Here is a 144179-nt window from a genome sequence, read left to right on the forward strand (position 1 = left end):
AATAGTTTCTGAGAAAAATGAAATTATTGACATTGTTCATGGCATCAAAACAAAGCAGATTTCAATTTCTTCACATTTTACAGAAAATTCACTCTGAAAAAATACAAAATTTCATCCAAGGGTTTCAATTCCACTTGGAGTCATTTCCTGACATCATAACGAGAAATTCTAACCCAAACTTGGCTGAGAAAATATTGAGTTTTGATGAGAAAATCAGGAAAATTGTGTCAGTCATGGTGATGATGTGTTTGTAGGTTGTTCAGTTGTACAATTGTATTTGCTGCAATATTTGCATTGACTGTCTTCTCAGATTTCTTACTTGTAAATGACCTTGACAGTGGAATCACTGCGATCTGAATAAACTATTCTACCGTCTGTAAACACTGCAATGTAGTAAGGGTCTCCATCTACAGTTACAGTTTCCTGGTATTCACCCTGTCTATCAAATTTCACTATCTTCCCAATATTATCTGCCACATAAATATTGTCTGCATTGTCAACTGTAACTCCACATGGATCCACTAAGTGATCACTTCCAAATTGATTCAATATTTCAAGATTACTGTCCAAAACATAGATACACTTTACATCACCATCACATGACACTATGAGTTGATATTTTTTGTTCAAGGTCAGAGAGAAGGGCTTTCTGAGTTGTTGACTTGAAATAATGTCACCATCTCCATTACATTTGATTACACAGTCTGCACCGTAGTCTGCTATGAAAACATTTCTGTCTTTATCAACAAATACACCAGTGGGGCCTTTCAGTTTACCCATTGCTATTATTTGTTTCACTTCACTCTTTGCATCACTCACTACAATGCATTTGTTGCCGTCATCTGCTGTGTAATAGTCACCATTGTCTGCCATTTTTGTGTCTCGTGGAGTGAAAACACTTGGTAAGCCATGAACTGTGACAGATGTTAGAATCTGTGCAGTGTCTGCTGTTACTGTCTTCACACTGCCAGGCTGGACACCAGGCCCATAGTCACAGACAAGTATATGTCCATTCTGGTTTATTGTCAATCCCAATGGGTTAAAGACTTCTCCTGATGATTTCCTGCCATCACTGGACAATAAAATCCTGACAGTGTTGGACAGTGGTGTACCTTTGGGTGTAAGGTAACAATTTGCAAATGTAGGTCAAGGTCAACATCTGATAAAACAGTAGTACTGCCATTGAAACATGAGTTTGTGACAGGAAGGTGACAATTTCTTGAAAAAATCTCATTAATTAAAATATTTAAACGGTAAAAATGTTACTAATTTGCATAATGAATTAAATGTTACCGACAAACAAATCGTTCAGGCTGGTAATTGTACTTTTCACCTCTTTTTAAATGCTAGTAGTTGTTCAATTGAGTAATGACTGTGGTTTTTTGACATTCTTAAGATTTTAGGTAATAATTAAAAATTGCTCTGATCAAGTAATTTGCATAATTAATGAATTTAGGTAATTATGCTTTATCTCCATAATTGATTTGAGTAAAATGCTACAATTTTGTGGAATTGCTTCTTAGGCCATGGCCATGTCATTGCATTTGGTCCAGTGAATTTTATCTGTGTAGTAATTATGTATTTGCATAATTAATGAATTTAGGTAATTAGGCTGTATCTCAATAATGGTTCAGTGCAATATGCTAGAATTTTATGGAATTTTCACTGAAGACATGGCAAAGCCATTGCCTTTGGTCCAGTGAATTTTATATTTATGGTAATGACTTATTTGCATAATTACTGAATTTAGGTAATTGGAATGTCGCTCAATAATGGTTCAGTGCAATATGCTAGAATTTAGTAGAATTTTCACTGAAGTCATGGCAACGCCATTGCCTTTGTTCCAGTGAATTTTATATTTATGGTAATGACTAATTTGGATAATTAATGAATTTAGGTAATTAGGATGTAGCTCAGTAGTGGTTCAGTGTAATATGCTACAATTTGGTGAAATTGTTTCTGAATTCATGGCAATGTCACTGCATAATTAATGGATTTAGGTAATTAGGCTTTATCTCTATAATGGTTTGGTGTACATTGTTGTTGACCTGTCACTGAAGTCATGGCTGCGTCATTGTGTTTGTCCAGTGAATTTTATCTGTTTAGTATAGTCTGGTTCCCTGCCACCTTTCTACCGTTGGCTGCGCTACACTCACGAAAAGGGTCAGGTATGCGGCAGCCATTTTGCCAGATTTTGGGCAAAATGGCGGACGCGCGTGGCGCACATCGCGCGTGATATCAGGCTGGAATGTTCAAAATGACTGCGCCCTTGACAGTAACTCAGCAACAATGTAGGAGGGGCAGCTACATGAACATTACACAAGTCAGTTAGTCTTCAAAAATCAATCTGTTTCTTATGCAAAACGTCGTACGAGGTGATATATTTATGAAAGAGCGTACTACATCCGAATGACAGAATCGAGTTAGTATTTTGTTTGTTTTTGGAATTTGAAATAGCATATAACACTGCAGCGACGCAGCAGACGCAGGTGCTCCCCTTAGCAAATCGACATGTTCCATAGTGTCGTCCAATCAGTGCCGTGAAGAGAATGGCGCATACCTGACCCTTTTCGTAGAAAGGGGCAGGGAACCAGACTATGTGTAGTAATGACTTATTTGCATAATTAATGACTTTAGGTAATTAGCTATAGGCTGTAATCAACAACAGTTCAGTGTAGTATGGTAGAATTTTGTGGAATTGTCACTGAAGCTTTTGCCGGGTCATCACATTTACTCCTGTGAATTGTATCAATTGTATCGGGGCATCATGGGCCAGTGGCTAGAGCATTTGACTCACGATCATGGGATGGTGAGTTCGAGCCCCGGCATGGCCATGGTGGTGTGTCCTTGAGCAAGGCACTTTATTCCTCATTGCTTCTCCCCACCCAGGAGTGATGGGTAACTGTAGGACAGTGGCTGTAACGTGTGCGTTTAGCTCTGCTTTGCTTATTGGCTGCACATGTGTGCTGTTTTTATTACCCCAGTGACCAGGGGTAATAATAATTAAAGCTCCTTGAGCGCATGTACTTGTGGATATGTGCGCTATGTAAGAACCTATTATTATTATTATTATTATTAATATGCATAATTAATGACTATATACCAGTTAGGCAATATTTTGACATTTTTTTGGTAATATTCTGCAAATTTGTTTAATTTTTGATGTTGATTGCAGTAGTATTGTCTTTATTTATTTTCTGTCCATAGTGTTTACTGATTTACATGTAGCCAGTTAGACAATAACTCAAGAGCAGTAGTTGATGTACGATACCACAAATCTATTAAATCATTGTACAGTCCATTTTCTAAATTTTGTATGTATCTGTAATATGATGTATGGATGTATGTTTGCATAAATGAATGAATGTATGTAAGTATATGACCCTTAAAGGGAGGTGGTCGTAGGAACTCTGCTCAAAGGTTGCCAGCGACCCCTGCGACCTATGTAAATACCGTTTCTAGGGTACATTGGCGGTTGATGAAAGTGAAACATGTTTGTTAACAATGAATATCATAAATTTTATATGTTGCAGCTACGTTGAAGTGATGCATTTAGATATCATGCATAAAATACATTGTTTGTCAACAAGAAAGTCACACATGTGCAGTTCCGATGACCAATCCCGTTAATTGATTCATTCTTGCAAACACTTGGAATTGCACGATGGTCCATACACCTATATGTAACCTTGATTCCAAACTTAGCTACAGTGATGTAAAAGGAGTTCTTCTGACCAGAGCAAAGATGTTGATGTAAATTTTAGTTAACATTAATACAGACAAATGATGTTTAGTTTATTGTAAGTACTAAATAGCTACTTCATGGCATCTTTTTGGATTTTTTTGTTCTGTGTTCAGTTTTATGATCTGTTTGCTCAACCCATACAATACCATTGTTTGCATTTAACTCCAGTTTCCTACGGTTGAGTTGGGAAATACAGGGAAATTAGGGTCAAAGTTTTAACATTAATAAATGGCCAGTTTTCAGCTTATTAATACTCCCAATACATATAGTCACATTTTATTCAATTTTCAAAAATAATAAAGCAATTTGCATATCACAAAAAGCAGCTAAGTATGCTTTTTGGTGTGGTACAAGAGGATTCGAAATTCAGCTGAATGTCAGAGCCCTTACAAAGTGTACCTGTGGCTGTTTTTCACTTTCACTTCCTGATGTTTTACTTTGATTGCAGTGTCTCCACATATTTTACACAACAGTCTGAGAGAGTGCTTTTCACTCTAAAACAGATACAGCATTCTGAAAAATGATATGAGTCAAGCTAAGCAAAGAACCATCAAAATTATCAAAATGATCAATTTTGATCAATTTGATTTTGATATGTTATTAAATTGTAGTTTTTCATCTATCATTTGGTGTGCTTCTTTGTAAAATCAGGGCTCCTTACTTAGCAAAAATGTACTTCAAATTTGAATCCATACGTTAAACCTTGAGAATGACCAGTAAGCATCAAACATATTGATGCAATAACCATACATACAATAGTAAGCTGTGTGGATATATCAGATTACCAAGAAAATCTTTTATCATCGATTTCCTTTAACCCTTTGAGTGCTGTAATATTTCCCACCAAAAATTATAGTCAACATTTAACAATTTGTTTAAAATATTTCTGTAATAGTTTAGTAATTTTGGACAAAATGGATGTCACATTTCATTGGTTAGAGTTTTTCATCAAAATTTTGGCAAAAATTTAAAAAAAATTGACTGGAGTATATTTCCTTAAGGTGAAAAACGCTGACTTAGCACTCAAAAGGGTTAAGTGTTAATTCTCATGCTTCATAGTAATCAGAAACTTGTGTATTTTTGTTCAGTATTAATCCATTATCATCCATTAATCCATTATCATCCATTAATCCATTATCATCCATTAATCCATTACCACTACAAAGGTACAGGGCTACTTTTGTGTAGGGAGGGGGCTTACAATTACAACTCTTCACTTTTACAGATCTTACTCATTCAATTTTGAATTTATACCAGTTATAAGGGGGAATTAAATGAAGAATTTGTAAATACAATGCTGAGTCATGTTAACATGGTATTAATACTGTTTACAGAATGCCTTGTAATTCCTTGCTGTGTGTCAAGTGATAGTAGGAATGAAATCTGAAGTGAAAAAGTGAATAAAATCTAAAGTCAAGTCTGTTGTTCACTCTTGATTTTCACAGGTGCTTCACTATTGATTTGGAATATTTTATGTACAAGACAGGTGTTTGAAATGTATTAAATGAACTCTCAGTCGCTGGTGTACATGATTGTATTGTTGGCTGATATGCAGCTTTCAGCAAACAACTTTTCTTCTGTAGAGGGCGCTGTGCAAATGACACCCTGCCAATAAGTCATATATATATATATATATATATATATTATATAATTATATATATATATATATATATATATATATATATATATATATATATATATATATATATATATAATCGGAAGTGAGGATGGTCTCAACAAGACAAAAAGGCTCTCACGATGACTACTTTCGCCCTGCTTACAGGGCATCATCAGGTCCACTGGAGAACTCAAGTACATGTGTCACTGTTAGGGTTTGAAAGTGACAAGTATGCAAAATCAATTATGCAAATTGATTATCAGAACAGTCGACGCAAAAACAGGTGTAAAGGCAACAATGGAAAGGAACTTGTGAATGAAGGATGACAGTTAAAAAGACAGAGGGGTTTCGGTGTTCAAGCCATCTGGATACATTGTTTTCAACTTCTTTATCCAAAATGTCTCTTTAGAAACCAACATGACGGGGTCTTTATTTGTGATTTGTTCGATGACGACAACCGCGAGATCACTGTCCGAATGTCCCGATTCATTGAAGTGTGGTGCTACAAGTGGCTAGTGTTATACTGTCGTCTACGGATACAGATTCGGTGGCCGGAAAGTCTTTGTTTGACCATCTTCCGTGTTTGTCCAATGTACATTAGTTGACATTTTCTGCAGACGATCGAGTAAATTACCCATGCTGACGTACACGATAGGTTCCTCTTACTTTGAATCGTTCTCCCGTTACTTTGCTAGTAAAGGTATCAGTGGTTATCATATATTTACAATTAACGCAACGGGTAGCATTGCAAGGGTGAGATAAAGTTTGGTGTACGAAGTTCTGTGATTTATTGTGGACAAGGATGTCTCCCAAATTCCTGCAGCGACGATATGCTAATAGCGGAGGTGAAGGCATAACTCTTTTCATTGTAGCAGATTGCTTTAGTATCTTGTGATGTTGTGTCACCATTTTTTCACATCGGGCCCAATGGGTTGTAGTCAGTGACGTATGTCAATCGGGATTCCGCTATTTTTGTTTTGTATTGCAGTAAACGCTGGCGATCTAGTTTATTGACTTTGTTTATAATCGGTTGAATGTCCTCTTGTTTGTATCCGGATAACATTAATTTGATCTTGAGAGAATGTAGTTGATGTTCAGACCACTCATCTACCGAGCAAATACGGCGAATGCGTATTGCCTGACTATAAGGTACTGATCGGAAAATATGTCTCGGGTGGCAGGAATGTGGAGATAGGTATGTTCCAGAGTCCGTTGGTTTAATGTATAGATTGGTTTCTAATCTGTCACCATGGCGTATGACGCGTACGTCCAAGAACGCTCGTTCCTCCTTGCTGAACTCTACGTCGAATTTAATTGATGGATGGACAGTGTTAACAATCTGTATGAACTGTGTAATCGTCTCTCTGCTCTGATACCATAATTCAATTAAATCATCCACGAATCTCTTGTGTCATAGGGGATCATATAAAGGGAGTTTGAGGAAAAATGTCTTCCTGAACCATGCAATGAAATATTTGCATATTTCACTGCGAATGGAATGCCCATGGCTGTACCCTGAACTTGGCGAAAATGTCTGTCCAGAAATGAGAAATGATTGTTACTGAAAATATACGAGACGAGTTGAAGGATAATCTCGATTTCGATTTTATTTTACACGGAATGCTGTAGTAGAGCATCGTTCAAGGCGGTGAGTCCATCGCTGTGAGGTATATTTGTGTACAAACTGCGAACATCCATGGTGATGATCAACAAATTGTCTGGTAGAGGGGCATGAATACTGTTGAACTCTTCAAGATTGGCAAGAAATTCAGTTGTGTCTTTCACCAGATCAACTCCACAATATTTCGCCTCCACGGGTGTTAAAATATGATCCAACCATAAGGCAGCAGCCCTACAGGGCTGTTTATGTGACTGAAAATTGGTCTTCCAGGTGGCATTACATGGTTGTTGAGTTCATCTTGTGTTAATTTATGTATTTTTGGAAGGATATAGTAGTAAGCCTCCTTAGTATCATCAATATTACAGAGAGCATCGTGAATATCCTGGCCAATTATGTCATAACGTACGAGTATGTTCGAGTATTCCTTCAATTTACTAATGACGGATGGAGTGCAATCAGAATGTTCCCTCCTCATGTATGTTGGTATATGTATTTATTTGTATGTATTTATGTATGTTTGTATGTGGGTATTTATTTTTATGTGTGTATATAGATAGGTATGGATGTAGATATGTATGTATGTATGTATGTATGTATGTATGTATGTATGTATGTATGTATGTATGTATGTATGTATGTATGTATGTATGTAGGTAGGTAGGTAGGTAGGTAGGTAGGTAGGTAGGTAGGTAGGTAGGTAGGTAGGTAGGTAGGTAGGTAGGTAGGTAGGTAGGTAGGTAGGGTAGGTAGGTTGATTTAGAGTGATCGGCACGGCCTACTCAGATTTATACTGCGTGGGTGCAGGTATATATGAAAAGCTGTAGTATATTTATTGGTTGTGTTTATATCCCAACATGGGCCAATATTAACACATGGGAGCAGTTTGAATTATCCCTTGAATCAGTGTACACTTGCATCAACAACGACAAAGACTGCGTATTTCTATGTGTGATTTCAATCGCCGCGACATTGAATGGTCTATTGTTCAAAATGCAGTGCGGCCATCGTCGTGGAATGAACACCTGTCGGACAGATGCATCGAAATAATTAACGAGTTTGGTTTGACACAAGTCAACGCACACAGAACTTGCAATGATCACGTCTTAGACTTGGTGTTTTCTTTCGGTGGTTCATGTACAGCATCCGTCACCGAAAAGTCTGTTAAATCTAATCATGACGCTCTTCACTGTGAACTTAAAATTGTCGGTAAGCGTCACATACTTCTGTGTGAAAGATCTGTGTATAATTTTCGAAAAGCTGACTTTGTACACCTGAAGTCACTTTTGTCATGTATTCCGTGGTCAACAATGCTTGACATTGAAGATCTCGATCAGTGTGTTAGATGTTTTTATGATATTTTAAATAGTGCAATTGATGAATGTGTCCCTAAAATAAACTTAGAGGGCGCAAATTTCCTCCCTGGTTCGATGCGGATCTAATTTCTCTATTGAAGGAGAAGGCAGATGCCCATCGTAGATTTAAAAAGTTTGGTAATCCTGCAGACTATGAACTTTTTTCCCGCTAAGGTCAGAATTTAAAAAGTTGAAAAACATCAAATATTGTGAGTATGTAGAGGAAATCGAACTATCCTCACAACATAATCCCAAACGTTTCTGGGGTTTTGTTGCTAATAAATCGAAATCTAGTTCTATTCCAAAGGTTATGAAACATACTGATTCCGTGTTTGATTCACCGATTTTAATTGCTGAAGGTTTTAACGATTTCTTCGAATCTGTTTTTAGTAAACCTGATGAGTCGAATTTACCTGATGTAACTACTATTAAAGATGACGTCTTGTGCAATATTCATGCACGTTACGATGACGTAATGACATTACTACTTTCCACTGATGTAAACAAAGCATGTGGAGTTGATAATGTATCTGGTGTAATTTTAAAAAAGTGCGCTGAGGAACTTGCTTTTCCTCTCACTTATATTTATAATAAATCCCTTTCATCCGGAATCTTTCCGACGTTTTTTAAGCGTAGCAATGTGGTGCCAATCTTAAAAAAGGTATAAGCAGGATATTAGAAACTACAGACCAGTTTCACTGTTACCTTTATTTAGTAAAGTCTTCGAGAAGATCGTTTTTAAGAGTTTATATGGCCATGTTGCTAACGTTATCTCTGATGATCAACACGGTTTTGTTCTTGGGAGAAGCGTCGAGACGAATCTAGCCACTTACACAGACTTTATTTCAACAGCGTTCAACAATAAATTACAAACTGATTCAATTTATCTTGATTTCAGTAAAGCTTTCGATTCCATTTCTCATAAACTACTTATTCACAAACTTTCTTCTTTCGGTTATACCGGAAATTGCATTAAGTGGCTTGAGTCGTATCTGTCTGATCGCTCCCAGAGAACTGTCATTGAGGGAAGTTTTTCCAAATGGTGCCCAGTTGTATCTGGTGTACCCCAGGGTTCTATTATTGGTCCCCTGCTTTTTATTTTATACGTAAATGATTTGTCAACATGTGCTCGGTCATCAAATGTTATTTTATATGCAGATGATTCGAAGCTTTATAAAACTATCCAGTCAATTTCTGATTGCGCATTGTTGCAAGATGATCTTGACAGGGTTGTCCGTTGGTGTTCAACATGGAAGCTTAAGTTAAATATTGACAAATGTGGCTTCATTAGTTTTACTAATAAGACTAAGATGATTCTTTTAATTACTCAATTAATACAACTCCAATCACACGTTTTACGTCAATCAAGGACCTTGGTGTCATACTTTGTGGCTCCATGGATTTTTCCGAGCACATTGATACTGTCGTCAAGAAAGCAATGCGCAATCTAGGTTTCTTAAAACGCAATTGTCAAGATTTCCATAATGTAAAGTCGGTGAAGGCCTTGTACATTTCTTTGGTACGGAGCTGCCTCGATTTCTGTTCTGTTATATGGAATCCATGGCAAAAGAACCTAGTTGATAAAGTTGAACGTGTTCAAAAGAAATTTATCAGATACTTATGCTTTAAACAAAACATACCTTACTGTTCTTCAGAGTATAGAAAATTATGCACATTTTTCAAACTACCTCCCCTTTTTAATCGTAGAAAAGTTTCTGATCTCTGTTTTTTATACAAATGTATTCATTCTGTGGTTAACAGTTCTTATTTAACACAAATCCCACTGAATGTTCAACGAACTTTAAGGTTTAACTGTCCGTTTCGGGTACCAGCAACCAGAATTAATGTTCGCAAGTACTCTTTCATTCCACGTGCTCTGTCCACTTTTAACGAAATTGCAAAATATAATCCAAATATTGATATTTTTGACAGATTTAGTCTTTTTAAAAATAGTGTAAAGAATTATTTTTATACATGATCTCGTTTGTGAATCGCAATTGTCTGTTTTTATTGTATATATTGTTTTTATTGTTTATTTTGTGTGATTGTGCTTGTATTTCTTTTTATGTCGAGCGGAGCCTGTAATTGGGATTTTATTCCTGTTGGTCTTCCGAATAAATAAATAAAATAAATAAATAAAATGCGCACGGTGCGATAGTTTGCCTAAAATTAATTTTATCTGATGTATAATTGGTTGCGGAGTGTAACTCTATAGTATGAATTGCGTAGCAATTATTGAAACACTTGGAAGTTCCCGCTATCAGACTGTTATCAATGTTTTGTGACTAAAGGTCATGGGACTTCCTTCTACGTCATAATTTATTCACGTCCATCGGGTTTAAAGGTCACTGTGTAAAGTGTTAGGAGTACTCATTGCGTAAATGTAACAAATCTATTTTGTCGTTCCAATTAAGGAATTAACCCTTAATTATTTATCTATGTAATAAGGAAAGCAACTACACACATTATTCATATCTTGAATCTTTGCGTTTTAGTGCGTTTGTATATTTGAAAGTGTATTTTACGTTTCGCTGTTTTGTGTATAGAACTGATTGGCCACGGCGAGACACAATTGCAATCTGAATGTCAGTGCTGTCTCTATTCCAGAGTGAAATAACTGCATAAACAACGATCCTTCAACGCCGTTTTTTCGAAAAATTGCAGTAATTTCTTGATCAGTCGCCTAGATTCGTCTTCGGGGGATAAATTGTGTGGAATAATCGATAGATTTTCTGTATTCCTATGTTGTCCCACTTTAAGTTTGTTCTTCACTGGAGATGTTAGGATGTCTAATTTTGTTCTACTGTGTTCAGGGTATTGATCATATTGTTTTTACTAGATTGAAATGTAGATATATGTTCTCGTCAACATGTTTTGTGTCGTAAGTTTCTGTTATAAGGTTGTATATTTCTCTCTTATTTGTTCTGAGTCGTCTGTCATAAACTTTGTGTGGTGTCACTGTTGACGAATTATTTTGACGCTTCCTTATTATGTAATTATCAGTGTCTTGAATTGCGTTCGACTTCCTTTATCTAACGGTTTGATCGATACCTCGCCGTTTGTGATAGTGTTCTCAAAGTATTGTATTCTGTGTTTCGGAAAGGAAACATAGTTTCAGGAAAGTATGCAATAACATTACACTGGTCCTATTAAAGTTATTATTTACTCAGGCATTTATAAACAATGGTCACATATAGAAGTTCAAGTTTATTGTATTTATGGTTAATTTGTTTATTACATTTGTGGTTGCGAGTTGTTACACTAATGGTTGGCTGTTTTATTACATTTGTGGTTGATTTTATTACAATTGTGGTGGATATTACATTTGTGGAGATTATTACATTTATGGGGGTTACAAGAATCACCTCATGTATAAAGTCTTGGTAATGAAGATTCACCATTCGCTGAGTGTGGAGTTTGGTGCTAGTGAACATGTCAATCCAACGTTTGAAGTTTCATGATGTGAAAATTTTTTTGAACACTAGTAAATCTTAATTTTGATGTTAGGTTGATAAGTATCTTACAGGGTAACTTTCTTTCTTTTTTTTATTACGATATCTTTTTTTTTATTTCAGTGAATTTTCTTATCCGAAACTGACCAATAAATACTGTAAAAATATAAATTTGAATTCTCTCACAGCTATTGCGACTTACAGAGAGTCCTGTTTTGTCATGAAATTTGAGAAAATACAGCATTTTTTATGGCGTGTAATACATTTCCAACTTTTACATAATATACGAGCTACGCTTATCAGAGCACCAAGTGTAGTGATCCCTAGATACAAATGTTTCTATGATAAATGAACATTTAAAACCAAGGACACAATTTTATATACTTGCAATTTAGCTTCTTTGAAAAGAAATCTCGACAAATGATGTTTCGTAATTACTAAATAAACATTTTACTCGGTTTTGTTGAATTTAGTACATTTGAACACATGAATATGATATCAGCATTTATTGTATTGCTTAATTCAAACTGATTTGTTCCATGGGACAATTAATTTCTGACTCAATTAACCAGCTACCAGCAAAATATCAATGTGTTTTTGATAAACTAAAGACTCGCGAGCCACAGGCTTCATGACCCCATTAACCGACAATTTTTCTCCCACCTTCGCTCCTCTACATGTCCGTATTAAGTTTTCTTTTTGTTTTTCCATATTGAAGGAATAGAGGGAGTTATAATGGTTCACCTTTCCAAACACGTCATTGCTACATGGATCTACCTACCTCTTTCGACCTGCCTCAACTGATGATAGACTTCCTTCTGTTCATCAGGAATGTCAGCGTCATCAACGATTGCCTGGATACGCTCCTGTAGATCCTCTTGTTTTGCAGTCAAACTGGCCTTGGCGGTCTCCTTCCCTGACTTTGCCCGTACCAACTTCCTGAATTGCTCTATTATGTCTTGTTTCCCTTTGGTAGGAATGTCAAAGTCATGAATGGTGTTCTCAACATACTCAATGAGTACATCGCCCTCTATCACCAGCTTTTGATCAGGCTTGCCGGTCTTGTCAGGACCCAAAGGCAGGAACTTGTGGAAAGCCATCATCAATTCTTGCTTTATTTCAAGGGGAACATCTACTTCATTGATAATGGCTCCTGTCTTTCGAACGAACTCTTGTCGATCAAAAACCAATTCTGAATGAATGGTGTTCAGTCGGCGTAATTCATTCTTTATCTGGATCCATTCATTTATGAGTTCATTGAGTTCAGATGTTCTACCTTTCTCTCTTTCCTCTGACATTCCCCTTAGAATATCTCTGTCTCTAGCTTTCTCTCTTGTCTTTGCCTGCCCTATTGCGACATCAGCCCTTTTTCTCAGAACATCGGATTCGATTTTATCATTCATCTCTTCGATGGCTTCAATAGACTGTTGGTGTATGTCTTCACCTGAATACAAATATAAATGATAATGATATATGATAAGGAATTTAATGACACAATTACAACCATTTTGTTTCGTGGTGAACTCCTTAAACTGCCAAGTTCAACAACGGGATTACAATGTGTTAATCATGTATTTAGACATCAAATACATTGACATAAGAGACGAGTTAACAACTTGGGCAAGACTAAGGTTCTTGATATGGCAAACAATAAGAATGGACGCAAGGTTATTAGAGATGAATTGCAATTTTATCATCGTTTAGAATAAGAAATCAGTAACATATATCGTAGACCATTGTGAATGTCAAAACGTTTACGCATGGCATCTGGAGTCTTATATAAAAAGGAAATTATTTATTTGGTCATATTTGACAGAAATTTGATATAATGAGAATTTATTTTATAATATGTATATCGATATATCAGTTTAACAACAAAACAGTCTATGAAATACGAACTAGAACATTTTAGCATTAATGCTCATCTACACATGCAATTATTAGACAACATTTAAAAATTCCCCATTCACAAAGGTGGAGAAAAGCAGTGGCGTATACTCTATTTCGATGGAATCGTTCCTTTACATCGCAAACGTTTTACTCGCCTATCTACCCAGCCATACTATGATGAGTAAGCGTCACAATAACGTACCTTGGGTGTCTGCCAATTCCTCCTTACATAGCAGATACTCTTCATAGTCTATTGATGTTCCTAAGGACAAATAGAGGGCTCCAATTTCATCAAGCAGACTCTCAGACAGGAATGTACTCTTCACCATCCTGTGAAGACTTCCACTTGAATAGTCACCCATCAAAGACTCCAGGGCTTCCGATGACTGGCAATCCATGATATAGGAAATGCTTCCTTCACCGATATGATCTAAACTCATACCATTCCGGCGTTGATCTAGTTGTTTCCCTACCAGTTCTGCATTTTCTTTTGTTTGTTCGTTGTCATAGAATGCAGCAGTAACATCCCTCACTTTTTGCCCTTCCTGCGGAATAACACCGTCTGGTCTCACTTTTATCTCAATCTGGCCTGAAACGGCAAACCAGAGCTTTCTCATACTTAGCTTGGACACACTCATATATTCAATATGTACTTACAGCGATTGTCTCTATCAAAATGAAAGACATTGATTTAAAACAATGTAGGCAGCTCAGCAATTAAGATCAAAGAGCTTCCGAACTGACAGTTATGATAACGCAATCGATATTGACCTGTCATACACATGATTTACACTTATAATTGATTTGATTCGTCCAGAGATCATCCCACTTTGTTTTGATTGCATGAAATTCCTCCCGTATGTCTAAAAATCGAAGTTTACGATTATTAAATATGATATATATAATATATATATATATTATATATATATATATATATATATATATATATATATATATAAGGTGCCAAATGTAATTAATTGTAAGTTTACGATTATTAAAATTTATATATATATATATATATATATATATATATATATATATATATATATATATATATATAATATTTTATCTTCGTAAACTTACAATTAATTACATTTTACACCTTCTATTCGTAGAGAATCATATGGGTAGCATATTATTTTCATTATGCTATTTCCAGTGTATTCCATTTGCCACAATGGGTATTGTTTGGTGTTTTGTATTGTTATACTTCAAACGATACTATCATAATGTCATTTGCTTACATGGTAGGCGCCTCCTCTTGTTTTTCTTTAACCAAAGCCGGTAGAAAGGCGAATTTCTTGACCTTCTCTTTGATTTCTTGACATCCACTTTGCCTGTTGAAAATATTCCATTTTAATGAGAGAAACATAGATCAACTACTTAAATATTTCAGTCCGAAATTGCTATATACGATTTGGAGTTAACGTATGCAAGTTAAGAAACGGCCGATATGATAATAGTATTCACCATACTGGAACGTAGAATGAGACTTTTGCTCTTGCGAAAAGAAAAAAATAAGAAATTCTATTTATCGACGTAATATATGCATCTCCTTATTTTTTAGCATTTAGTGTAATCTGGATGTTCGTGTTAGTCTACACGTATTATGTTGCAAGTAATTGTTGTTCTTTAGTATGTGTGATTGTTAATGTGCGACTCAGTGGTTGATATAATCATAACTCAAACTCCCCCTTTCTAGCACAATTATGTGCTTGTCTTTCATAGTGATGAAATACCAATTTACCACTAGGACACCATTGGATTACACTTAAGCATTTCATTGCTATCGCAGGGGAGTACTAGTATATTGCGTTCTACAAGGTCACTTTCGAATATAATATGGTTTAACTCGTGTCCGTTCATGCACAGAACATGCCAATATTGACTGTGTCAAGTTACTGTCGTGTGCCCTTTAATGGCAATATTAGGTCGGACAAACAGATCATTCTTTAGAAGTTAACATTGACCAAAGAAATAATTTAAAGAATGCTGATTCGCCCCCCCCCAAAAAAAAAACCCAAAAACCAACTCAAACAAACAACAAACAAACAACAAACAATGGCACTATTGAGATTCTCAACAAATATGAATGTCAATAGAATAAATATTGATGATTTACAGACAATATTCAACATAGAACTATTACCTGAACTATATTCTATGCCTGTCCTTGCTTGCTTTACGTCATTATCATCATGTCTTGATTCCTTTTCACTTTTAGGTTTACACACATTGTATTCTTCATTGTTTGCACCGCCATCTGAAGAAGCAAATATTTTATCAGTAAATAATAGTTCATCTTTTAGCTTTGCTTTTAAATTTGGCGAACAGAAACGGACTTCTTTCTCTCTCTCTCTCTCTCTCTCTCTCTCTCTCTCTCTCTCTCTCTCTCTCTCTCTCTCTCTCTCTCTCTCTCTCTCTCTCTCCTCTCTCTCTCTCTCTCTCTCTCTCTCTCTCTCTCTCCTCTCTCACCTTGCCGTCGTTTACGTCCAGTACTTGCTTTCCTATGACTTGAAGTGACATCGCCTTGTACGTCGCTTAATGCTTGAGTTGTCAGTGATCGATATTCTGTATGTCTTTGCTCTTTTGCTGTCAAATCAAAGAAATTTAGATTTTTCAGGGCTCGAAATTAAATTTCAAATGTGGGTGGTCCATGTGGACCACCTAAAAAATATTTTGGTGGTCTAAATTAAAAATTAGTGGTCCGTAATATAACAATTGTTTAAGATGGCGTGATAGGTTTGTGACGACATACATTCAAACGACAACTTCTCGCCCAAACTATGTTATTTACGTAAAACGTGCATATCACCAGAAACCTCTTTCTATGAATTTTAATGCTGTACCATTACATTTTGGTTTTTTGGGGATCTGAAAAGGCCGAATTGTGGATATTTCACCATGAAAATTATAACCCTCACATAGCCGATTGTCTTTGAACAAAGCAATCTAAAAGTTTAATATACTGTCAGCATAACTGTGTCTTAAAATTTTTGAAGACGACTTAGGTTTTTAACAATCACCAGTCATGGTTTTGAATCATGTTTTGTTCATTACTTAGTTTATTTAAACTACGAATATTAAAATCCTTAAATGTGTTTGGAAAAATCTGAGACACGGTTTGGAGACCATCTGTACGACTTTCACCTGTGAAAATTTGGTAGACTACCTGTCATCCCTTGTCGACTTACACTATTTAGACCAAGAGAATCGTGCTAAAATGGCAAGAAAAGAAAATGGAAAAACACAAGAAGTTTGTTTGCATTCCTTTGTTGGCATAATTTTCAAGAGCGAATAATTTTTTCGGCATATCTGATGATACTAATATTACTATACTGAAAACTGACCTCCTTCAAAGGCCATGTCCTTAGGAAGAAATGGCATGGAAAGGATAGTTTTTCGGAGTTTTGAAGGAAAATACTCATACTAACCTATCACGCTACCTTAAGATGATTTTGAGTTGTCAGTTCACATACTCTTATGTTCAAAATTATTCCGCCAGGTATCGGCTGTTAACAATTATGAGACAAAAATCCCACTATTTGCTCCATTGAACTTGAAATTCACAATATTATTTTTTCTGAACTTTATTATCTACTATAGAGAGTCAAATTATACTTCCACTCATAAAAACCAATAGCAACCAGTAACAGAACCCGATTTGAACACTGCCTGAACACGAATGGGCCTGGGCAGCGTTTCCGTTACAATTTCAAAACTTGCGTATGATTTTACGCAACTGAGTTTTTATTTGCGTAAAATGTATTCAAAATGCGCACGGTAGGAATCAGTATCTGAAGTGAGCTGGGCAGTCTTTTCTGTAGAACTTGGGGGGTTTCCTGTAATGCGCATGCTCTATTAACAAAAACAACAACCTGGGGCTTCAAGGTGTAGCTGAACGTTTGCCATGCCGTGATGCATGTCCCGTATATGATCGTGGAGCCGCCCAATGAGATCATGTTCAAAGAAAATACCTTCTGACTACGAAATTAGTGTTTTCAAAGGGCCAACAAAAGCAGATACCATACTGTTCAAAGTCCAGCGGGACCTCTAAAGAATGCAACCCGACAGAGTCTAAATGGTCACACCGTAAACCACTTTCCAAATAACATGCGACGTAATGACCATTAACTGTATTGTGTTACCAACAACGTAGACTCGATCGATTCTCGAATTTTTTGCATCTGTAGTGCCATTGTCTGTACAGAACTGATTGACATGACGTTTTGTGATGGTGAAATACAATGTTGCATAAAGTGCTGCGGTCTGCTAAAATCTAAATGTTGCAATATCATGATAAATGTCACTTGCAAGCAGATGCATATGTTCTATTTTTGTCCTGCATTGAACCACGTTCAGCAATGTAGTGCGGGCCAAGTACGTCGTCTTCAAAAATTTTTGACGTAAGTGGTGGTCCATTTGGCCCACCAACATTTGAATTTTGGTGGTCCAAAATGAAAAAGTGGTGGTCTTTGGACGCAAGACCACCGTTAATTTCGAGCCCTGTTTTTCAAACCCGTACTTTTGTTCAAAGAATAACAGCAATGGCTCTCGTGAAGGCACACGAACAAGTAATGGAAGTTACTAAAGCAATGCATGCAAAATGTAAGTTATTCTTTATAACATTGTTTTTTCACAAACTGAACATTTTTAACAAAAAAATATTCACAGTGATGAGTACATCAATTATGATGCTTAAAATAAACAGCAGACGAAAAAGATAAACAGAATAGTAGAAGTTATAATGTCCCAATCATGACTATTTTGTAAAGAGCGTTATAACTATAAGGGATACCTTTATTTTGTTTGGACATACATGACACTTAATTTAAAACGATACACTAGGCATAACAGCAAGTAAAACGAATATGCATGTCTGTTCGATTTTGTGATAAACGACTTTCCAGGGCAAAAGAGGACCGGACTACAGGATGGCCTCTTAACCCCAAACCATTGTATGAACGTTTGCAGGAGATAAAATTCCTTACTTGTGTAACTTCTTATAATCAATATTTACGGTGAAAGTTCGATTTCTTTTGTTACCGTACCTTTACTTTCTTGATTTCTGGAAGTACTAGGAATACTTTCTATATCGTCTGGTGTTCTTACTACGTCTTCTATCATTGACGACTCGCGATCTGCTCGGAGAGGAATATGAAAATCAACGTGATGATGACAGTCGTAAATTACGGTCAGTTTGTGTAATTTTCTTTTCTGTCGTCACTTTTATTTGCGTTTCCCCCCACATCTCGAGCTGTCTTATTGTTTGATATATCTTTTTCCTTATCTGTCTTTTTGCCTCCGACCCTCTCTGTTGCCTCGAAAAACACCAAATTTAAAAATCTAGACATATTTATGCACGCTCATATCACATACGCTCACTAACTAATGCACTCAAAAGTCGCTGTCGTATATGTATACCTTTTTGCTCAACAGTAGTTATTGCTTCTCTGACGGTTTCATTTTTTCTGATGAGGTGTCTTGCATATCGGCGGATAAAGTTGTAATGAAAGCTTTATTGACGTCTTGTTGATCCCCGGCAACCTTTTCTTTGATGTGCTGTCTTATCATTCTCGCACGTTTCAATGCTGTCGGATTATTCTGTATGGCGGACGTTATTCGTTTCGCCAATCCTGCTGGATCTCTATCCGTGTCTATGGCACATTCTCGAGCTTCGATGATAGAGATGTGTTTATTTACTATCTCCTGACTGTGGGACCTTCGAGGATAGAAAATTGGTATCGCTGCGCACATAGCTGCCATGGTGAGATTTGCATAACTTGTTGAAGAAGGCGGAATCAGTACAAGATGAGAAGAGAACAGTTCACGATTAAATTCTTCAGTAGTTGTCACGTAAGTAGGCGTGATCTTCAATGCAGGGCTTCTCTGCAGCTTTTCCACGATTTCTTCCTCCTTACTTGGTGGTATTCCTATAATTTTCCACACTGGTGGCGTTTCATCAAACTGGTCGAGATTTTCAGCGACTGTGTTTATGGCACTAATGGTGACATCAAGTTTCTTAGGATCTTCAAATTCGTATTCTTGGACGATGGATAGAATTTGGAATTCTTCGTGTTCAAGATAGGGGAGCTCTTCTGATAAAGAGGGCGCTAAGTATTCTTCGAATACAATTGGAGAAAGCAGCTGTTGATTAGTGTCACGATAAAGTCGTCTATACCTTCCGTAAACTCTTTCCCCAATCGAAAATGAACACTTTGCACTCTTAAATTCATCCGACATAACCTGCTTCCAAAATTCCACTTCCTCCTTACTACAGCCGACAATCAAAGGCGTTATGTCATCTTTATCAAAGAGATTGATCAGATAACAAGACGCCTTTGGAAACACCTTGCACGTGATATGAAAGGCAGCTTCTGAGGTGAACGCACTGAAGCCAAACACGAATTTGACATTTGCTAGTTCTTCTAGTTTTGGATAGTGTACGTTATGGTACAGCAACCAATCACGGTTTGGCTCTTTAAATTTAAATGAGCCTGTTTTTGTCGGAAGATGAAGTGTTACACCCATTTCTTCGGCTTCACGTTCCTCTTCTTCTGTTGCTTGTAGAGCTGTACAATGGACAGATATTCCCATGTCCTGTAGTAGTCTTATCGCCAGATGAAGACCATCGGTAACTCCTCCATGAATTGACGGTCCCCATCGATCACATACGATTACAGCCTTCTTTACCATACTCCTGTGAACAAAAAAGAGTTTTATGACAGTTGGTTCGCATTGACAAACGGTGTTTTGTGTAAAATTTAAATGTATTTTATATACCTTCGCGTGTTTCTCCATTAAAACACCTTTGCCTTGAGGTTTAAAAAGTATCAGAGCTAAATCGTTACACATTATTTATCATAGAGTTATTATCTACCGGCCTCAAATTTGATAGTTTAGAGCGAAATAAAAACAAAATCTCACTGTTAAAACGTTACACATAAATGTCTAAAGGTTTCTAAGGTCAGAAGGTCATGAAGTATCACAACGGAAATACGGTAATAAGCATTTTAGGGATCGATCAATGAATCAATGTTATGAGTCTGTTTAACAACGGTATTATCTAAAGGCTCCAACAATCAGTGAATAGATCACATCTATATAAACTCGCCAACACTACAATAAGTACGTGCCTAGCGATTTGAAGCCCTATGTCAGGTGACACGACTGCTCTCTATAGATCGATATGAAGAGAATCAAAATCTAGGATCATTGTAGTGCTGGGGGGAGTTATAAATTTGGAAAGGGCGTCATTTCCATTTGGCATGGACGATCACATAGATAGATAGGTTATTTGTCACGCTATGACACGGTGCATTGGCTTGGTATTCTACAAATGTGCGTCTGGATATTTACCTTTTGGTGTCCGTTGCCATTGTACTGCCACGTCGGCCGCCATTACCGTCTGGGCGTTTAGCAGGTACACCATCTCTGCGGCCAGAAGTACCTGGTCTTACGTCAGAGCTTGCCATACCGACTCTGGTTCTGAGTAAATCAAAGTCAAAGATGACTGACGTCTAATGGGATGACGTAACTGTGATCCGGGATAAACGGGAAATGCCAGAGAGAAAGACACGGATAGAACTGAACTGTCCCAGAGTTGCATAACTCGTGACAGAAGCCTTAGTTAATTATTAACTTTTTTTTTTCATTTCAGAATAAACTGGCGACGTGCGTCGTGCTTTTCTCTGTATATATGTTTTATGATTATGTTAGCTGCGTGCCGGATCATGTGAAACATCTTATCCAGTCTTTTTTATAATTTCGGGAATGTCTCTTTAAAATTAGATCTTAACTCATACTCAAATATAAGTAGGGCCTATGCTTGCAAAATACGCATCGTGTTCGTCCACTTAGATATGACCAATCCCATGGGCTTGCCTTAACAATATACCCACGGTAGCCAAGGATTACGTTCTTGATATTGGCCTCAAACTTAAGTTGTTGCCGCGATTTCAATTTATTTGTTTAGGATTTTCTTCAACTATTTACTCATGTTGTACTATTTCACAGAAATACAATTACAACCGTAGCAGTAATGACATCTGGACTTTTCCCTTGTAATCAGCCTTGTTATCAATCTTTCAATCTCCCCGTTCACGTTTTTGTCATTCTCTCCTCTTCCAAATCACTACAACCGTAGCATCATCATTATCATCATAACTAGCATCATTGTCGTCAGTGTAATTTCATGAGGTAGAAAAGACAATTCGTTCCAATAATGGAACAGTGGATGGAAGTCTCGGTATTACAGCAGCGTCTATAATGCTTCATCCGAATGAGTGTATTAATATCAACCGATAGAACCTGAGGCTACTTATCTCTGACAAGGCAACGTTTTAACGAGACTATGTACGTTGACCAACTTAAAACAGACAGACTCTGAGACAAAAACGCAATATCTTTAATGGAATTAGACACTTAAAACATAAGTGCAATGAAATCGAATTGAAAATAGAGGATGTATGTCAGTCTCGCAATGTTTATAGCGAAGCGACATTGAATATTGTCCAAGATACGGTGCCTTCTCGTTTCCAGGTGATGTTGTTACAGAGTTCCGGGAACCAAATGTGTAATTTATACACGTTATCTTCGCCAATCGCAATGCATTAATATTGTTTTCTTTCATAAAAGTAACTATTTACAGCAAAGATATTAATAAGTGTCTGTCAATAAGAACACTTCACCAAGTCTTGGTATTGAATGTTGAGTACTAAAGGGGTCAGTTTTGGGCCCTACATCGTTTTTACTATTTATCAATGACATAACCAGCTCATCAAACCTCTTCAATTTTCGTTTGTTCGCTGATGACACAAATATTTTCCACACATTCCCTGAAACTACTTTAATATAAATCTACATGATGTCGACTTGCAATTCAAAAACGTTACAGATTGGTGTAATGTTTATAAACTTACCGTAAATCTAGACTAAGTATATTTCTTTAAAAATAATAAGAGAAATATAACTCAGCTAGGTTCACTCCATATCAATGGTGAGATTATTGCAGAAGTGGAAGCCACATCATTTGTAGGTGTTGTTATTGACAGGCATCTGACATGGTAAAACATATTGAACAGGTTAAATCTAAAGTCAGGAAAAAAGCTGGCATTCTTTTCAAACTATAAAAGTACCTTCCCCAAACACATTCTTGTATTAATCTACAAAGCTTTCATTCAACCTCATATAACCTATGGACTAGAGGTTTGGGAACCACATATCAGTCTCATTTGACGTGTATTCACTTAGCACAGAAAATGGCAGTTAGAGCAATGACCTTTAGTCACTTCACAGCAAATTCATCCGATTTATTTCGACAGTTACACATTCTTGATATTTTCAAACTTCACAAATTACAAGTTTGTTCTTTTATGTACGAGTTAATTAACGATACCTTGCCTCATCATTTTTCAAATTACTGTTCCATTCCATCACACTGCTATAGTACTCGACATAAAGAGATGGGAAACCTTTTTGTTCCAACTATCAACACAACTACGGGCAAACATGCAATATCCAACACAGGAAGTATTTTATGGAACACCCTACCACATGATATTAGATCAAAGCGTCTCTTAGCTCCTTCCGACAATCCCTCGAAATAATGTTGACATACACATAAAAAAGATGCGTCCATAGACATGACGGAGTATTATTTCATGTTGCACAAGAGTTGATGTACTATCGCTCTCAAATATATGTTTATTAGATTAATCATAATTGTATTCATAAAGAAAATGGACTTTGACTAGCAGTTTTGCTATTTTTCCATTTCCTATTTACCCTGTGACTTATATATGAATATGTGAAGTTCTGTATATTAACATTTTTTGTAAAAAAGGGTAATAGATTATTACTATTTAAATATCAGCTTCCACAAATTATCATACTCACTCTTCATCAGTCTCTATTATTGACTTCAGGTTGCGACGTACGAATTCTGTCGTCCTCCTTCTGTCTTCAACTACTACCTGTCTGTTACATAGCTTGTTGTTTCCAAAATACTGAAGTTTTTCATACAAAGTTTTTTTTTAATAAGCATAGCAAATTAGTATCATGAATTTCTGGAAATGCGTATAGCCAGGCTAAAATACACGGTCATCGAGTTTTAGTTATTTCCAACAATCTATAGAGCCATGTAAAACTTACAATCAAAGCAGACACGTGCACAACGTCCGGGCCGAGATAGCAATCGCCACTGGCGGCATCGTTTATATATGCTGAAGATTCAGTTCACTTCGGTAAATACAAAAATATATCTTGATCTTATGACATAGGCTGTCATCTATATCAGTGAATTTCACACAAAGATAGAATCAACTATTTGTTGTGTTTCGTAAATACATATATTATCGGTACATAGTTCCCAGCAAACTGATCAGAGTTGAGTTTGCGCAGTGGGACCTAGAATAATGCAAATAATTAGTCTTTGATTCATGTATTGCGTCCGCCTCTGCAATGAATTTTCACGCAATGCGCTGCGCTGTTTATCACAAACTCACAAGAAATGACCTTAGTCATACACTTAAACCAAGTCATTGCAAACTACCAAATGACCTAATTGTTTCTATAATCCCTTTCCGAAATGTTCAGACTTGTATAAATACGTTTGCCAGGCGGATTTATGGCTTTACAGTGACATGTCTCCAGTCCGACGGAACTTATTTACATCATAGAGACTATAGGTTCTGAGTGCAGGCGTCCAAATTCCTCTGTATAGCAGCCTCAGTACTGATAAAGGCTGAACTAAAAGATGACCTGGATAAGGTCAATAAAGACAAACACTTCGCCGCCATTCTTACAATCGTCACAACAGTTATTCACTAAATTGAATAAATCTAGGTTCCCCAGAATCTTCAATCAAATTAAAGAATGAAGTAAACTACTAAGTCGTCATTTTCAATACCCAAATTGAGTAATGTCAACACACGAATTATATTGTTATTGTATATAGAAGAGTTGTGCAGTGACGTCATAAATGAATTCATATATAGACTCTGTTAGGGGAAAACCCCATCAGCCCTATATGGGAATTACATTATTCGGGACAGGGAGTAGTTTTCTTTTATAATCCGTGATTCTTACGGCTGTGAACTTTGCTCGCTTGTATGTCCAGTGAAATAGACATACGTTGAAGTTTGTTGTCTTTGACGTTTTATACAACTTTAAGAAAATAACTCTGTAACTAAGCGCATCGACTTTTCATACACCCACAGGTTACGTAGCGATGAGGAAGTAAACATGAAATAATTTCAAAACTATAGTATGATTTGAGATTGTTAACAGGGCTGTACGTATCACACTCATTACGGCAACTCCCGATATGAAAGCCCACGCAATTTTAAAATATGCATGCCCGCTTCAGTAATGCTGTAGTAAACTACAAAGCAAAATAACATTTGCCCGTGTGACAGGCCCTGTACAGACCCTGACACAACCCTGTGGTAAGGTCTGTGTCAGCAAAGACATCCCGTTGCTATGACATGGGCTTATGTACTGCAGGTCTGTGGCCAGTCCTGTGACGACATGGCTATATACAATGTTGTAGACACATTGATGTTATAGGGCCTGAAATTTCTGCCTGTCACATCACTATATGTACTCAGCAATGTGAATACAGACCCGAAACAGGGTCAATATTTTTATGAGCATACAATTATGACTGTATTTATTTGTTATCAAAATTTGCGCATTTTCCGAAAATATATACCTCTGAAATCTGACAAATTGTCAGACCTTCTAACAGGCCCGGCAAATTCAACACTGTCATACCACTGTTCTTAGACGAAATTTCATTTGACAAACGTAATTCAATTTCCATGTCTCGCTCCATTCAGATTATAGGGCATATTCATTTAGACTTGTATCTTATGGGTTCGTGTATATATGCGCGAAACTTGGTCACCATTTAAATTCCGCTTGAAATTTTTGACATCTTGGTCATTCTGTGTTGCTTTGATTTTTCTGATCGAATGCCATTAGGAATCCCTCTACGTTGAAACAAAACGAACAAAATGTAAGCACATTACTTCAATGAATACAAAATTCAAAAGTCAACGATAAATTGTGAAATGGGTCGCTTTTATATTTGGAACTTTAGATACTCGTTTACTTGTATGGCGAGAGGCATGGTGATCACAGTGGTGAAGATAGTCATCTCTGAGATATTCGGAGATACACCGTCCATTATCGCACAGGTAGTCGTTTTCATTCCTGCACTTTCCATCTTCATCTGATCACAAAATAAAGCATATAAAGCTTCATAATGTTACCTTTTCAACCAAAATTTAGTGAATGTTACAGTAGTCGGTCGTATGTGAATCAGGTACAAACTTTTGGTGCTACTGATGCACAGATGATATAGACATGTATTTGTGCTCTTCAGTGACCACGAGATAATTACCTACTCAACACAATCAAAGAAAACAGTTAGCGGCGTGTCATTTATTGTATCTCAATATAACTTGACATGTAGAACAGTGCATAGATTCCTCTAAACCCCTTTTCGTTTTGATTAGCATCCCATTCCCCCCCCCCCCCTGGCACACTATCCCTATCAGTTTACCGTCACTTAATAACTTGAGTGGTTGCTGCGAGGGTGTCCACGATTGTCTCCATAGATGTAGGGCCAAGTAATCTACCTATTGAGGGTTGCTGCAAGAGTGCCTACCAGTATCATCGAGGGTGTACGAGTAGAAAAAAGGTAAACACAAATTCCCCTCAGGCAGGAGGATAATACCCTTGTGCAGTTTGGCCTACTTGCAGCCTTGGTTTCGAGGTCCCGTCTAGGGGCACCCTCAAAGCTGGCGTGTCGGTATACTTTGTAAATGTCCGCTTTTCTTTTGAGAGAGTACCTTAGCTTTTCATCAGAAAAACACAGATCACGAATATCCCCTTACCATGATCTACCGCCTCTTGAGTAACCTTAGAAGGTGCCCCTGGACAGGGCCGAACAGATAACAGCCCGACTATGAGTCGGTTAGGGATTGGGGATATGAGGCATGTTGTCCAACGGAATTTATTTTATGTATGTATACATGTACATAGTATATTTGTGTGATAAGAAACTAATGACTGTGGTATTCCAATTGATGTTTTGGCACAAGATAAATGAAATTAAATGTATGATACAAGACCGAATATCAGGAGTGGCTTATAAATCATGATAATGGTTGGTGTATGTTAAAAGTTTTAAGGTATAGGTGAAGCTTTGTATGAGTGTGAGGAAACCACACTGACATTGGGTAGCCGACCCAATCCTATAATGTAGGATATCCTTGAGCGAAGTGATAAGGCTTTGAACATCGAGACGCAGGAAACGTCTCTGTAGTCAGCGTCATTACATTTTAATGAAGCCGTAGACTCAAGTCGTTGAAAAAAGTATTGTGTTGATTGTTTGAAATCGGCTATTGTGTCTGCTTTTTCCACAAAGGAAGTATTTGTTGTTGCCAGTAAACGTTTTTTGCCTGGTGTCTGAGTAGAACTTGAAGTGATGCAGCTAGTAAGTCCCCGATTCACGAATCGCATTTAAAGCAGCTATACCTACATATTCACGCAAATAGTCACAAATACACACTATATTACCTAAATTACTGAAGTTACGCGAGCTACCGAAAACTTATTTTCGTGAATTCTTTCCACATTATCAGAGTCAAGCCTTATGATATTTAACGATGTATTTATCAATTTGTATAAACCCTCATAAACCTAGCACTCATAATCAGCCTCGCTTGAAAATAATTTGTGTCTGGCCTTAACTCCTACATTTATCGCTTTACGACTCCAGTGAGGCGGTGCATATCTACGTGCACACTAGCTACTAAATGCAGGTGTTAAAATTCCTTTGTATCTTAGTATCCGTACTGATAAAGGTTAAACGGACTGGAGACCTGAAAAGGGTCAATCAGACCGAACATTCTGCCGCCATTAGCATCTAGCTCTAACATCGCCGTCTCTGTCGTCAACAGGTGATTGAACTACACATATCGTTCACGTTGCCTCAGTCTCTCATCAATTGCAGGTAGACGTACATATCTCAATCGTCATTTGGATTCGTTTTATTGCAGTATCGAGGGGCATGAAGCACTATCAGAAACAGACTTGGCATAGGAACTTGTAGGAGCCCATATGTGCATTACGTCATCAGAGCAAAGAACATATGCTTATTACCCGGTCTTTTCGCCGCTTTCTACTTTCGTCACATGTGCTTTACTGCAAATTTGAAATAACTTGCCTTCAAACTTTGCTGTCCTTGACTTTTATACAAAAGACATTTAAACCCAAACGATGCGTGCACCGACCAAACCGCTCTGTAACTGAGCATGTCCACTTTTCATAAATTTTGGCGACAAACTGACGAGTAAGCAGAAGTTGTCGAAAATTCCAAACGGTAGATTTATTAGAGATTGCTTGTCACCCTATTATGCGTGCACGTTTTTCTCTCACAATGCTTAACAACTTAGTTATGAACGACGCATTGAGAAAATCGATTGCTAAGTACGCTACTGATAATCACAGTTTGTAGCTTTATTGACGGATAATAAATTACAGTAACATACAGGGTGCAAAGGTTGTGTCAAACTGTCGCTGATTCAAAGTAAATATTTTGATGAAACAAGGAGACACTCAGAACACGTTGATCCAGACATATTTTGTCTAGTTCATCAACTTTGCAATTATGTTTATGCATAAAAGATGAGTTTTATAAACGTTGTGTCACAAATAAGTACAGAGTAAGTGTTAGAAACTGCAGATCACCAAATATAATAGACTGGAAGATCCGTCGCTCGAGGGCGCTCTCCACGCTCCCCTTCTGAGTTCAATAAATATTCAACAGCAATCTGCATAAAACTTCACATATTTTAGCGACCAAAACAGTTGTAGGCGTGACTAACGTTCTTTCATCTCGCTGCCGCATGTGACAGACCGCGTCCAGTCGTCGGAGGAGACGAGCGTAGGGAGCGTCCTCAGCGACGGATCTTTCAGTCTACAAATATAATACAAACTATGATTCAGGGAACGTAAGTTTAATAGCGGGTTCAAGTAACGTAAAATAAAGACACCGCCATACTATAGGTACTCGCTCAAAGCTTCAAAATTAGTGTTCAAAAGCTATTTCTATGTATACAGACAGAAAAATACTGAGGGGATCAGTTTCAATGAAGAAAATTATCAAATACAATAGAATAAAGACTTGTAAAACTATATATATATATATATATATATATATATATATATATATATATATATATATATATATACATTTTCACATATGTTCTAATGCAATTTCTTAAACAACATTTTCTAATGAAGAGACAAAACTGCTGAAATCTTGATTTTGATTTTCAATAGTTTTTTAGATTAAAAGTCTTTTCACATGATGAAGTATAACAATTCATTCTAAATCGACGGAAATTACTTCGTTTGATATATAAGTTATTATGAACCTTAGCTGGGTCGTTCTTGTGATACATGTTATAGGTTTCTTTAAAGTATGGAGTTGTTGATTATTCGTCATTTCTATTCTTTCCCTGGTAATATATGACAAAGCCCTGTCATTTGCCGATATATTTGTTCAAGGCATTATGCAAGCAATTATTATTCACTGATTTTTTCCAAATAAACAATAATCTTGTTCCGTAGATGTTGTATCTAGTACTCAATTTAGAAAGGCGAACGCGTCCAATCATTTGAAGAGTATTGAGTCATAAAACGTCACCATAACTGTAAGCACGTCCCCTGCTGTGTGAATACTATGGGCACAAAACGTCATCAAAACTGCAAATCATCCACCAGAATAAACATAATCAGCGATACCAGTACTGTAAGAAAAGCAAGTAAAACATGAGATCCTTGCACGATCACTGAACAATATCAGCGATAACAAATGTTATTCTCCGGAGGTGTCTCGCTAGGACTATAGCGCATATTGTCCATGAAATCCCTCAGCACTTAAGACTTTAAATGTTCTATTTCAATAATTTATTGTTTTTTGAGAGGGTTAAAATCATAATATTTTGTTGTATGATTTTTGGTCTTGGTCTAGGAGACAGAGTTTATGTAAACTTAATTACAAGATGTTTCTTACGTATCGTAGTCTTTTTAACTATGTAGGCCCAAAACTCAGTTTTTAAAACTCCGGGTGCGTAGTTAATGATTTATTTTGATTTCTCTGATCTAAAGCATCCCTCTACGTGGATAGACAGCGAACGAAATTTCAACACATTAATCTTGCAGTTAACATAAAATTTAAGGAAAATGAATGATCAATACCGAATGGGACTCTTTTTTTTTTCTTTGTGGGATTTCCAGCCACTTACCGACTGAAGTACTTGTTAAGCGCGAGGCTTTCCCATGGTGATCACAATGGTCTAGATAGTCGTCTCTGAGATATTCGGAGATACACCGTCCATTTTCGCACCGATAGTCGTTTTCATTCCAGCACTTTCCATCTTCATCTAATCACAAAATAAAGCGACATTAAGCTTCATAATATTACCTTTTAAACGAAGATTTAATAAATGTTACAATAGTCGGTCGTATGTTAATCAAGTACAAAATTCTTGTGCTACTGATGCACAGATGAGATAGACAAGTGCTTTTCAGTGACCACGAGGTAATTGGCTACTTTACACAATCACTGAGCAAACTGAACTGCGTGTTATTCATTGTACGCAAATCTTACCTGACATGTAGAACAGTGTATAGATTCCTTTGAATCCCTTTTCGTTTTGATTAGCGTCACTGATGTGCATTTCAAGTGTAATTCTGCCGCTTGAGACGAAGCCATTCCCATGATGCCCCTGGCACACTATGCCAATCAGTTTACCATCACTGAAGATCTTTATCATTTCCAATCTATTGTCACATGGCGTAATGATGCCTGTTCGAAGAAGAGAAAATGTGAATCGCAGATTTATATCGTATATTATCAAATTTTGGATTGGTGATGTACTAATACTATAATATTTGTAAAGCTGAGAAAGTCGCGAATCATATCGCTTTACCACGACTTCACCCATAGGTCTCAGTACACTGGTTTCTGTGTTGCTTAAATATCGTAATATTACTCCTTGACATGTAAGGCATTACCCTAAATCAATTATACCTTGCTCTTACATACACTTCGCTCCATGGCTAGGAAAAATATCCTTCAAACGCCTCAGATAAACATTCCCCCTAACTTCATATGTATATGTCCCTATATAACTTTTATCATCTTAAGCTGTCTGACGACATACACAGTTTTACAGAATGATGAATACTTCTCAGCTCTAATGTATCAACTTGTACTTTACCTGAGTGGAAGTCAGGTGAATACGTTGGCCAGGGCATGTCGTCTTTCAACCAGCAGTTCTTGCTTCTGATATCAAAGCCGTAAGACACGCATGCATCAGTTTCATTACAAAGCTGACAGCATTCTTCCACTTCATTGACCTTATGAGCAAATCCATCGTTTATGTCTGAGCCATGTCTTCCTGTGTAAGATTCGATGTTGCAATCTGGATCTGGAGATATTAGTCGACAAACGCTGTAAAATTCCACCCGTATGCAGCAACATATATAGTACAAACACATCAATGTCCTTCAACGTAAAATGCAGATTTATGAAAATTTAAATCAATCCAAGAAAACACTCAAAAAACGTGTTAAGTTTATCTAAAAGGAATCAATCTAGCTGCAACTTTGCAAGCGGTCGATATTGCATAGAAGACCACCAAACTATGAGAATGACAGATATAAAACAGGCCACAGCAGCTCAAAGGTCAGACTTAAAGCCTTTTAAACTACCCGCATTTTGATCACACTTACAGTCATAACAACAACAATAACAAACAAAATGAACGGACAACAAAAACAATCAAACATAAATACTTACATAAATAACGCACAAACTTGTCCGCATAGCAACGTACCTAAACACACACACTGTTCACACATAAGTACGTACATGAGCTACATCCTACCTTGATCAATCTCCTCAGATAAAGTGATATCTGTAAATTTTACCTATGTTTGGTCGTAAACTCCGTCGTTCCTGATATCGATCTCGTATTTTTCTTTCACAAGTTCGGAACCGTTCGGGTAGGCTCTGTGAGAAGACAGTTTACCACCCCTTGCCTTTGTTTCATCATCTTCCCTGACTGCAGGGGACATAGTTAAGTAAGTTATGAGTGGAATTGTGTAATAGACCAAATTATTTTATAGAAATGAAAAGATAGCATAACACTACAGTTGTCAAGTCAAGGTTCTGATGGTTGGACAAAGGCAAAGGATATCCGCATTATCGTGTGACTTTTTTATAGACTGTTGTGTTGCTTTTAATGGTTTAGTAATGGTTTTAAATAGCGGGTTTTGATTTCCAAAAAAAAAAATCATGTAATAATATGCAATTACATCAGTAAAGTGCACTGTACTGTACTGTACTGTACTGTACCTGCTTTACAATAGTGTAATGTACTGCAGTGTACCACTCTGCACTGTACTGTACTGTACTGTACTGTACTGTACTGTACTGTACCTGCTTTACAATAGTGTAATGTACTGCAGTGTACCACTCTGCACTGCACTTTGCTGCATTACACTGTATTACAGAGTACTGTACTGTACTGTACTGTACTGTACTGTACTGTACTGTACTGTACTGTACTGTACTGTACTGCACTGCACTGCACTGTACTGTACTGCACTGCACTGCACTGTACTGTACTGTACTGTACTGCACTGCACTGCACTGCACTGCACTGCACTGCACTGCACTGCACTGCACTGCACTGCACTGCACTGCACTGTACTGTACTGCACTGCACTGCACTGTACTGTACTGTACTGTACTGTACTGTACTGTACTGTACTGTACTGTACTGTACTGTACTGCACTGTACTGTACTGCACTGCACTGTACTGCACTGTACTGTACTGCACTGCACTGTACTGTACTGTACTGTACTGTACTGTACTGTACTGTACTGTACTGTACTGTACTGTACTGTACTGTACTGTACTGTACTGTACTGTACTGTACTGTACTGTACTGTACTGTACTGTACTGTACTACACTGTACTGTACTGCACTGCACTGTACTGTACTGTACTGTTCTGTACTGTACTGTACTGCACTGTACTGTGCTGTGCTGTGCTGTACTGTACTGTACTGTACTGTACTGTACTGTACTGTACTGTACTGTACTGTACTGTACTGTACTGTACTGTACTGTACTGTACTGTACTGTACTGTACTGTACTGTACTGTACTGTACTGTACTGTACTGTACTGTACCTGCTTTACAATAGTGTAATGTACTGCAATGTACTACTCTACACTGCACTTTACTGCACTACACTGTATTACACAGCACTGTACTGTACTGTACTGTACTGTGCTGTACTGTACTGTACTGTACTGTACTGTACTGTACTGTACTGTACTGTACTGTACTGTACTGTACTGTACTGTACTGTATCTGCTTTACAATAGTGTAATGTACTGCAGTGTACCACTCTGCACTGCACTTTGCTGCATTACACTGTATTACACAGTACTGTACTGTGCTGTACTGTGCTGTACTGTACTGTACTGTACTGTACTGTACTGTACTGTACTGTACTGTACTGTACTGTACTGTACTGTACTGTACTGTACTGCACTGTACTGTACTGTACTGTACTGTACTGTACTGTACTGTACTGTACTGTACTGTACTGTACTGTACTGTACTGTACTGTACTGCACTGCACTGTACTGTACTGTACTGCACTGCACTGCACTGCACTGCACTGCACTGTACTGTACTGTACTGTACTTTACTGCACTGCACTGCACTGCACTGTACTGTACTGAACTGCACTGCGCTGCTCTGCACTGCACTGTACTGTACTATACTGTACTGCACTGTACTGCACTGCACTGTACTGTACTGTACTGTACTATACTGTACTGTACTATACTGTACTGTACTGTACTGTACTGTACTGTACTGCACTGTACTGTACTGTACTGTAATGCACTGTACTGTACCGCACTGTACTGCACTGTACTGTACTGCACTGCATTGTACTGCACTGTACTGTTCTGTACTGCACTGTACTATACTGTACTGTACTGTACTGTACTGTACTGTACTGTACTGTACTGTACTGTACTGTACTGTACTGTACTGTACTGTACTGTACTGTACTGTACTGTACTGTACTGTACTGTACTGTACTGTACTGTACCTGCTTTACAATAGTGTAATGTACGACAATGTACTACTCTGCACTGCACTTTACTGCACTACACTGTATTACACAGCACTGTACTGTACTGTACTATATTGTACTCTACGTTACTGTACTGTACTGCACTGTACTGTACTTTACTGTACTGTATTATACTGTAGTGTCGTGTACTGTATGGTGCTGCGTTCGGCTGTGCTATGCTGTGATGTACTATTCTGTACTTTGCTGTACTGAACGGTACTTTACTGTGGTATGATGTGGTGTTGTTTGGTTTTGTGTGGTGTACTGTATTGTACTGTACAACACTCTACGTGCCCTACTCTACTGTAGTGCACTGCACTGTAGTGCTCTGCACTTTGCTGTGCTGTAATGCGCTGTGCTATATCGTAATGTACTTACTGAACAGTTCTGTCAAGTGATGTACTCTACTATACTCTTATTTACTGCGGTGTGGTGTGGTGGGGAATAGTGTATCACACCGTACTTTAATATAATGTACTGTACTGCAATGTGCTGTACTGTGCTGTGCTGTGCTGTGCTGTGCTGTACTTTACTGTACCACACTGTGCTGTGCTGTGCTGTACTCTACTCTACTGTACTGTACTGTACTGTTCTGTACTCTATTATACTTTACTGTACTGTACTGTACTGTGCTATACTGTACTGCACTGTACTGTACCGTACCGTACCATGATATGATTCACTATTCCATACCGTAAGGCTCTATTGTAACCTTTCCCGCACTTTTCTAATGTCCGAGCTACGAGGCGTTGCGTGTACAATACAGACATGATCGTCATTTTTGACGGTGTATGGGACGCTAGGAATTACTGGCAAACAGCCAGGTTAAACAGACCTGTGTAATCAGTCCTTGTTGATAGGGGTGTACCATCATCTTGAATGGGCGTGACTGTCAAATGGAAACCCTTAGCTACGTTTGACCCGTCTGATCTGAACTTTAGGAATATTCGCCGTCCAGTTGTTGTAATTGACCCTTGTGTCTTGTTCCCACAATATTTACCGAGAGGCGGACCAGTTTCGTCGCTTCCGTCGAACACTGTCAGGTAGTCCTTCTTACATTCCTCTGACATTTCCAACTCAAAATCTGACAAATTCAGCTATGTAATAACGTACCGACAGAAAGCATCTATTAACATGTGCTTCCTTAAAATGATATTTTGCACATCGTCTAGCATATGTCAATGTTTTTAATGATTGGAAACTAAGAAAACTACGCCAAATGATTTAAATCAAAAATAGTAAAGTAAAATTTCGACAATTATCTTTAACGCGTAGTATATCTTACCATTATAAGTTGTCCCGTTCCCGCTATGTAAGAATATTCACATATTTTGTAAATCGGGTAATCTTTTGGGTAAAAAGGTGATTTGACATCTGTCATTTTGGTAATATTTTTCCGTTCATTGCATTCAACTGAATAAAAATGGAAAAAAACAACAACAGCAAAATGAATTAACTAGTAACAGACTTTCTATGTATGCAGATGCACTGTACATGGATGAAGGATGCATTCGCAATAAGGGTCAAGCAGTGGAACGGCAATTGATTTTGTGTGCTGTAATTTTGCCATATTAAAGCAAACAACAAACAAAAACAAACAAACAAACAAACAACAAACAAACAAACAAACAAACAACAGAAATGGGCAACAAACAAACAAACGGACTAACAAAAATTAGAATGAATTAATAAATGAATAAACGAACAAACGACCAAACAAACAAACGAACCAAATTATATGTTATTTGGAGTTCTTTACATATTCCATGTAAAGTAATATTGTTTTACAAAATTAAACCCTTGTAACGCCATCCAAATATTGATTCCCCTACATTAAGATATTGTCTATATTTCTCACCATCATGGCAGTATTTTCCAATGAATCCCGGAGCACAGACACATTCGTATGATGTCCCATTCTGTACACACCTTCCGTTATTTTCACAGGGTTGTGTAGGACAAATCTCGCCGTCTTTACCTGCTCCGCGATAGTCAGAGTAAGAAATGACTCAACATTATTTGTTTATTCATGTAGTGACACAAAGAAATAACACAATTGGACTAATTTGGGATAATTGTACGGTGAAGTAAGGTCGTTTTGACTTACAACTGTAACCTAATCTGCTTTTCTTTTGAAGTTAAACACTTGTTTTTATGAGTAATTTGTAATATTGCAACATTCAGCTAAATGGCACCCAACAATTTTGAGAAATTAAAAAATTACAAAGATCAAATTATCCAAAATTATCTCCAATCGTGTTATATATTCTGTTTTAACATCAACGTCTACTTTTTTGGGTAGAACAAATAAGGAAATTGAAAGGTTCACACCTATCACTCTACTCTATAGAGTTGAGTCGTCTTAGATTTTTTCTGGAAACAAAGGAAGATAGGCATTGTTAACATTCCGCTGATGTTGTTGGAGGGCTTGAGGTTATAAGTGACGATTGCTATTATTCTCAGGCCGTCTTCACGTCTTCCAAAGTTGGTCAATTAGGTTAGTGTGCTGTCAATAACAAAATAGTATAAATAAGTTTTCCCTGCAACTTACCTATTACTGCACGCAATAGATTGATCAGAGTTACCAGGCAGACTGCAGTTGCCAACTTCATCATATTATCTTGGTCTGCTGACAAAAGAGGTATGTTACATTAAAAAAAAGGAGTAATAATGGTTAAATGGCAACGTGCTAAGACGATATTTGAACTGAACACGTCATACTATACCCTCCAAGGACTTCATCTAGGAACATACTGGGGACAAAGTTACGAAGCGATCTCATTTATTTGTTGACATTAACGTTTGAAAACCAGAAACCAAAATCGAGCTGTCACGCTCAATGGAAGTTCACTCCTGAAAATTTTGTATACAAAATAAGATGGAGTCGTTTTACTTCATTAGTTGATTCCGGTACAAAAAACGTCAATGATAGTTTTTAGGGAGTCTTAATTAGCAAAAGTTGTTTGTTTTTATGACTTTCCTCCATGAGCTATTTGTTGCCGATGCAAGTTCGTTCCTTAACCTTTACTATCGTACATTGCGATGAGGCACATACGTTGCATGAATTGCCACCTTCCCTTGTTTGAACAGAAGGTATGTGCTAATACAACGTAGAACATTTAAAGGTAGAACGCTCCTGGGGGACAGATATCCGGGCTCTCAAACGTTTATAATTCTAATCTGATTTACCGCTTGTGGGGGCTCATTTTAAAGCTCTTGAAGTAAGAAAAACTTTCATTGTCTTAATTTTTGTGCAAATCGAACATTTAATTTTACTCATGGAGTTAATACAGGAATTGTAGTCATTTTGAATTTTAAATATCGCAATTATTAACAAATAATATTGCGTGGTGACCCGTTATTTTATTGTTGATTTGGTAAGAAAATGGGCGAATGATTCGTTTAGGAAAGTTTGAGCCACAGTTAAGTATTTCACTTTCAAGACGCATACTACCTCAAGGACGGAAAGCTCAACTTAAGACCCCAAAGCCATGTTTCCCCTAAAAGGATGTATGTTTCAACTCACATCAGAGGTAGGCTGACATTAAGAGTCATGTTAAAGTCGTGATACCTAGGAATTTGTCCACTAGAACATGGGTCCGCCGCTATTTCATCCCATCTTTAATCGATATATATTGAGATACAGTCGCTTAAGAAAGTGAAGACCACTAAAATTGTCGAATTAATTAACATCAAGACAGTTTATGGTCGCAGAGTCAGTTGTGGTGGTAACATTTTTGTAAAGCATGTGTTGCCGAATTGCGGTAGCGATTGTTGTATTTTAAGTTGACCAATATCAGTCGAGTAGACGTAATAATTATAGTAGCATGCATATCCGCGAGCAATTCCCTTTGGTGGAACTTTTGATAGAAATTACAATATACAGTGACTCACAGTTATAACAATATTATATCATTTCATAAAGAAAGCATTAAACGTCGTGTCAATTATTACCCCGTGTTTGTTGTGGTTATGTTGGAATGAATTTACATTTGACTAGATATTCAATTTCCAATGTTTTTTGAAAATACACATCAATGTCTCCGGTAAGTAAATATAATTTCAAAGATTGATATTGTTACTCGAGTCGCGGTCATACCATGATGCGGCCTAGTCTTGCAAATGGTACTTACATCTAACATTGTACACAACGAAACAAAGCAACTTACCCTGAACTAATAAACTAGCCTACATCGACATTTTATATCGAAGGGCTCTTGCACTTTTCTTTTGAATATCAAAAATGGAGTGAAAAATCTATTACACAAAGGATCATAACATCAAACAGATGTTTGATTTTTAATATAGTGGCACCTCACAAGTACGCTTAAAAGCTTTCGAGTTGGTCCTAAAATGTAAATAATAGCAATACAGTAGACGTGTATGGTACGCGGCTAAGCACCAATAATAACCGCTAGCTGTGGGGTTTGCCGCCAGGTGTTCCGAGATCTATCGCCACCTATGGTTGTCACTCGTATTAATTACAAGCTTCAGGTTCACTCTTTTATAGTTGGTTGGCAATGGAAGCATTGTTATTACAATAATGGGTGACTGCAGTTTATGGCTTTTGAAGCATGATAAATGATCCAGCAGGGTAAAGTAAATTTAAATACTAAGCGATCTTATGATGAAATCATGGATTTATATAACTATGAAGTTGCAAGTGGGTGATTAACAATATTTTCAGGAAAAATACATTTTTGAATAGAATTATTTTCGAGACGTAACGTTTTTAATGTAATTAAGGTCTTACGCTCGATTAAAGAACCTTGTAATGTTACGGAAACAATAGCTTCAAGAACAACCGACTGTGAAAGTTTGGTAGAATACCAACTTATAGAAATATACCGGTATGCAGTCTGTAAAATGTGTAGAACCCTTCCATACGCCGATGACTTCATTTTAGTAACAAATAAGGTTTATGTTAACTGTACATGATCTGACAAAATCACAAAGAAGCTTTCTAGATAGTATTACAACTAAATATATCAAAAGTGGTTAAATATTCCTTCTCATGGTGCCACTTCGGCAATTATTTACAGTCAACAGGGGCTTGCCATTCCGCTCATCTCCCAGGTGTACAGTGAATGTCATGCACATACTGTAGCACACTGTCATATCAGGGCAGATGACCGGGTTATGGCAGCCATGAATGCCACAATAGCACGGAGGAATCTTATAGTAGGAAATCATATGGCAACATTGAAGCTGCTGCCATAGCAACAGATGCTGTTAATGCAGCAACAGGTAGTAAGTGGGACCATGTGAAGGAAAACATCAAACAAATTGTTACAACAAAATATCAGTGTCATTGGATGGATAAAATAAATCTCTGGTTGTTCAGGGAAAATTCCTGGCGCTTCTTGCAGAAGAAAAGTCAGACATTACATGGAGAAGCATTATCTATAACATGCCAAAAAAAATCCTCAGCTTCGCAGTCAGAGCAGCTATTGACTGTCTTCCAACGTTCAATAATCTACATAGATGGGGTAAGAAAATTTCCTCAAAGTGTAAACTTTGCGGTAATACCCAAACCCTTCATCATGTTCTGAATGGCTGCAAAATCATGCTTGAACAGAATAGATACACTGGCGACATAATAATATTCTGAATTATATTTTTGAAATTGTTCTTCATCAGTTATGGACACATTATCTATTAACGCCGATTTACCAGGTCATACAAAAGGTACCATCCCGCACAATGTTTTACGTACACCTGACCGTCCTGATCTTATTATTCTTTTCAGTAATGTAAAAAGAATGATCATTTTTGAACTGACAGTACCATTTGAATTTAATATCGAGAGACGTCATAATGACAAATGCATGAAATATTCCCATCTTGTTAACTCTTTACAAACTCAAGGTTATTCGACTGAACTCATTTGTTTTGAAGTCGGGTCGAGAGGACAAATAACGACAGACAATAAACTCAGACTTCTACAACTTCTTAAGGCACTGAAATTAAGTAAACAGCATAAAACCGTGATACGTGATATCAGTAAACTATGCCTTATCTCAAGCTATTGCCTATTTCATGCCAAAGATGAACCATCATGGTGTGAGGCTTCTATATTGTCTTCTTCCAAAAGTGCAACTACTAAATAGCATTGTATATGTACATTTACCAACCAATCTATATGTTCATCTGTATTACACAGATTTGCTTATGTTTTGCGCAGGTTTTTCCTTGTCAAATGTTTTATTGCTTGTTTTTTTTTTTTTTTTTGGCAAGATGTTATACGTCATGTTCTTCATTGTTATTGTATTGTTTTGTTTGCCCTGCCTCTTGCCAGTTCGAGGAACATTTTGCCTTTCTCATATTCGGCTGAGGACCTGGGTTTTATTGTGTATCTTCTTTTTATTGATTATGAAATAAAAAGTGATTTATATTTATAGAAATATACCGGTATGCAGTCTGTAAAATGTGTAAAACAACATGACCAAACAAACAAACAAACAAACAAACAAACAAACAAACAAACAAAAACAAATGAACAGTCCTAAGACACAACATAGAGGCTGATTTCAAAATGAAAGTAAATGTGAATTTGCCTAATTTCGTATGGCCGACGCCAGTTGTTGCTTGACCTTAAACTTGACCTTTGGAATCATTATTAAATGTACCGACTTTGCGATTGTTCGCGGAGTGTAATACGAAATGTATATCTTGCGATAGTGAGGGGACAGCATAACGCCTCTGTTCGTTGTAATGTAGATGTTTACGTGTATCAAAATCGACCAACGCCATCGCCACAACGTGTACATATAGTCTAGTCGGAAGGTAGGGTTCCCATGCACCCCATGGATGTATTTTTTTAACCTACATTTTTGTAATCCTTAGGGTCTATATTTAATGAATTTTGATGTTCCCAAAATCAAATCGTGTCCCATGGGGTTCATTTGGCGCCATCTTTGCCGCCATCTTGGCCGCCATCTTGGATTTCAACAATGGGGTAGGGGTCACGAATCTACCGCTCGACGGAAACAGAAACAATAAAATACTATAAACGTTACATTTTTACAAAGCCAAGATCATGGCCTTTCATTGATATATAACTTAATAGGGATTAATTAATATTCGAACGTCGATTAGACTTTATATCGGTCATTGGCCGTAAATCGTAAAATTTGCGAAATTTCACACCCAATAATTAAGTTCCCGTTCCTCGAAACGATTTTTTCATAAGGTATTTATATATTTTTTGGAAGAACTCAGTGCAATAAACAAGAAAACAATATTAAAAGTATGTGTCTTGAGATTTAGTGGGTGCATGAGCTTGTTTTCTTATTACGCGGTATGCCACATATCCGTGTCTAACATAAGGGGTAGGGGTAATGTTTCCCTTTCTGTTTCGAATCATGAATGATGAAACCATAAAAATGTTACATTTTTTGAAAGTGCTGCATCAGACCTTTCTAAAAATATATAGATTATGGGAAAAGTTGCATATTTAAAAGTTACAAAGCTTAAACCTTTCGGTTTGTGTCGATTTTAAATGATTTTTTAAGAACGAAATTACAACATATGGGGTAGGGGTAATGTTTCCCTTTCTGCCTCGAACCATGAATTATAAAACCATATAAATGTTATACTGTTTGAAAGCTCTGAAATAGGCCTTTCCAAACATGTATAGTTTTATTGGAAAAAGTCCATATTTTAAAGTTACAAAGCTTATGCCTTTCAGCTTGTGTCAATTTTAAGTGATTTTTTAAGAACGAAATTACAACATATGGGGTAGGGGTAATATTTCCCTTTCTGCCTCGAACCATGAATTATGAAACCATATAAATGTTATACTGTTTGAAAGCTCTGAAATTGGCCTTTCCAAACGTGTATAGTTTTATTGGAAAAAGTCCATATTTTGAAGTTACAAAGCTTAAACCTTTCAGTTTGTGTTAATTTTAAGTCATTTTTAAGAACGAAATTACAACATATGGGGTAGGGGTAATGTTTCCCGTTCTGCCTCGAATTATGAATTATGAAACCATATAAATGTTATACTGTTTGAAAGTTCTGAAATGGGCCTTTCCAAACATGTATAGTTTTATTGGGAAAAGTCCATATTTTAAAGTTACAAAGCTTATGCCTTTCAGTTTGTGTCAATTTTAAGTGATTTTTTAAACAAAATTATAATATAAGGGGTAGGGGTAATGTTTCCCGTTCTGCCTTGGACCATGAATTATGAAACCATATAAATGTTATACTGTTTGAAAGCTCTGAAATTGGCCTTTCCAAACATGTATAGTTTCATTGGGGAAAGCTGCATATTTGAAAGTTACAAAGCTTAAGCCGTTCAGTTTGTGTCAATTTTAAGTGATTTTTTGAACAATATGCACAAAACAGTTAGTCCGTTGGCCAGGTATCGAAATCATCCCCTCTAAGGCATTTTACCCACTATGATTTTCTGTTAGCTAGTATTCTCAGCTGTCATAATCTGCTTATTTTCCATTTAAGTGATGGTGTGTGAGAGTGTAACGACTTGTTTGTGAAGGGCTGTCACGCCCTCAGTAGTAAAATAGGAATGGGTTAGGGGTAACATATTTACCGCTAGTCGGAAACAAAAACAAAAAAGTACCATAAACAATACATTCTTAGAAAGCCCAGATAATCCCCTTACCATTTGTATACAACTAAATGGGGATAAATCGATATTCAAACATCGATTAGATTTTATATCGGACATGAAATGTAAATTGTAAAATTTGCTTAATTTCAAACCCAATAATTAAGTTCATGTTCCTCCAAACAATTTTTACAAGGTATTTATATATCATTTGAAAGAACTTAATGCAAAAGAGAAGTAGAAAACATTAAAAGAGTGTATCTTCTTGAGACTTATGGGGTGCGTCGATTGTTTACCTAATATATGGTATGCCGTACATCCCTCTATAATATACATTTAAGGGATAGGGGTATGGGTAATGTTTCCTCTCCTACCAAACGCAGCGAATAAGGAAGCCACATAAATATCATATCTCTGAAACACTAACGCAGTTGTTTTTCCAACAAGATATGGCTTGATGGGGTAAACTCAAAAATTATGCAGTGACAATGCCTAAACTCAAAAGTTTGTGTTACTTTACTGACATTTACTTGTTAAAGGAACATAGAAAAATACTCTATAGGCATTAAATAGCACTAAAAAGCCAAAATGGTGGTCAATAAAAGACGTTTTACTCATTTCAATAACTCAAATTAGGGAAAGAAAGTTAACAGCTATAATATGTCAAGAATTATATATTCCAAACCCACAAACACTAAATTGGATGTCATAGTCGTCATGCAAAGTTGATATGACAGCAGCAACAATCAATCCCTTTTCTTTAATTGTATTGCGAGAGATATATAAGCAATAAAGCACCACTTTGAAAGGATACCACACGGTTTCGACCGGTAAACAACATATACGCACGAACTTCAGTCGTGTGTATAAGGAGTGAAATGGTCAAAACTGAGCTCGAGTGGTGTACCCAACTTATAGGGGTTGTTTATCGCTATATTATATCAGTATATTGAAACTTGTGATGAAAATACAAACAATGTGAAAGAACCACTTTGGAGATAGGAATGGCCAACTTTACAGTATATCGTTAATACATGCACAGTCACGTGACCGTCTTGGCAAATCAGAGCTCACTATTAATAGTGTTACTTTTAACACCACACGGGAACATGAGAGAATCTTTTATCGCTAAAACCAATCACCATTAATCCACAATATAGCTTCTCCATAATAAGATAAGATGGATCGACAACACTTTACCTTCTTACCAGAAAACAAGAGATCATAACCAATTTTTCGAAATTATTTTACAACGCAGAACACTATATACTCCTAATGAGGATTACATTTTCGACTGGGTACTAAAATTCAATAGCAAATAATTCTGGAACTAAAACCCGAAAAGCCAAATGTCACAGAACGCATTCGAATTACGCAACTAAATAGTAAACAAAAGGCGAACAAACACTCTCTACACCAAGCAATAAGAAGGCGAGACAAACCTCAGAAAATTACTAAAAATACTTATATTTCCATTGACACCTCAATGTTTAAAAAGCCTTGTGAGTGAATCTGTCATTAGTTTCTTATCATGGATGACATTTAACCAATGTTAGACCCTGACGTCTTTGAAGCAAAGACCCTACAAACGGACGTTTTAGGGTCAATGCTTGAAGATACCATTCCCACCAGGATGATCGAATCAGAGAGACTAGATTGATCTAACTTTCGAGCTAGATCAGCCACCAGCAGCTGAGAAAAAATAAGTCATCATAATCATCAGAGTCAAGCGAGGTAGACAACGGCTTCATATATTATACTCCACAGAGAGGACATTCTTACACAATTCACAAAAAGCGTTCAAAAGCTTCGTTAAAGGCATTGTTCGCGATCCCAGGGACGGGCATGGCTGGTGGTGTGGCAAATGCAAAATGTTAGTCATGCTGAATCAAGGTGTAATCAAGTAATAGCTTATTTATAGATTGGGAAAATCCTAATCCTGATAGTAATGATGGAATATAAACTTTGTGAAAAGTTGAGAAAATTTGCCACTTCTTTGATTTGTAGTGTTTACATTCCATGTTGTACTAGCCTGTACTATACATGAACAGTCAATACATCCGGCAAGTATTCTGTGCTGTTCTTTTATAGTTAAGTCCCCGCAATCCGAGATAAGTCTTTCTATAGTGTCAACCATTCTCTTCGACTACTGTATCTACTCCAATAAATTCCCATTTAACTCATTTGTATGATTACAGGGAAGCCTAAGCCTATCTCTTACAATCTAAGATTTGAGATCTTTGACAACAACATGTATTCAATTTTCATATTTTTCATAGGCCTAAATAACACACCGAAGAAAGTCATACTCAATGTTTTGTCCAATTGAAAGTCAAATTTTCACCGAAACAAGTAGAGGTGGCCATCTGTAAGCCAAACGAGAATTAATATTAGCAAAGATGGATATTAATTGAGCCTTTCCCATTTCCGATCCCAGTTACTCATACAACGGGGTATAAGCGAAAGCCAAGAGTATCGAATGTGTTGAAACCTAAGTGGCCCCTATTCAGTACCACGTAGCCTACAGGTACACCTTAAAGAATACTTACCAGGCCAAAATACCGAGTGTTGAATTCCTTCAAAAGTGGCAACACCTGGAAAGACACTGCGGCAACCAATGTATCACCCTGATCTCTAACTATTTACCTCTACACCCAATAAAGCACCGGGACTCAAGACAGTTGTACATCAGCACCGGAACTCAAGACAGTTGTACATCACAAACTTAAGAGAGCGATCGAAGACACTCGCTACACAGAACGCAGTATGGAAGGCTGCAAAGACGATTCTTCAAATAGGCAAAAAAAGGACTAAAAACAACACAAACATTCACAGCAACGACGAGAGGTCGGGTTTTCTTCCTATACTACAGTACAAAACCAAACCAAAGGGTCTTTCAAAGGCCACCGCACTTCCCTTAAAGCCCGGCTCGAAATGGACTGGGATCATGATTAGTGCCAAGTTTGGTTGGGCGTTTTGGGGCATGGCTCTGCATAATGAGTCTGTTGGTAACGGTTGCGATCGTTCGCATTATCTGCGAATCTGTTTGCTCTCAGATCACGATCAGGCTCGGACCAATATAGATACGTACAGCCTTCGTTTCAAGGTTCGTTTCAGTCATGCCATGGCAAATACTCGAAATAAAAAAGAAAGGAAAACTATCAACTTAATCAAACAAGAGTTTGCTTGAATGAATTTACCGAAGTTTCAGGCCATATCAACGTTCGTTATGTGAATGAATCAGCTGCTGACCGCCATGTACATACGGAATATTGGCGCCATCTAAAGTCGACTAATTATCAAAAAAGTAAAAAGCTTATATCTGGGCTTTCTAAGAATGTATTGTTTATGGTACTTTTTTGTTTTTGTTTCCGACTAGCGCTAACCCATTCCTATTTTACTACCGAGGGCGTGACAGCCCTTCACAAACAAGTCGTTACACTCTCACACACCATCACTTAAATGGAAAATAAGCAGATTATGACAGCTGAGAATACTAGCTAACAGAAAATCATAGTGGGTAAAATGCCTTAGAGGGGATGATTTCGATACCTGGCCAACGGACTAACTGTTTTGTGCATATTGTTCAAAAATCACTTAAAATTGACACAAACTGAAAGGCTTAAGCTTTGTAACTTTCAAATATGCAGCTTTCCCCAATGAAACTATACATTTTTGGAAAGGCCAATTTCAGAGCTTTCAAACAGTATAACATTTATATGGTTTCATAATTCATGGCTCAAGGCAGAACGGGAAACATTACCCCTACCCCTTATATTATAATTTTGTTTAAAAAATCACTTAAAATTGACACAAACTGAAAGGCATAAGCTTTGTAACTTTAAAATATGGACTTTTCCCAATAAAACTATACATGTTTGGAAAGGCCAATTTCAGAGCTTTCAAACGGTATAACATTTATATGGTTTCATAATTCATGGCTCAAGGCAGAACGGGAAACATTACCCCTACCCCTTATATTAAAATTTTGTTAAAAAAATGACTTAAAATTGACACAAACTGAAAGGTTTAAGCTTTGCAACTTCAAAAGATGGACTTTTCCCAATAAAACTATACATGTTTGGAAAGGCCAATTTCAGAGCTTTCAAACAGTATAACATTTATATGGTTTCATAATTCATGGTTCGAGGCAGAAAGGGAAACATTACCCCTACCCCATATGTTGTAATTTCGTCCTTAAAAAATCACTTAAAATTTACACAAACCGAAAGGCATAAGCTTTGTAACTTTAAAATATGGACTTTTCCCAATAAAACTATACATGTTTGGAAAGGCCAATTTCAGAGCTTTCAAACAGTATAACATTTATATGGTTTCGTAATTCATGGTTCGAGGCAGAAAGGGAAACATTACCCCTACCCCATATGTTGTAATTTCGTTCTTAAAAAATCATTTGAAATCGACACAAACCGAAAGGTTTAAGCTTTGTAACTTTTAAATATGCAACTTTCCCCATAAATCTATAATATTTTTAGAAAGTTCTGATGCAGCACTTTCAAAAATGTAACATTTTTATGGTTTCATCATTCATGATTCGAAACAGAAAGGGAAACATTACCCCTACCCCTTATGTTACACACGGATATGTGGCATACCGCGTAATAAGAAAACAAGCTCATGCACCCACTAAATCTCAAGACACATACTTTTAATATTGTTTTCTTGTTTATTGCACTGAGTTCTTCAAAAAATATATAAATATTTTATGAAAAATCGTTTCGAGGAACGGGAACTTAATTATTGGGTGTGAAATTTCGCAAATTTTACGATTTACGGCCAATGACCGATATAAAGTCTAATCGACGTTCGAATATTAATTAATCCCTATTAAGTTATATATCAATGAAAAGGCCATGATCTTGGCTTTGTACAAATGTAACGTTTATAGTATTTTATTGTTTCTGTTTCCGTCGAGCGGTAGATTCGTGACCCCTACCCCATTGTTGAAATCCAAGATGGCGACCAAGATGGCGGCAAAGATGGCGCCAAATGAACCCCATGGGACACGATTTGATTTTGGGAACATCAAAATTCATTAAATATAGACCCTAAGGATTACAAAAATGTAGGTTAAAAAAATACATCCATGGGGTGCATGGGAACCCTACCTTCCGACCCGACTAATAGGTTTCATTTACAGATTATCTCCAGAACCTGAGATATCGCGAAGAATTACTCTTTCGATATAATGTCATTTTACGTGAATGCTATTCTATATGTTGTAGACCGAAGTCATATGTAAACAGAATGTTAAAATGCTCTCAGAAAAGTAATGACCAAGGCAGATTAAATGCAGGAATCCATTTTCAGAAAGGTTCAGAAAATGTATTAATACTTACTTTAACGTCAAATGCACGAAAAAGGCGGCACACTTTTACCTCTGGTTGTCATGAGAACTGCCTCTCCTTACGATCTCAGTGAAGATGTTCCGAGTGAGCAACAAATCTCTGTAAGCGGTCGGTTATGACATATCTATTCCAAGTCTGATCTGATGTACAGAATATCTGTCTCTAATTCGTGTCAAAATAACGACGTTATAGTTCCTGGAATATGGAAGACCGGTCACGACATGCGACATGCGACCTGCGACTTCAAAACTGCGACCTGCGTCCTGCGAGTTTGAAACATACGACCTGCGACTTCGGCATTTAGACCAAGGTGTAGGCCTAACCTGCGACTTCACAACAGCGATCTGCGTCCTGCGTGTTTGTCAAACTGCGATATCAGTCTTGATTTGTTCGCACCATTGCTCTGAATACGAGCCTGAAAAACACGAGGGACACCATTGCACTATATTAAAACAGCCGGTTTACCGCATTCTCGCGACCAGAGCATAATTTTCGCACCGCTGGCCTACGCAAAAATCGGCCAGCGAAAGAATTCAACCAGCGATAGAAGTGCATGAAGCTGTGACGGTAGAGAATTCCACAAACGAAGAGCACAAATTTATTTTCCTTCTTACGAAAGGCAAACTGATCTGAAATAATGCAATAGCAATAGGTTTTAAACGTCTACATCAGTGTTTAATAGTTTCTGGAACCTTCTGCCTACATGATCTAAATATATACACACAAAAAATAATATGTACATATTATAGTATGTACATATTAGGCTTAAACACTGAAAATAGGATTGTAGGAGGGTTTAATTATGTCCTGTTTTACAGTTTTAACTCGCGTTATCTATAAAGAAAGTCGGTCACTGGCTATTCATGGTTAGCAAATATGTTTGGATTGCACTTCTGTCAATATCAGTATTATTTTAACTGCTTTACTTTGCATATGTTATTTGTGTAGACAAATGTAGTCCGAAGTTAACCAGTAGAATATTTTTATTTTTCCAAATGAACAAAAGTTGGATCAATTCGATTTTTTGACGAAAAGTAAAAATGAAATTAGACGAAAAGATGGCAACATCCGATGATCAATCACTGGAGAATTGGAACAAAACTGGAAATGTTAGAAAATGAACGACAATAACTGAAAATTCGAATGTTTGCAATGACACTGACGCAGTTATGATACAGGGGGGACAACTGATGAATTAAACAGACAGCTAGATGGTTATACCACAGTGAAATGAGGATAAATACCAGAGATATCTAAAAATCAAAAGGTTTGTCGATAACATAAGGAAAGAAGCGAGGTAAGGCAGATGAAGAATATCTAAAATAATTTGAAATTATAATATAAACATATAAATGCCTATCACGTAGCATATTATTTTCCATGCATTAACACGTACTGTCAACATTTCCGTCATAAAATTGTCTCTCCAGATGAAAATGAGTGAACTGGTGTGTACATGAATTGAGTTTTGCCAGACTTGGTGAACGATTTACCAAAGCGAAAGCAATGGCTTATTAATTGATCGATGTTGAACGTTAAATCTCCTTTCCACGTTTTACCCTTTGAGCGCTGTAATTTTCTCCCACCAAAATTTTAGTGCAAAATTTTACCAATTGTATGAATTTTCTGTAATTTTTTGATAATTTTGGACCAAATCGACATCACATTTCATTGGCTACAGGTTTTTCCCAAAATTTTTGCAAAAATTGGAGAAAAATTGACAGGGGTTTATTATATAAAGGGGACAAAAATAGACTTTGGCGCTCAAAGGATTAAAGTTCACGCAAGACGCCTCCAATCTAATACTGAGGAAAACACCATGAAGCGTTACGTGTTGTTGTCGCATGTCGCAGTTGTGAAGTCGCAGGTCGCAGTTTGACAAACACACAGGTCGCTGTTGTGAAGTCGCAGGTTACACCTAGGTCTAAATGCCGAAGTCGCAGGTCGCATGTTTCAAACTCGCAGGACGCAGGTCGCAGTTTTGAAGTCGCAGGTCGCATGTCGCATGTCGTGACCGGTCTTCCATACTGGAAGACATGTATGCTACCTTTGTATACTCGATGTGAGGGGGTTTACGTGTTTCTATTTTGAGTACGTCAGTTCGGGGAATCCCCACCTGAGTGTAATTTGGATAAGCGAGAATATTTGCATGATGTAGAACGCGCATGCGTATATGTAGGCCATGTCTGAGCGACAACAGTTTGGTGTATATCAGCAACTCATACGGTATTCAAGTGTCATTGAGGTCATACACAACATGTCATTAGTAATACTGTGTTCAACTTTAACCCATAGTATACACACTGGTGACCCTTGTAGTGCTTTAACTGACATAAATGCCACTTAGCAGGGGGTGGGTGTGCCATACGCATAGCTTAGTCGACTTGAGAGTGTCACAAATGGGTTGAACTAACATGTAACGCAGAAGCTAATGCTCAAAGAGAACTAGACCAGTACAATAACAACTCAAGTCTTACGTACACACAGTGACACTTCACAAAGGTAGTATTGTTTTATTGAGTTACTTAACGACTGAAAAATTAATTACACACTCTATGAAAACATCGCGTCCTGGTATTACATTGGTCAATGCGAATCACGTGACTACATCATAAAGTCCTATTTTGTGAGAAACCTTAGCAAATTCATATACATACCTTGAACCCAATATAAACATGATCTTTGTTATGCATTTTCTGCTTCTGCATTTTGGCTTAATTGATTACACCGATCAAGATAGGAATAATGGTTTAGTAGCAATGACTATGAAGCATTGATCGATGTGGACGTGACGACGGATATATTTCTGCAGTTGGGTCATCCATACACCCTCGAGAAATTTCCCGAGGGTCTATGGGTCAACTCAATACAATGGTAGCGCGAAGCACCACAAACAGCGTACCATGACCCCAACAGACCCTTTTAACAACAAAAACAACGCCCTCACCGTATCGCTGCGTCGTTAAATGGTCGGACGAAAGGGGAAGCTTTATGTACTAAAGCTGATTATCGGACAGTGGTACAATAATAATTTACTGACATTTTAATAAATTTTCAGCATAAGCACGTAGCGGTGATTGAAATTTAAAGAAAAACAATCGAGAGGATATGCATTCGACATGCGTAGGAATCCTAACACGAATTATTTTCAAATGATGGTGTTTAGTTTGATGCTAATTGAGATTACACCATGTAGATAATTTGATAATCATGATATATATAACATAATTATATCTTAGATCACGTCTGAAAAGGGAAATCTTAAGTTATTTTTAATATCAGAATATCGTTTTACTTAAAAGATGTTTAAACTAAAGTTATTGAATTATATTATCATATCAGTACATTAATGGCGCAAATGCAGCAACCTGATTGGTCGAGACGTACAAAGAACCGTGGCATATTCCCGATGTACCACGGTTGATACACAAGCGAGCTTTCAGCATGGTTAGAAATATACAGAAGACCACTTATTGTTCTTAAAATTTTCACAGAAAACCATTTAATTTTCTTTCAAGTTAATATAGCGGATGGGTAACTCTGATATGTTGGATAAAAATCTATTGGAAAGACGTGTTTGGTAATCACCCATTTAACATGAACATACATTTGGTACTATTGAATTCAATTGAAATTTAAACGTTTAACCAAATACAAAAAATACAGAAATACACAAGATATGACCCGAATAACATGTGAAAAAATCTAGAGTGAGCTTTTGAACAAAGACCAAATGTGAATAATTTGTCCTCTTTTACATTTAAGCAAAGCTGCTACGTCTGAATTTTCTAGAGTGCAAATAATACCCTACTTCTGTATAAACCAATGATTGTAAGATTGATTTCATGAGAGAAAGAATGGTCGAATTTTGAAGTATGACTCCTCTATGAGAAGTAGATGTATGATGTATGTGTATGTTTTTTTTTCTTTTTTCAACTAAGTCATCTGTTGTAAAAAGGGAAGAACTCGAAATAAAATAAATGTTTAAAAAAAGATCGATTTCAACTACGCAGGAATACAAAAAAATATAATTGTAACATTTCAAATCAAGTCTGGCCTGTTTTTAGACTTGATGGCGGCCGCAAGTACTGGATCTCATTATTGGTCGCAAGTGACATATTTTAGACTGAAACTTTTTTTTGAATCGACAGTTTTATCGGAAATGAGACGAAAACAAGAAACTAAATCTGAAGTAAACTATAATTTGGATAATCATCACAAATAGATAGAATTACTCATTCAAATATATAAAAGGCACATATATCAAACGCTAAGCTTCAGTCTTGCACTTAGAACCGTTTAGAACGAATACAAAAACGACTTATAAAAACACATGATACCATATAAATTTTTATGTAATATTAGAAACAGAGATACTTGAACTTTTCACTAGGTAAAGTAAAATGCTTGATATACAGCAATATATACACATATACTGATTCTGTACATGTGTCAAATAGTTAACATACACGTAAGTATACTGATAAAATGCCTAAGTACAGTGTACACTTAGTGTGCAAAGATCTGCATTACGTATACTCATGATCTGCATAGAAATACGCCACGCATATCAACGTATTGGAATGTTCCATATACAAAGATATACGCTACGCATGCAATTAGTATTGTGTTCTATGTAAATATACGTAAATATACTGAACGTATATTAAGCATTTTGTCCGGTGATTATTGTGACCCACGTATATGTGATCTATGTATGATCAATAATAAGAATGTAACAAAAGTAGTTCCTTTTCAATCACAGTTTACTCATATGTAAATTTAGGATCGGCCACGTCAATAAACTCAACATAAGCCGGTTGGTAAAGTTTTTTACCAAGCGGTATTCTTGAATAAAATATTTTTATCACTTACATAATACATATTTAAATGCTGATGATATACAAAAATAATACAATATGTACAACAAAATGTACCATTCCAAGCTATTCTACACAAAATACAGGATTGCTTTGCTGGGAACAATCTCCTAAATTCAATATGACAACAGTCTTTGTATGCTGACACTCAAAGCTAGGATATGTCACACGGACGTCATTTTCTGTTTTAAATGTTCACATATTGGCACTATCGAGCTTACAGGTTTTTCCTCATCTAAACTGTGATCCTGGACTTCAGGAATAGATTGTTCCCTTTCACCCGTTCCGTATTTGTCGGCCATCAGTCTGAACATGCCATAATAGCAGGATACGATGTTGACAGTTAGGTAGCTTATCAAAGTGTCTGCAAAGGCACTGAAATGTGAAATATTTCCACAACAACACAAAGATACGTTAGTAAACGTTCATATCCTCAAAAATACTACATGATCTTGTAATATGTGATTTCCCTGATGGGTTACAAAAGCGCGGCATTGCACGTAAAATATTTGCTCCGAAAGATGAAAGGGCACACTATTGCCTCAAAGATTTCTTCTGAATGATTAAAACTGGTCAATGAACCGTGATAACCTGACAGCAATCATCAAAAGTATCGCGTATGCTAACATCCAGCATGTACAATGATTAAGACCGCGTGTCCACGGAAAGCGTTTTACAAACAAAATGAGTACATCACATACATAGAGATTTGATACAATGATTATAGGAGTGTTCACATATTCTGATCCACCCCTTTCTCAAAATGTTTGTATACAATGGACTCAATACAAGAGTGCCATAGTTGGATGCTATCAAATGTTACTGAAATATTTTACAAAAAGTTCGTTGCGCACTAACGCATTCAGTATATTAAAATTATATTATTAGTAGTGTTATTTAACGCGCCTTGCACGGTTGGGGAAACTAGTGAGTGTTAGTTGTTTTCTGTTATGTCAAAGGGACATGTATTTTTCTATTTGAGTCAAAGTACTTACAACTTAGTCCACATTACTCACATATGATGTGACACCCACACAGATGGCTACCAGTAGAAAGACGACTCCTAAAGATATGTACAATTGTTGTGCTGTACAGAGAAATAATATCAACTGATTAGCCTAGCTCTAATCGTGACATAGTACGGCGCCAGTTCATATGCCCAGACATGAATTTTTCTACGTTTTGTCTTTCATGTCGAGGTAAAAGGATGTTTTTTTTTATTTGTGGAAAACAATAATAGGGGTATTCATGTTTTATAACTTTGATGTTTGCTGTATCATTTTCCACGCCTAGAACGTAGCAAGATCATAATTTCACACATCCTGGTCAAATCAATACACTGTCGTGAAAAGATTACATAGCTTAGTAAAGTCTTTACAATCATAAGCCTTAAGGTTTCTTAGTTATACTGAAAATATTAAAATGATCGAAATGATATTTATTTCGAAATATTAGTGATATCTAAGGCCCAATATTGAAATGAATCGTGCATGGTGTGAGCTTAATATCTTTTCATCAACTAATTCATGGTTAAATATTGTTGAAGTTATGTTATTTATCAACCATAAATCGTATACTGTAAATTAACAGATTTTATAAAGAAGTTAAGATTGTATTCTTATTTCTTAGAATATATACTTTGTGACCCACCAAGAATTGTCTTCAAAATTACTTCATGAAATAAAGGATAATCATTAAAAGGTAGGTGACTTACCGGCTGATAAGTAAACTAATTCGCTACTGTTGTCAAACCCCGTCGTAGATGTTTCTGTAGCAAAAAAAAAAGAAAAAAAAAGAAGAAAAAAACAAACAAACAAAGATGAATGTATCCAGTGCAATGATAAATTATCTTTCGAGATGTATAATATCTGAGTACGAAGAAATTTCTAAATTAGGAGAACAAATACATGAATAGGTTTTACTAATCATAAAAACTATCGACGAACATGGATTTTGTGTAAATTCGGAATCACTTGTTATACCTTGGGGTGATACTTTAATACTTTATTCTCAATAAAATTTTTCATCTCTGTGATCAACTTTGCTGTGTCTGGTTAAATTGATGAAGTTTGCTTTTTCACATTGTTGATTGTCATTCTAAAATAAAGCATTCGACACCAGCTACATTCTTCTACCTCTACTCGATCGTTTTCACAGAAACCACATGTTAATATGAATGTGGTTGAACTGATAAACTGGAACAAGTATTGCCTTTTTTCGATTGTAACACGCTATTTAAAACATAACTGTATGTCGTTGACGTTGCGACTGAAACATCACCTGGCTGTAAAGAATATAAGCGGTGTAAATCCGAGAAGGATCATTGTTATACCGAAACACATAATAAAAATACAGAATATATAATTTTTATAAGAGAGTTTGTCAAACAGATCATGATTTGTCCGATGACTGTTTTTAATTCTTACCAGCATAATCTGTAGTTGTATGTGGAATATCAGATCCATCGCCACAGTGGTCGAAAAAGTCTGCAGTAAGATACCTCGGTATACATCGATTGTTGTCACACAGGAAGTCATCAGCGCTAGGGCAGAAACCATTTTTATCTGCTCCACAAAAATAGAAATCAGATTTATGGACCTGATCGGACATACGGAAATTGCACACGATACATATTGAAATGAGCTTAAGTGTCTTATCGCCATCGCTTATCAGTGGAGCCGGGGATTGTAGGATGAGATAAAGTAACGTGAATGACGCAATATCGATATAATATTTGTGGTCACGGTAACAGTTGTAATTTTAGGGAATGATGACGTAACAATACAACAAAATGTCTATTCAGAACTGACGAATAAATATTCTACGAATTGACTATTAAACACACTGATTGTTTACCAGTATAAATCTTCGCCAATTATGTAGAACATTTGAAATAATATAGATATGGAGAAAACGAAATATGTTCTATTTGTCTACCTGAATGTTTTCTATTTATATTACTATTTTTAGATCACAATTGAAATATCCTATTGACTGCATTAATGTACATGTTGAGTACTCAGAAATGTGATAGTAAAAGTGACCCACTAAATCATAACTCACCTGCGTCAGTGTAAAGTGTGTAGCCTGCCAGTAATTTCCTCTCATCTTCCACCAGTTCATCAGTCACATGTAACACAAGTGTCAAGTTACCGTGTATATCAAAAGATGATCCTTGGTCCCCGTCGCAAACTATTCCAACAAGAATATTATTCTCGTACACGTGCACACGTTCACGTTTGTCATCACAGCGTGTGGTGATGCCTGAAAGACAAACATTGTAGAATATGACTGTAACGGAGGGACAGTGACTTTCATGATTATCAAGTGAAAATCTGCAATGGCTACTATTTGTTGTGGTTATTATGTGTTGTGGTTATTATGCTACTGACAGTTATAAGTTTGATTTTGCACGGCTTCAAATAAGTTTATATTTTCAAATATCCACAAATATATTCATCCAAACGAAAAATGAGGAGAGAATGAGAATGAATGAGGGCATAAAAAGTCAAGGATTTACCTGAGTCAAACTGGTCTGATGCTGTTGGTCGTGGTGTTCTATTTTTCAACCAACAATGTTTGTAAACCTTGTCGTACGCGTACGACTTACAAACACTCTGCTGTTCCCTGCACAACTCACAGCATTCATGGGCATCGGTTACGCTGATATCGTTGATACTGTTAACGTCCGCTATATCTGCTCCATTTCGCCCTGTGTTGACATCAACATTGCATGCTGGGTCTGTTTATTTCGGGAAGATATGGAACGATAATGTTAATTAAAAAAAATAACTGATCAAGAATTGCGACATGTATGAAGAGTAAAGCACTTTGGACCAGAAAGAAATATGTGGTTTTACCTTCTTATAATTTAGAACATAAAAAGCCATAATCTACATCACGGTCATAGGTTCCGTGGTGACAAGCTCGATGTAACAAAAACAACACATCACAGATAGACAACAAACAAGTACCAGTACTAGAGACAAGACCTCTATTGAGTGACCCTAATTTACAAGCTTGCAAGAGAAATGGCTGAGAGTAATTTATGAAAAAAATTTAATTCTAAATATCAAAACTGGAGGAGTCATGTTACTTATTACCTGGATCGAGGACTCTTGAGAGGATGACGTAATGAAATTCCAGATGATTCTTCAAATATTTATCCTCCGTTGTTAATGAAGATCATAAAAACCAGGACGAATATCATGCCATGTCGATGTAGATTTATAAAGCCACCTTTTGCCTTGATTTGTGCATCTTCAATTACTGTACGGAAAGAAGATACAATATCGATTATCACCTTACAGATGCATGTTGAAAAGGCTAACGTTTAACAAACAGAGAACAGTGTAACAATGTGTACATCAGAGAATGACACCACTGTCAATAGATGAAATGCATCACCGGAAAGTAATTTAATATTCTAAGCTGGCGTATTTCCATTTAACCTTCTTAAAAGGTCCGTTTTAAAAGGAACAATGTGCCTCTCCCAAAAAAGGGTAAGAATTTTTTTTAAATATAGAGACAGAGAAGAAAAAATTCCGAGGTCATTTTAACCAGGGGGTATACGGTATAAATCTTATTTACTCACTGGAGTAGTTAGTCCTTGTCGAGGAATGTAATCCGTTGTCGACTATCGGGACTAGTTTGATTTCGTATCCCTTCCCAGTTACAGTCCCATCAGAAACAAAGCGGATGAAGACACTGTTGCTACTAGTCCTTAGGGTTTGAGGAATTTGATTGCCACAGAAGACTCCAAGTAAAGGGCTGTTTGTGTCGCCGCCATCGTATATGGCGACGCTGTCCTTGGAACAACCGGGCGAGTTTTCCACATCAAGCATGATGGAATCAATCTAAAACAAATTGTACGATCAAGCCTATGAAATTGACGGACACTGATCAAAAATAATTAAAACATTCTTTTCGTCTTTATGCATCAACATGTGAGTCTCGCCAAAAGTCGTTCTGATTCGACGACCGCACTCGGTATTTTAAAATTGTTTTAGACTATGGTAAATCGGGCCACTAAATCAATATAGAGCATATTATTTCATAAAACTATTAGTGTTATGTAGCCAAAAAAGAATTCGTTAATATAAGAGTAACAACTAAAATTCATCATTTCATCAAACATGTTATGGAGTCCATACGCAGTTTTGTCATGAATTCAAAGAAGATCATAACTCACCTCATCAGTTTGTTCTTAGATGTATTGACTTTAGGCCTATAGTTACAGTAAGTGTAGGTATCGTATTCATGAGGGTGATTTGGTGACGTAATTACCGTGTATTCCTCAATAGTAAGATCTTCGTCACAGGTGTCTGACAATGAAGTAAATACGTTAAGAAGACTTCAGTAAGTATCAATCATCAACAAATCCAGGGCCGAGCTCCCGACAGACATGCTTACCCTTTTGTTCACAGTTATTTCCCTCAAACCCTTTCACGCAAGTGCATGTGTATGTTCCATAACCGTCTTGGCATGTTCCACCGTTTTGACAAGGCTGAGACATACACTCATTTGATGTCGTGATTCCTGCAAGGCAAAGTGACGACTTATAAAAATAGATTGTTTTGTAATGTTATATGAAAAATCTAAACATACAAATGCATACTTCAATGAGGGACACGTAAAGGTCGGTGCAAAAGTAGCATTTTTAAGGACATCAGTTCCGACGTAAAAGCTAATCTAATTGTCCTCCCTCTCGATCTTTGTCTCTTTCGGTCTCTTTCACTCTGTCTTTCTCTCTCTGTGTGGTCTGTCTGTCTGTCTGTCTGTCTGTCTGTCTGTCTGTCTGTCTGTCTGTCTGTCTGTCTGTCTGTCTGTCTGTCTGTCTCTCTCTCTCTCTCTCTCTGTCTGTCTCTCTCTCTCTCTCTCTCTCTCTCTCTCTCTCTCTCTCTCTCTCTCTCTCTCTCTCTCTCTCAGAAAACAGAATTGCCATAATTATTTCCCATTTATTTTATCATTAGCTATCATTATCAATGATACATCAATGATCTTATCACTATGTACTTTGTATATAAAGCTTTCAAACTCAGAGAATCAATTTTGAAAAATATTGAAATGTCATAGTTCAGTTTTCAAAACGATTTTTACCACTATGAACTGATTTTCTTTTTCTTTTTTTCACGAGAAACTCGTGTATTTACTGTACTGTATGACTTAACACTTTATGTCTACTTCTCACCTGTATCACTTTGTTGTACCCCCTTGCTTATATTTTTCATGATCGTGCGACCATGTGCATGTATTTGCAGCAGTGTTGAATGTTGGTATGCAGTACTATCATGGCTGTACATCCGTTACGTACGTACGCTCCACGCTTGTTTACAGCGACCAAACCACTTGTCGTACGAAAGAGCGTTACATGATTAATCTTTCATTTTTTCAAGTTTTACACCAATAATCAGGTCACTGATATTATATATAAAGAGAATATTAATGTCACATTATAACCATCAATATTTTAAACAACCAAAATTTTTGCTATGTATAAAATGTACCAGTCAAGCTCGAGCTCGGAATGGGATCACGCAGCACGAATGGCCGCAGCAGTTAACCAGCTTTCACTAGCCGCGCCCGCGTACTCGTGTGCAGGATACAGGGTAGCCGTACTTATCCATAGAGTTTTTGTGCGGTCGATGTTAGGTTTCACAGTTTTTATATGCTTGCTAGCTTTTAATATGCGAAAAAAAGCGAAAACAAACACTAATAAACGAAACAGAACTACTAAAATGTCAGTTCGACGGTTTCTACTACCGTGGACGCAGTGTATGGCCCCCGGGGTATGGCCTCATACACGTAGCCCCTCTCTCACCGTATATTTTTTCCCCTTTGCGCGGTTGACGACTTTACCGAGAAGCCAGACTGGCAGACTGTGTTGGCCAGTTATGTAATGGGTAAGCCTAATCAAGCACCACGAGCGCCGAGCCATGTGCCACGTGCGAAATTTATAATCCACAGTTTGCATTTTAAGATAGAAATAGATGCATTTTCACTCTAATTCACTTTATCTATTCATCTTCACTGTTAAATCACATTCAATAGACGCCCTGTATGTGCATAAAGCAGTGACCTACGATATGTGTGTTCACGAATTCAACATGTGGTTGCCGATAAGGGACTGGAAAAAAATATAGAGAGAGGGCGAATTTACAAAATGATGCTGAGAAAAGTGACTCTCCCAAATTGTTATGTCAAACAAGCATGTGACGCCTCATCCCACCAAATATGAAGGCTGTTGCTAAGCTGAGGTCAAAGGCCATCCTGGCATGTAATATTTTTTTTTCTAATCTTTCCTCCCATGAAGGCCGTCCAGCAAAAATCAGACCTGTAGCCATATTTGCTAGCCATTAATAAGACATGTGAATAATTAATAAGATACAGGATGTTGCACCATTGGTAGCTGCATGTCCATAAATATCAATGGTGAAGAACTTACAGTTACTGTTTATCGAAATATTTGTTAAATCGAGGTGAAATGTCAACTTAGTCGCTTGAAATTTTAGCAGAAATCTTAGTTAACATTATCATCTCCATCCACAAAACTTCAGACCCCTACCTCTGTTCGCTTGCCTATAATTTATAGATGTGCATAATTAATGACGTACAGGATGATTTGAGGGTCGAAGGTCGGTGTCCCATTACAGTTACAGTTCGATAGACACCAACCGTCTTTGACTCCTAGCAGAATAAGCCACAGCTTAGTTGCAGAGGGGGGGGGGGGATACGGTAGGTCAAAGGTCATAAATTCTCAAAAATCATATTGTAAAAATCTTCTTAATATTATCATAGCTTAAGACCTAGATGTTTGAAATATAGCAACCTTACCATATGGTCTAAAAAATAATGTACAGAACTTTGATTGGTCAATTTTTAATGTTACAATTTTACGGGCAGTGTGATTTTGAAAAATACTGGCCCTCCCTCCCTATAATTTCTCTCGAGTCCCTTTCTGCATATGTCCTTTGATGTAGAATTAGTAAACACACATTCGCTGGTCACCGGTTTATGCATTTAGAAGGCGGCGTTGGAGCCCGAATGTTGATCTATCCATGAAAATTAATTCATGAAAATGCATCTATCCAAAATCCCATATTCCTTGCTTGACCTGCTAATCGTGCATCGTGAACTTTGGCTCGCGGCTCGCGGCGCCTGAATTAGGCTTACCCAAGCTAACACAAGCTAACAGTGTTGCTTCCCCGTCACAATCAGTGAAAAGTTAAATAAACCGAAAAAATCTGCTAAGTTAGCCGGTGAAGACCGAGATATGGTCTAGACGTGCACGTTGGACCACGCTGGTCGCCATATTAGATTTAACACATAAACGTCGCTGCATACTCAACTTCAACGAGACGTGTCCTCAAAAACGGAGGCTTAATCATACGGACCTACTCAAGATACGGCCCCTCGTTACTTCGCCTGGAATTTGACTCTGGCCATTCTTTTGTTGAGAAACTCATATAATTAAATTTTTTTCTGCCTATGGCGTTAGTTTGAGGGATCCTTGTTGAGGTAAATTTGTATTTATTTTGTAAGACTTGTATTCCATATCGTCATGATATGCCTCTTTATGGCAATCAGCAGGTAATATTACCCCTGCCTTCTGAACGGAGATGTAAGTTCTTATATGTAGTCTTGTATAAATGTCACAACAAGGTTTGCATTTAAATATGAAAACAATCTCTTCCTAGTACAAAAGCGGTAGAAAGACAGGCTGTAATATTGCGGTAGCTAGGCTACCTCAGTTGCGGCAAATCACAACGAACACAGTAACCAGAAGTTGATCCACTTCAGGAATATAGGCGATATCCCCAGTACGTTCTACCTCAAATCAGAGGACTCTGTGTTTTCAAATAGTCAAAGGTTAAAGCATATTTCATTTTTTAATTTTGTAATTATTCAATGACAAACCATTTCATTCATAAATACATGTTGAAATATTTTTATATCTGCGACATAGTATTTGATGACGCTCATCTTTGTCGTACCCAAACATTCTTAAGCAAGGATATTTCGGGATCCCATTGAACAACTTCTTCCATACAGATATATAATGATGACCTAGAGCTTATTTGCTACAGCACATCATTTATATGCAATTTTTTTTCATTCTCAGTAAACCATTTACGATACGTAGCAAATAATCTATGCTTGACGGAGGTTAAAGTACGTGAAGAAAATAAAACGTTGGGACCAGAGCATCTAGTATCTTTATCACTTTATCAAATGCCATTTCACTTTATTAAACGCAAGGAAGAAGAATTTCATCATCGGATCATGGAGATCCGTCGGAGTCGAGTCTGCGCAATTAGAATGAAAGGGTCCAACAGTCGTAGATACATTTAAACTGTCCTTTTACAAATTCATTCAACTCATTTTTTTTCATCTGAAATATCACAAGTACACGATGATAAAATTAATCGACAAATTTTAGCCGAGTCCACCCATGATAAATAAACGCTTTCTTACCAGTAAATATCGGTGTTAAAGTGGCGTTGTGTTTGGCACTGTACCATTTTGGATCAGGTACACTGTAAATCCAAGTGTTTAACTTCTAAACACATAAATAAACACTTATCTGTTACAATTAGTAAATACGTTAAGGTGTTTAAGATATAGTAAACACACACATATCTAGGATTTAAACACTGGTGTTTTTATTAATAAACGTGTCAACGCGTCTAAGAACTAAACAGACTTACATGTTTATTGGGTTGTTACACTTTTTAAACACATATAAATGTTTATGACCTAAACATGTTTATTAAAAAAACATATAAACATGAATTGAGACGAGATAGAACACGAAATGAACCCATGTCAAACAGACTTGAAATGCTGCATGAGCAACGAAGTGGCCTTGAGAAATTGAATGGCTTATTCACAGCTGACGGTTTGTCGTGCTCACTAAAACAATGTCAGAAGAACTGGAAATGTAGTTTGGTTTTACATTGTTTTGTGTTTTGGTGTGGATTCTATACTGTGTAGTACAGTAGGCTTCACAGACGACTCATTCACAACTTTAATTCCCAACATGCAGTATGTTTTCAATATTCTCTCAGCATCTCTCAAATAATCGATGTACTAGTATGCCGGTGTTCAAAGAGGTTGAGTTAGTGATTAAGGTAATAAAACCCTTAAATTTGTGTCAAGGGTATGATAATTAATGTTACTTGGCTTGGTTCTTATTGAAACATCTCGCTACGCGTTTTATATATCGCAAAATATCGCGCTACATTGTTTGGTGTGTACCCAGCCAGTGTCGCACCAGCACTGCACCAGCATTGTTTTGACATACATGTGTTCAGTGCATTAATACAATCATATAAAGTTATTACGAAAATACCGCAAAGAATGCTTCAAATGGATACGATTAGCCCTGCGTACAAGTCTGTGTTTTCCCGGCGTTGCGGTGGAGGGCGTACTATAACGCCGGGAACACACAGACCTGTACGCAGGGCTAGGATGCGATGCGCGGCGCCAATGTCCGATTGCATCCGCATCCCATGCGGTCTTTTCGTAATAACCTTATTATTATACATCTTACAGTCGTGACTGGGGCATCAAATTGTGAGTAATGACCATTTTCGTGCAATGTCGATAATTTATCATAAGGAATTGTGTGTTAACACAAATCCAGTTTGTAAGTCCACGGAGCTATAGGCTGCGAAACAACATGTCCTGAAGTCACTTTGCATTGCTGACGTAGACATCTTATACTGGTTATCTATCTACTCATCTGCTGACGTAGACAACTAGCATCTGCTATCTAGCTACCATCTTTCTTGCGCACGTACGGCACTTGACCTAATCCTTGCTGCAAGCTTCTGGTCCAAGTTCATTCATTCTAGGCCATCAGGCTGTCTGCCAAGCTATTACAATACTCCCTACCGCTCGTCCTTTCCGTTATCCAGCCTTCCATTCACTGCCGTATTCTATCTTACCGCGTACCAACGTTGACAATGCCTCCTCGAAAACGCCCAAATGTCTGCACCACGCGTAACACTGTACGTCTGCCTTAGTGACCCGTTCAAGATCGACGCAAAGCAAGGGGCGTCTACCACACTTGACCGTCGTCTCGCCGCCACCAACCCATCTTCACCGGCCACCGTAGCGTAGGAACGCCTGCTCTTCGGTCTAACACAACCCTCTTTCAGTCGCCGTACAGCGCCATGGGACGGAACTGCAATAGCAACCAACGAAGCATTCCCTCAAGCTGAGCCGTGACATTGGAAAAACGTTCTCCACCCCGCAGACTTTGCCACGGCCAACACTGGTATTGCACTATCGCTTGTCGGTGTGCTCGGTCACGGGTTGATTTGTTTTCAACCTCACTCAATATTACTCATTTGCCGTTCACCCAGTCGTTGAAAACAACAACTTGGCGACGCTATTTTTCACAACGGTGATTTAGTTTTTGCAACCTGACGAGAACTTTGACGTCTTCGGTCGAGACCGCAGCAAATCTTGCAGATGTCGACGGCTTATAGCTTTCGCCGGTACCGTTTCCATCGTAGTCACAGTTTTTTTTTGTTCCGTCCACTGCATGCGGATATATTAGTTTCACTTCGATGATAAAATTCTGATTCAAAATGTTCGAAATTAAATAAATACAGTTTTGACGATCGTAATAATTAATTTCCTCCCACAGATGTAAATCCGCTTCAATATATATTGTTGTTCAGGAGCTGCTAGCCACTAGACAATATTTACCAATAGAAAGTAGAACGGGATAATAACTTATTTGCATAATTTAGTGTGAAATAATTTCTTAACCATGGTTTTCTATGTAAACGTTATTTAATGGCACGTCACCTGTTTTAAAAATGATTTGCAGTTGGCAAAATACGTAAAATATTCTGCTGAACACAAGCAATCAACATGGAATAGCAGTAATAATTAGCTCAATCAAAAGCTAAAATACTTAAAAAAGTTTCACAGTTTTTCAGAAAATGAAAATGCCAACTTTATTTCGCTGCCAAAAGATTGGTAATTTGTAGTACGTGGTGCGTTGGTAATAATATGATATACAGTGGTGACACGATGCATCGATGTATCGATGTATCGATGTATCGTATGTATCGATCGAGTTCACTGACAGTTTCTATGTATTTGCCTTCACCGATGAGGGTGCACTCAATCAACCTGCACACGTTTTTCGCATCGACTACCACTATAACACGACGCGTCAAGGAATTACATTGTACTTATACAATGAAGATTGTGGGGATTATTTTGAATTTTGAAATGTCGCGAATTCGGTTTAAGTTATTTTGGAAACGTTTTCTGTGGATTTTCATTCATCGGCAGCCCCTAAACCTTTTACCTATTGGCAGAGCGTAAACTGTCTGAATTACAGCGCCCCTTTTTGAGATAGAGGGACCGTGACTGAAAAAAATGCACACGTCTTTCAAGTCAGAGGCACATCGTTTTAAAAAACTGCATTTTATGATGGCCACTTTAATCCAACCTTCTTAGGGAACAATTCAGTTGCCCGATAATTATTAAAGACTTTTGATCGTTGACCATTCATATTGTTACTCCTATCATGAAAACGTATGACTCATGAAAATGGCCTTAACTTACGAAATACGTATGTAGACTCTAATCTCCAACTACAGCTTTTATGAATTAATAAGTTTTTAACAGCTCTTTCTGACACGGGTCTGTGAAACAACTTATGCGACTTTCACATATCTTTCCTAGTAAGAAAATCGTAAAGCATTCGGAATGACGACCGTCTTTATTTTGTCATTGAAGAAAGAAATGTTACCATGGCAACGTACACATTTATAGAAAGACAAGACACAAAGACATATATTTATTATGACGAACACCAAGCTACAAGAAAATTGACAAAAAAAATTGGTTTTGTTTCAATCTTTTATTACTTCATTGGAATTCAACGAGCTAATCTCCATGAGCTACTAGTGGACTTTACAGTAACAATCTAGCGAGTGTATAAAAAGCGTTCTCAAACCGTACTTCAATCGATAATGACACACACCAAACATCTGACTTGTCTTATCTGTGCACGGTAAGCATTAATATTCATTTTACAGTCTCGTCATGGTGAAATATGTCATGAAAAACAATAATCATTTTGGAATGTGAAAAACATTTAGTTTTTTTTTTCTGAAATGCAGATTAATCGGGAAGTTCAGTCAAGACATTAATCTACTGTATGTGTTTGCTAAAATGCACAACTTGTGTAAAAAACACCATGAACGTGAAACTCCTGACAGGAAGAAAAGAAATTGATAACAATCGATACTGACACCAAGTGAAATGTTTCTATGCGTATCGATGGCTGATCTGATACGACGTACGCGTTCTGTTCTTTAAAAAGGTATTAAATGAGTTCATATCCAGAAAGTTACAATGCTACATTGTTTACAAGAAGATATAGCTTTAAAATATCAGACGATCATAAAAAATCTAACTTTTGGGTTCATTTCCAATGCTTTTAAATACCTTACCATATTCCGAAGTCATGACTAATACTATGAAAGAAAATTGCGTTTGACTTGTGAGACATATAAACCACAAAAAGATATTGGTGAAAACCATACGTATTACCATAATTAAAAGTACAATACAACTAAAAATAAAATGCGAGATTGAAAAAGTCTTAAAACGATGGATAACATTTCATCAAATCATTTACGGTAGCAACGTGGCCGAGGAAATCATAGAGCGCTGGCTTTAGAATACAGCCCAGAAAAATACATGCAAGCCAAAAACTAAAATATTCGGAAATAATATACTATTTTTTGTAAAGAGTCGTTATATTTGGACAATTCTGAATACTTTGTATAGTTTTTAAGCTAATCCTACAATACATAATGATCTGAAAATATCTATATCTATGATAGAGTGACCAGAAATAGTGTGAAAAATGGCATTAGGTATACGTCTAAGTGGTCAGAAAGAAAGGACTAAACAAAAAAATCACCGAAGTCTTCAATATTTCTTGATTTAACCATCATGCAGCTATGGTGTTTCGGGTACACACGTGATAACAAATCTTAGTTCTCGATTGCATCATTGAATGACAATCCTGCATGCATATAGGCTACTGTGATCAAAACAATGAACACAGCTAGCTGTGCAACACAATAGGCTTACTTGGCAAGCGTACAAGGAAATAGTAAATTGAAAAAAAAGCGAAAACGTCTACAATCCAATTAAATGTCTTAATATAAACACTCTTGTCACGATATTTTTAAATTGCGATAAAACTCAAACTCTCAGAAATACAGTCCATTACAGATACTAATTGTTTAATACGTGTACTTTTGTGCTGAAGCCGACATAACGTCAACCTGACCAGCCTGACGGCAGAAATTGAAATAGCGCCACCTATCATGGGCTAATGAACTAGCGTAAGAATTTTACACTAATGTGAGTCGGCCGGTTGTACATCTCATAAAAACAGACCCTTTTCAAAAACGGAAATAATTACAAAGGTACTGAGGTCTCTTTTCTGTTTCTGAATCAATAACATAACACCCAGCTGTGTTATGTTTGCAAATTCGAACTTTGATATTTTTTCTGGGACTACCTTTTACTGTGGAAGCTATCTAATGAGTAAAGCGTTCGCCTTCAGTCAAACATTAACAGCTGACAGATTGCCAGCTGAATTCATGTGTGGATTTACTCCAAGAATATCGATCTGACGATGTTACAAGAAATCGGAAGGAGTTATCCTGACCAGGATTAATAGTAAAAGCATGCACATTGTTCAGGTAAGATCTGATGAGTGTCTTTCGTGAAATCAAAACAAATATGAGAAGATTTCACAGCGATGCTTTGATGAATGTTTACAGTGAATACAACTGTCATTGCAATGCTGTACAGAATTAACAATTGTATTTTTAAAAAAAATATGAGAATTTCAACCGATCACTTTGATTTCCACTTAATGAACCTAATTATATAAAGTCGTGGAATTCTAACCCAAACATGACCAGGAAAATCTGGACATTAACTCAGAAATCTAGAAATCATGTTGAAATTTGATTGAATGTTGAATGGAAGTCATGTCAACACAGGACATTCTGCATATAATATCAAAATATCTCTTTGTAAAAAAACATTAAAATTTCAATTGATGTCATAAATTTTATTATTTTTGAATTCTTCACATCAAGAGGTAAAATTCTAACCCCAACATGGCCAGGAAAATATGAACATTTCTCAGAAAAATGAAATTATTTGTATCCTCTGTGTCAAAACAATAGCATCAAAACAAACCTGATCACAATTTCTTCACATTTTACAAAAAGTTGACTCTGAAAATAATACAAAATTTCAACCAATGACTTTAATTTTTACATTATTGGATTCCTTACATCAAGATGAGAAATTCTAACCCCAACATGACTAGGAAATTATGAATAGTTTCTGAGAAAAATGAAATTATTGACATTGTTCATGGCATCAAAACACAGCAGATTACAATTTCTTCACATTTTACAGAAAATTCACTCTGAAAAAAATACAAAATTTCATCCAAGGGTTTCAATTCCACTTGGAATCAATTCCTGACATCATAACGACAATTCTAACCCAAACTTGGCTGAGAAAATATTGAGTTTTGATGAGAAAATCAGGAAAATTGTGTCAGTCATGGTGATGATGTGTTTGTAGGTTGTTCAGTTGTACAGTTGTGTTTGCTGCAATATTTGCATGGACTGTCTTCTCAGATTTCTTACTTGTAAATGACCTTGACAGTGAAATCACTGTAATCTGAATAAACTATTCTGCCGTCTGTAAACACTGCAATGTAGTAAGGCCTTCCATCTACAGTTACAGTTTCCTGGTATTCACCCTGTCTATCAAATTTCACTATCTTACCAGTATGATCTGCCACATAATATTGTCTGCATTGTCAACTGTAACTCCACATGGACTCTCTAAGTGATCACTTCCAAATTGATTCAATATTTCAAGATTACTGTCCAAAACATAGATACACTTTACATCACCATGACATGACACTATGAGTTGATATTTGCTATTCATGGTCAGAGAGTAGGGCTTACTGAGTTGTCGTCTTGAAATAATGTCCCCATCTCCATTACATTTGATTACACAGTCTGCATTGTTGTCTGCTATGAAAACATTTCTGTCTTTATCAACAAATACACCAGTGGGGAATTTCAGTTTACCCATTGCTATTATTTGTTTCCTTCACTCTTTGCATCACTCACTACAATGCATTCGTTGTAGTGATCCGCTGTGTAATAGTCACCATTGTCTGCCATTGCTGTGTCGTATGGACTGAAAATGCTTGGTAAGCCATGAACTGTGACAGATGTTAGAATCTGTGCAGTGTCTGCTGTTACTGTCTTCACACTGCCAAGCAGCTCACCATAGTCACAGACAAGTACATGTCCATTCTGGTTTATTGTCAATCCCAATGGGTAAAAGACTTCTCCTGATGATTCCTTGCCATCTCTGGACAATAAAACCCTGACAGTGTCGGACAGTGGTGTACCTTTGGGTGTAAGGTAACAATTTGCAAATGTAGGTCAAAGGTCATCAGCTTATAAAACAATAGTACTGCCATTAAAACATGGTTTTTTGACTTGAAGGTGGCAATTTCTTGGAAAAATCTTATCAATTAAAAAGTAAAAATGGTTAAAATTTACTAATTTGCATAATTAATTATATTTCACCTATAAACAAATCGTTCAGGCTGGTAATTGTACTTTTTCACCTCTTTTTAAATGCTAGTAGTTGTTCAATTGAGTAATGACTGTGGCTTTTTGACTTTCTTAAGATTTGGTCATAATTGAAATTGCTCTGATCAAGTAATTTGCATAATTAATGAATTTCGGTAATTAGGCTTTATCTCCATAATGGATTTGAGTAAAATGCTAAAATTTTGTGGAATTGTTTCTGAAGCCATGGCCATGTCATTGCCTTTGGTCCAGTGAATTTTATCTGTGTAGTAATTATGTATTTGCATAATTAATGAATTTTGGTAATTAGGCTTTATCTCCATAATGGATCAGAGTAAAATGCTAAAATTTTGTGGAATTTTCACTGAAGTCATGGCAATGCCATTGCCTTTGGTCCAGTGAATTTTATATTTATGGTAATGACTAATTTGCATAATTAATGAATTTAGGTAATTAGGCTGTATCTCAAAAGTGGTTCAGTGCAATATGCTAGAATTTTGTGGAATTTTCACTGAAGTCATGGCAATGCCATTGCCTTTGGTTCAGTGAATTTTATATTTATGGTAATGACTAATTTGGATAATGAATTTAGGTAATTAGGATGTAGCTTAGCTGTGATATCGCAGCGGTACTTGTGGCGTGTATCGAACGCGATCGGGTCATTGAGGTCATCGCCACAGTCCCGCTGCGAGCCAACGCATAGGCTTCGTTGGCAGTTTACTATGAGACCGACCGGTATCGTAGATTTAGCTCGCAAAATAATAAAATAGATAAAGCATGCAAAAAATAAAAGTATACCTACTGTATCACTGACTATCTGAGACTCATCTTCTACTCCTGCTAACGAGCCCGACCGTGACAACATGTATTTTCGACCGTTTTTCGGTGAGTCGTCGATGGTTCCTGCGTGAATTGAACTTTTGACCTCCAACGTATTCAATGCGTTGTACGCGCGATCGAGCAAACATCGTAGAACCGTCGACGGCTCACGGGAAAATGGTCGAAAATACGTGTTCTTATCTTCAAGAAAGTTAGCAGGCGCACAGAATGAGTCTCAGATAGTCAATGATAAAGATGATACAAGTTTATTTATTCAAAGGCTAATATAGTTCATTATTTTGCAAGCTAAATCTACGACACCGGTCGGTGTCGTCGTAAACTGCCAACGAAGCCTATGCGTTGGCTCGCAGCGGGACTGTGCGATGACCTCAATGACCTGATCGCGTTTGATACACGCCCACAAGTACCGCTGCGATATCACAGCTAGATGTAGCTCAGTAGTGGTTCAGTGTAATATGCTACAATTTGGTGAAATTGTTTCTGAAGTCATGGCAATGTCACTGCCTTTTGGTTGAGTGAATTTTATCTCTACTCTAATTAGTAATTTGCATAATTAATGAATTTAGGTAATTAGGCTTTATCTCTATAATGGTTTGGTGTACATTGTTGTTGACCTGTCACTGAAGTCATGGCAGCGTCATTGTGTTTGTCCAGTGAATTTTATCTGTGTAGTAATGACTTATTTGCATAATTAATGACTTTAGGTAATTAGCTATAGGCTATAATCAACAACAGTTCAGTGTTGTATGGTAGAATTTTGTGGAATTGTCACTGAAGTTTTTGCCCTGTCATCACATTTACTCCTGTGAATTGTATCAATTGTATTGGGGCATCACGGCCAGTGGCTAGAGCAGTGGACGTACGATCACAGGATGGTGAGTTCAAGCCCCGGCATGGCCATGGTGTTGTGTCATTGAGCAAGGCACTTTATTCCTCATTGCTTCTCCCCACCCAGGAGTGATGGGTACCTGGTAGGACAGTGGTTGTAATGTGTGCGTTTAGCTCTGCTGCGCTTATTGGCTGCACATGTGAGCTGTTGTTTGCTCCCCAGGGAGTTGAGTGGTATCATATTAGGTCCAGTGACCAGGGGTAATATTAATTTTAAAGTGCCTTGAGCACATGTACTTGTGGATATGTGCGCTATGTAAGAACCTATTATTATTATTATTATTATTATTATTATTATTATTATTATTAATATTATTAATTTGCATAATTAATGACTATATACCAATTAGGCTATATTTTGACATTATTTTGTAATATTCTGCAAATTTGTTTAATTGTTGATGTTGGTTGCAGTAGTATTGTCTTTATTTATTTTCTGTCCATGGTGTTTACTAATTTACATGTAGCCAGTTAGACAATAACTCAAGAACAGTAGTTTGATGTAGGATACTGCAAATCTATTAAATCATTGTACACTCCATGTTCTAATTTTTATTTGTATATCAAACGTGATGTATGGATATATAATTGCATAAATGAATGTATGTAAGTATGACCCTTAATCTATCCACTAATGCAAACACTTGAAATTGCACAATGCATGGTGGTCCATGCACCCATATCTGTATAGCCTTGATTCCAAACTAAGCTAAAGAGATGTAATAGGTGTTCTTCTGACCACAGCAAAGATATTGATGTAAACTTTATTTAACATTAATACAGACAGATGATGTTTAGTTATATTGTAAGTACAAAGTAGCTGCTTCATGGCATATTTTTTTAGTTTTTCGTTTTCGCAGTATTCTGCTGTATTCAGTTTTATGATCTGTTCGCTCAACCCATACACTGCTATAGTTTGAATTCAACTCCACTGTTTTGTATGATTGTTTCAGAAATACAGGGAAAACGGGGTCAAAGGTTGAACATTGATAGCATTAATAAATGGCCAGTTTTCAGCATGTTTTACACTCCAAATACATACAGCCACAGTTCACAATTCAATTGTCAAAAATATATAGCAGTTTGCATATCGCAAAAGCAGTTAAGTATGCTTTTTGGAGTGAAACAAGAGGATATGGAATTCTGCAGAATGTCACACTGCATAAAAACCCTATAATACTTACTGTATTAACATGGACTATTGCCTGTATTGTAGGTGAAGAGTGCATATACAGATGAATACAGTCAAGAATCCATTTTTTGTATTCAGCAAGCCTGTATTCATGTGGATTCATGTGAATTCGCGTGTATTATACAGGCAACTCATTTATGTGAATTTATCTGAATTATTGGGTTTCATGCAGTGTCAGAGCTATTGCAAAGTGTACAGCTGTTGTCACTTTCACTTCCTGATGTTTTTAGGTTTTCAATATAATTTGATTCCATGTTTTGATTTATGCCAGAGTCTCCATATATTTGACATAATAGTCTAACATCACTGCACTGTGACATGACACGTAAACACAGATACCATCAGTGAGAGTGCTTTTCATTCTAAAACAGAAACAACACACTGAAAAATGATATGAGTCCAGCTTGGCAAAAAGATACCTAAATGGTCAAAATGATATGATTTTGATATATTATGAAATTGTACTCTATCAGCTATCATTTATTGTGCTTCTTTGTAAAAAAATAGGGATAGATTCAATCACAATAAATCACTTCAATTATATAATTATGTAATGATGTGATAACAAATCATTTCATTCATACATATAGGTTTAAGTATTTTCATATCTGAAACTTATAAAGATGACGCTCATCGTTGTCTTACTCAAACGTTGTTGACCGGAGATATTTCAAGATGCCATTAAACAATTTCATTCAGTGGAAACTCTTTGAGAATATAGAATGATTACCTAGAGTTTATGTGTTTCATTGCAATTTTTCATTCTCAGTACGTCATTTATAATTGGTAGCAAATACTGTATGCTTGACCGTCAAGGAAGTTCAAGTCTGTGAAGAAAACAAATCATTCGGCCAAGAGCAACTCCTATCTCTATTACTTCATCGGCAAAACGCCATTTTACTTTACTCAACACAAGGAAGAAGAATTACATCATCGTTGGATTATGGAAAACCCATTGGAAACACGATTGGAACTGATTGGGGATAATTTGATAGTGAAGTAATGTCGATCTAATGTGCAAATGTAAGCTCACCTGTTTTTCTTTTTAAGTGCCACTTGTCTTTTATGACTAAGTTGTAATATCGCAGCATTCACCTATAGGGCACCTAACAATTTGAGAATTTAGAAAAATAATTATCCAATCCAATAAAGATCCAATAATCCCAAATTAATTCAAATCGTGTTTGGAGAGGAGTCTGCGCAATTAGACGCAATAGGTCATATTGTACGTATTATAGTCGTGAATACATTTAAACTTTCGGTTTTCACATTAATTCAACTAACTCAAAACCTCAACCAATTATTACTTCCATAGTAAATGAACGCTCTTTGATCAGTAATTATCGGTATGTCACGTAGCGTGGTTGTGATGTGGCTATTATCGGTGCATACACTGGCAGGGAAGAGTATAAGAGACGGCAACGATACACAGGAATTCTCTAAGTCGTAGTACTTTATTCAGCTGAGTAACACTAGTTACAAGGTAAGCTTCTATGACCTACACTAGTCGTCAGGGTCACGGTTGAACGTCGTCTCGGGGCGTCGTCGGTAAAGTGCGTCTAACCACAGGCTACCCAGACAGTATTAATAAGCTCATTATTGAGTTTTTCTCACTGTTTTCTCTATTAGTTCCTCTCCTTTCTTCATCACAGTCCCTCTATGGTATAGGGACTGTGTCTTCATGCTCTGACTGATCGGAGTAAATATAAAAAACGGTTATATAATCTAACCTAGCCTCTTAACCCTTTATTCATTTTACATACATTACAAGTACGTTTATCTCTCATATACACATTTTGTAATTAATTAGTCAACACAACTAATTATGCTAATCCGTGGACTTATCAGGGATTTTACGGGTTGGTCAACATCGCGAAAGATAGGAAAGGTATCTCTATCTTTGCAATGTTGACCAACTCTTGATAAGTCCACGGATTAGCATAATTAGTTGTGTTGACTAATTAATTACAAGATGTGTATATGAGAGATAAACGTCCTTGTAATGGGTGTAAAATGAATACAGGGTTTATAAGAGGCTAGGTTAGATTATATAACCGTTTATTTTATTTACTCCGATCATTCAGAGCATGAAGACACACAGTCCCTATATCCATAGAGGGACTGTGATGAAGAAAAGGAGAGGAACTGATAGAGAAAACAGTGAGAAAAACTCAATAATAAGCTTATTCATTCCGTCTGGGTAGCCTGTGGTCTAACAAGTCAAAATGCACAGTTTATATTGGCTTTCAGAAACTGCAAAGTCATGGGTCTATAATTAACTAAGAACAATCGGGTCTCAGGATCTGCAAAGTCATGCGTCTATAATTAACTACGAACAATCGGCAAAGTCAAATCGCTCTTGGTTAAGTACAATGTCAAACAGGGGTAAAGGTCGTCCAGGCATTGATGATAACTTCAGGAGTTGAAACAATAAAAGGTCACGAAAACGAACACGGGAGATAACGTGCAGGGTTACTGTCGGTCATTACAGTCAAATTCAAAGGTTAAATTCTAAGCATATGTATGGCTACGTCACAGGTGTTAATGTGGCGGTCTGTTTGATGATGGGCCATTTCATGTCACGTAATTGAGAGGAGAAATAACACGGAATGATCGCATGCCAAACAGCCCGCCACTCCAAATGCTACCTGAGCAACAAAGTGGCCTTGAAAAACTGAATGAACTATTCAGAACTTAAGAATTGTCGCGCACACTCAAACGATGTCAGACAAATAAAATGCAGTTAGGTTTTGCATTGGTCATATATTATGGTGTGGGTTCTATGTTGTGCAGTACAGTAGGCGTCACAGACGATATTCCAACACAATTTCCCTTAACCAACGTTAACAGCTTTTCATACAATTGAGCCTCATCGATGACATTCTACAGTGTATGAAGTGACCTGGGTGTTTGATCTCCTTTTGTATAACATGGGTCAATTGTTACTAGTTATTGATTGACAATCATCGGGTCGAGGACACGACTTATTGACAACTTTAATGTAACATGCTTTCTACTCCTTTCGCGGTATTTCAGACGGTGGGATTTACTATGCGGCCGTCGATCCGTGGGTAGAAATCAGATCTGGAATTCAGCTCGGTTTGTCAGTTGGGTTCTCACATAAGGTTGTTGATGCTTTAACAGCAAACTACAAATTGTAATGTGTTCCAGGGAATACCGTATGCCGAGTCTAAGGTCGGTGAACTAAGAATCAGTCCACCCTAGCCCGAAGTTTCGTTGAAGGGCGAAAACAACGCTAAAAACTAGAGACCGGTGTGCTTCAACCCCGCAACCCTTTCTTCACCATAGAGGAGAAACAAGAGGAAGACTGTCTGTTTCCGAATGTACATTTCACAGACAATAGTAAGTAGATGCAGCATGCTTTTGTACGTCGTAGAACTGCAAGAAATACCGTAGTGCTGACAAATCTGTAAATTAGTTTAAATTAAAAGGCATAATTAATAGCAGAAGAACGGCAGAAATTAGTGAACAGGATTACTAGTTGACAACATTGACCTCTGACACTGATGCGCAGGGATGACATGTGATGGTACGAGGGGTCGTTTGACAATACAGTTGTTGGGATAGCACAATAGTCAAGAGCAGTACTGACCGGAAACAATGATAGGTAGGACATGTCATCGGGTATATTTATAAAAGAGACGTCTCCGGTCTCTGAGTCGGTCATTTTGTGCCAATGCCTGGGAGACTTTTACCAATTTGGCAAATGACTGTATTTCAGCAACACAAACACACATTAAGGTGTTTGTCCCGCCTCTCTCTCGAAATTTAGATAACAAAGGGAAGTGTGTGTGTGTGTGGGGGGGGGGTGGTTCCAACAGAATAGATTTGTCAGTGTTGCATTACTATTTTTCTTTTGATGTCAATGAACAATTCCTCAAGCCTCGTTAATGTGGTGAAGTCTCTATTTCCAATAATCTAACAACTGTTTCGACTGTCTCGACGGTAAAGCCTTCGTAAAAAAGACTCTGGCAAAATAACATTCGAAAACAGGTAAAAATAAAAATCAAGGTATTCTCAGACAAGATGAAAGAAGAAAAAAATCAAGACAGAACCGATTAGGCAATGCAGGTTCGTGAAAAATGCACTAAAGTAAACAAGATATAAAGAGTTAAATAGGCGAGACAGAAAAAAAGACAACGGTCTTCAACCTCAGGTCATTCCTAATTGCGCCTTTCTGCATTTACTCAATCAAATGCTGTCATTTTCTGTTTTCGATTGTTTTTATTACTCAGGTGATGAGCATGCCACGGGCAACTATGGATTGTACGACCAGATTGCGGCGTTACCATTGGTAGAAACAAATAGTTAAGGTAAGAAGGATAAGAAGCAACTTATTATGAAACATTGCATGAAAACCCAATAATACTGTATTTGCATGGATTATTTCCTGTATTTTAGTTGAAAAGTGCATATACAGATGAATACAGTCAAGATAACATTGCTTATATTCAGCAGGCCTGTATTCATGTGAATTCATGTGAATTCCCGTGTATTATTCTATAATACTGGCAACGAAGTAGTGCGAATTTATCTGTAGTATAGTTGTCACTGACGCCATTTTCAAGAAAACGTTATATTTTCCGATAATATATACAAAAAGGACAGAAATACACGTGTATTTTAACTACCCACATCATATGTCCATTAACAGGTACCTTGGACCGTATTCAATACTGTAGTACAATGCCAAATATTCGACAAGGGCAGCATCCTGCTGAGAGATCCAAGGTCGTTCTTTAGAATAAACTGCATCTGTAGGACCTGGAAAAACACAATGATAATTATACAAAAGCAATAAATTCATCGATAAATCGATCCCAAAGTCACTAAATAAAAACAGCTAGCTTTAAAAAACATACACTATACTGTCTACTTTGACCTAGTATTACAGACCACTGTATGGTGAAATGCTACTGCATTATACTTCAAAATCTTGGTTTAAGAGAGGTCTACCCCTTGATGACTGACGATCATGTTCGTTTGTCTCGGTGTTGAGTTTTATTATTGTGATAAACGTTGCTATACATTCATACATAAGTTTTAAGCCCTTAAATTATTGGAAAATCACACCTAATCTACTAAATATAAATAGGAATACATAAATATTAGAAGAGAGGACAACTCAGAATTTTCTTGTTACTTATTTACCATAAGCAGCGATGCTTCAAGTTTAATTTCCAGACAAATTCCACGTCGCGAAGGTACGAATTCACCCAATGATAAATTACACTCCTGTGCAAGCTCAGTGAAAGAACCTAACAAATCCACACGGCTTAGAGACAAAAGCAACCACAGGACGTAAGTAGACAGTCTATGAACACAGTTCCCACACGGGGCGATGCTCTCCTCCGTGCAGAGCATCCGAATCACATGCATGCGACCGTGTCTACGAGACTATATACATGCATGGACGTAGCTGTGGTTCGAAAGCTGTTGTGTTTTCGGACGGGATTTCCGCCTTTTACGGGCTGGATTTGACTTTTACGTTTTTAATCCCTCGACCACAGGGTTAAAAAAACGTAAAAAATCATAACAAGCTCGCAAAAGGCAGAAATCCCGTCCGAAAACACCACAGTTACGAACCATAGTGTAGCATAGGCGGACCACTGTGGTATGTCCGTGATACACGTACACAAATAAGCTCACAGACACTTCTAATTTAAACGTCAATTTTAAATGTCATCGAATGAGGCGCTAAGGTGTGCTTAATAAATTTTCAAGTTGTTATAGACATGAAAAACACTGCACTATTTTTCGAAAATGTTTCGCCTACACTTAGTGCTAGCGGTGTCTTAACATAGCTAATTAACTTTCTAGATCGACAAGTTTTTTCAACATCGTTTTCAGTCGCTTGTGCAACATCGACTCCGTGTATAGCCTTAAAGCAGTCTTCAAAAGGGATGAATAATGTGTCTAAACTTGCTATATCACCTACCGTGTTGAATATAAAGCATTGACTCTTAAGAAAAACCTAACATTTCTCTTACCTTTCTCGTTGCCGAATTCCTGAGTTTCTTTTCTGCCGTGATTGGTCAATTAACCGACTGCGCGCGAGGGCGTGTCATAACCCACACCGCCTTTTGATGAACAACCTGTCTATTTGTGTACAAACATTGAATACTCAAGAGCCGACATTAAAAAAAAAAATTCAAAAACACAGATGAAAAATTTATCAAACAGTCAGTTTTCCATAAAAAGCACATTGCCTAGTTCGTGTTATGTGCATGGCGTACCACTTCTCAAGGCATAACCGAAGTCATCGATATGTGAATGAGAAAACTCAAATATTAAAAATATGAATATGCCGAACGAGCCCATGCGTAAATGTTAAACGCCGACAGGGTCATTTGATCTAAGGATGTTTCTCGGGTCTGTCTAGGCTGTGTTATTAGGGCGAAACAAAAAAAAACACAGTAGAGAACAAAAATGTTTCACACCTAACATAGTCGTGTTGTAATTGTAATGCCATCCTGGCAGTCGCCCTTCCTCTTATAGACAAGTTATAACTCTTAAACATACTAAAATACAGGGTGTTTATATATTGGAGAGCTAATACCAGGCAAGAAAATTGGCCCTTTCACTACGACGAAACCGAAAGCGTTAGAACCTATTGACAATGTGTACTTCGGGTACAAAGCGGTCACACTTCAAAGATCACCGAGTATAGCTTTTTCACAAATATCTTAGTTCTTCGCCTTTGTATTCTTCTCTACGCACATATAAAAGCTTTTGTTAAAAAGGAGAATAGCAGTGTTATGGACAAAAACACAGTACTTGTGTTTGCTTTTAAGTTTTGCATATATCGTAGAGAAACACGTTATGAAGAAAAGCGTTGCCTTTAATAGGGCATAGAGAATATCATTAAAAGAAAGACGAGAAAAATAATTGAAAGATAAATAATATTCTTGAATCTTTGACCTTGTGCGATGGTATGGTTTCATCTACTATCGAAAGCTATTCACATCACCACCACCACCACGCAAAAAACTGTCAAAAATCTTAGGCGACATGTTCACATGACCTCTACATGACCTTGTATGTGCCAATCCTCCCTCACATCACTCGCATTTCCTATACAATGTCCCTTTCGTCACTCCTATTTCTAAGAATAACGTTGAGTCTAGTAGGTCAAATATGTGGTTTATTCATCAAAAGCACTGTTCATACATACTTCAAATGAGACTGCTATGGTCAGTGGGCAAGTGTAATATTCCAACTGTTACAGTAAAGCAATATAATTTTCAGTGTTCTCATAGTCATATGTGACAGCGATATCGGAATACATGACATGGATGAGAGTCTGTGCAAGGTTGTAAATAGACAAGACATTTGACAATTTTGTATAGTGATTGGGTGTCTCCTCCAATCGCCTATCGATATGGTGCATAGAGCTTTAATATCGATACATGCGAAGGTCAGGGTCACAGCTTTATAACTGTAAAGTGTCTCACCATCGCCAAAACTTAATGCTTGCAAATAAAGTTGATAAGAGACGTGCGATGACCACGGATTTAAATTTGTCCCCTGGGGTGTCTTTTAGAAAAAAGTGACCTTTTCTCATGTCGTGACCGATATGCCCTGCCAAACAAATGTATTGTTATATCATGTAAACAGAGCATAGAAATTTGTCTGCGCACCCTTATATAGCAAACACGCTTGATGAGGCCCCTCTGAGCGTCCTAGAAAATGTGTGATTAAATAATAAACTGGAATGATATGGAAAGCGCAATATCAACTGCGTTTCCAACAATCCCCGGTTTCCTCACGTGAGAAGAATAAAACATGCGTAAACACTAGGTCCCTAACCAAAATATATATCTGAACTGGATACCGTGTGTGCTTCATCTTGTTAAGAATATGGTAGACTGTAAATGTGTCCAACGCCAGAATGTCCAATGACATCCTGACAAAATTCTACTATAGGGCCTTATAGATCCGTGAAAATTTTACAGCATGTAGTTCAAACATCAGTATAAAGTCAGCATATCCATGGCGCAATGGGACAAAAACTTTACCAGTTTGTCCCTTAACGCCACTTGGTTTAAATGCTTTCTAGTGTGGCTCTGGATAGATAATTATCCAAACAGCTTATAGAAACACCAGTTTCGGTACGCAACAGTAGCATTGAGTTAATATGTATTCTACCACATTTTTATAACATAATGAACAAATAGCAATGGGGTATACCTACAGCACATCAGCTTGTTTAAATTTGCGGCTGAATAAATTTACACCTACGGAGACACTATGTAGACATAGGAACACATCTATGAACTTGGTATTTGACCTACACTACGGTAACTCTACCCCATTAATATTATGTGGACCAAATTTTGAATCGCTTTAAGGGACTGGTCAGTTTCTTCAGCCTGGGGGGCGGTGGATTCATAGGGGGTGGGTCACCCTGTTTTTGACTTCGGTGATAGGGGGGGTCACCATGTTTTTGAAATGCCCAATTAGGGGGGGGGGGGTCAGTGTGTTTTTTGAATTTTGACACAGGCTCATCATTGCCTAAAATGCTAGTGTCAGCCACAAATTTCATCATTCAGTTGTATTTTCGGCGCGCCCTTGGTGCGCGTAACTTTAATAATCAGTCATATTTTCAGCACGCCCAACTTTAACATATCAAGCATACAAACATCAGAAATATCTGTATGTTCAATATTTTTCAGCGTGCTCTTCAAGCTCATTACTTTTATATATCAGACATTTTTCAGCATGCCCTTCAGGTGCATGACTTTAATATACAAGGCATATATATCAGAGATATCAGGATGTTTCATATTTTTCGGCGCGCCCTTCGGGCGCCATACTTTAATATTTTAGAGATATCTTGATGTTTGCTAAGTGAAAGTGTACCATTATGAAATCTGCATTTCATATGAAAAGGATGACAAATTCCTGATACTTTTCTGTTCTCTCTATGAGAATTCAGTATGAGAAAGCAACATGCACAAATATTTGACAATATATAGTTGATACAGTGACTTGTTTAAGAAATAGAAAAATGACAAGATATCTTTCCTTCTCATTGATGCAATTATTTTCCTTTGTGTCACTGGTTTCTGTAGAAAGATGTTTTTTAATGAACAAAATAACAGTTAAAAAATGCAGTTTTTGTCATTATTACCTGTGCTTTTATGGTTACAATGTTACAAGAAAAGGTCCTCTCAGACACTGTACACATCAGATTTGGCTAAAAAAGCTCTCTATGGCTCCTCAGGAGATTTAATTGGATGGTTGGCAAGTCTTAACACCCATAACAGTTTTTGATTCACTGCTTTTTCCTCTTTGATATTAATGATTGACATCCATTTCTGTACAACAGTTCAAGACATCTGGTTAAGCATAGAAAGTGTGAAATACATTCACAGCTCATTCAAAATACAGCTCATTCAAAATGTACTGTATTCAAACTTTAAGATTGACACTTTGAAAGTCCTATCTTACAACTGACATGTCAACAATTTCATTAAAACATAGAATGACTATTTAAATATAAATCTATGTAAAATATAATATATATATATATATATATATATATATATATATATATATATAAGTATAATTTATGTCCACCTTTTGTTTTACCTATGTCGCGCGCCGGGGGGGGGGGGGTCACCTTGTTTTCGAAATTTGGAATAGGGGGTCACCCTGTTTTCAAAATTTGAATAGGGGGGTCAACCAGTTTTTGACGTCGGCAAAAAATAATCCAACTCCACCCCCCCCCCCCCAGGCTGAAGAAACTGACCAGTCCCTAAGTGTTTCTATACCTGGTGTGACATCGATGCGTTTGTATGCTTTAAATGGCTGAAAGGGCGCGGTAGAGAGCTTTAGCTTCTTTGAGTACTATATGTATCTGTTGCCAACTGATCTGCGCCATGATTAAGTGCAGCACTCAAAGTCGCCCCACTTCAATGTCCTAGAAACTGTATAAATACGCAACGCCGCATGATGTTCTGGTAGCCAATAAAATGTGCTTGCCAATTCAATGACTTCATGCCATTACCACAACTCTTTTATCATGGCATGTATTGGAATCGGAGAGGATGCCTTGAAATTCGACATTACGAATGATTTTGCCATTAAGTCGAATATATTTGCCAGCACAGAGCATGGCTAACGCAAAAGATACATTTCCCGATGATACATTTCGCCGATCTATCACTCGGGCACTCGGGTTGATGGCCATTGCCAAAGATAGCTTTGGGTCCATAGCTGTGGTGTTTTCAGCCGGGATTCCTGCCTTTTACGTGCTGGTTTTGACTTTTTACAAAAGTTACAGCTAGACCACGTACCAAAAACATTCGTCTTTGCCATGGCCAACACTGGTATATTGCAAAATCGCTTGTCGATGTGCTCGGTCACGGGTTGAATTTGTTATCAACTCCACTCAATATTACTCATTTCCCGTTCACCCAGTCGTTGAACAACTTCGTCAAGCGTTTTTTCATAACGGTGATTTAGATTTTTTTTGCAAACTAACGAGAGCTTTGAAGTCTTCGGTCGAGATCGCAGCAAATCTTGCAGATGTCGACGGCTTATAGCTTTCGCCGGTACCGTTTCCATTGTAGTCACAGTTTTTTGTTCTGTCCATGCCGAGATATTAGTTTCACTTCGATGATAAAATTCTGATTCCAAATGTTCGAAATATACAGTTCTACCGATTCTACCTCCACACATATACAATCTCATTCATATTTATTGTTGTTCAGGAGCCGCTAGCCGCTATACAATATTTACCAATAGAAAGTAGTACGGGATAACCAATTTGCATAATTTAGCGTGAAATAATTTCTTAACCATGATTTTCTGTGCAAACGTTATTTAATAGCACGTGACCTGTTTTTAAAATGCTTTGCTTTTGCCAAAACACGTAAAATATTTTGCTGAACGCAAGCAATCAGTAGAATATTTAAAAGCAGTGATAATTAGCTCAATCAACAGCTAAAATTCTTCGAAATGTTTCACAGTTTTTCAGTAAATGCAAAAAAAATAGACGGACTGTATTAACTCTGTCTGTGAAAATGCCAACTTTACTTTGCTGCCAACAGATTGGTAATCTGTGGTACATTTGTAATAATGTGATATACAGTGATGACACGAATCGGTATGCATCTATCGAGTTTACTGACAATAATGATGTTTTATGTATTTGCTTCACCGATGAGGGCGCACTCAATCATGCTACACTAGTCTGGTTCCCTGACCCATTTTCCCCGGTAAATGGACGGTCAGCGAACCAGACTAATGCTACACACGCTTCGCATCGACGACCGCTGTGACACGACGCGTCTAGGAATTACACTGTACTTATATAATGAAGATTGTGGGGATTAGTTTGAATTTTGATGAGTCACGACTTTGGTTTAAGTTACTTTGGAAACATTTTTGTGGATTTCCATTCATCGACAGCCCCTGAACCTCTTACCTATTGACAGAGAGTACTAAACTGTCTGAATGACAGTCCCCCTTTTTGAGATGGAGGGACCGTGACTTAAAGAAATGCACCCGTCTCTCAAGTCAGAGGCCTATCGTTTCAAAAACTGCATTTATGAGGGATGTTAATCCAACCTTCTTAGCGAGCAATTCAATTACTTGATAATCATTAAAGACTTTGATCGTCGACCATTCACGAACATTGTTACTTCTGTCATGAAAATGTATGACTTATGAAAATGGCCTTATAATTTAACATGACTTATGTGACTTAGATATGCTTAAATTGCAAAATACGTATGTAGACTCCAATCTCCAAATACAGCTTTTTTGAATTAAAAAGTCTTTCACAGCTCTTTCTGACACAGGTCTGAGAAACAACATATGAGACTCTCACATATCTTTTCTAGCAAGAAAATTGTAAAGCCTTTGGAATTGAAGAAAAGAATGTTACCATGGCAACGTAGACATGTATACAAAGACAAAACACAAAAACATATATTTATTATGGCGAACACCAAGCTACAAGAGAATTGACAAAATTTGAATTTTTATTACTTTATTTGAATTCAACAAGCCAATCTCCATGAGCTGCTAACTAACTTTACAGTAACAATCTACCAAGTGTATAAAATAGCGTTATCAAAACGTACTTCAATCGATAATGACATACACCAAACATCTGACTTGTCAAATCTGTGCACAGTAAGCATTAATATTCATTTTACAGTCACGTGAAATATGTCATAAAAATCAAGAATTATTTTGGAATGCGAAACACACTTAGTTTTTTTTTCTGGAATGAAGATTAATCGGAAAGTTCAGTCAAAAATTTATCTACTGGATATGTTTGCTAAAATGCACAACTTCTGTAAAAAACACCATGAACGTGAAACTTCTAACAGGAAGAAAAAAATTAATAATAAGAAATACTGACACCAAGTTAAATGTTTCTACGGTATTGATGGCTGATCTAATACAACGTACGCGTTCGGTTCTTTAAGAAGCAATTAAATGAGTTCAAATCCAGAAAGTTACAATAGTACATTGTTTTGAAGAAGATATAGCTCTGAAATATATGATAATCATAAAAATGTAGCTGTTGGTTTCATTATGAATGCTTTTAAATACCTAGCCGTATTCTGAGGTCACGAGTAATTCTATGAAAGAAAAGTGTGTTTGACTTGTGAGACATATATAAACCACAAAAAGATATTGGTGAAAACCATATATACCATAAAAAGTACAATACAACGAAAAATAAAATGCGAGATTCAAAAACGTCTTAACACGATATATAACACTTCATCAAATCATTTACGATAGCAACGCATCCGAGGAAAAATAAAAGGCTGGCTTTAGAATACAGCCCAGAAAAATGCATGCAAGTAAAAAAAAACTACAATATTCGGAAATAACATACTAAAGAAGTCGTTATATTTGGACAATTCTGAATACTTTGTATAGTTTTCAAACGAATCTTGCAAAACATCATGATCTGAAAATATCTATATCCATGATAGAGTGACCAGAAATAGTGTGAAAATGGCATTAGGTATACGGCTAAGTGGTGAGAAAGAAAACCAAAAAACCACCAACGTCTTCAATATTTATCGATTTAACATAGCAAAGTTGAGGACTGGTATAAACGTGCAGCTATGGTGTTTCGGTAAATCTTAGTTCTTACATGCATCATTGAATGATAATCTTGTATGCATATACTGTGTTCAAAACAATGAACACAGCTAGCTTTGCAACACATTTACTGGGCAAGCGTACAAGGAAAAAGTAAATTGAAAAAAAAAAAGCGAAAACGTCTACAAACCAATAAATGTCTTAATATAAACTCTTGTCACGGTATCTTTTAAATTGCGATAAAATTATGAAACTCTAGAAAATACAGTCCATTACAGATACTAATATGTTACGTATACCTCTGCGCTGAAGCCGACAAAACACCAACCTGACCAGCCTGATGGCAAAAATTGAAATAGCGCCACCTATCATGAGCTAATGAACTAGCGTAAGAATTTTACACTACCGTGAGTCGGCCGGTTGTACATCTCATAAAAACAGACCCTTTTCGAAAACGAAAAAAAATAAAAGGTACTGAGGTCTCTTTTCTGTTTCTGAATCATAACATAACATCCAGCTGTGTTTGCAAATTCATACTTTGATATTTTTTTCTGGGACTACCTTTTACTGTGGAAGCTATCTAATGAGTAAAGCGTTCGCCTTCAGTCAAAACATTAACAGCTGACAGGTTGCCAGCTGAAGTCATGTGTGGATTTACTCCTGGAATTTTATAAATCTGACGATGGTACAAGAAATCGGAAGGAATTATTCTGACAAGGATGAATAGCATAAAGTATGGACATTGTTCAGGTAAGATCTGATGAGTGTCTTTCTTGAAATCAAAACAAATATGAGAAGATTCACAGCGATGCTTCGATGAATGTTTACAGTGATTAAATAAAAACACATTGCAATGCTACTGTACAGAATTAACAATTGTATTCTGCAAAAAATATGAAAATTTCAACCGATCACTTTGATTTCCACTTAATGAACCTAATTATATAAAGTCGTGAAATTCTAACCCAAACATGACAAGAAAATCTGAACATTAACTCAGAAATCTAGAAATCATGTTGAAATTTGATTGAATGGTGAATGGAAGTCATGTCAACACTGGACATTGTGCAGAAATACCAAAATATCTCTTTGTAAAAACACATGAAAATGTCAACTGATCTCTAATATTATGATTTTTGAATTCTTTACATAAAGAGGTAAAATTCTAACCCCAACATGGCCAGGATAATATGAACATTTCTCAAAAAATAAAATAATTTGTATTTTCTACATGTCAAAACAGTTGCATTAAAGTAAACTTGATCACAATTTCTCTACAGTGTTCAAAATATCACTCTGAAAAAATTATAAAATTTCAACTGATGTCTTAAATTTTATGATTTTTGAATTCTTCACATCAAGAGGTAAAATTCTAACCCCAACATGGCCAGGAAAATATGAACATTTCTCAGAAAAATGAAATTATTTGTATTCTCTGTGTCAAAACAATTGCATCAAAACAAACCTGATCACAATTTCTTCACATTTTACAAAAATTTGACTCTGAAAATAATACAAAATTTCAACCAATGACTTTAATTTTTACATTATTGGATTCCTTACATCAAGATGAGAAATTCTAACCCCAACATGACTAGGAAATTATGAATAGTTTCTGAGAAAAATGAAATTATTGACATTGTTCATGGCATCAAAACAAAGCGGATTACAATTTCTTCACATTTTACAGAAAATTCACTCTGAAAAAAATACAAAATTTCATCCAAGGGTTTCAATTCCACTTGGAGTCATTTCCTGACATCATAACGAGAAATTCTAACCCAAACTTGGCTGAGAAAATATTGAGTTTTGATGAGAAAATCAGGAAAATTGTGTCAGTCATGGTGATGATGTGTTTGTAGGTTGTTCAGTTGTACAATTGTATTTGCTGCAATATTTGCATTGACTGTCTTCTCAGATTTCTTACTTGTAAATGACCTTGACAGTGTAATCACTGTGATCTGAATAAACTATTCTACCGTCTGTAAACACTGCAATGTACCGAGGGTCTCCATCTACAGTTACAGTTTCCTGGTATTCACCCTGTCTATCAAATTTCACTATCTTCCCAATATTATCTGCCACATAAATATTGTCTGCATTGTCAACTGTAACTCCACATGGATCCTCTAAGTGATCACTTCCAAATTGATTCAATATTTCAAGATTACTGTCCAAAACATAGATACAATTTACATCACCACGACATGACACTATGAGTTGATATTTGCTATTCATGGTCAGAGAGTAGGGCTTACTGAGTTGTCGTCTTGAAATAATGTCCCCATCTCCATTACATTTGATTACACAGTCTGCATCGTTGTCTGCTATGAAAACATTTCTGTCTTTATCAACAAATACACCAGTGGGGTATTTCAGTTTACCCATTGCTATTATTTGTTTTACTTCACTCTTTGCATCACTCACTACAATGCATTTGTTGACATTATCCGCTGTGTAATAGTCACCATTGTCTGCCATTGCTGTGTCTTGTGGACTGAAATCGTGAGGTAAGTCATGAACTGTGACAGATGTTAGAATCTGTGCAGTGTCTGCTGATACTACCTTCACACTGCCAGGCTGCCGGTCATCAGTTCTATGGTCACAGACAACTATATATCCATTCTGGTTTATTGTCAATCCTTCTGGGTCAAAATCTTCTCCTGCTGATTTTTCATCGTCGGACAGTAAAACCTTGACAGCGTTGGACAGTGGTGTAGCTATGTGTAAGGTAACAATTTGCAAATGTGGGTCGAAGGTCAACAGCTGATAAAACAATAGCACTGCCATTGAAACATGGTTTTTTGATGTGGAGGTGACAATTTCTTGAAAAATCTCATTAATTAAAAAATTTTAAAAGGTAAAAATGTTACTAATTTGCATAATTAATTAAATTTTACCGATAAACAAATCGTTCAGGCTGGTAATTGTACTTTTTCACCTCTTTTTAAATGCTAGTAGTTGTTCAATTGAGTAATGACAATGATTTTTGACATTCTTAAGATTTTAGGTAATAATTAAAAATTGCTCTGATCAAGTAATTTGCATAATTGATGAATTTAGGTAATTAGGCTTTATCTCCATAATGGATTTGAGTAAAATGCTAAAATTTTGTGGAATTATTTCTGAGGCCATGGCCATGTCATTGCATTTGGTCCAGTGAATTTTATCTGTGTAGTAATTATGTATTTGCATAATTAATGAATTTAGGTAATTAGGCTGTATCTCAAAAATGGTTCAGTGCAATATGCTAGAATTTTGTGGAATTTTCACTGAAGTCATGGCAATGCCATTGCCTTTGGGCCAGTGAATTTTATATTTATGGTAATGACTAATTTGCATAATTAATTAATTTAGGTAACTAGGATGTAGCTCAGTAGTGGTTCAGTGTAATATGCTACAATTTGGTGAAATTGTTTCTGAAGTCATGGCAATGTCACTGCCTTTTGGTTGAGTGAATTTTATCTCTACTCTAATCAGTAATTTGCATAATTAATGATTTAGGTAATTAGGCTTTATCTCCATAATGGATTTGAGTAAAATGCTAAATTTTGTGAAATTGTTTCATAAGCCATGGCCATGTCATTGCCTTTTGTCCTGTGAATTTTATCTCTGTGGTAATGACATATTTACATAATTAATGAATTTAGGTAATTAGGCTGTATCTCAATTATGGTTTGGTGTAATACGCTGCAATGTTGTGAAATTTTTTCTGAAGTCATGGCAATCCCATTGCCTTTAGTCCAGTGAATTTTATCTCTAGTGTAAGTAATAATTTGCATAATTAATGAATTTAGGTAATTAGGCTGTAGCTCAATTATGGTTTGGTGTAATATGCTGCAATGTTGTGAAATTTTTTCTGAAGTCATGGCAATCCCATTGCCTTTGGTCCAGTGAATTTTATCTCTAATGTAAGTAATAATTTGCATAATTAATGAATTTAGGTAATTAATGAATTTAGGTAATTAGACAGTTATCAACAATAGTTCAGTGTAATATGGTAGAATTTTGCGGTAATGTTACCGAAGCTTTTGCTGTGTCATCACAGTTTGTCCTGTGAATTGTATCACTAATTACTAATTTGCTGATTTGATGATTGTAATGCAATATTAGAATTTTTTTTGGTTATATTCTGCAAATTTGTTTAATTGTTGATGTTTGTTGCAGTGGTGTTTAGTCTATGAGCCAGGCCTTGCAAAAGTGTTTAGAAATGGCATTAAGTTGTCATGGGTCTTCTGCTCAAACTGATTTCAAGAGAAAATGATACATTATGAGGTGTCAAGATACATTTAGGAAGGTAATATTAGCTTTTCAATGTGCGGCATGATAAAAAGTTTCATTTTTTGGGTAATTCCACACTAAATGTAAAAGAACAGTTACTGTATAAAATTGAAGGACAGATTACAGTTTCCAGTAAACCAAAGGAAACTGTTTATAACTATACACATTGTATATGCCATTTACCAATTATGAGTACATAGAGTAAATTTTGCCATTAAATGGCATTTTTTGAGGTCTTCCCACAAAATAATACTAATGTCTTTCAGTGACAGACAACTTCAGTTTCACTCAAATTACACAATAAAACATCAAAGACTGAATTTATGAGAAAGTAATATGGAAATTTTATTTCTTATAATCAAGAATGTGACAGAAGACTTCAATTTTTACCACTTTTTACCCCAAATTATGCATAAATGACATTATGGATGTATTGTTCTTTTCTGAAATATGGAAAAGTTTAGAACTACACACTGAACATGATAGGACATTATTTATGTTTAAAGGTGACAAAATTTCAATGAATATGAGCAGAAAAATATTCAAATATATGTTTTGGCCCCAAATCTTCTGAACTAAAATACTTCATGTGATATAAAATGCAAATCTCTGGGTTATGATTGCAAGAATACATTCAAATATAAAAATTAACTCATGTTCATTCATAGAGATTTAGTTAAGGTGTTATTTTCAAGAGGACAAAGATATTATCAAGCCATTTGGGTGAAATAATGTCATCAACTGGTGTTAAAACAGAACATTGAGTTGTAAAATTCAGAATAGCTGATTTGACCAACCAAGCTTGTTTTTCTGAAAATTTCAGTGTTACTGGCCATGCATATTTGAAACTGCTATAAGCTGTACAAAGGATAGCTACAGTATGTATGTTTATTGTCATACAGTATCTATTCAGTATCACTTTCATTGCTTGAAGTAGCTGCTATTTTATCATCTTCCGCCTCAGCTTTGTTTCCACAAGATACACACTCACAGAGCTCTGTACACAGCAATGATACACTTTGGCAAGAACATCTGGAGGTCTCACAGGATGATTTCTGGCATTTACATTTGATGAACTTCATCACTGAATCTGGAGCTGGAGGTAAAGTCATCCACTGTATGGTGAGAGTGGTATCAGAACACAGCCATCCATGACCATGTGGGTTTGGTGAGAGTGGTATCAGAACACAGCCATCCATGACCATGTGGGTTTGGTGAGAGTGGTACCAGAACACAGCCATCCATGACCATGTGGGTTTGGTGAGAGTGGTACCAGAACACAGCCATCCATGACCATGTGGGTTTGGTGAGAGTGGTACCAGGACACAGCCATCCATGACCATGTGGGTTTGGTGAGAGTGGTATCAGAACACAGCCATCCATGACCATGTGGGTTTGGTGAGAGTGGTACCAGAACACAGCCATCCATGACCATGTGGGTTTGGTGAGAGTGGTACCAGAACACAGCCATCCATGACCATGTGGGTTTGGTGAGAGTGGTATCAGAACACAGCCATCCATGACCATGTGGGTTTGGTGAGAGTGGTACCAGAACACAGCCATCCATGACCATGTGGGTTTGGTGAGAGTGGTGTCAGACCACAGCCATCCATGAACATGTGGGTCTGGTGAGTGTGGTATCAGAACACAGCCATCCATGACCATGTGGGTTTGGTGAGAGTGGTGCCAGAACACAGCTATCCATGACCATGTGGGTTTGGTGAGAGTGGTACCAGAACAGTGCCATCCATGACCATGTGGGTTTGGTGAGAGTGGTACCAGAACACAGCCATCCATGACCATGTGGGTTTGGTGAGAGTGGTATCAGAACACAGCCATCCATGACCATGTGGGTTTGGTGAGAGTGGTATCAGAACACAGCCATCCATGACCATGTGGGTTTGGTGAGAGTGGTACCAGAACACAGCCATCCATGACCATGTGGGTTTGGTGAGAGCCACAGGTATCAGAACACAGCCATCCATGACCATGTGGGTTTGGTGAGAGTGGTACCAGAACACAGCCATCCATGACCATGTGGGTTTGGCGAGAGTGGTACCAGAACACAGCCATCCATGACCATGTGGGTCTGGTGAGTGTGGTATCTGAACACAGCCATCCATGACCATGTGGGTTTGGTGAGAGTGGTGCCAGAACACAGCTATCCATGACCATGTGGGTTTGGTGAGAGTGGTACCAGAACAGTGCCATCCATGACCATGTGGGTTTGGTGAGAGTGGTACCAGAACACAGCCATCCATGACCATGTGGGTTTGGTGAGAGTGGTATCAGAACACAGCCATCCATGACCATGTGGGTTTGGTGAGAGTGGTACCAGAACACAGCCATCCATGACCATGTGGGTTGGGTGGGCGTGGTACCAGAACATAGCCATCCATGATCATGTGGTTTGGTGAGAGTGGTATCAGAACACAGCCATCCATGACCATGTGGGTTTGGTGAGAGTGGTGCCAGAACACAGCTATCCATGACCATGTGGGTTTGGTGAGAGTGGTACCAGAACAGTGCCATCCATGACCATGTGGGTTTGGTGAGAGTGGTACCAGAACACAGCCATCCATGACCATGTGGGTTTGGTGAGAGTGGTACCAGAACACAGCCATCCATGACTATGTGGGTTTTGGCGAGAGTGGTACCAGAACACAGCCATCCATGACCATGTGGGTTTGGTGAGCGAGGTACCAGAACACAGCCATCCATGACCATGTGGGTTTGGTGAGAGTGGTATCAGAACACAGCCATCCATGGCCATGTGGGTTTGGTGAGAGTGGTACCAGAACACAGCCATCCATGACCATGTGGGTTTGGTGAGAGTGGTACCAGAACACAGCCATCCATGACCAAATTGGTTTGGTGAGAGTGGTACCAGGACACAGCCATCCATGACCATGTGGGTTTGGTGAGAGTGGTACCAGAACACAGCCATCCATGACCATGTGGGTTTGGCGAGAGTCGTACCAGAACACAGACATCCATGCTTCTCTATTACCCCCAGAAATACTGGGGGAACCATCAGCTGATCTTAAACTTCGCTTTACAGGTGGTTCAGTTTCCTTATCAATGCTATCATTGCATTCATTTTCTACTACATGTGGTACTGGTAATCTTGACCTACCTTTTTCAATTCGTGTCACTGCTTGAGCAATACGGCATTTGTCTGTGGAACTTGGATATAACACTTGATGGGAAAACTAATATATTGTCTTGACATTCTTGACTGAAGTTCATTGCAATTTCTTTTCCTAAACCATCAAGAGACTTCCATTTCTCAATGCATTCAATGAAATTTGACACAGGATGCTTCAGAAAATTGTCGAATTAGTTCATTTTGTATGTTCAACTCATGACACATACATACAGTGTTTTTGACCTCAGCCATGGTTGTTTCTCATTAGGGAAAGACTGCATTAACTTGCATGGTACCTGAAACCTGGGTCCTTGCCTGACCAACTTGGTTGACAAACAGGAGACTTCAAATCCCCCAAGGTGTGAATGTTCCATTGTTATGTTTATCTTATCCAGCTGGTGCCATTGTAGTGGCATTGTAGGAATTTAGGCAGGTCTGTGAAATTGATCCTCTGATAACTGAGTAGGGAAGTAGGGTATTCCTACATGTAAGTTAATGGCACTTTACCGTAATGTTACATAACATGCTTTCTAATAGGACAATAAGGCATAGAACCAATAGTCACATATGTTACGGTCCAGGGGCACTTATGGTTTGGGTTCCTCAGTCTGTCTTGTCTGTCCATGCACATATCTCAAACATGTCTGAGTCAATTTGTTTCAAACTTGGTACAAGGATAGTACACCATGGCAGACATATATGCACGTCCACTGTTTTTGGTGTTGCATGAATAATTAATGCTAATTTACATAATTAGTGATTTTCGGAAAAGCTCTGTTTCTTAAGAGACTGCTTCAAGTTTAATGAAACTTTGTACACATGTTAATCACACACAGCTCTAATAGTACATAAAGACATCTGTCAGTATTTGGCCAATTCATTGCTAATTTGCATAAATTATGACTTTTCATAGTTCTGCTAATATTTTGATAAAAACTTCTCAAATTAATGAAACTTCTAAAAGATGTATACATATCAGAGCTGTAATTTCGTGCAAAGGCATTTGGCAGGATCATGTCAATAAATAGTTAAGTAATTTGCATATTGGGTGAATTTTTGTAAATTAGGGTGCTATGTCAAGAAATACCCACTCAAAGTTGATGAAACATGGCATATTGCTTTAACAGTGTATAAGGACATTTATCAGTATCATGTTAATTAATTTCTAATTTGCATATTTAATGACTTTTCCTTATTAGTGTGATACGTCCAGAAATCCTGCATCAGATTTTATGAAACACGGTACAGATATTGATCTTCCAGTAGTGTAAACTGAAAAGACATCCTAGCTGTTTATAAATTATTTAGTGACTTATTCAATTACCTTGTGTGATTAGGGTGGCAGCCCAGATAGGCTGAATAGGGAAACAATTTTTGTAATTAGAGATCTATATTCTGAATGACTGCACTAAATCTGATGACACTTGCTGCAGATGTTTGTTCATACAAAGCTTTACCAGTCAAGAAAGGTGTTTTAATTTCAGCAGTATCAATAGCTAATTATAGGAAGTCTCTTCTGTACCTAACATGAGGACAATTTTGGTTCACATCTGATGTTCTGATTCTCTATGTCAAGAGCCATTACTCAGACATGCCTGGACTGGTTTCTTGCATATAAGTAGAATTTAGACATTTTAAAAGCCAGGGCATGACATACCTAATTCTGTCCAACTTTGTAAAAGGACATAACCCTATGCCACTTCTTGTTTACAATCCAATCCAATTTTGGCATCAGTCATAGACAGGGCTTTGGTACCCATATTCCTCGTTTCATGCACATCATATTGACTTCAATTTTTAGTTACTTCCAGTGACAAATTCCCAATTACAAGGGGACTGTGTCATTGACAATGACGTGTTAATATAAAAAGAAGCCATTGACCTTGACAGCACTCAGAAATTCTCCTCATTTCTTTTTTCCGCTATTATACAGCAAGTGTGCCAAGTAAAACGTACAGAACTGCTTTATTGTGACACCAGTACATCTTGAGATGATAGATTGCCAAGTATTTAAGGTGATACCAAAGGATTCAAAGTGTGTGTTGGTTGCTATCGCTCACAACGTTTCAAATGCGCACTTGTGCACGTGCAAAATCTTACCATTCCATTGTTTTCTATGGATTTTTGACTCCTGGTATGTAGAAAATGCTCAAAATCTTTCAACTTTCTCAATTGTGTGAACCAATTCAGCTGACTTTTAGTAGGATTATTGAAGTCATACATGAGAATATGGATGAGCGTGCGTTTCTAAAAATTCTGGACCGTTTATGGATATCGCCGTAAAACCCTTCAACATTTCACAAAATGACACACTAGTAGATATTTTTCTGTTCAAAAATTGTTTGTACTTGTACAGATAACCTAATCCATGCTAGGGGCTCTAAACAGGTATCTCATGTGTTATAATCTGAAATTTTGGAAAATTTAGTGCAAATTTGTAGGAGCTGAAATATTTTGAGCTGTGAAAGTTTGTATATGTGTGACGTCACGGATCAATCGAGTGACAAATCTGGATCTTTTGGAATTGTATGGTTCTATAAATCTTTATTATGCAAAGAAAACCATGAAAAGTTTGCATTTTGATTTATTTTGGAAATTACCCATAGCAATTGTTGCTTAGCAATTTGAATCCTTCGGTATGATCTTAAGTTGAGCAGAAAACCAATGTCAACAAAGTGACACAAAAAGCTTGGTTGGCCCACAGACTAATTGTCTTTCTTTATTTTATGTCAGTTTTGTTTACTAATTGACATTATGAGTAAATGTATCTAGTTAGACAATAACTCAAGAACAGCAGTTTGATGTTGCACAAATATATTAAATCATTGTACACTCCATATTCTAAATTTTTTTGTATCTATAACATGATGAATGGATGTATGTTTTTGCATGAATGTATGTATGTATGTATATGGCCCTAAATTGCATGATGGTCCATGCACCTATATATAACCTTGATTCAAAACTTGACTAAAGTGATCACAGCAAAGATGTTGATGTAAACTTTAGTCAAACATTAATACAGAAAGATAATCTGTAGAGAAGAATAGTTATGTAGTGGATTCATGGCATATTTTTTTAGTATTTTTGTTCCGTGTTCAGTTTTATGGGCTGTTCACTAAGCCCATACACTACCATAGTTTGAATTCAACTCCACTGTTTCTTATGGTTGAGTTGGGAAATACATTGAAATTAGGGTCAAAGGTTGAACATTTATAAATGACAAGTTTTCAGCTTTACACTCCAAATACATATGGCCACATTTAATTCAATAGTCAAAAACAATATAGCAATTTGCATATGGCAAAAAACAGCCAAGTATACTTTTTGGCGTGAAACAAGAGGATATGAAAACCTACAGAATGTCAAATCCACAAAGTATACAGCTGTTGTCACTTTCACTTCCTGATGTTTTTAGTTCTTCATATAATTCTATTCCATGTTTGGATTTATATCATTTACAGTGGGAATGAAATCTGAAGTAAAGTCTGTTCTTGACTCTAGATGTTCACAGGTGCTTCATTAACTTATTTTGAATATTTTATGAAATGTATTAAATGAACATTCAGTCTCTGGCGTACATGATTGTGTTGATGGCCTATACCAAATGCAGCCTTCAGCAAACAGTCTTCTACCCATAGAGGGCGCTGTGCAAGTAACAACCCCCTTCAAAATCAAAGTCAACGTCCACTTTACACAAGTTGTATTTGTGTTAAACTGAGTTAGGTACCTGTATTTCTTAAGCTATCAGCATTGAAGAAGTATTGAGAAATAAGAAATTATTATTGTTAATAATTATTTTTAGGATCAAAAACAATATTTGCTGAAGGCTAAGCCAGCTGGTGTTTTTAGTGTTTTATTATGATAAGATTGCAGCAGAAATAGTTTTCAGCAAAAAAAAGGAGTAGTTTGAGTATAGGGGTCAGTGAGAAACTGGCTCAGACATGAATGACTATGTTCAAATTATAATGAATGATTTATATGGGGCATTTTAAGTAGGGCTTTTTTCTTATTTTTGGTCAAAAATAATAATTTAAAACACTCATACGTTAGCATTGAAATTTGTATACTGCTTCTATCATGACTCATAAAACTGCTCAAATACGGTGTGTTCATACAATACTTTTTAGATGTAATTAGTTGAAAATATTAAAATTGTGCAATAGAATTGAGAACGAGCCATACTAGCTGCAAATTTTATGTAATATTTTCATAATTTTATTGCCAAATCAAAGTTGATTTGTGTAACTGTGCTAACTGAAGGATGTGTATTGAAGTATCACTGCTCACTGATTAAGACCATGCCTACATACCGTATATGAACAGGTCAAATAACAAACAGGTGTCACATTCATAAAATAGCGCCCTCACATGATAGTATAAAAAATACAGTACTTCCTACACATTCACATCGTGATCATTCCAGAAATTTTTCCATTTACTTGAATGCACAACACAGGATTGCTTGCATTTTATTGCCGTATTAATCTTTGTTTCTCTGTCACGTGATTAGTTTTGGCTGGAAATCTGAAATTATTTTAAAAGTTGTAAATTTCTATGCCACTTTCAACATTGTTTTTCTGTTTTTTTATGGGTCTTATTCAAAGAAAACTGGATAGCAAAAGATATTTTTAGATTGGTTTATCAGTTTGATTACTAAAAGCATTATGAGATAATGTGTGAGTGAGAAAATCTTTTACTTTTAAGCCTTTCATAGGATTTTAAGGAATTTCAATAGATATTTCCATTTCTCTACAAAAGTATTTGTAGCACAGTTTTCAAATGTGTGGTGTAGGCTGTCAGGGATACACACTTCATTGTAATGGAATGACGTGACATTGACACATTTTAATGTAATTTTTTGACAATAATTTTTTTGAAAAGACATCCCTGAAAAATGGAGAACAATAGTTTACTGCTTGAAGACTTTGAATTTTACGTTCTTAAAACTGCATGTACTGTGTTTAGGTACCCTTTATGTAAACTACATTTTCATTGATATCTTTCAGGAAGTGATAAGGACTGATAGCAGTACAGAGAAGATGACTCCAGTGAGATAATCTTTCACAGTTATACTTGTAATGATGAATCTGCAGTGGAATTCTACTTGGACTGTGAGGGCAGTATTGATGATGGTGACAACAGAATGAATCACAGCTGTCACAGTTTGAAACTGATGGTGATGGATATTCTGATTGACTTGTAATGATGAATCTGCAGTGGAATTCTACTTGGACTGTGAGGGCAGTATTGATGATGGTAACTTTGACAAATGCCAGTTTAGAAACTGACAGCGATGGAAATTCTGATCAGGACACTGACAAGCATAAACATTTCACTCTTGATGGCTCTAATGGTGGTGACATATGTGTACTACAGAATGAATGACAGTTGCCAAGTTTGACACTTATAATGATGGATAATGTGATACAGACACTCACACTCACTTCAGAGATGCCACTCTTGATTTGATGGTGACATATATGACCAAAACCACAGTTTTGAAGAAAATAAGTTACATAACCAAATGTGATTGATTACTTCTCCATTTCATAGAGACTATGGTACCGTTCAGTTTTTACGGCCGGGGGGGGGGGGGGGGGGCGGCAAAATCCAGGGGGGGTCATCAAAATTTTGGAATCCGCAAAGGGGGGGTCATCGCTTTTTCACTGGTAAGAAAGGGGGGGTCACCACATTTTCAAAACATAATACCAACAATAAAGTTCACTTTATGCCATTGCCATGATCGACTCTTTACCGGCGGGCCGCCTTCGGCGGCCCACTACAATAAATATACATTATGTATTACCCATGATCCTCTTAACAGGCAGACGCCTTTGGCGGCCCACATCAATTAGGTTTACTTCATGCAATGGCCATGATCACCCTCTTTACCGGCGGGCCGCCCCCGGCGGCCCACTCCAATATATTGACTTTATGTAATACCCCACGGCAATCTTAATGGCCGTGCGCCTTCAGCAGCCCTGTCCAGTAAAGTCTACTTTATGCAATAGCCATGATCGACCCTCTTTACCGGTGGTACCGGTGGCCAACTAGAATAAAGTTGACTTTACGTAATGGCCGATGACCCTCTTAACCAGAGGGCTGCCTTTGGCGAACCACTCAATAAGGTTTACTTTATACAGTGTCCATGGACATGAGTTTGTCTATTGAAATGAAGTTAAAAATTGCCTTACAGTCGTCCTAATTAACAGACGTTTCAATGGATGTGGCTGAGAAGTTTGTGCACTGGCATCTGTGCTACAGGAATAAAGTGCGCGGCGTACCGGAGTTCAAATCCAAACCATGCGGGTAAATTTGACGTATGGGTTTTAGTTATTTTTAAGCGGGGGCGGGGGGGGGGGGGGGGTCATCAATTTTTTTCGTCTGACAAAGGGGGGGTCATCTTTTTTCACGAAAAATGCAGGGGGGGGTCTATATTTTTTGAACACCGGCGACAAGATTTTGCCGCCCCCCCCCCCAGCCGTAAAAACTGAACGCTCCCTATGTATGCCATGATAGAGAGTAAAGAAAGTGAACACATGTAAACATACAGGATGTAGAAATGATGTGACTGGTACAGTACTGTGATCATGAAGTGATATAGTTCTCTTTGCAGTGTATGTCAGTTGTACTGTCATTTACAGCACATTTTGGATTTCCTTTTTCTCTTTTTCCAAGTTTTTTTCTGCTTTCTTCAGTCTTACTGGGTCAAAGCTTTTCTCTGTGTAAATCATTTGCAATGCATGATTACATTTCAGAAAATACTAATTTTCTCTATGTTTATTGTAAGATGAACTGTTAACTATCAGGGCTCATGTACACTCTAAAACCTAGTGAAGATATGCTGGAGCATGTGAATATATCAAATGCATGATAATTTTATGTTAGGGTTAGGGATAGAAATTAAACTATTAGTTATGCAGTTAAGATAATTTATGAAATATTGCATATTTATTGTGTTTTCCTCAATTTCAAAATTTCCTGTTAAGATGGAATCTGAACTATTCTGATAGATTAGATAAAATATATATGTATAAATTTACATGATATTAATTCTGTTATCCTTTCAATGTCAGTAATAAGGTTGTATTATGGTTCTGAACTTTTGATGTTTTATTCAATTCTTTAATGGTTAGAGAGATTTGCATTCTCCATTGTGATACAAAAAGCTCAGAGTCTTCCAATAGATATGACAATAGATGTAATTACTGAGTTACAAGTCAGTGACTTAGTGAAGGATTATTACTGCCGCAATGAGTTTATTTTGACTCTCGTGAAATATGAGATTTTATGAGATTATAGATTTCTGTAAAATGTACAATGTCATGTATGTATGTATGTATGTATGTATGTATGTATGTATGTATATATGTAAGTGTGTATGTGTGTATGTACCGTATGTATGTTGGAAGGTATGTACATAGGTAGGTAGGTAGGTAGGTATGTATGCATGTATGTATTGTATGTATATATGTATGTATGTATGTATGAATATATGTATGTATGTGTATGTGTATGTATGTATGTATATATGTGTGTCTGTATATATGTATGAATATATGTATATGTACGTACGTGTGTAGGTATGTACCGGTATGTAGGTGTGTGTATGTATGTGTGTGTGCTTGCATGCATGAATGTATGTATGTATGAATGCATAGAAGCATAAGGGCATGATTGCATGTATGTTTGTCTGTCTGTCTGTCTGCTTGTCAATGTCTGTCTGCCTGTATGTATGTATGTATGCTATACCCTTAGAGAATGTGTCTTCTGTGTTGTATCTTGGGGTTACAATTGACGAATCTTTATCTTGGAAATCTCACGTTAAAAATGTAGTCAATAAGATTAGCCCAAAAGTAGGTATTTTATCTTATCTGCGTCATTTCTACCCAAATCAACCATTCTGATGTTGTATAATTCCCTAATTCTACCGCATATAAATTATTGCATTGAAATATGGGGCAACACACATATAACCTACATCAACCAAATTTTCAAACTTCAAAAGAAACTTGTTCGTTTGATTTCTTTCTCTGACCCTCGCTCACATTCTGCACCATTATTTAAACAGCTAGGTATTCTCGATATTCGTAAACTTTGTAAATATCACACATGTACCTTTATCTTCGATTTGAGAAATAACCACTACGCTCACACAATATATCATTATGCGTCCTTTGTGTCACATTCCTACCCTACTAGATCGGTTTTACGTAATGATTTTTTATTTCCGAAAGTTAATTTAAGTAGTACTCAAAATAATTTTTTCTGTGCATTAGTAAAACATTGGAATGACATTCCTACTTCAATTAAATCGATTAAATCAAGAATGAGGTTTAAGAAGGCTTTGAAAAACTATATCATGAATGAAAAATGAATGTTTTATTTACCCACCTTTTAGATTTTTTTTTTGTATGAGACTTTAATGTACTTTTTTACTGTGAATATTTATATTTCTTTTTGTAAATGTCTGTTTGTATTTAATTTCTTACTATTGACAAGGGGTATCAATCCTCATGTTCAGCTTGACATTGGGGCTAGGGACTAGATTAGTTCTGTTAGAACTACCTCCCTCGTCCCCACCATTTATTTCTCGATTTATATTTTTCTATGCTCTGTTTTTATGTGTATTTATTTATGTACTTACTTTTCATACTTATTGTCGTGTGTATAAAATGGTGAAATTTAGAAATAAATAAACAAAAAAAATATGTATGTATGTATGTATGTATGTATGTATGTATGTATGTATGTATGTATGTATGTATGTGTGTGTGTGTGTGTGTGTGTGTGTGTGTGTGTGTTGTGTGTGTATGTATGTATGTATGTATGTATGTATGTATGTATGTATTTGAATGATGTATGTATGTATATATGTATCGAATGTAGGTAGGTAGGTTATAATGCATGCATGTATGTTTGTATGTATGTTTGTATTGTATTTATATGAAAAAAATGTATGTATGCATGCATGCATATATATATATATATATATATATATATATATATATATATACATATATACATACACATATACAGTATATATATATATATATATATATATATATATATATATATATATATATATATATATATATATATATATTTATGCATGCATGCATGCATGCATGTATGTATGTATGTATGTAGTATGTATGTATGTATTGTATGGATATGTATGTATTTATGTATTGTATATTTGTATGTATGTATCTATGTATGTGTGTGTATCTATGTATGTATGAATGTATTGTATGTATGTGTATGTATGTGTATGTTTGTATGTAGGTGTGTGATATTCGCATGCATGAATGAATCTATACGTACACAGAAGTATGCTGGCATGGATGCGTGTAAGTCTGTCTGCCTGTATGTATGTATATATGTATGTATGTATATATATATGTATGTATATATGTATGTGTATTTATTTATGTATGTATGTATATGTGTGTATGTATGTATGTGTATGTATTTGAATGCATGTATACATGTGTGTATATAGTATGTATGTATTTATTTGTGTGTATGTATGTAGGTATGTCTGTCTGTCTGTATGTATGTATGTATGTATGTATGTATGTATGTATGTATGTATGTATGAATGTATGTATGTATGTATGTATGTATGCATGCATGCATGCATGCATGTATGTATGTATGTATGTATGTATGTATGTATGTATGTATGTATGTATGTATGTATGTATGTATGTATGTATGTATGTATGTATGTATGCATGTATTCATACAAGCATACATGCATTAGTGAAGGTGAGTCTGTCTGTCTTCATTTCCATGTTTCTCAGTCTACTGCAAAAGCCTTAGAATCACCTCATGTATACAACGTATTGGGAATGCAGATTCACATCTCACTGAATGTGGTGTTTGGTGCAAGTGAACATGTCAATCCAAAGTTTGATGATGTGAAAGTGGTAAGTAAATATTTTGAACAATAATTAATCTTAATGTTATTGTCAAGTTAATAAGTAACTTACAGGGTAACTTTTGTCTTTTTATTACAATATTTTTTTATTTCAGTGAATTTTCTTTTCCGAAACTGACCATAGAATACTGTTAGAATATAAATTTAGGGAATCTCACAGCTATTGCGATTTACAGAGAGTCCTATTTTGTTATGAAATGTGAGAAAATTCTGCATATTTTAGGGCGTGTATTAGATTTCCAACTTTCACCTAATATATGAGCAACGCTTATCAGAGCACTGAGTGTAGTGATCCCCAAGTACAAATGTTTCTATGATAAATTAACATTTAAAATCAAGGACGCAATTTTATATACTTGCAATTTTGCTTCTTTGAAAATCAATAGTATCTCTACAAATGATGTTTCGTAGTCACTAAATAAACATTTTACTCGGTTTAGTTGAAGTTAGTACATTGGAACACATGAATATGATATCAGCATTTATTGTGTTGCTTAATTCAAACTGATTTGTTCCATGGGATAATTAATTTTTGACTCAATTAACCAGCTACCAGCAAAATATCAATGTATATATTTTTGATAAACTAAAGACTCGCGAGCCACAGGCTTCATGACCCTATTAACCGACAACTTAAAAATTTCTCCCACCTTTGCTCCTCTACATGTCCGCATTAAGTTTTCTTTTTGTTTTTCCACATTGAAGGAATAGAGGGAGTTATAATGGTTCACCTTTCCAAACACGTCATTGCTACATGGATCTACCTACCTCTTTGGACCTGCCTTAACTGATGATAGACTTCCTTCTGTTCATCAGGAATGTCAGCGTCATCAACGATTGCCTGGATACGCTCCTGTAGATCCTCTTGTTTTGCTGTCAAACTGGCCTTGGCGGTCGCCTTCCCTGATTTTGCCCGTACCAACTTCCAGAATTGCTCTATTATGTCTTGTTCCCTTTGGTAGGAATGTCAAAGTCATGAATGGTGTTCTCAACATACTCCATGAGTACATCGCCCTCTATCACCAGCTTTTGATCAGGCTTGCCGGTCTTGTCTGGACCCAAAGGCAGGAACTTGTGGAAAGCCATCATCAGTTCTTGCTTTATTTCAAGGGGAACATCTACTTCATTGATTATTGCTCCTGTCTTTCGAACGAACTCTTGTCGATCAAAAACCAATTCAGAATGAATGGTATTCAGTTGTCGTAATTCTTTCTTTATCTTGATCCATTCATTTATAAGTTCATTCAGTTCAGATGTTCTGCTTTTCTCTCTTTCCTCTGACATTCCCCTTAGAATATCTCTGTCTCTAGCTTTCTCTCTTGTCTTTGCCTGCCCAATGGCGACATAGGCCCTTTTTCCCAGAAGATCGGATTCGATTTTATCATTCATTACTTCGATTGCTTCAATAGACTGTTGGTGTATGTCTTCACCTGAATTTAAATATAAATGATAATGATATATGATAAGGAATTTAATGACACAATTACAACCATGTTGTTTGGTGGTGAACTCCTTAAACTGCAAAGTTCAACAAAGGGATTGCAATGTGCTAATCATGGACTTAGATATAAAATACATGAACATAAGAGAAGAGTTAACAACTTGGGCAAGACTAAGGTTCTTGATATGGCAAACAATATGAATGGACGCAAGGTTATTAGAGATGAATTGCAATTTTATCATCTTTTGAATAAGAAATCAGTAACATATATCGTAGACCATTGTGCATGTCAAAACGTTTAGGCATGGCATCTGGAATCTTATTTTAAAGGAAATCATTTATTTGGTCATATTTGACAGAAATCTGATACAATGAGAATTTATTTTACAATATTTATATCGATATATCAGTTGAACAACAAAACAGTCTATGAAATACGAACTAGAACATTTTAGCATTAATAATCATCTACACATGCAATTATTAGACAACATTCAAAATTCCCCATTCACGAAGGTGGAGAAAAGCAGTGGCATATACTTTATTCGATGGAATCGTTCCTTTACATCGCAAACGTTAGTAGTTATGGCCGTTGGATAGTCCACACATCTCGCAAAATGCGAGAGTTCAAAATCTCGCGAGACTTGTGGACTATAAATTTGGGAGTTGGTCCATGCGTAAATGGGCCCCCTAAGGAACCTTCTGAACCCCTTAAGGACCCCTTAGCTAAGTGAAAATAGAGGGGTCATAATCTCTTTTAGGTCATGACCTCTGAAAGACCCTATGCTCAGGGAAAATAGATTGGCATATAGGCCTATAGATCACTCTGTGTAGAGGTTTCCACCCTGTGCTGGGGCTTATATACTAGTAGTTCATCCTGTGCGGGGGCCTGTATAGTCCCCCCCGCCCAACATGGACTTGTATAGCCCAACCTCCCCTTGGGGGATGTTGTTTATTCCTTCCTCCCCCTGTGCTTGTGCTTGTACAGTTCACACTCTGTGTTGGGGCACAGTCTTCCTGACTTTGATGCAAATGAGTGGGACTTGTAAAATCAGAAAGAAAGAGAGAAAGAAAAACCTCAAAATTCATTTAGACATAATATTATATATTATAGCCCAAACATGGGACTATGTGCCCGAGGGTAGGTGACCATTTGCCCGACGTAAGGAGGGCAAATGGTCTCCTGCCCCGAGGGTACATAGTCCCATGTTTGGGCTATAATGTTTTTATTACATGCCTCTCTTACTCAGTTTGCACCAAAAATATTTACGTTTATTGACAAAATATAGTCAAATGCTTTATTTTCATTTTAGACGAAAAACGGTTAAAAATAGAACGATTTTCATCATCGAATGGCGCATTGATATATTTAAACTACTGTTATGCGGTTTATCAATATTTTTATGCGAAATTTTCAAAAAACCGAATTTTCTGTGCAAAACATGAAATTTCAAGACTTTTGCATCCAAAAGTTTTCAAGTTGAAAATAGTTCCGGTTCACTTTCAGTCCAGTGATGACTATGCGGCCCGCGACATCATCGGCGAGTTACCATTGAATCCTATGGAGCGCGCGACGTCCGCTATACGAGGCATGTAATAAAACACTTTCTCTTTTCAAAATGACAATAAATAAACTTTGCCAAAGAAAGAGCTCCAAGATTGTTTATATATTGCAGCTTTGTTCTTCCTCTTTTAACTTGATCGATTAATGTATCGCCATTCATCTTTTTCCCGGTAGCAATCATTTCAATAAATTAAAAAAAAACAACACTCCCCCAAATCTTGGACCATTTCTAAAAAAATCAATAATTATCAGGAGGGTAAAAAGGATTAACTTTTTTCTTTTCTTGTGTTGGTAGAATGGGACCCATTCCATCATTTAAATAAGTGTCTGTTTGAAACTTTTTCAAATTTTTAATAGGCAAATGATTCCATTAAAATGAACCTATAATTTCTGTGCTTGGGGGGGGGCATCAAAGAAAAAAAAGGCCCGAGGGGCAACGGGGCCTTAATAAAGTCGTGCAGGTCCTATATCAAAACAAGTGTAATCCAATTCAGTGGTCAATCTGTAAAATACGAACTAGAAAATTTTATAACAATTAAACCCATTTACACATCCGATCCAATTATCAGACAACATTTAAAAATTCCCCATGAACAAAGGTGGATAAAAGCCGTGGCTTATCTTTCGATCGATTCGTTCCTCTACATCACAAACGTTTTACTTTCGTATCTAACCAGCTATACGATGATGCATTTCGTCACTTGAACATACCTTCCGTGTCTGCCAATTCCTCCTTACACAGCAGATACTCTTCATAATCTATCGAAGTTCCTAAGGACAGATAGAGAGCTCCGATTTCATCCAGCAGGCTCTCAGACAGGAATGTACTCTTCACCATCCTGTGAAGACTTCTACTTGAATAGTCACCCATCAAGGACTCCAGGGCTTCCGATGACTGGCAATCCATGATATAGGAAATGCTTCCTTCACCCATATAATGTAACTCCATATGTTTATGGCGTTGGTCTAGTTGTTTCCCAACCAGTACAGCGTTTTCTTTGTTTGTTTGTTGGAGTAGAAGGCAGTACTAACTTCCCTTACTTTTTTCCCTTCCTGCGGAATAACGCCGTCTGGTCTAACTTTATTTCTATCTGGCCTGTAACGATAAATCCGAGCAATCTAAAATATGGCTCAGACAAGCTCCTTCGATATAATAGGTACTTACAGCTGTTACTTTTATCAAAACTAAATTGATTTGAAATATTGTTTGAAAGTTAGTAATTTATTTCGAAGGGTTTTGACACTTAATATCTGCTGTACATATAATTTTAGTGACAATTTTAACATAGTCAGCAAATCTTCGTACTTCGTTTTTTTTTTGCAAAAACGTTTCTTCAACTAATCTTCCGATCAACGTTTACAATTATTATTAGATATATTATTTATACACAGAGAATGACATACGTGACTCTAATTATTTATTCATCAGCAAGTTTGAATAGAAAAATCACATAAGGAACTTACAGTGTTATCATTATCTGGCATAGACCAAATTGGCATATTTATTATTGGTTTTTCGTGTTCCACTTGTGTCAATTGGAATTGTTTGGTGTTGTTTTGTAACATTTTCGAATGACATTATTATGAATTTTATTTTCTTACATTGCAGGCGCCTCCTCTTGTTTTTCTTTAACCAAAGATGGTGAAAAGGAGAAGTTCTTGGCATTCCTTTGGATTTCTTCACATCCGGTTTGTCTGTTGAAAATATTCCGTTTTTGAGACAGAAACAAAAACAAAAAAAAATGAGAAATTCAACTTGAAAATTAATATATATTAGTGTATATTAGTGTATATATATCGAAGTATACAGATGTCCTCGTGGGAAATTAGTAGAAATGGTGCATGATTTGTAGTTTACAAGCCCCCCCCCCCTCTCTCTCTCTCTCTCTCTCATCTCTCTCTCTCTCTCTCTCTCTCTCTCTCTCTCTCTCTCTCTCTCTCTCTCTCTCTCTCTCTCTCTCTCTCTCTCTCTCTCTCTCGCTCTCTCTCACCTTGCCGTCGATTTCGTCCAGTACTTGCTTTCCTATGACTGGAAGTGACATCGCCTTCTCCGTCACCCAATGCTTGAGTTGTCAGTGATCGATATTCTCTATGTCTTTGCTCTTTTGCTGTCAAATCAAAGCAATTAGGTATTTTGCAAACCCGTACTAATGCTTACAGAATAAAAGCAATAGCTCATGAACAGAGTTCCAGATATTAACTAATGGAATTTGAACAATGTCAGTATCGTGAATGGAATTTGAACAATGTCATTATCGCGAAGGGACACAAAGTAACGGATGTTACTAAGCAATGCATACCTGAAAATGTCAGTTATTCTTCATGATATTGTTGTTTCATTGCCACGCTTAAATAAAACAGCAGACGAATAAATAAACATAACAGTAGAAAATACAATGTCCTTGACATGACTATTTTGTAAAGAGCATTATAACTTTGACGGATACCTGTATTTCGTTTATCCCCTAGCGTGCCTTCCTTATCTTTTCTACCAGTTGTCCTTGACTTCTGGTCACCAAATTGACTCTTTTCGTCTTTACCTTTGGAGATAAGTGACACTTAGTTTTAAAACGATACACTAGGCATAACAACTGGTGAAACAAAATATGTGTGTCTGTTAAGTTCTGTGATATACTATATATCTTTAAGTATACACTGTCAGGTGTCCTCGTGGGAAATTACATTGCTAGATGCTAAAAGCAAAGCGTTACAAACAATAGATCAAAAAAAAGAAAGAAATTATTTAAAGTACTAAGGAATAGCATCTTTTCATAAGTGTCATTTATCCTGCAATCTTCAATCAATATATATATATATTTATCATATACCTATGCCCTGTATTGTGTCTGTACTGAGTTCAGTGACATGATTTATCATGTTGATTTGCATGTCAATAAAGTGATACGCCTTGTTGATTTGCATATGAAAGGAATGATCAGCGCGTCTTCTTTAATTCAATTGAATATTTGCATATGAAAAAGTGATACGACCTGTGATTTACATAACAAAGCCTGATACGGGCTGTTGATTTTGCATGGCGGACTACTTACATGGTGGCGCCCTATAATCAAAACAAACCATGGTGCCCGTCTATGATTTTGACTTTGACTACGATATCATGTCCGATCTCCAAAAGTGGCAGGGTTTTGAAGCATAGGGAAATGCGGGGTAACTAAATAAAACACATGTGTCGATATCGGATTAACCTGCTAGTAGTGCTACCAATTTGAACAAATTAAAGAGCAGAGCATCACACTGTACGGGCACTGACAGATCGATGACAGACCAGCTGTTCCGTCCGTGCATAAGCACAGACGCGCAGACGACAAGCAAAAGTGCTATCGGATATGTCGGAGGACCGGCAAATTCAAAAGCACAACTTTCAAAAATATCATGTATTCATGGTAAATGCGTTCTGGAAAATAATACCTAACACAACACTTGCATGAACTGTACGGATTCGGTAGATATCCTACATGTTTGATGACAGAGTTCAAGCTTTCTCTGCTCAACCGTAAAATAATTGTCAATTAGCCAGCTGATAGATTACGTCAGACGCTAGTATATCAATCCGCCTTAGCAAGATGACGCAAACAAATGTAGTCCATCAAGAAAAACCAAAGTGAAACGTATCATATTTTAATATACGAGATTTATTCATTCAATAATGGGGGCATAGGTATATGATACAGAGGTTATCCCTAACCTATCCATAACCTCATATTATCACATGAACTGGCCCGTATCTCGTATGGGAACATACGAAACATACTCGTGTTTTTCGCGGAGCCGCACAACTTCTCGCCTTCGGCTCGAAGTTGTACGGCTCCGCGAAAAACACTCACTCGTATACGATGACGTCAAACAAAGAAAAATTCCATGGGATTATATATATATATATATATATATATATATATATATATATATATATATATATATATATATATATATATATATATATATATATATATATATATATATATAACACAAATTACTTCAAATTATACTTGAAATTATATAATATAATTATATATATAATATAAATGTATATATGTATGTATTTATGTATATATTTGTATACATACACATATATATACATATACCTATATATATATATATATATATATATATATATATATATATATATATATATATATATATATACATGCGTGTCTACATATCTTTATCAATCATATGACACAATCATAGAGCCCATAATGATCTATTGCTTGCACTTGCATGACGTTACTTTACATTATTGCTGTATTTATTTCCATCTTAGTGAACTTAAAATGTTTAACTACTTTTGAATATATATATATATATATATATATATATATATATATATATATATATATATATATATATATATGTGTGTGTGTGTCTGTGTCTGTGTGTCTGTGTCTGTGTGTTACATTACCTTTACTTTCTTGATTGCTGGATGTACTAGGAATATTCTCTGTATCCTCTGCTGTTCCCACTACGTCTTCTACCGTTGACGACTCACGATCTGCTCGGATAGCAATATGAAAATCAACTTGATGGTGATAGTCGTAATATTCGGTCAGTCTGTGTAATATTCTTTTCTGTCATCTCCTTTTTAGCGTTTTCCCATATCTGTACCTGTCCTATTATTTGATATCTCTTTTACATGCCTGTCTTTTTGCCTATGCCCCTCCCTTTTGCCTTCAATAACACCTTATTTAAAGATCAAGACGTATATACGCCCGCTCATATCACACACGCTCACTTACTTATTAATGCACTCAAAAGTCGCTGTTGTATGTGCATATTACCTTTTTGCTCGACAGTAGTTTTTGCTTCTCTGACGGTTTCATTTTTTTCTGATGAGGCGGCTTGCATATCAGCGGATAAAGTTGTAATGAAGTCTTTATTGCCGCTTTGTAGATCCCCGGCAACCTTTTCTTTGATGTGCTGTCTTATCTTTTTCGCACGTTCCAATGCAGTCGGATTATTCCGTTTGACGGAGGTTATTCGTTTGGCCAACCCTGCTGGATCTCTATCCATGTCTACGGCAAGTTCTTGTGCTTCGACTATGCGAAAGTGTTCATCTACTATCTCGTGGCTGTGGGATCTTCGAGGGAAGAAAATGGGTATCGCTGCGCACATAGCTGCTAGAGTGAGATTTGCATAACTCGTTGATGAAGGTGGAATCAGTACAAGATGGGAAGAGAACAGTTCACGATTAAATCCCTCAGTAGTTGTCACGTAAGTAGGCGTGATCTTCAATGCAGGGCTTCTCTGCAGCTTTTCCACGATTTCTTCCTCCTTACTTGGTGGTATTCCTATAATTTTCCACGCTGGTGGCGTTTCATCAAGTAGATCGAGATTTTCAGCGACTGTGTTTATGGCACTAATGATGACATCAAGTTTCTTGGGATCTTCAAATTCGTATTCTTGGACGATGGATAGAATTTGGAATGTTTCATGTTTAGCAATTGGAAGAGGTTCTGATATAGAGGGCGATAAGTATTCCTCGAACACTGTAGGAGAAAGCAGCTGTTGATTTGAATCACGATAAAGTCGCCTATACCTTGCGTAAACTCTTTCTCCTACTGAAAACGAACACTTTGCATTCTTAAATTCATCTGACATAATCTTCTTTCTAAATTCCACTTCCTCCTTACTACAGCCGACAATCAAAGGCGTTATGTCATCTTTGTCAAAGAGATTGATCAGATAACAAGACGCCTTTGGAAACACCTTACACGTGATATGAAAGGCAGCTTCTGAGGTGAATGGACTGAAGCCAAACACGAATTTGACATTTGCCAGCTCTTCTAGCTTTGGAAAGTGTATGTTATGGTACAACAACCAGTCACGATGCGGCTCTCTGAATTCAAATACGCCTGTTTTTGTCGGAAGATGAAGCGTTACACCCATTTCTTCGGCTTCACGTTCCTCTTCTTCTGTTGCTTGTAGAGCTGTACAATGGACAGATATTCCCATGTTCTGCAGTAGTCTTATCGCCAGATGAAGACCATCGGTAACTCCTCCATGAATTGATGGTCCCCATCGATCACATACGATTACAGCCTTCTTTACCATACTCCTGTGAACAAAAAAAGTTTTATGACAATTGGTTCGCATTGACAAAAGGTGTTTTGTGTAAACTTTAAATGTATTTTTATTCACCTTGGCGTGTTTCTTGATCAAAACACCTTTTCCTTGCGGGTTAAAAAGTATCAGAGCTAAATTGTCACATATTATTTATCACAGAGTTATCATCTACCGGACTCAAACTTTGATAGTTTAGAGCGAAATAAAAACAAAATCTCACTAATAAAACGTTACACATATATGTCTAAAGGTTTCTAAGGTCAGAAGGTTATGAAGTATCACAACGGAAATACGGTAATACTCATTTTAGGGATCGATCAATGCATCAAGCGACTTGTTATGAGTCTGTTTAACAACGGTATTATTTAAAGGTTCCAACAATCAGTGAATAGATCACATTAATACCCAAACTAATAATCCATCTACCTGATCGTCCAAGCCAAATGGAAATGACGTCCTTTCCAAATTTATAACTCCCCCAGCACTACAATGATCCTAGGTTTTGATTCTCTTCATATCGAACTATAGAGAGCAGTTGTGTCACCTGACATAGGGCCTTCAAATTGCTAGGCACGTACTTATTGTAGTGTTGGCGAGTTTATATGGACAATTACTTGTGAAGGTTATTTATCACGCTATGAACGGTGCATTGGCTTGCTAGCTTACTAATGTGCGTCTGTATATTTACCTTTTGGTGTTCGTTGCCGTTGTACTGCCACGTCGGCCGCCATTACCATCTGGGCGTTTAGCAGGTACACCGCCTTTGCTGCCAGAAGTACTTGGTCTTACGTCAGAGCTTGCCATGCCGACTCTGGTTCTGAGCAAATCAAAGTCAAAGATGACTGACGACTAATGGGTTGACGTAACTGTGATCCAGGATAAACGAGAAATGTCAGAGAAAAAGACACGGATAGAACTGAACTGTCCCAGAGTTGCACTGAGAACCCGTGACACAAGCCTTAGTAAATTATTAACTTTGCTTTTCAGTATAAAACGGCGACATGCGTCGTACTTTTGTTTATAACATGTGTTTTATGATTATCTTAGCTGCGTGGCGGATCATATGAAACATGTTATCGAGTCTTTTTTTTATAATTTCGGGAATGCCTCGCTAAAATTAGATCTTAACTCGTACACAAATATAAGAATGCTTGCAAAATATTCATACGTACCGTGTTCGTCCACTTAGATATGACCAATCCTATGGGCTTGCCTTATCAAAAAATATACCCACGGTAGCTAAGGATTACGTTCTTGATATTGGCCTCAAACTTAAGTTCTTGACGCTTTTTGAATTTATTTTTTAGGAGTTTCTTCAACTATTTACTCATGTTGTACTATTTCACAGAAAGACAATTACAACCGTAGCAGTAATGACATCAGCACTTTTCCCTGTTAATCAACCTTGTTAGCAGTCTTTACAGCCAGTACACGTTTTTGTCATTCTCTCCTCTTCCAAATTACTACAACCGTAGCATCATCATTATCATCATAACTAACATCATTGGCGCCAGTGTAATTTCATGAGGTAGAAAAAAGACAATTCGTTCCAATAATGGAACAATGGATGGAAGTTTCGGTATTACAGCAGCGTCTGTAGTGCTTCATCCGAATGAGTGTATTAATATCAACCGATAGAACCTGAGGCTACTTAACTCTGACAAGGTCAAGTATTAACGAGACTATGTACGTAGGCCACCTTAAAACAGACAGACTCTGAGGCAAAAAACGCAATATCTTGAATGGAATTAGACACTTAAAACATAAGTGCAATGAAATCGGATTTAAAGTAGCCGGTGTATGTCAGTCTTGCAATGTTTATAGCGAAGCGACATTGAATATTGTCCAAGATACGGTGCCTTCTCGTTTCCAGGTGATGTTGTTACAGAGTTCCGGGAACCCAATGTGTAATTTATACACGTTATCTTCGCGAATCGCCGTGCATTAAGATTGTTTTCATTCATAAAAGTAACTATTTACAGCAAAGGTACCAGTAAGTGTCTGTCAATAATAACACTTCACCAAGTCTTGGTATTGAATGTGGAGTACCAAAGTGGTCAGATTTGGGCCCTACATCGTTTTTACTATTTATCAATGACAAAACCAGCTCATCAAACCTCTTCAATTTTCGTTTGTTCGCTGATGACACAAATATTTTCCACATATTCCCTGAAAACTACTTTAATATAAATCTACATAATGTCGACTTGCAATTCAAAAACGTTACAGATTGGTGTAATGTTAATAAACCTACCGTAAATCGTGCTGACACTAAGTATATTTTCTTTAAAAGTAATAAGAGAAAAATAACTCAGCTAGGTTCACTCCATATCAATGGTGAGATTATTGAAGAAGTGGAAGCCACATCATTTGTAGGTGTTGTTATTGACAGGCATCTGACATGGTCAAAACAGATTGAACAGGTAAAATCTACAGTCAGGAAAAAAGTAGGCATTCTTTTCAAACTATAAAAGTACCTTCCAAACATATTCTTGTATTAATCTACAAAGCTTTCATTCAACCCCATATAACATATGGACTAGAGGTCTGGGGATCCACATACCAATCTCATTTGACATGTATTCACTTAGCACAGAAAATGACAGTTAGAGCAATGACCTTTAGTCACTTAATAGCAAATTCATCCGATCTATTTCGACAGTTACACATTCTTGATATTTTGAAACTTCACAAATTCCAAGTTTGTTCCTTTATGTACGAGGTAATTAACGTTACCTTGCCTCATCAATTTTCAAATTACTGTTCCATTTCATCACACTGCTATAGTACTCGACATGAAGAGATAGGGAACCTTTTTGTTCCAACTATCAACACAACTACTGGCAAACATGCAATATCTTACACAGGAAGTATTTTATGGAACACCCTACCACATGATATTAGATCAAAACCGTCTCTTAGCTCCTTCCGACAATCCTCGAAATAATGTTGACATACACATAAAAAAGATGGTCCATAGACATGACGGAGCATTATTTCCTGTTGCACAAGAATTGATGTACTATCGCCCTCAAATATATGTTTATTAGATTAATCAAAATTGAATTCACAGAGGAAATGGACTTTGACTAGCAGTTTTGCTATTTTTCCATTTCCTATTAACCCTGTGACTTATATATGAATATATAAAGTTCTGTATATTTACATTTTTTGTAAAAAAAGGTAAATAAATTATTATTATTGAAACATTAGCTTCAACAAATTATCATACTCACTCTTCACTAGTCTCTATTATTGACTTCAGGTTGTGACGTACGAATTCTGTCGTCGTCCTTTTTGTCTCTCAACAACTACCTGTCTGTTGCATAGCTTGTTGTTTCAAAATACTGAAATTTTCATACAAAGTTTTTTTTTAAAAAGTAGCATAGCAAATTAACATCATGAATTTCCGGAAATGCGTGTAGACAGGCACGGTCATCGAGTTTTAGTTATTTCCAACAATCTATAGAGCAATGTAAAACTTACAATCAAAGCAGACAAGTGCACAACTTCCAGGCCGAGATAGCAATCGCCACTGGCGGCATCGTTTATATATGCTGAAGATCCAGTTTAGTTCGGTAAATACACAAATATATCTTGATTATATGACATAGGCTGTCATGTATATCAGTGCATTTCACACAAAGATAAAATCAACTGTTGTCGTGTTTCGTAGATACATTTATTATCGTTACATAGTTCCCAGCAAACTGATCAGATTGGAGTTTGCGCAGTGGGACCTAGAATAATGCAAATAATTAGTAATGATTCATGTATTGCGTCCGCCTCTGCAATGAATTTTCACGCACTGCGCTGTTTGTCACAAACACACAAGAAATGACCTTAGTCATACACTTAAACCAAGTCATTGCAAGCTACCAAATGACCTAATGTTTCTATAATCCCTTTCCGAAATATTCAGACTTGTATAATTACGTTTGCCAGGCGGATTTATGGCTTTACAGTGACATGTCTCCAGTCCGACGGAACTTATTACATCATAGAGACTATAGGTTCTGAGTGCAGGTGTCCAAATTCCTCTGTATCGCAGCGTTAGTACTGATAAAGGCTGATATAAAAGGTGACGAGGACCCATTAGACGTCAGTCATCTTTGAACTTTGCTTGCTTGTGCTGTCCAGTGAATAGAAATACGTTGAAGGGGCTTATGTTTTGGTCCGTGGCCAGTGTTGAGTGATGACATGGCTATATACAGTGCTGTGTACACAGTGATGTAACAGGGCCTGAAATTTCTGCCTGTCCCATCACTATATGTATAGAGAAATGTGAATACACACCTAAAACAGGGTCAAAATTCTAATTATGACATTATTTATTTGTGATCAAAATTATCCCATTTTCCAAAATACATAACTCTGAAATCTGACAAATTTTCAAACCTTGTAACAGGCCCTGCAAATTCAACACTGTCTCACAACTGTTCTTAGACGAAATTCCATATGACAAACATAATTCACTCACACTTCTGTCTTATGGATTCGTGTATATATGTGCGATACTTGGTCACAATTTAAATCCAGCCAGAAATTCATGACATCTTGGTCAATAAGTTTTCGTTTGATTTTTCATATCAACTTACTTTAGGAATCCCTCTACGTTGGAAGAAAACGAACAAAATGTAAGCATATTACTTCAGTGAAAAAAAAAATTACAGTGAAGTCAACGATAACTAGTGAAATGGGTCGCTTATTTCGGATCTTCAGATACTCGCTACCTAGCGAACTTGTATGGCGAGAGGCTTTCCAATGGTGATCACAAAGGTCGAGATAGTCGTCTCTGAGATACACGGAGATACACCGTCCATTGTCGCACCGGTAGTCGTTCTCATTCCTGCACTTTCTATCCCAATCTGAGCATAAAATTATGTTCTAAAGCTTCATAATTTTACCTTTCAACCAAGATGTAATAAATGTGAGAACAATCTGCCGTATGGCGACTCAATTATAAAATTCCTATGGTAGTGAAGCACAGATGAGATAGACATGTATTTGTGGATTTCAGTGACCATGAGCCACTTAGCTACTCAACACAATCACAGAAAACAGAAAGCTGTGTGTCGTTTATTGTATCTCAATATTACCTGATATGTAGAACGGTGAAGGGATTCCTCTAAACCCCTTTTCCTTTTGATTAGCACCCATCCCCCCCACCGGCGCACTATCCCTATCAGTTTACCGTCACTGAAGATCTTTATCATTTCCAATCTTTTTTCACATGATGTAATGATGTCTGTTCGAAAAAGAGAAAATGTTATCTATGAAATTTAGGATTGATGGTTGGATAATACTTTCATATTTATAAAGCTGAGAATATCATATTTATATTGCTATCATAATGATAAAGTTTAATATTTCAGCACTGTATGGATTTTAGCTTTGACTTGTGTCATATTCTCATTCTTCGTGTAACTTCTGAACTTGGAGTCGGGATAACATGCAGTGCATGCGTCTTCACTACGACTATACAAAAAGGTCCCACTACTCTAAGTTTTGTGTTGTTTAAATGTCGTATGATTACCCTTTGGAACACAAGGCATTACCTTATGCCGATTATACCGTAATTCCATATACACTTTAATATCCTTCGCTCTTGCTTCAAACACATGTTCCGATATCTATGATGCTATCATTTTGATTTTCTGCAGCTGTCTGCCAATTGCAAGGTGTTTCACCGATCAATGCACATTTCTCACATCTTAAGTATCACGTTTTACCTTACCTGAAAGAAAAACTGGTGAATACGAGGGCCAGGGCATGGAGTCTTTTAACCGACAATCCTTATTTCTGATGTCACAGCCATAAGGCATCCATCACTATCATTACAAAGCTGGTAGCATTCTTCCAATCCATTGACCTTCACAGCAAATCGATTTTTATGCTTGGGCATGTCTTCCGGTGTATGATTCGATGTTGCAATCCGTATCTGAAGATATCGGCAGTTACATGTGAATTCACCTCAACTAATGAAAGCCTCACGGACTTGTTTCGTTAATGTAAATGAAGTCAGTCAAGTTGTAACCATTCTGGCGGTCGATGGAGCGCAGAAGACTGCTAAATCGTTAGAGTTGGTGTATTAGCATAACACAGGACGCCAGAGCTGGATAATCAAACTTGAAAATTAACCTGTAAAACTAAGCCGTTTTGACCAATCAGGGATTTCCCCCTTAAGCGATACAGTTATGATTGGATTGTACATAGTAGAGTGTATACCAACCCTGTATTTTTATAACAAAAAGCGGTATACTCACATACATGCAAGTCAAATCTGTCATCGATCGTGAAAGAGGCACAAAGTTGGTTGCCAAAAAGGATTACCAACATATAGTACGGTATGAGGTTTTTAATTGCAGCCGCAGTTTGATCATACTCGCAGTCATATTAACAACAGCAAAAGGCAATAAAACTAAAAGACATATGAATGCATGCACGCATGCAGGCACAATGCCATAATGCAAATAAACAATATAGTTTTGTTATTTAAGAAGATTCACAGTCAACGTTGTGACAGCAAAGACCTGACGAGCAAAATATCCAGACACATGAACATGTTTCCGTAGTCAGCGTCATTACACTGCCATATATATGTAGACTCAAGTCGTTGTGGATTAAAAAAATGTCTAGATCGTTTCAAATCGGCTATTCATAGCTATTATGTCTGCTTATTTCACAACGGAAATATTGTAGTTCCCACTTAACATTTTTCCCTGAGGTCTGAGTTGAGCTTAAAGTGATGCAGCTAGTAAGTCCCCGATCCACGTATCGCATTTACCGATTCACGTATCGCATTTAGCGCTGTTATATACTTTAACTAAGCTGTGTGCGCTACAAAATGACTTATTGTTTTCGTGAATTATTTTCGCATTCGTCAGTCAAGCCTTACCCTGTTATGATATTAAACGACGTTTTATAAATTTGTCGAATATCTCTTTCAATCATAGTCAGTCAGGCTTGAAAACGATTTTATCTTGCTTTGACTGAGTCTCCTAAATTTATCGCTTTACGATGTTGACGGCTCCAGTATGGCGGTGCATATCCACGTGCACACTACAAACTAAATGTAGCTGTTCAAATTCCTCTATATCTCAGTATCAGTGCTGATAAAGGTTTAACGGACTGGTGACCTGAAAACGGTCAATCAGCCCAAATATTCTGCCGCCATTAGCATTCTAGCTCCGACATCGCCGTCTCTGTCATCAATAGATGATAGCACCACACGCATCGTTCACGTTGCCTCAGAGTCTCTCATCAAATTGAACGTAGACGTAAAAATCTCAATCGTCATTTTGATTTGTTTTATTGCAGTATCGAGGGGCATGAAGCAATATCCAGAAACAGACTTGGCTTGGGAACTTGTCGGACCCCATATGTGCATTACGTCATTCAGAGCAAGGAGCAGATGTTTATTACCCGGTCTTTTCGCCGCTTTCTACTTTCGTCACATGTGCTTTACTGTCAATTTGAAATATCTTGCCTTCCAACTTTGCTGTCCTTGACTTTTATACAAAAGACATTTAAAACTCAAACGATGCGTGCACCGACCAAACCACTCTGTAACTGAGCATGTCGACTTTTCATAAATTTTGGTGACAAACTGACGAGTACGCAGAAGTTGTCGAAAATTCAAAACGGTAGATTTCTTAGATTACTTGTCACCCTGTTATACGTGCACGCTTTTCTGTCCCAGAGCTTAACAACTTTATTCTGAAGCATTGAGAAAATCGATTGTTTAGTACGCTATTGATAATTAAAGTTTGTAGCTTTATTGACGGATGATAAATCACAGTAGCAATACAGGGTGCAAAGGTTGTGTCAAACTGTCATTGGTTCAAAGTAAAAATATATTGATGAAAGAACGAGACACTTAGAACACGTTGATCCATACGTATTTTGTCTAAAACTCTGCGATTATGCTTATGCATAAAAAAAGATTTTTAGAAACGTGTCACAAATAAGAACAGAGTAAGTGTTAAAAACTGCAGTTCACCAAAATATAATAGACTGGAAGATCCGTCGCTCGAAGGTGCTCTCTACGCTCCCCCTCTGAGTTCAATAAATATTCAACAGGACTCTGCATAAACATCACGTATAAGAGCGACCAAAGACAGCTGCAGGTGTGACTAACGTTATATCATCTCGCCGCCGCATGTGACAGACCGCGTCAAGTCGTAGGAGGAGAGGAGCGTAGGGAGCGTCCTCGAGCGACGGTTCTTTCAGGCAACAAAATGATACAAACCATGATTCAGGGAACGTAAGTAAATTATAATAGCGGGTTCAAGTCACGTACAATGAAGACCAAAGCTGTAATACTGGTAGTCGTTCAAAGCTTAAAAAATTAGTTTTCAAAAAGCTATTGCTATGTATACAGAACGATAAATACAATGAAGCTGTAAACTCAAGTCGGTGAATTAAAAAAAGTCTAGATCGTTTTAAATCAGCTATTATTTCTGCTTATTTCACAAAGGAAATATTTGTAGTTCTCGTTTAACTTTTTTCCTGAGGTCTGAGTTGAGCTGAAAGTGATGCAGCTAGTCAGTCCCCAATCAACGTATCGCATTTATCGATTCACGTATCGCATTTAGCGCAGTTATACATATTAACACGAATGGTCACAAAAAACACACTATATTACTTAAATAACATATGAACTAAAGCTGAGCGCTACGAAATTACTTGTTTTCCTGAATTATTTTCGCATTAGTCAGTCAAGTCTTAACCTGTTCGCCCAGTTAAAGCGATGAAATTCGTTTCTTCGCTTCGATAAAGTGTGTATGTGAGATGCATGATAGTAAGCATGCGTGCGTGAGTGCTTCACGAACTCTACAACGTGTTGAGCGGTATCAGTCAGAAAAATGTAACAACTTAGCCGGCTATTGAACCACTCTTTAAATTTGGGAGTGGAGATTTAGCCGAGTGGTTCTGTCTGTGGCCTCTCAGCTAGGCGACTGACGCCGTATGTTGTGGGTTTCGAATCCGATTGAAAACTATCCGTATTTTCCACCATAAAGTGTGTATGTGCGATGTATGATAGTGAGCATGCGTGCGTGAGTGCTTCACGAACTCTACAACGTGTTGAGCGGTCTCAGTCAGAAAAATGTAACAACTTAGCCGGCTATTGAACCACTCTTTAAATTTGGGAGTGGAGATTTAGCCGAGTGGCTCTGTCTGTGGCCTCTCAGCTGGGCGACTGATGCCGTATGTTGTGGGTTCGAATCAGATTGAAAACTATCCGTATTTTCTACCCCAGGTTGGTAACACTGCTGGTGGACAGAATTGTCCCCGAGGTTATCGTTCGCCCAGTTAAAGCGATGAAATTCGTTTCTTCGCTTCGATAAAGTGTGTATGTGCGATGTATGATAGTGAGCATCATGCGTGAGTGCTTCACGAACTCTACAACGTGTTGAGCGGTCTCAGTCAGAAAAATGTAACAACTTAGCCGGCTATTGAACCACTCTTTAACTTTGGGAGTGGAGATTTAGCCGAGTGGTTCTGTCTGTGGCCTCTCAGCTGGGCGACCGATGCCGTATGTTGTGGTTTCGAATCCGATTGAAAACTATCCGTATTTTCTACCAATAAAGTGTGTATGTGCGATGTATGATAGTGAGCATGCGTGCGTGAGTGCTCCACGAACTCTACAACGTGTTGAGCGGTCTCAGTCAGAAAAATGTAACAACTTAGCGGCTATTGAACCACTCTTTAAATTTGGGAGTGGAGATCCCGGGTGGAGATTTAGCCGAGTGGTTCTGTCTGTGGCCTCTCAGCTAGGCGACTGATGCCGTATGTTGTGGGTTCGAATCCGATTGAAAACTATCCGTATTATCTGGCTTTAACTCCTAAATTTATCGCTTTACGATGTTGACGGCTCCAGTGTGGCGGTGCATATCTACGTGCACACTACCAACTAAATGCAGGTGTTCAAATTCCACTGTATCTCAGTATCCGTACTGATAAAGGTTGAACGGACTGGTGACCTGAAAAGGGTTAATCAGACCAAATATTCTGCCGCCACAAGCATTCTAGCTCTGACATCGCCGTCTCTGTCGTCAATAGATGACTGCACTACACATATCGTTGACCTTGCCTCAGAGTCTCTCATCAAATTGAAGGTGGACGTAAATATCTCAATCGTCATTTGGATTCGTTTTATTGCAGCATCGAAGCGCAGATATCGTATTCATGAAGCACTATCTGGAAACAGACTTGGCTTGGGAATTTGTAAGAGCCCCACATGTGCATTGCGTCATTCAGAGCAAGGAGCAGATGTTTATTACCGGTCTTTTCGCCGCTTTCTACTTTCGTCACATGTGCTTTACTGTCAATTTGAAATATCTTGCCTTCCAACTTTGCTGTCCTTGACTTTTATACAAAAGACATTTTATACTCAAACGATGCGTGCACCGACCAAACCACTCTGTAACTGAGCATATCGACTTTTCATAAATTTTGGTGACAAACTGACGAGTACGCAGAAGTTGTCGAAAATTCAAAACGGTAGATTTCTTAGATTACTTGTCACCCTGTTATACGTGCACGCTTTTCTGTCCCAGAGCTTAACAACTTTATTCTGAAGCATTGAGAAAATCGATTGTTTAGTACGCTATTGATAATTAAAGTTTGTAGCTTTATTGACGGATGATAAATCACAGTAGCAATACAGGGTGCAAAGGTTGTGTCAAACTGTCATTGGTTCAAAGTAAAAATATATTGATGAAAGAACGAGACACTTAGAACACGTTGATCCATACGTATTTTGTCTAAAACTCTGCGATTATGCTTATGCATAAAAAAAGATTTTTAGAACGTGTCACAAATAAGAACAGAGTAAGTGTTAAAAACTGCAGTTCACCAAATATAATAGACTGGAAGATCCGTCGCTCGAAGGTGCTCTCTACGCTCCCCCTCTGAGTTCAATAAATATTCAACAGGACTCTGCATAAACATCACGTATAAGAGCGACCAAAGACAGCTGCAGGTGTGACTAACGTTATATCATCTCGCCGCCGCATGTGACAGACCGCGTCAAGTCGTAGGAGGAGAGGAGCGTAGGGAGCGTCCTCGAGCGACGGTTCTTTCAGGCAACAAAATGATACAAACCATGATTCAGGGAACGTAAGTAAATTATAATAGCGGGTTCAAGTCACGTACAATGAAGACCAAAGCTGTAATACTGGTAGTCGTTCAAAGCTTAAAAAATTAGTTTTCAAAAAGCTATTGCTATGTATACAGAACGATAAATACAATGAAGCTGTAAACTCAAGTCGGTGAATTAAAAAAAGTCTAGATCGTTTTAAATCAGCTATTATTTCTGCTTATTTCACAAAGGAAATATTTGTAGTTCTCGTTTAACTTTTTTCCTGAGGTCTGAGTTGAGCTGAAAGTGATGCAGCTAGTCAGTCCCCAATCAACGTATCGCATTTATCGATTCACGTATCGCATTTAGCGCAGTTATACATATTAACACGAATGGTCACAAAAAACACACTATATTACTTAAATAACATATGAACTAAAGCTGAGCGCTACGAAATTACTTGTTTTCCTGAATTATTTTCGCATTAGTCAGTCAAGTCTTAACCTGTTCGCCCAGTTAAAGCGATGAAATTCGTTTCTTCGCTTCGATAAAGTGTGTATGTGAGATGCATGATAGTAAGCATGCGTGCGTGAGTGCTTCACGAACTCTACAACGTGTTGAGCGGTATCAGTCAGAAAAATGTAACAACTTAGCCGGCTATTGAACCACTCTTTAAATTTGGGAGTGGAGATTTAGCCGAGTGGTTCTGTCTGTGGCCTCTCAGCTAGGCGACTGACGCCGTATGTTGTGGGTTCGAATCCGATTGAAAACTATCCGTATTTTCCACCATAAAGTGTGTATGTGCGATGTATGATAGTGAGCATGCGTGCGTGAGTGCTTCACGAACTCTACAACGTGTTGAGCGGTCTCAGTCAGAAAAATGTAACAACTTAGCCGGCTATTGAACCACTCTTTAAATTTGGGAGTGGAGATTTAGCCGAGTGGCTCTGTCTGTGGCCTCTCAGCTGGGCGACTGATGCCGTATGTTGTGGGTTCGAATCAGATTGAAAACTATCCGTATTTTCTACCCCAGGTTGGTAACACTGCTGGTGGACAGAATTGTCCCCGAGGTTATCGTTCGCCAGTTAAAGCGATGAAATTCGTTTCTTCGCTTCGATAAAGTGTGTATGTGCGATGTATGATAGTGAGCATCTTGCGTGAGTGCTTCACGAACTCTACAACGTGTTGAGCGGTCTCAGTCAGAAAAATGTAACAACTTAGCCGGCTATTGAACCACTCTTTAAATTTGGGAGTGGAGATTTAGCCGAGTGGTTCTGTCTGTGGCCTCTCAGCTGGGCGACCGATGCCGTATGTTGTGGTTTCGAATCCGATTGAAAACTATCCGTATTTTCTACCAATAAAGTGTGTATGTGCGATGTATGATAGTGAGCATGCGTGCGTGAGTGCTCCACGAACTCTACAACGTGTTGAGCGGTCTCAGTCAGAAAAATGTAACAACTTAGCCGGCTATTGAACCACTCTTTAAATTTGGGAGTGGAGATCCCGGGTGGAGATTTAGCCGAGTGGTTCTGTCTGTGGCCTCTCAGCTAGGCGACTGATGCCGTATGTTGTGGGTTCGAATCCGATTGAAAACTATCCGTATTATCTGGCTTTAACTCCTAAATTTATCGCTTAACGATGTTGACGGCTCCAGTGTGGCGGTGCATATCTACGTGCACACTACCAACTAAATGCAGGTGTTCAAATTCCTCTGTATTTAAGTATCCGTACTGATAAAGGTTGAACGGACTGGTGACCTGAAAAGGGTCAATCACACCAAATATTCTGCCGCCACCAGCATTCTAGCTCTGACATCGCCGTCTGTGTCGTCAATAGATGATTGCACTACACATATCGTTCACGTTGCCTCAGAGTCTCTCATCAAATTGAACGTAGACGTAAATATCTCAATCGTCATTTGGATTCGTTTTATTGCAGCATCGAAGCGCAGATAACGTATTCATGAAGAAATATCTAGAAACAGACTTGGCTTGGGAATTTGTAAAGCCCACATGTGCATTGCGTCATTCAGAGCAAGGAGCAGATGTTTTTACCCGGTCTTTTCGCCGCTTTCTACTTTCGTCACATGTACTTTACTGCAAATTTGGAAATAACTTGCCTGTAAACTTTGCTGTCCTTGACTTTATACAAAAGACATTTTATACTAAACGATGCATGCAACTGAGCATATCGACTTTTCATACATTTGGTGACAAACTGACGAGTAAGCAGAAGTTGTCGAAAATTCCAAACGGTAGATTTATTAGAGATGGCTTGTCACCCTATTACGCGTGCAAGCATTTCTATCTCAATGCTTAACAACTTCGTTATGAAGCATTGAGAAAATCGATTGTTTAGTACGCTACTGATAATCATAGTTTGTAGCTTTATTGACGGATGATAAATCACAGTAACAATACAGGGTGCAAAGGTTGTGTCAGACTGTCGCTGATTCAAAGTAAATTTTGATGAAACAAGGAGACACTCAGAACATGTTGATTCATCCGTATGTTGTCTAGTTCAAAAACTCTGCGGTTATGTTTATGCGTAAAAGATGAGTTTAGAAACGTTGTGTCATAAATAAGTACAAGAGTAAGTGTCAGAAACTGCAGTTCACCAGATATAATAGGCTGGAAGATCCGTCGCTCGAGGGCGCTCTCTACGCTTCCCCCTCTGAGATCAATAAATATTTAACAGCACTCTGCATAAAACGTTGCATATTTTAGCGACCAGAACAGCTGTAGGCGGGCGTGACCAACGTTTTTTCATCTCGCAGCCGCATGTGACAGCCCGCGTCCAGTCGTAGGAGGAAGGGAGCGTAGGGAGCGTCCTCGAGCGACGGATCTTTCATTCTACAAATATAAATGATAGAAATTATGATTCAGGAAACGTAAGTACAATAGCGGGTTAAAGTCACGTAAAATAAAGACACCGCTGTAATATGGGTACTCGCTCAAACCTTAAAATAATTAGTGTTCAAAAAGCTGTTTCTATGTATACACAAAGATAAATACTGAGGGGATCATTGACAATCAAGACATTTATCAATGACAACAGAATAAAGACCTGTAAAACTACATACACATTTTCACCATTAGGGGACGTTTCCATCTAAAAACAATGCATATTCAACGCACATTCACCCCTTCAAATAGGGGTTTCAAGGGGTATGGAGCTCCTAATTAAAGTTATTTGCCATCTTGTAAGCTGTTTGCAATATGTGATTAGAGATAGAGATTAAGTGGGTGTACAGGGAAGACATCTCTGCCTTACACACTTCACTCATACAGATAATCGTTTGCCTTGAACTTCTTTGAACATTGTACCCTAATTTTCACAGAATAGGACCTATAAATATACTACAAGCCATATGTTAGTTCAAATTAATAACAGTAGGAACAAATTCTGATATCCTGAAATGATAATACTGTTGTCAAGGTTTACACGAGACTGAGTTTGTGCCGCTTCACTGTACAATACCTTGGCATAAAGTAGTACCGGCCAAGCTATTGGTATCTGAAGTTGTTGACTAAGCGTTATGTAATGTCTGATTATGTCTGATATAACTACTTTAGATTGCCCCCAAAGTGCACTGTTTTTTAGATGCAAGCATCCGTCATGCATTTGTTCTTTATGCAATTTCTTAAGACAAAATTTTCCAATGAAGAGACAAAATTGCTGAAATCTTGATTTTGATTTAAATAGCCTTTAGATTAAAAGACTTTCCACACTGATGAAGTGTAACAATTCATTCTAAATCGACGGAAATGAATATTTTCGTTTGATATAGAAGTTATTATGAACAATAGCTGGATCGTCCTAGGGATACATGTTATAGGTTACTTTTAAAGGATGGAGTTGTTGGATATTCTACATTTCTAGTCTTTCTAGTATATATGACTTATGCGTGTCATTTCTCAGATACAGTGGTTCAAGGCATTGGACACAAATCTTTTGCTTACTGATTTCTTCTTGCAAAAAATCATTACTTTAGTACGTCGAATGCGTCCAATGATGTGAAAAGTATTGGCATAAAACGTCATCAAAACTGTGAAAACGTCCTAGTTTGTGAACAGCAATGACACAACACATCATCGAAACTGCAAATCATCGACCAGAATCAAAACAATCACCGACACAAGTACTATAAAAAGTGAGATAACTATAAGACCAGTGCACTATCACTGAACAACATATACATTGTTCTCAATCACCATATCTTCGATAGACGAAATTTCGTATGACGAACGAAATTCCTTTTCTAGGGGGTGTCTCGCTCTATTAAGACAGTAACAAGTATTCACATCAACTTTGTACCACAGTTACATGTAAATGCGCGATACTTTATTGCTATTTAAAATATGTTTGAAACTGTAGATCTATAGGTCATATTTTTCCCTTGATTTTCTTATGAAATGTCTCCGGCATCCCTTTTGAGGGAGAACACACTTAACCTTACAGTAAATATAAACTTGAAGTAAATGATAAACGGTGAAATGATACGCTGTTATAACTCGGATCTTTCAGCCACTCACCAACTGAAGCACATCTAATGCACGAGGCTTTCCCACAGTGGTCACGATAGTCGTCCCTGAAATATTTGGGAATACACCGTCCGTTTTTTGAACAGGTAATCGTTCCCATTCCTGAACTTTCCATTGCGATCTGAGCAAAAAATAAAAAAATAAAAATTGGCAAATAAAGCTTTATAAGGTTACCTTTTTTAACCGAGATTTAATAAATTTCACAATTATATGTCGTTTGTGACTCACCTATATAATTCTGGGACTAGTGAGGCTCATATGAGATTGACATGCAATTGTTATCTTCAGAGACCATGAGCTAATAAACTACTTAAAACAATCATTGAGAACAATATGCTGCTTGTTATTCATTGTATCTAAATCTTACCTGACATGTAGAACAATGTATAAATTCCTTTGAATCCCTTTTTGTTTTGAATAGCGTCACTGATGTGCATTTCAAGTGTAATTCTGCCGCTTGAGACGAAGCCATTCCCATGATGTCCCTTGCACACTATGCCAATCAGTTTACTATCACTGAAGATCTTTATCATTTCCAATCTATTGTCACATGGCGTAATGATGCCTGTAATACCTAATAAACCTGAGAATATCGTATTTTTGTTATATTTACCTAAAGTGTAGAGTTTCAGCACTGTATGAGTTTTGATTTCTGTCATGTTCTCGTTCTTAGTAAACTTGGAGTAGCAATGAAATTCTTTTTCTAAGGCGTAATGGTGACTTCGGAAGGTCGCAATTCTTTATTTTTTGTCTTGTTTAAGTATCGTAAGATAACTCTTTGGCACCTAAGCCATATATCCATATTAATAAACCATAAATACCCCCATGTACACTGCTCTCTATGCTTGGGAAAAATATCCTTCCCTCTGGTTCAAACATCTGTCCCGAAAATATATCATTGTTATCTTCTAAAGATGTTTGCCAATTGCACATTGTTTCACCAATCAATGGATACTTCTCACTTCTAATGTATCACTTTGTACATTACCTGAATGGAAATCCGATGAATCCGTTGACCAGGGCATGTCGTCCTTCAACCAGCAATTCTTATTTCTGGTATCAAAGCCGTAAGAGACGCATCCATCACTTTCATTACAAAGCTGACGGCATTCTTCCACTCCGTTGACCTTATGAGCAAATCCATCGTTTAAGTCTGAGCCATGTCTTCCGGTAGGATTATATATTGCAATCCGGACCTGGAGATATGCGTCAACAGATGCTGTAAAATTTCATCAACGCGCAACATAGTACAAACACATCACTGTGCCACACTGTAAAATGCAGATATACGTGATTTCAGCTACATCCAAGAAAACAATCACAGACTTGATAAGATTTTCTAAAAGGAACCAGTCCAACTGCAACAATTCAAGCGGTCTATAGAGCGTAGAAGATAGCCAAACTCTAACAGAACTAGTGGCCGAAATAAAAGAGGCCACTGCAGCCGGACGCTCAGACTTGAAAAATCATGTTCAACTACTTAATGATTTCATATGTTAAGGAGACAGCTATGATTAGATTGTATATGTAAATTGTATATATATCCTCTGTTCTTATCAATATACGCGCTATACTCTGAACACTCAAGTCAAATCTGTCGTGAAAGTGCCATCCAGTGAGTTGCTGAAAAAGTTATCGGGAGATTGTACGGTTTAAAATTTTAATTGCGTTCGCATTTTGATCATACCCACAGACATAACAACAACAACAACAACAACAACAACAACAACAAAACCAAAAAAAACAACAGACAACACACATATACACACATGAATGCATTCATATTTCCATACGTCACACAGTCATATATATAGTATATAATTTATATATATTATATAATTATATATATATATTATATATATATATATATATATATATATATATATATATATATATATTATATATATATATATATATATATATATATATATATATATATATATATATACATGAGTGGCATCCTACCTGGATCAATCATCTCAGAAAAAGTGATATCTGTAAACTTTACGTATGTTCGGTTGTAACCTCTGTCGTTTCTAATCTTGAGCACGTACCTTTCTTTCACCAGTTCGGAACCGTTCGGGTAGTCCCTTTGCGAATACAGTTTGCCTCATCTTGCTTTTGTTTCATCATCTTCCTGGACTGTAGCGCACAAAGGTCAAATAAGTTAGAAATTGAATCATAAAATCGACCAAATTATTTCGAAGAAATAAAGAGATAGCATGACGCTATTGATATCAAGGCAAGGAACTTGTCGATGCATATAGGGAGAATAGGTTGGCATTATCGCATGATTTTCCATAGTATAGTGAGGGGACAGCATAACGCCTGTTCTCTATTCGTTGTGTTGTCATGTACATGTTCACGACGTGTTTCGAAATCGATCCACGTCATCGCGACAACGTACACACAGGATTCATTTACAGATTATCTCCAGAACCTGAGACAACTTTCGATATTACACTTTCGATATATAATGTCATTCTACGTAAATGCTATTATATATGTTGTAGAACGAAGTCATAAGTGTACAGAATGTTAAATACTCTCAGAAAAGCACACGATCAAGGCAGAGCAAATGTAGGTGACCATTTTCAGCATTTCAGATTAAGAAAATTCAGCAAATGTATTAATACTAACTTTCACGTCAAATGTACGAAAAAGGCGTTGCGCAATTATAGTTGTCATGAGAACTGCCTCTCCTTACGATCTCAATGAACTTTCCTTGTCAGCAACAAACATACGTAAGCGGTCGGTTATGACATATCTATTCCAATTCTGATGTAATGTACAGAATATCTGTCTCTAATTCGTGTCAAAATAACGACGTTATAGTTCCTGGAAGATGTGTATGCTGCCTTTGTATACTTGATGTGAGGGGGTTTACGTGTTTTTATTTACAGTACGTCAGCGCGGGGAAATCCCCACTTGGGTGCAATTTGCATAAGCCTGAATATTTGCACGTAGAACGCGCATGCGTATATGAAGGCCATGTCTTGGCGATAACAGTTTCGTGTTTATCAGCAACTCATACAGCATTCAAGTGTCATTGAGGTCATACACAAATGGTCATTAGTAATACAGTGTATTCAGCCTTCAGCCACACACTCTGGTGACCCTCGCAGTACCCTCACTGAAATGAATAAATTCCACTTATAGGGGGTTGAGTGTGTCGCCCATTTGCAGACGCGTAGCTTAGTCGATTCAAGTGTCACAAATAGGTTCAACTAACATGTAACGCTGATGGAGAACTTGACCAGTACAACAACCACTCAAGACTAATGTACATAGAGTGACACCTCATAAAGGTAGTGTTTTTTTACAGAGTTGCTATACGACTGAAAAATAAACCACACACTGTATGAAAACATCGCGTCCTGGTACAACATTAGCATCTACTAAGTGGCATGTCAGTACAGGGCACTGCCAGGTTCACCAGGGTGTACCAATGTATCTACGGTATTCAGTTATTCAGGTGTAATTTTAATATTTCAACCATTCATAGTATACATGTCTGTCATAATAATATGCACTTCGCAGATTATTGTGACTGTCACGAATTGGCAGTATGTCGTCTTCATTTGTTTCAAACAGTGTCAATAATTTTTTTTTTTCAGTTTTAAGGAGAGATGCTGTTTTCAGCTTTCTCAGCCGGCTTAAGTACTGTTAAAACGAGTTGTTGAATGCATTATGTGCGTCTGATATGTATTTCTGTGGGTTACAGTGTCACTGGTGATCTATTTTGTACTGTAAATGATTTTAGTATTGAATTTTCTTTTTAAATTCATAACCTTGTCTGTCTTTTTAGGTTTTATCGATTGTCTTTGTATATTTTTCATTTTTATAAACCAGTCTGAAATAAATAAAATAATTGGTCAATGCCTATCACATGACTACATCATAAACTTGCTTTGTGAGAATTAGAAACCTCAGCATTTTCATAAACAAACCTTGAACCATTTTCTGTTTCTACTCTGCATGTTGGCTCAATTGATTAAACCTATCAAGATAGAAATAATGATTTAGTAGTAGTGATTATGCAGCATTGATCGATGTGTACGTGACGACGGCTATATTTCTGCAGTCGGGTCAACTCAATAAAATGGCAGTGAAGCACCACAAACAGCGTACCGTGACCCCAGCAGACTCTTTCCATAGACAGCGCCCCCATAGTGTCGCTGCGTCGTTATATAGTCAAACGACAGGAAGCCTACTACAAAAGATGATTATCGGAGAGTAGTACACAAATAATTTACAGAGATTTCAATAACTTTTCAGCATGTACGCGTATATGTAGCAGCGATTAACGATTAACGGAATAAAAGCAAGCTAAGAGGATATGAATTCGACATTCGTTGGACTCCTAACACAACTTATTTTAGACGGATGGCCTTTAGATTGATACCAACTGAGATTCAACCATGTTGATAAATTTACAAGCATAAAATATATAACATAATTATATTTTAGATCACGTTAAAGATGGACAACGTGAGTTATCATTTTTTTTTTCAATATAATATTATTGCTTCTCTTTAAAGATGTGTAAACTCAAGTAATTAAATCACGTTTTATAATACCAGCATATTGATGGCACAAATGCAGTGACCTGATTGGTCGAGACATGCAAAGAACCGTGATATATTCCCAATGTACCATGGTTGACACACATGTAAGCTTTCAGCTTCGAATCAGCAAAACTCCTTTTTTGACATTCCATGCCAGGATTTCAAATATACGTTATTATATATAGCAATAAATCACACCCAGCCACGATATACCTCTCGTTTAATTTCATATATATGCACGCGCTATCACTCGTGCATATATGTCGTGAACTGTTCAAAATCTCATGGTAAACAGTAGCTGGGTGTGCTTTATTGCTTAAATATTTAATACACTTGATACTACCGTAAAGGCTACAGTTAATGAATTGAGAGTGGCAGCCTCTATGTAAAGACGGATGCACGTGAATCTTCTTTTGCAACCATCCTTTTTTCCAAGTTACTAAGCAATACTTACAGCAAAAGGTGATGGAAGATAATAATCTGGCCATATTGATTAATTGGTATAATAACTCTTTGTAAGTGGCAATTATTAATAGTAATAAATATGCATTTCCTACGAACAAATATTGAAGGAGTTTTGTTTTCTCATCCAAAATCTCTTTGTATAAAAGACGTCCATTTGATGACTCCTTAGTTAAGTTTTAATATCGCAAGATCCAGCTAAAGATACAAAAAGCCAAAAGTGATGTTTAAATTCATTTCGTATTGTAACACACAACATCCGCAGTCTGTATTCTGATTCGCCAGTTGATAGTCACGTGGGATGCATTCTTTTTGTGCTGATCCACGTAAACGACGTCATCAGGCATCATTTGTTGGAACTGTTGCCTGCCAGGCATCAGTTCCGAAAAATGATGCCCGCTGACGTCAAAAACGACATTGACGCGTGCGCGGACCGGAATGTAAACAAAGATGTCGTCTGCGGCCGATCGAAACGAGAGTCGAGATTTTTTTTGGTTTATCCTACTTTCTGAAGAAGAAGAATTGAATGCTTTGGTTTCCAACAAGGACTCACAACGGACGAAAACTATAATCAAAGGTGCATTGAACGTTCTGAAGTATTGCGATCCGGGCCCGTTAGGAAAAACGTTTTCTTACTGAACCACTCCAACATATTACATCATAGGCCTACATGAGACAAGTTTTGTGTATAGTACGTTCTTATGCATGGCTGCGGATGAGATGTGTTACAAAACACATATTGACTGGCCATGAGGGCAACAGCATACGGGACTGTGAGTCACCCCCAAAAACAGACTGTTTCCCTTGGCCTACGGCCTCGGGAAACAGTCTGTTTTTGGGGGTAACTCACAGTCCCTCGGGGTACAGACGTATGCTGTTGCCCTCATGGCCAGTCAATATGTGTATAATGTTTACTTGCAGGAAATTAAGTAGAACACATTCGTTCTTGAGAAAAATATTGTCAAGGAGACACGTGTGAGTCAAGTTCTATATTTTCCTCTTTGCATTTGCGGCCGACTGTCATGTTTGTATATTATTGATTTTAGAAAATAGAGGCTCACTCGGGTAATTGTTGCCCTAGCGGATGATAAACACATACGTTGCTTTGTTTTGCCTTAAATTCTAGGAGTGGGGATCTATTATACGAATAACGTATATTATTACGTTAAATCCCACACAAACATTTTAAGAAATACACAGACTACCACTAATTGTTCTTAAAAATAGACATGCTCGTGAGGGCGCTATTTCCTATTAATCATGTTGCTTGAAATTTAGTAGCTGTGGAAACGCAGCTATCTGTCGGCGGAGTAGCGGGGATCGCTATGCGGGTCAAAGGTCAACCCCGCCACGGATAGCTGCGGGCCAACTGCCATCGAAAGTGGGTCAATTACGACGACACAACATGTATCGGAACTTTGAACGGCAAAATAAACCAAGGTCAGCGTAATTCAATAAAATGACCTATACCTGCCTGAACTCTGATTATTGCTCATTCCCTAACTCCTTTTGTGAACACAATTTCTGCTTCGTTTACGTAATTCGGCCGATTTTCCAAAGAGTACTCAAGATTTTCACTCCAGCACTCTATTGATATGCTAAAAGCGCTGTTCACGGTTACAGGTTTGTTACTAAATATAGCTGTACAAGCGACATCGGACACGCAGCTTGAAATGCGGACAAATTTTATCAATAATGACCTTTGACCCGCATAGCGATCCCCGCTACTCCGCCAACAGATAGCTGCGTTTCCACAGCTAGAAATTTAGTCGCTCGGCCAATAACGCTTGCAAGACCGCAATGCAATAAAATTAGCCCGAAGTATGAATTGTCGGTAAGCGTCTCTGCGTATGAATTCTGATGAATTGCCTTCTTTAAATGCTGTATGGGGAAACTACGCTGTTGACGTTGATGCGAATAGTCAGAGTAGCACATATACATTTTTGTACCAGTATTAACAATCCATGTAGGCACAGACCTTGTCCGTGATGTAGGGGACATCATAGTTTTTTACTCCATGGATCCACTATGTAGATATGTGGGACACCATGGAATGAATTTTCTTATTTCGGCCATACCACGTGTGCTGCAAATTTGAATGTATTTTTATAATTACCAAACTGATATGATCGTCACCAATTTGATGGTGATTTGTTGCAGTTCTAGCCCCACCCCACAACATCTCCGGCGGCTTCTCTCTATTCTCGTCGCGGAACATCCGGGTTTTAGTATGTCGATTGAGTAATTTGTTGCGTCACATCATGGTGAAAACTTATGACAGAAGTTCGGATTTATCGATTGCTATACTGTACAATATATTGAACGTTTCAATGTAGATGAATGTTCAGTTCTAATGTATGTCACACAATTTCTGTATTGTTTGCTGTCTTGTAGCGTCTGATATAAATTTACCCCTATGTTAGAACCCACTGAGAAGGAACTCGGCATGGCGTCTCAAACGAAACCTTGTGGTAGTGTAACAGTTTTTCGGAGTTTAGTTACTGTACTACCATAGGCAACAGGATGTCTGACCAGTACATAGGCCTAGGGGTAATTACAAATTCTCTTAACAGCCATTTTATCGAATCACATTCGCGCTTCGTGAAAGGTGTCAAAACATTGGGCCGGTCTAACATGTGTAGATAAACATCGAGAACAATAGTATTATGCATGTGTTTTAATCCCAAGCAGACCAGTTTCTGTGTTGGGAAAAGTTGGAATTGAGGCTAAGGTAGACATCGGCAAGACCCACTTTAAAAGTCGTCGTCCCATATCTTGACCTAAACCTTCTTCAAATCGAAAATATATCACATTATAGTATTTCAGGGTTATCAGCGTCAAAGAAATCATCTTTCGATTGAGAATTATTATGGATTTTTCAAATGTTGTGCCTATCTGACATTACTGTACGCTAAATAACATATTTTAAAAATTATCATTTCTTTCAATCATGGACAGTAGTGGGGGAAGATCTTCCCCAACTACTGTCTGTGTTCCAATAGTGGATATTTCATTGGATATTTCATAATACTCAGCTTTTAATATATAATTTATTAGAACATCGTTATACAAGATTCCAAATATATTTATTATCTTTCACCTTCCTATACTCCTTCCAATTCGTCAGCAATTACTGGAATCGTTTTTGGCCTGCTTATCGTTATCGGAGTTGCTGCTGCTCTATTATATTACTGGTACAGACGGAGAAAAAAATTACCGGTAAGGGGAGACTCAACTGCATTTTCATATACCTTTAGGTGTACTTCTTTCTTACCATAGCAAAGAATTTCAAATGACATCAAACCTGTCTGTCTTTCTGTCTGTCCGTATCTACGACATCCACAGTCTATATCTATCTCTCCGCCATTTTTTTTCTATCTGCAAACTAACACATCTCTTAACTCCGTCAATCTGTTGGTCAATTCATCTATTTTTCCTCCAGTCTACCGTTATCCATGCATCTGCCTACTTACGAAACGTTTTTAGGAGTCGACTCAATACTGCTTAAATCGGAAGAAGCTCACAAACACTGAAATTATAAATTACATGAATAGATAACTGATCATGTTGTATAGAAATGACGTCCTTTTGTGTCGGTGACACTTTGCGTAGATCCCCGTGACGCTGTGATAAGTCAAAAGCCGGGGCCCTCGCGTAAAACTTGTGGTTTTCATAGAGAAAATTTATTACCGTGGGCGCCCTAATTCATCAGGCAATAATTGAATAAGGGGGACATACCTGACACAGCTGTTTGATTCGAATTGAACTATAGAGGACCCTAGCTTGAGGTTCTAAGCAAAATTGTTGATGTTTTTCTCAGTTTACATGATATCTTGCAGTTCTGCAGCATTGCTGTGAACATTGGTCTTGTTGGAATTGTCTGCTATGATAATAAATTAAAGCTATGGTCCACGCTGTTTAAACTTTGCATTTTCTCGCTAGCTTCTAAAACCTTTTGGTTTTCGTTGCCGCTCTACTGCCAAGTCGGCCGCCATTACTATCTGGGCGTTTAACATGTCCGCTCTCTTTGCTGTCGGAAGTATCCGGTTCTAGGTCAGAGCTCGCCATGTCTGCTCTGGGTGTGAGAAAATCAAAGTCAAAGACGACTGAGGCCTACTCGTATGACGTAACTCTGGTTAATCTAGAAAGGTCGGTGAGAAACATTCGAACAAAACACACGAAGAAAATCGATATCGAACTGCCTCAGAGCTGCAGAGCTCGTGATAGAAGCCTTGGTCAATGATTAACTTCCTTCTTCCAGTATAAAAATAGCGACATGTGTTGTCATGTTTTTACAACAAATTATATCAACAATATAAACGATGAGACGAGCTTAGATGAGGCAGGTGCTACCAGACCCTGTAAGTCAACATGTGTAAGTCTAACCCTTCGTCCCCTCTCGACCATTTCAAGTTGTAACGAAGACTGTTCATGTTTACAGCAAAATGTCAAATGATTTTTGCAAAATTGAGGAAAATGTCAAGGTTTGTATTGATTGTATTCACAATTGCTATAGTATTTTGCATAATTTGAAAACGATAAAGCTCACCCTTGAGGCGTTGATGCACATTGGGTAGGGGTATTCGTCGCTCTTGCTGAAACCACACCTTCTGCTAAACCAAACTTGCGGAATTTCAATTCCGCATATACACTAACTAGTATCTGTGTTGCTTTCCATTTTTATGTTAACAAAGGAAAAAACACCCTGTATGAACTACCATTGCCAGCAGGGAAAATTGCAACCGGCCTTAACACTCGTCTGACGTAACACAACTCACTCTCACTTTTCTTTATGGCTTCATATAATTGTTTCTTCCACTTAAAGTCTTAGGGCTCACCTTGGAATATATGTACTGGTGGTAGCCGAAGGGGCTAAAGGGAGTCTATTTTGCCCTGTAATTTAAGTAGTGCCACTGTGGAACAGGAGATCAAAATCAGTTTCTAAGAAACTTTCTTCGAATTATTCCTACTCAGTGGTACAAATTCACACTAAATCGAGATCATTACAGCAATAAAAGAAATGAAAATAAATTGCTTTTACTCCCTACTGTGTGATATTGTTCTCAATACTTTTATCTAGTGCTCAACACAATTCTTTTTCATCTTGCCCTAATCAGAATCACCACTGCAAGTGCCGCAGAAGCATATTAACCATTACCTTTATCATCATCATCATCATCATCATCATCATCATCATAAAATCATCATCATCATCATGTTCACAATCACGGTCAAAGTGATCATATGACGTGTAAAGACATTTCCTGTCAATAATCCCCCAAGACTCAAGAATTGATATCATATGAGACAAGGTGAGCATGGCGTTTCAGTATCAAAACATCTGTCCATGGTCCTTCAGCCCATCTGACTGTGTATTTCCCACATATGGCCCGATAGAGTCTGAGAATACCGAGCAATGAAAAGGTGACCTGTAAACTAGATTGTACGTTGACAGACTTAAAAAATACAACCTCTCAGGCGACAACACAATCATCTTGACTCAATAAGTGAGCAGAAATATGATTAAATAGGATATAAATTAGACGATATCATCCAGCCGGGCAATGCTGATAGCAGAGCAACTCGAATGGTGTCAAAAATAAGTGAATTTATTACAGAGATACAGGTAGCCTGATTAGTGGTCATATGATAGTTATCACCGGGGGGGGGGGGCTGTGATGGAATCAAAAATTGAGACGGGAGACGAGTTGGAAAGTATTAAATACTGTATTAAAATTGTCAATGACTTCAATAAAGTATATAATAATATCAGTGCCAATCATTTTTTTATTTCAGCACAGTCCCCCATAGATCTATCATCAGACTACAATTTCTGGTTTATGTTCTTTTCCCCTCCATACTTTTGCTGCACAACGGTGTGGTATCGTGTGCCATATGATCATTTCATTTTTGAGAGTTCAAATCAGCAATTGTAATTGCTACACGACAATCAACATCCCGCTTGCTGAAATTCGAGACAGAGGTAGCTGTCACATTTAGTCGGCATCTTTCCACTACAAAACCGACTAAAGATTTTAGTTAAATTGGGTAAATTAAAATATGTCTTGATCGTTGGCCGTTACGTATATGTAAGTTTTTCACACACAAAATGCAGAAATGTGTCAGGTAGTACCTGGCGAACATATCAGAGTTGTCTTTGCGTGCGCAGTGGTCCTAGAGGCGATGTGTCTAGTTTATCTAAAATTCATATATCTTGTTCTCGTCACTCTTTAATATTCACTCAAATGATCAGAAATACACCTTAAATTACATGACTACTTACCTGAACCAAGTCTATGCAAGCAACCGCATAGTTTTGTAAGTCCATTTCAATATGTACTTTGAAATATATCACTGTTATATTGTTTATTACTTAATCAAACTTAATGTAAATACTGAATGCCATAAATCAGTCTCGCGCTGAATAACTACCAGTATACTGCATAGACCCTAAAATTGATGTTTATCGGCGCCAGTCTGGCGGTACTTCTTTTTTCTTGCATGCTTCTAGCTGATTGCAGGTGTTTAAATTCCTCTGTATATCAGTATCCGTACTGATAAGGGTTGAACAGACCCGTGACCCGAAGAAGGTCAATAGGGAAACTACGATTTTTGGTTTTCGTTTTTTCCCCTCCATACTGTTGCTGCACAACGGTGTGAAACGGTGGGAAACAGTCTGTTTTTGGGGGTGACTCAAAGTCTCTCGGGGTACAGACGTATGCTGTTGCCCTCATGGCCAGTCAATATGTGTGTAATGTTTACTTGCAGGAAATTAAGGAGAACACATTCGTTCTTGAGAAAAATATTGTCGAGGAGACACGTGTGAGTCAAGTTCTATATTTTCCTCTTTGCATTTGCGGCCGACTGTCATGTTTGTATATTATTGATTTTAGAAAATAGAGGCTCACTCGGGTAATTGTTGCCCTAGCGGATGATAAACACATACGTTGCTTTGTTTTGCCTTAAATTCTAGGAGTGGGGATCTATTATACGAATAACGTATATTATTACGTTAAATCCCACACAAACATTTTAAGAAATACACAGACTACCACTAATTGTTCTTAAAAATAGACATGCTCGTGAGGGCGCTATTTCCTATTAATCATGTTGCTTGAAATTTAGTAGCTGTGGAAACGCAGCTATCTGTCGGCGGAGTAGCGGGGATCGCTATGCGGGTCAAAGGTCAACCCCGCCACGGATAGCTGCGGGCCAACTGCCATCGAAAGTGGGTCTATTACGACGACACAACATGTATCGGAACTTTGAACGGCAAAATAAACCAAGGTCAGCGTAATTCAATAAAATGACCTATACCTGCCTGAACTCTGATTATTGCTCATTCCCTAACTCCTTTTGTGAACAAAATTTCTGCTTCGTTTACGTAATTTGGCCGATTTTCCAAAAGTACTCAAGATTTTCACTCCAGCACTCTATTGATATGCTAATAGCGCTGTTCACGGTTACAGGTTTGTTACTAAATATAGCTGTACAAGCGACATCGGACACGCAGCTTGAAATGCGGACAAATTTTATCAATAATGACCTTTGACCCGCATAGCGATCCCACTACTCCACCAACAGATAGCTGCGTTTCCACAGCTAAAAATTTAGTCACTCGGCCAATAACGCTTGCAAGACCGCAATGCAATAAAATTAGCCCGAAGTATGAATTGTCGGTAAGCGTCTCTGCGTATGAATTGCCTTCTTTAAATGCGGTATGGGGAAACTGCGCTGTTGACGTTGATGCGAATAGTCAGAGTAGCACATATACATTTTTGTACCAGTATTAACAATCCATGTAGGCACAGACCTTGGCCGTGATGTAGAGGACATCATAGTTTTTTACTCCATGGATCCACTATGTAGATATGTGGGACACCATGGAATGAATTTTCTTATTTCGGCCATACCACGTGTGCTGCAAATTTGAATGTATTTTTATAATTACTAAACTAATATGATCGTCACCAATTTGATGGTGATTTGTTGCAGTTCTAGCCCCACCCGACAACATCTCCGGCGGCTTCTCTCTATTCTCGTCGCGGAACATCCGGGTTTTAGTATGTCGATTGAGTAATTTGTTGCGTCACATCATGGTGAAAACTTATGACAGAAGTTCGGATTTATCGATTGCTATACTGTACAATATATTGAACGTTTCAATGTAGATGAATGTTCAATTCTAATGTACGTCACACAATTTCTGTATCGTTTGCTGTCTTGTAGCGTCTGATATAAATTTACCCCTATGTTAGAACCCACTGAGAAGGAACTCGGCATGGCGTCTCAAACGAAACCTTGTGGTAGTGTAACAGTTTTTCGGAGTTTAGTTACTGTACTACCATAGGCAACAGGATGTCTGACCAGTACATAGGCCTAGGGGTAATTACAAATTCTCTTAACAGCCATTTTATCGAATCTCATTCGCGCTTCGTGAAAGGTGTCAAAACATTGGGCCGGTCTAACATGTGTAGATAAACATCGAGAACAATAGTATTATGCATGTGTTTTAATCCCAAGCAGACCAGTTTCTGTGTTGGGAAAAGTTGGAATTGAGGCTAAGGTAGACATCGGCAAGACCCACTTTAAAAGTCGTCGTCCCATATCTTGACCTAAACCTTCTTCAAATCGAAAATATATCACATTATAGTATTTCAGGGTTATCAGCGTCAAAGAAATCATCTTTCGATTGAGAATTATTATGGATTTTTCAAATGTTGTGCCTATCTGACATTACTGTAGGCTAAATAACATATTTTAAAAATTATCATTTCTTTCAATCATGGACAGTAGTGGGGGAAGATCTTCCCAACTACTGTCTGTGTTCAGATAGTGGATATTTCATTGGACATTTCATAATACTCAGCTTTAATAAATATAATTTATTAGAACATCGTTATACAAGATTCCAAATATATTTATTATCTTTCACCTTCCTATACTCCTTCCAATTCGTCAGCAATTACTGGAATCGTTTTTGGCCTGCTTATCGTTATCGGAGTTGCTGCTGCTCTATTATATTACTGGTACAGACGGAGAAAAAAATTACCGGTAACAGCGGTAAGGGGAGACTCAACTGCATTTTCATATACCTTTAGGTGTACTTCTTTCTTACCATAGCAAAGAATCTCAAATGACATCAAACCTGTCTGTCTTTCTGTCTGTCCGTATCTACGACATCCATAGTCTATATCTATCTCTCCGCCATTTTTTTCTATCTGCAAACTAACACATCTCTTAACTCCGTCAATCTGTTGGTCAATTCATCTATTTTTCCTCCAGTCTACCGTTATCCATGCATCTGCCTACTTACGAAACGTTTTTAGGAGTCGACTCAATACTGCTTAAATCGGAAGAAGCTCACAAACACTGAAATTATATACATGAATAGATAACTGATCATGTTGTATAGAAATGACGTCCTTTTGTGTCGGTGACACTTTGCGTAGATCCCCTTGACGCTATGATAAGTCAAAAGCCGGGGGCCCTCGCGTAAAACTTGTGGTTTTCATAAAGAAAATTTATTACCGTGGGCGCCCTAATTCGTCAGGCAATAATTGAATAAGGGGGACATACCTGACACCGCTGTTTGATTCGAATTGAAGTAAAGAGGACCCTAGCTTGAGGTTCTAGGCAAAATTGTTGAGGTTTTTCTCAGTTTACATGATATCTTGCAGTTCTGCAGCATTGCTGTAAACATCCCCATTGTTCTTGTTGGAATTGTCTGCTATGATAATAAATTAAAGCTATGGTCCACGCTGTTTAAACTTTGCATTTTCTCGCTAGCTTCTAAAACCTTTTGGTTTTCGTTGCCGCTCTACTGCCAAGTCGGCCGCCATTACTATCTGGGCGTTTAACATGTCCGCTCTCTTTGCTGTCGGAAGTATCCGGTTCTAGGTCAGAGCTCGCCATGTCTGCTCTGGGTGTGAGAAAATCAAAGTCAAAGACGACTGAGGCCTACTCGTATGACGTAACTCTGGTTAATGATAATCTAGAAAGGTCGGTGAGAAACACACGAACAAAACACATGAAGAAATCGAACTGCCTCAGAGCTGCAGAGCTCGTGACAGAAGCCTTGGTCAATGATTAACTTTCTTCTTCTAGTATAAAAATAGCGACATGTGTTATAATGTTTTTATGACAAATTATATCAACAATATGAACGATAAGACTAGCCGAGATGAGGCAAGTGCTACCAGATCCTGTAAGTCAACATGTGTGAGTCTAAGCCTTCGTCTCCTCTCGACTATTTCAAGTTGCAACGAAGACTGTTCATGTTTACAGCAAAATGCCAAATAATTTTTGCCAAATTGAGGAAAATATAAAAGTTTCTATTGATTGTATTCACAATTGCTATAGTATTTTGCATAATTTGAAAACGATCAAGCTCACCCCTGAGGGGTTGATGTACATTGGGTAGGGGTATTCGTCGCTCGTACTGAAACCGCACCTTCTGCCAGACAAAACTTGTGGAATTTCAATTCCGCGTATACACTAATTAGTATTCTGTGTCGCTTTCCATTTTTATGTTAACAAAGGAAAAAACACCCTGTATGAGCTACCATTGCCAGCAGGTAAAATTGCCACCAGCCTACACACTCGTCTGACGTAACACAACTCACTCTCACTTTTCTTTATGGCTTCATATCATTGTTTCTTCCACTTAAAGTCTTAGGGCTCACCTTGGAATATAAGTTGTGGTGGTAGCCGAAGGGGCTAAAGGGAGTCTATTTTGCCCTGTAATTTAAGTAGTGCCACTGTGGAACAGGAGATCAAAATCAGTTTCTAAGAAACTTTCTTCGAATTCCTCCTACTCAGTGGTACAAATTCACACTACATCGAGATCATTACAGCAATAAAAGAAATGAAATTAAATTGTGTTTAATCCCTACTGTGTGATATTGTTCTCAATAAGTTTATCTAGTGCTCAACACAATTCTTCTTCATCTTGCCTTAATCCGAATCACCACCGCAAGTGCCGCAGAAGCACTATTAACATCATCGTCATCATTACCTTATCATCATCATCATCATCATGTTCACAATCACGGTCAAAGTGATCATATGACGTGTAAAGACATTTCCTGTCAATAATCCCCCAGACTCAAGAATTGATATCACATGAGACAAGGTGAGCATGGCGTTTCAGTATCAAAACATCTGTCAATGGTTCTTCAGCCCATCCGACTGTGTATTTCCCACGTATGACCTGATAGAGTCTGAGGATATCGAGCGCTGAAAAGGTGACCTGTAAACTAGATCAGACGTTGACAGACTTAAAAAAATACAACCTCTCAGGCGACAACACGATCATCTTGACTAAACAAGTGAGCAGAAATATGATTAAATAGGATATAAATTAGACGATATCATCTAGCCGGGCAATGCTGATAGCAGAGCAACTCAAATACTGTCAAAAATAAGTGGATTTATTACAGAGATACAGGTAGCCTGATTAGTGGTCATATGATAGTTATCACGGGGGGGGGGGGGCTGTGATGGAATCAAAAATTGCAACTGGAGCCGAGTTGGAAAGTATTAAAAGAAGTTACAAAGTAAGGAATTTTATCTCCTGCAAACGTTCATACAGCGCCGCCTGT

General features: G+C 37.3%; 6 protein-coding genes and 2 long non-coding RNA genes across 14 annotated transcripts in view; 1 reads left to right on the top strand and 7 right to left on the bottom strand.

Moving 5' to 3' along the window:
• The window catches only part of LOC139128443 (uncharacterized), a 17223-nt gene extending 1596 nt beyond the window's left edge, over window positions 1-15627 (bottom strand). Inside the window, exons 1-5 of the mRNA XM_070694215.1 lie at window positions 15621-15627; window positions 14923-15015; window positions 13881-14267; window positions 12570-13232; window positions 1-1112 (exon numbers count right to left, since the gene is read on the bottom strand). The exon at window positions 1-1112 is cut by the window's left edge and continues 1596 nt beyond it. Of these exons, the coding sequence (XP_070550316.1) occupies window positions 316-1112; window positions 12570-13232; window positions 13881-14267; window positions 14923-15015; window positions 15621-15627 (1947 nt within the window). The 3' untranslated portion in view covers window positions 1-315. The remainder of the gene's footprint in view (window positions 1113-12569; window positions 13233-13880; window positions 14268-14922; window positions 15016-15620) is intronic.
• A 196-nt stretch (window positions 15628-15823) lies between these two features.
• LOC139128453 (uncharacterized) lies at window positions 15824-18800 on the bottom strand. Its single transcript, XR_011551305.1, has 3 exons — window positions 18730-18800; window positions 16154-16270; window positions 15824-15941 (listed from the first exon to the last, which is right to left on the bottom strand). It is a non-coding gene; the product is annotated as an uncharacterized lncRNA (long non-coding RNA).
• A 320-nt stretch (window positions 18801-19120) lies between these two features.
• LOC139128444 (uncharacterized) lies at window positions 19121-21285 on the bottom strand. Its single transcript, XM_070694216.1, has 2 exons — window positions 21038-21285; window positions 19121-20378 (listed from the first exon to the last, which is right to left on the bottom strand). Exons 1-2 carry the CDS (start codon window positions 21151-21153, stop codon window positions 19121-19123), a joined length of 1374 nt encoding a protein of 457 aa, XP_070550317.1. The 5' UTR covers window positions 21154-21285.
• A 4591-nt stretch (window positions 21286-25876) lies between these two features.
• Window positions 25877-48055, bottom strand: LOC139128439 (bone morphogenetic protein 1-like). 6 transcript variants are annotated; one of them, XM_070694209.1, is made up of 10 exons: window positions 47852-48055; window positions 36474-36548; window positions 35781-35903; window positions 35208-35335; window positions 34758-35019; window positions 31648-31824; window positions 30979-31188; window positions 30366-30563; window positions 30001-30138; window positions 29371-29502 (listed from the first exon to the last, which is right to left on the bottom strand). In XM_070694209.1, the coding sequence occupies exons 2-6, from the start codon at window positions 36535-36537 to the stop codon at window positions 31691-31693; spliced, it is 711 nt and encodes a 236-aa protein (XP_070550310.1). In that variant the 5' UTR covers window positions 36538-36548; window positions 47852-48055; the 3' UTR covers window positions 29371-29502; window positions 30001-30138; window positions 30366-30563; window positions 30979-31188; window positions 31648-31690. The 6 variants fall into 6 exon arrangements, with proteins under 6 accessions (XP_070550311.1, XP_070550310.1, XP_070550309.1 ...); XM_070694208.1 differs by having other exon boundaries at window positions 36474-36551; XM_070694213.1 differs by having other exon boundaries at window positions 29372-29502; window positions 35781-35900.
• Window positions 48056-50347: 2292 nt separating this feature from the next.
• LOC139128446 (uncharacterized) lies at window positions 50348-56690 on the bottom strand. The gene is made up of 7 exons (XM_070694217.1): window positions 56687-56690; window positions 56261-56482; window positions 55804-56004; window positions 55167-55304; window positions 54455-54508; window positions 53757-53827; window positions 50348-53115 (listed from the first exon to the last, which is right to left on the bottom strand). The coding sequence occupies exons 1-7, from the start codon at window positions 56688-56690 to the stop codon at window positions 53017-53019; spliced, it is 789 nt and encodes a 262-aa protein (XP_070550318.1). The 3' UTR covers window positions 50348-53016.
• Window positions 56691-66696: 10006 nt separating this feature from the next.
• On the bottom strand, window positions 66697-106902 carry LOC139128454 (uncharacterized). Its single transcript, XM_070694224.1, has 3 exons — window positions 106547-106902; window positions 103599-104260; window positions 66697-69247 (listed from the first exon to the last, which is right to left on the bottom strand). Exons 1-2 carry the CDS (start codon window positions 106782-106784, stop codon window positions 103770-103772), a joined length of 729 nt encoding a protein of 242 aa, XP_070550325.1. The 5' UTR covers window positions 106785-106902; the 3' UTR covers window positions 66697-69247; window positions 103599-103769.
• On the top strand, window positions 67357-98479 carry LOC139128455 (uncharacterized). 2 transcript variants are annotated; one of them, XR_011551307.1, is made up of 6 exons: window positions 67357-67493; window positions 73124-73377; window positions 73670-73837; window positions 75526-75717; window positions 76611-76688; window positions 97891-98479. It is a non-coding gene; the product is annotated as an uncharacterized lncRNA (long non-coding RNA). The 2 variants fall into 2 exon arrangements; XR_011551306.1 differs by lacking the exon at window positions 73670-73837.
• Window positions 106802-112860, bottom strand: LOC139128447 (uncharacterized). The gene is made up of 7 exons (XM_070694218.1): window positions 112605-112860; window positions 110632-111908; window positions 110256-110345; window positions 108283-108375; window positions 107827-107943; window positions 107438-107462; window positions 106802-106931 (listed from the first exon to the last, which is right to left on the bottom strand). Exons 1-7 carry the CDS (start codon window positions 112718-112720, stop codon window positions 106802-106804), a joined length of 1848 nt encoding a protein of 615 aa, XP_070550319.1. The 5' UTR covers window positions 112721-112860.
• Between the last annotated feature and the right edge of the window lie 31319 nt (window positions 112861-144179).

This window comes from Ptychodera flava, unplaced genomic scaffold (genome assembly GCF_041260155.1).
Source record: "Ptychodera flava strain L36383 unplaced genomic scaffold, AS_Pfla_20210202 Scaffold_54__1_contigs__length_889265_pilon, whole genome shotgun sequence".
In the NCBI taxonomy this organism is placed as follows: domain Eukaryota; kingdom Metazoa; phylum Hemichordata; class Enteropneusta; family Ptychoderidae; genus Ptychodera; species Ptychodera flava.

What these genes read in the sequence shown, in the direction of transcription:
- LOC139128446 (XM_070694217.1), bottom strand. An exon ending in TACAACTACAGATTATGCTG is followed by an intron (nt 54,509 to 55,166) that starts GTAAGAATTAAA and finishes TTTTTGCTACAG; the next exon opens with AAACATCTACGACGGGGTTT. An exon ending in ATTAGTTTACTTATCAGCCG is followed by an intron (nt 53,828 to 54,454) that starts GTAAGTCACCTA and finishes TTCTCTGTACAG; the next exon opens with CACAACAATTGTACATATCT.
- LOC139128454 (XM_070694224.1), bottom strand. Translation starts at nt 106,784, where the DNA reads ATGGAGTTACATTATATGGGTGAAGGAAGCATTTCCTATATCATGGAT. An exon ending in GGAATTGGCAGACACGGAAG is followed by an intron (nt 104,261 to 106,546) that starts GTATGTTCAAGT and finishes ATTTAAATTCAG; the next exon opens with GTGAAGACATACACCAACAG.
- LOC139128444 (XM_070694216.1), bottom strand. Translation starts at nt 21,153, where the DNA reads ATGGCAAGCTCTGACGTAAGACCAGGTACTTCTGGCCGCAGAGATGGT. An exon ending in ATGGCAACGGACACCAAAAG is followed by an intron (nt 20,379 to 21,037) that starts GTAAATATCCAG and finishes TTTTGTTCACAG; the next exon opens with GAGTATGGTAAAGAAGGCTG.
- LOC139128439 (XM_070694210.1), bottom strand. Translation starts at nt 36,537, where the DNA reads ATGATGAAGTTGGCAACTGCAGTCTGCCTGGTAACTCTGATCAATCTA. An exon ending in TCTATTGCGTGCAGTAATAG is followed by an intron (nt 35,904 to 36,473) that starts GTAAGTTGCAGG and finishes ACTATCGCGGAG; the next exon opens with CAGGTAAAGACGGCGAGATT. An exon ending in AACAAGGACTGATTACACAG is followed by an intron (nt 31,825 to 34,757) that starts GTCTGTTTAACC and finishes TGTCCCCTGCAG; the next exon opens with TCAGGGAAGATGATGAAACA.
- LOC139128447 (XM_070694218.1), bottom strand. Translation starts at nt 112,720, where the DNA reads ATGGCAAGCTCTGACGTAAGACCAAGTACTTCTGGCAGCAAAGGCGGT. An exon ending in ACGGCAACGAACACCAAAAG is followed by an intron (nt 111,909 to 112,604) that starts GTAAATATACAG and finishes TTTTGTTCACAG; the next exon opens with GAGTATGGTAAAGAAGGCTG. An exon ending in AACTACTGTCGAGCAAAAAG is followed by an intron (nt 110,346 to 110,631) that starts GTAATATGCACA and finishes CTATCCGAGCAG; the next exon opens with ATCGTGAGTCGTCAACGGTA.